The sequence below is a fragment of the Zootoca vivipara genome, chromosome 12 (genome assembly GCF_965207765.1).
Source record: "Zootoca vivipara chromosome 12, rZooViv2.hap1.1, whole genome shotgun sequence".
Classification (NCBI taxonomy): domain Eukaryota; kingdom Metazoa; phylum Chordata; class Lepidosauria; order Squamata; family Lacertidae; genus Zootoca; species Zootoca vivipara.
This window is the reverse complement of record NC_142595.1, coordinates 26866864-26974736: the sequence shown is the minus strand read 5'-3', so window position 1 is coordinate 26974736 and position 107873 is coordinate 26866864. Positions and strand designations below refer to the sequence as shown.

Genomic DNA, 107873 nt, shown 5'->3' with positions numbered 1-107873 from the left:
CTTGCCCCCCCTAGTTTTGATCCTGGGTACGCCCCTGGGTGGGTGTAAAAACGCAGACTGGAGGGCTTTAGGAAGATAGGGCAGGGGGATGAAGGAATACACTGCAAGGGGGACTCGGTGTTTTCCCCCCAGGGTGTGTACACATGACAGCAGCTGTAGCTGGAGCTTGCAAGGAGCAGATCAGAAGGTGCCTTATACCAAATCAGACAATTGGTTGATCTAGCTCAGTACTTCCTAGTGTACACTGACTGCAGGAGCTGTCCAGGGTTTCAGGCAGGTGTCTCTCCCAGCCCTATATCTGGAGAGTCTGGGGATTAAACCTGAGGCTTTCTGTATGTAAGGCTCTGCCACCACACTACAGCCCTCGACCTAGCCATAACCAGATGTACATATATGAAAGGAGCATTTGGGGGCCCACAGAAGAGGACCACTGTGGTACTCTAAAAGGGGAGGAAGGCCCCCTGCAAGTCTCTTCTCTGGCGCCCACAGAAACCTGGCACCAGCCCCACAGAAGCGTGAGGGAAGCCCCACATTGCAGCAATCCAGTCTTGAAGTTGCCAGTGCCTGAATTACTGTGGCCAGGCTCTCCCAGTCCAAGAGTGGCCGTAGCTGTTGAATCAGTCGCAGTTAGTAAAAGACACTTCTAGCCACCGAGGCTACCTCCAGTGATACGGAGCTGGATGCAGGAGCACACCCAAACGGCAAACCTGCCCTTTCAGGAGGAGGGCAACCCCATCCACGATAGGCAACTGACCAAATTCTCCAACACGGCAGCTACTCCTCCACAATGCCTCTGTTTTGCTGGGATTCAAGCTCAGCTTGTTTTGTCCTCATCTGTTTCACCACCGCTTCCAGGCAATGGCGCAGGGATTGCATGGTCTCTCTCGATTCAGGCTGATTTGATTACAGTGGTACCTCAGGTTACGAACTTGATTCATTCTGGAGGTCCGTTCTTAACCTGAAACCATTCTTAACCTGAGGTACCACTTTAGCTAATGGGGACTCCCGTTGTCGCCGCCACACGGCCGCACAATTTCTGTTCTCATCCTGAGGTAAAGTTCTTAACCCGAGGCACTATTTCTGGGTTAGCTGAGTCTGTAACCCGAAGTGTTTGTAACCTGAGGTGTTTGTCGCCCAAGGGACCATTGTATTTAATTTCTATAGCAATTAACATATCAAAAATATCTCCAAGCGGTGTAACAAATAAAAACTGAAGCAACAACAGACAACTTAAACAAAATTTTAAAAAAAATACACAGCTACATATAAAAATGTTACATTAATAATAATAAAAAGTTACTAATATATATATATATATATAAACAGTCTCAATTCATTTTCCTTCTGACACACACTGCCTTCCTGGAGATAAGATAGAGGGTAGGATTGGAACCACTGTAGTACAGTGCCCTCAATTCCCATTCCCCGGAGCTGGTCCAGTAGAATACCACAGGCAGGTCTGATCCCAGATTGGAATGGATCTAACTAATCTGTGTCCTCCAAGAATGCCTGCAGCTGCTCCCCCCCCCATGGCCCTCTCCATCTTAGCAACTGGCCAATAATTGTTCCAGTCCAAAGGGTCTAGAGCTGGTTTCTTCACTCGCTGGGAGGATCGAGTGTGACCTGGGGAGAGTCCCAAGGGCCAGATTCAAATGTTTACAGAGGGCAGCATTTGACCTGCACATCTGTCAGGATGCTGTGAGTGGCTCCTGGCTGGTTGCCCAGGAAAGTACAAAGACAAGGAAAAGTTTCTTACCATTCTTTTTTATTTCAATCTTTACAGCAGAGAGAGGCTATAGAGCCCAGCCTCTTGGATAATGGCATTGTCCTGAGTGAATCTCTCCCCTGCCCCCCGTCTCTCCCACTTCCTCATTCGTCATTCTCACCGTCTCCTCTATGGGTGCTGCTACGTGCCCTCTGTCTTTGAGCTATTTGCTCTCCTACTTTTAAGGCTCGCCAGGTTCTGGGAGATGGAGGGTCTGGAATGCCTTCTAATGACAACCTTTCAGCCGGGTGTTGTTCCGGCTGTCCCATGATTTCCCAGTTTTTCTCCTCATCTGCCTCTGAGGTGCTACCTCCTTCAAACCCCTGTTGTAAATCTATACTGTCTTCCTCTTCCTCCTCTCTGGAAGGGTCAGGCTGGGGAGGCAGTCTCCACCATTCCTCCTCTGCCCAGTCCCTGACAACACCAGATGTTCCCAGCCCCTCAGCCACTCCTTGTGAGTGCAAACTGCTTCCCAAGCTTATCTGGAATATAAAATGAGAGGCAGCCATCTTTGCTAACTTACTGACCTTCACGGGTGGGACAAAAAAATGGAATAAACGCATACATGTCTGTGGAGAGTCCATTTGATTTTCTCTCCATCCCATCAACCCACATTTTGGAACATCAAGCTCTTGTAAGCATACCATACACAAGGCACAGCAACTCCTAGGGGATGAAGCAGTTTTGGTCCGCCCCCCCCCCCATATTTTTGTGAGGGGGCCAGGCCCCCTCAATTTTCAGAGGGTGCTTGGCTCCAGCCCATGGCTCCTTGAACATCATCGGGACATCACGTGACATGCGCTTGGCATTGGGATATTGCGTTGGGCCTCCTCAATTGTCTTGAGAAGATGGCGCCTCTGCCGTACCCAAACAGAAGAGTGATAGAAGTCTGCCTGTTTTACCATAACTGCGCACAAGGGAAGCACCAATGTCCACATCTAGTGCAATTTTTATAGAAGAGGAGGTGGAGGAGAGCCAGTGTGGTGTAGTGGTTAAGAGCGGTAGACTCATAATCTGGGGAACCAGGTTCGTGACTCCGCTCCTCCACATGCAGCTGCTGGGTGACCTTGGGCTAGTCACACTTCTCTGAAGTCTCTCAGCCCCACTCACCTCACAGAGTGTTTGTTCTGGAGGAGGAAGGGAAAGGAGAATGTTAGTCGCTTTGAGACTCCTTCGGGTAGTGATAAAGCGGGGTATCAAATCCAAACTCCTCCCCCTCCTCCCCCTCTGTCAGAACTCTCCCTCGTCCTCTTAAAATGGCAATGGAGCCCACCTGAGAGGTGCCGGAACTGAGTTCCGGTGAGTTCCAGCTGAAATAAAGCCCTGCCTTCATCCAAGAGGAAACATAATCACTAACCATAAGTCAGAGGAGCTGTGTGTGCCACCTCCCCTGTGCTGTGAGCCAAAGACAACTCAGTCCATGCAAATTAACCACCTGCAGACTGGCAGTTAAGTGTTCCCTCCTATCAGCTTGTGGGAACTGGTGGGAGGGGAGAATTTAAATTCCACCTCATTTAAAGTTCCTCGTTGCTTTTCTGCCTTCCATTCAGCAGGTCTCAGACGGAGACTGCAAGAGGCAGTGGGTGCCTGCAGCTTCCAGGACCTTGGGTCTTCCGAAGCCAGACCCCAGCCATGCTTGACGTGAACACGGTTGTGTTGGGGACCTTGATCCTTGTGTACCACCTGGGGAAATTTTACAGCCCCTATTTTTGGCAGGACGTGGTCTCCTTCTTTCGCGTCCTTCATACAGGATACAAATGCCACAGGTGTATCAGCCGCAAACCTCCGGTCACCTTACTGGACTTCTTCTTGGCCAAAGTCCAGAAGCACCCAGAGAAGCCCTTGGTCCTCTTTGGAGATGAAACCTATTCCTACCGAGATATCGACAGGCGCAGCAGTCAGCTGGCCAGAGTGCTCCGGGACCACGTAGGGCTGAAGGAAGGGGAAACGGTGGCTGTTTTCCTAAAGAACGTCCCAGCCTATCTCTGGGTCTGGATGGGACTGGAGAAGATTGGCAGTGTCATGGCATGTATCAACTATAACATCCGAGCCAAGTCTCTCTTGCATGCCCTCAGCTCCTGCAAGGCCAAAGTGCTACTGACAACTCCAGGTGATGGTGATGGTTTGCAAGCGGGGAAATAGCTGCACCTCAGGGGGAAATGAAAGCATGTCTGGACTCCACAATTAGGCCAGTTTGACCACTGCTCTCCTCTGGGCAAGGAATCCTGGCAGCAGCCTCAAACAGCTGCTTTTGAGTGTCATGAAAGGGAGTGAATAGTTAAATTTGTTTAAATCGTATTTCTGCTTCCAGGGAAAGGGGTTTGTGTAGAATATGTTGCCTCAGGCGCCCCAAAAACTTGGCCAGTTTTTGATGAGGAGCACCATTTACAGCTCTTCTTCTTACAGCAACATTTTTCTTGGGCTGGATCCGGAAGAGATTACGACCAAAGGCTTGTTCACACTTACCTTTCCTCGGCTCTTTCCAGGCATGGTTGGTGATTTAAAGCTTCGTGTCCGGGTTCCGTTCTTTTTGCTCTTCAGATTGGAGCCAACGTCAAACCATGGAAAATCTGAATTCGGCTTTAAAGAGGAGCGGATTTTTTGCAGGAAAAGTTTGGTGGGGGGTGATGGCTCAAACACAGAGCCTGTAAAGGTATATAAAGTGTATAAGCCCCTATTACCCTCTCTTTCTTTCTTCCCCGCTCCCACTTTTGCTGTTGCAGTCTCAGACAAAATGCATGGTCACATTGCTCAATTTTGCAAACTGTGCAAAAAGAAAAAAAGAAAAAAAAGAGGCTTGCTATCTGGGGGCTGATCCACCCCCCACCCCACCCCCACCCAGTCTTCCCTGCAAAAACCTGCTCTTTGAAGCTGAAACAGAGCATCAAACAGGGTTTTCTGTGGGTTGATGCTTGCTCCGATTGAGCACTAAAGAGCAGGTTTTCACAGGAGCAAAATAAATAAATAAATGGGGTGGGGAGGCACCTGGACACAGAGCTTCAAAGCACAGGACATGGCTGGACTGGAAAGAGTGGAGGAAAGGTAAGAGTGGATAAAACTTCAGCTGTTGTTTGCACAGTTCCCTGTTTTGTGCTAGTTCACTGACTGCCCGGGTGACTAGGGATCCACAGTGGCTTGTCAGCTCCAATTAGGTACATGGCTACATACCTCAGGGCTGGGGGACCTATGGCCATCTGCCCCAGACAGCATGGCCATTGATCAGAGATTATGGAACCTGTCATGGATGTCGGGAAGGGGTAAGAGGCAAGGAGAAGCAGTTATCCTGTGGATGAACCATAATCCCAAGAGTCCATGCTTTCATTTTACAATAAAAAGTAAGTTTTGAGCATTTGTAGAACCTGAGATATGAGGCCAGGCACTATACAGGCACTATTCTCATTTATTTTGTGAGAAGCTAGCGTGCTCCTGCCTTTCAGTGCAGTTTTCCGCTGAACGGTTACAGCAGCCATTAACATTTAGGAAAGCAGACCTAGCCAAGAAGACAAAGGGCACCTCCAGTCGATCAATATTTGGGGGGAGGGATTCAGGAACATACTGGAACTTTTAAGTTTGCACAATTAAAGTGGGTTAAAGGGCACTGTTCGCAAAGCACAACAGATCAACTTTTAAAAAGATTCACGCTTTTTGCAGCTTGGGAAGCGATGGAGAAACACATTGGAAAGTGTGGAATGAATTAGGGAATGATTAATGGGGAAATGTTAAAACACCCCACAATTAAATCAGGATAAATGCAGAAGAACGCCATTGAAAACACAACTGGAAAAGCCTGCAAACACCCCATTGCGCCTCTTTTGTGATATTTTTGTGAAATTTTGGGGTCAGCTTCGGGTTCGACACAATGTGTGCATGCGTGCATATTGAACATGCATACATGGGGAGCTGCCTGTATTTGAAGATATCCGTGCCTATGGCTAAGAAGTAAGGGTCAATCAAAAATCTCACCTTTTTTCATGCTCTCTTGAAGATTTCAAGGATGCCATTGAGGATGTCCTTCCTATACTAAAGAAAGAGGGATTTCGAGTTTTCTTCCTGAGCGAAGAATCTCCAACTGAGGCCGTGGAAGCTTTGCTGGGGCAGATCCAGTCCAGCTCCGCCGAGCCTGTGCCCATTTCCTTCAGAGCCAACGTAACTGGTGAATCTACATCCCTGTATATTTTCACCTCTGGGACTACAGGTGAGGAGGGAAAAGGTCATAGTGATGGGTGAGGGGGGCAATTACGTCTGGAAATCTCATCTTCCTTCCACCTGTCCTACTTGTGTATGGAGTCATTAAGGGAACCTTTGTGGGGAATATGTTGTGCTCCTGCTAGGGTAGTTTTGGCCCCCATCTTGCACTCAGCTCTCACCTGTGGCTCCTAGAATCTGTCAACATGGGAAGGAATGTATTGGGATCCCAGCATGTTACGCTTTCCCACTGGACGGAATCATTTGTGGCTGTTAAATGAGCCATTCTCTTTTTCTTCTGTGCCTCAAGGGCTACCGAAAGCTGCTATCCTTTCCCAGAGGAAGCTGCTGATAGCATCCAACCTACCAGGCCACCTTGGGGCCCGCCCCAAGGATGTCGTCTACATCCCTCTCCCGCTGTACCACACAAGTGCACTCGTAATTGGGGTTGGAGGATGCCTGGAAGTTGGTATGTATGGAATGTCCACTCACACACCTCCTCTACAAGAGGGTGATAGGCAGAGATGGGTTGATAAGTGCACAGACATACACACATCAATGAGTGCAGATGTACTCTCAAGTTAGACTGACAGACTGTGACTGACCCGAGATCACCCAATGATCTTCAGGGCGAGTGGGGACCAGAGCCCTGGTCTCCCAGGTCCTTGTCTGATGGTCTAACCACTACACAACACAACCTCTCTCCACATAGGATCCTTCCTCACCACATACAGTATTTGCACTTTATACATTGAAAACACCTGCCACCATTTAATTCTGAACATTCTTTCATCCACCAATGGGAGGAAGCGGACCAGGAAACCTACATGTGAAAGTCAAACATCTTCAGGATGCGTACAGAACATGATTTTAAAGCACACTGCTCCCCTGCACCAGAGAATCATGGGAACCGTAGTTTACCCCCGACAGAGCTACAGTTCCCAGCCTCCTTAACAAAACCCTCCAGCCCTGTTTCTGCTGCTGTCTGGCTCAAGAAGCTTTTGTATCTGTGAGGGTTCACTGCACATTTAAGAGCAGCTCTCTTAGCTGCTACATTTTGCACCAGCTGAAGTTTCCAAACACTTTCCGGAGGCAGCCCAACATACGACTTACATTGCAATAATATAATGCATGGCACTTAGAACTGCATCTGGCTATACCCGTGCTCACAGCAAGGCCACACCTTAGCCTCTCTCTCTCTTTATTCCCACAAGGGTCTACGTGTGTCTTGAGACCTAAGTTCTCCGTTTCTGAGTTCTGGAATGACTGCAGACGATATCGCATCTCCCTGATCCTGTATGTGGGAGAAATGATGCGCTACCTGTGTAATGTGAAAAAGGTAATCGTTGGCGAGAGAGGCCAATTTTGTTGTTGCAGCAAAAATGTGGCCAAGAATTCAGATGGATTGTCCATTTGGATTCACAGCTGAATCCAAACAATATAGATGGGGGCTGCACCTAGAGGTCAAAGTCAAGAGCCCCACACAGCCCAGGGAGCTCGCAAAATGACCACCTGGAGATCAGCCATCTTCTTTTCTTGTTTTTGTTTTTTTATTCCATTTTATTGCTGAGGAACAGCTGGTGAAGCAGGTATACAGTTGCAGGCGCTCGTATTATTATAATAGCTGCCAAGTTTTCGCTTTTCTCGCGAGGAAGCCTATTCAGCATAAGGAGAAATCCCTGTAAAAAAGGGATAACTTGGCAGCTATGATTATTATTATTATTAACTTAAAAATATCTTCATCCTTTTCTACATAGCAGTGCCCCTGGTGAAAGCAAACAAACAAACAAACAAACAGGAACCCTCATATGTTCCAGAAGCTGCATCAATTTCCAGGGCAGTTTATGGCCATGTCAGCTTCTTTTGCTTGGTTTTTAAAAGAAGGCCCATGGGTCCCTGGCATCTACCTGAGAACCAGAATTGGAAACCATGGTTTGGAAACCTTTGGTGACATCAGTTCCCTTCTATCTGTGACACAGCACATAAATTGTGAGATTTGTTCCTGCAAGAGCCAGTGAGGGCCGCCAACTTGGGTAGGCAAATTCTGCTGTTGTGCTCTGTTGGTGCTTGTAGGCTTCCCACAGGCATCTAATAGATCAAGATGTTGTACCAGGTGGGCCACTGCCCTGATTCAAGGCGATTCTTATGGCATACTGTTTAAGTAACAGCCCCTCAGCTGCAGTCTGAACCAGGTGAAGTTTCCAAAGAGCCTTCCTAGGAAGCCCTTCACAGAGCACATTTCATTAACCTGAAATTTCATTAACCTATCAGGAAGACAGGAAGCCGGCACTGTTCAGTGTGGCGCCATGGTTACAGTGTTGGACTATGACAGGCATCCTCAAACTGTGGCCCTCCAGATGTTTTGGCCTACAACTCCCATGATCCCTAGCTAAGAGAACCAGTGGTCAGGGATGAGGGGAATTGTAGTCCAAAACATCTGGAGGGCCGGGGGATGCCTGGACTATGACCTGGGAGACCGGGGTTTGAATCCTCACACAGCCATGAAGCTCACTGGGTGACCTTGAGCCAGTCATGATCTCTTAGCCTAACCTACCTCAGGGGGTTGCTGTGAAAATTAAATGGGGAGGAAGAGAACCATGGCCATCACCTTGAGATCCTTGGTAAAGGTAAAGGTGGCATAGAAATATATAATAATAAATATTAGCAAAGTTTATTTAGTTCAGCGGCAACCCCTCTGACATGCTGCTTTGCAGACAGACAGCGACCGAGACCACTGTGTGCGAATGGCAATCGGCAACGGCATGCGGGTGGAGGTCTGGAAGGAGTTCCTGGACCGATTTGGACCCGTCCAAATCCATGAGATCTATGGAGCCACAGAGGCGAACGTCGGGTTTTTTAACTACACAGGAAAAGTCGGAGCTGTGGGAAGGTCCCACTTCCTCTACAAGGTAATGAGGACTAAACTAGAATATCTCAGCAAACCCATAGCTTCCTGAAATCCTGTTTAGATACACGTTCTTATCTAGATTGGTTGGGAACCCTTCTCCTGGGTTTGGTACAGTCCAAATATGTGCATTGCAGATTGGCTAGTTTTTGCATCAGTTATGAAGCCATGAAGTCACTTCTTCAGAGTAGGCCAATATGTTCATCACCACTGTTTGTCCAGCCCTTTGCTGCCTGAGGCAGAGCTCAAATGACGCCCGCTCCCTGTGTGTTTTGGGGCTCTACGATCTTACATGAAATCGCGATTTCACACGTGTTTGGGCACCATGCTGAGAGCACGGAGGCCAAAACCAGGATGTCCTTATTTAATCAGGGCAGTTGAGGGGTATGAAATTAGGAGTCTCCTAAAAACTCTCAGCACCCTTAATAAGCTAGAGTTTCTCCCAGGATTCTTTGGGAGTAAGCCATGACTGTTCAAGTGGTATAATAATGCTTGAAATACATAAGGTAAAAGGTAAAGGTAAAGGACCCCTGTACAGTTAAGTCCAGTCAAAGGCGACTATGGGGTGCAGCACTCATCTCGCTTTCCGGGCCACATGGGCAGCACGATTAAACCACTACTGACACACAGAGGACCGTGACGAGTGCCAGTGCACATGGAAATGCAGTTTACCCTCCCGCCACTATTTATCTACTCGCACTGCTATGCTTTGGAACTGCTAGGTTGGCAGAAGCTGGGACAGAGCAATGGGAGCTCACCCCGTCGTGCAGATTCAAACTGCCGACTTTCCGATCGCAAGCCCAAGAGGCTCAGTGGCTTAGACCAGTGCTCCTCAACCTTGGGCCTCCAGATGTTTTGGGACTACAATTCCCATCATCCCTGACCACTGGTCCTGCGGGATCATGGGAGTTGTAGGCCAAAAACATCTGGAGGCCCAAGGTTGAGGACCACTGGCTTAGACCACAGCGCCACCCACGTCCCTCTCTTGAAATATATGGGGTGGATGTGCCCAAGTCCTGCTGCACACAATCCAGAATTTGTTATTCCTGCTGCACTCTATTCACAGGGCATGTCAGGACTGGCCACCTCTCCTCTCAGGCAGCTAGAAAGCAGTAGAGATAATGCAACACAAAGGTGAAGCAAGATAAAAGCAAACAGCAGGGGAAAGTACAAGGAAAGGTACCAAGAATTTTGTCGACACCCCACAAGCAAAAATGTAAGACTTGGAAAGATAGTTTCTTGGCATAGTGCAGCCTCCGCAGTGCAGGTTGCCCACTGCCCAGATGTTCCTGCTGAGGTTCAAGCCTGATCTTGTCCATTATGCCACTCAACGAAGCAGTGGTAAAGAGGGGCATGGCTGCCAAGCCACACTGCCAACAGACAAAGAAACAGCTCCCTTCTTCCAGTGGCAGCTTGCTGCATTTCCGTACTGTGTGCCAAGAAAGGGAAACCCTTTTCTCAGAACTCCGAAAGGAAGCATGTCTGGTGAAGAGTTTGGGCATGTGTATATATGGATTTGCATCCATCCACTTTGGGCTTTGCCCCCAACAACAGCACATAATTAAACTCGAATGAGGCAATGCAGGCAAAAAAGGGGTTCTCTGCCCCTGAGCTTCAGCCGCTACCAGAGGAACTCAGTGAGGTAGAGCAGCAATGTGCTCAGTTTAGACCAGGGATGAGGGACATTTGGCTCTCCAGAAGTTGATGAAGTATAACTCCCATCAGCCCTGGCAAGCATGGTCAATGGCCAGGGGTGATGGGTGCAGTTCATTCAGCGACACCTGGAGGACCAAAGGTTCTCAATACCAGAGACGACCAGACTCAAATCTCTGCTCAGCTGCAAAAGTGAGCTTGGCTCAGCTGCTGTCTCTCAGTCCAACCTACCTCGCAGAGACCTTTAGGCCTTCAGGTATTGTTGTGCTTCCTAGGTAATTTCTATGGTTTGTCTTCTATGGTTTTATGTATAACTAGTTGGCCCTGCACGCGTTGCTGTGCGTTAGTCTGTCAAATGGAGGGTAATAGCCCCCCTTCAGATCCCCTGAGTCTCAGAGTCCCCCTGTTTTACAAGATCTCGTGGCGGAGGCGGGGTTTGTGGGTGTGGGTTAGACTCCATGAGGAGGAGGTGGAGGAGGAGCTGTGGGAATAACACCACTTGAGGGCGCTGTTTTAGTTTGTGGAAAAGCAGGTTTTTACCTGTGCAGGTATGAAACGTGAGCAATCCGAGGTTGTGCAAACACTCGGGTAGTGGCATGGACCGTTGTGTCCAAATTCCAGGACAATTGGTCAAGCGGTTTCGGAGAAAAGTGGAGCCCACAGTTTCACCTTTTAAACATTTATATATATATAGGTTGTTGTAAACTGATTTTATTTTTTTTAAAAAATGAATTAGCAGTATTATTATTATTATTATTACAGTTATTAGTGATAAGCTCCCTTTTCCCTTTTACCGAAATATATTCCGGTCCATGTGCAGCCTTGAATTTCATCCTTGTGGCATCATGTTTCCATTTCCTGCTTGTTCCACCTCAGAAACTGACAAAGTATGAACTCATCAAATATGACGTTGACAAGGATGAGCCTGTGAGGGACAAGAACGGACATTGCATCCCAGTGACCCCAGGTAAGCCAATAAAGTTGGCATTCAGACAGGAACTGGGCTTTGTATTGTCAGAGTCTTAACTCACAGGAAGGTACAGTACATGGCCTCTAGACCAGTGATGGCGAACCTATGACACGCATGTCAGACGTGACACGCAGAGCCCTCACTGCTGGCACATGCCCCATCGGCCCATTCGTGCTGATGTTGTTGTTTTCCCCCCATTTGTTCTCCCGCTCCTCCTACAACTTGTCTCCACTACAGCTTGTCTCTGCTGTTGCTGGTAGCCAGAGATTGGTTTTTTAACCCTTTCTGGCGCTTTGGCAGACTATGATTGGGTGTAACAGCGTTAGTTTTTTAACCCGTTCTGTGCTGGGTTTTTTGGCGCTTTGGCAGACTATGTCGGTGCTGCGTGTTAGTTCCAGCGAAGGTATCATTCGTCATTTATTTCTGTTCTCTTTCCCCCCAAAATGCAGCAGCTTTGAGGCATCCCCCCCAAAAAAAGCAAAGCAACTTTTGCACCCCCCAAAAAAACCCTCCAAAACTTTGGTTAGCAGCTCCCCCCAAAAAGCTCAACAACTCTGGGCACTTTGTGATAAATAAGGGGTTTGTGGTTTGGTTTGGTTAAATAATTAGTTTTTGGTTTATTAAATACAGTTATATATTACAATTATACATTTTTGTTATTTAAACTATAAATATCGTGAAATTATTATTATTTTCTTAAAGTGACACACCACCCAATTTATGCTCGGGTTTTTGGGCGAATTTTGACACACCAAGCTCAAAAGGTTGCCCATCACTGCTCTAGACTGTGGAAATTGCTCACATCTCTCCCTGCAAGAAAGATGGCAGAGTCCCTTCTTCACACATACCAGTAGACAGAAGAAGAAGAAGCATTGGAAGAGGAAGTGTGAGCTACTCCTGCTTTGAGTTAGATGCGAAGAGTCTTCATTTTACAGGGCCACCAGAAGGGATGGATGCATCCGTCAGTTTCAACTTCAGTTTCTCATTTTTCCATTCTTAGGTTGCTTCCTGTTTAATGAGCATTCATCCAGTTTTGTTTGCAGGGAGATTGGATGCCGTTGGTTATTTAATTCATTCTGATTTATTTGCAGGGACGTTAGATGACATTGCATCAAAGCAAGCTTTAATCTTTCCAGTCCATTCCCCCCATCCCTTTCCTTAAAAATCCAATACTTGGGGGAAGCGGGTTTGTTGCACAAGACCACCTAAACATCTATAATTGCTCAAACTGAATTTGTTGGTATGTTATTGAATCCCACCTGAAAATAGCAACTGCCTGGACATGCCATTCAGTTCAGCACATTTCTATATCAGCAGTTTTTATTTTTTTTAATGTTATTTTATTTTTTTAAATGTTATTTTATTTTTTAAAAGCAGCACAAAAAATTGTTTCTTCTATCGTACACATGTTCATGTGGGATTTCCCCTAATATTCACATTTTTGAAAGCATTTTTTTGTAACATAATGAGTTTCTGGCCTGTCTTGAATCTACTGCTCGTGGATTTCACAGGGTGGCCCAACTGAGGCCAGCATCCTGCCAAATCAGCACATTCTGCAGCAATCAGATGTGGTGATGTGCTTCACCTGATTTAAGTACAAATGCCTGAGGAAACAGTGTCCCAAAGCAGATTCGCTTCCATGTGCTCCCTTGCTGTGCATTCTGACAGCTGCTTGAGATGCCAGCAGTGGCAGATATCAATGGCAGCAAGGAGGATGGTAGGACGTCTGGTCCGCAGTAGCACTGGCTGACTCCCGCTGGAACCACCTGGAGGCAGTCGTCTTGCCTGTGGTTCTTTGTTGGAGGATGAATATTACTTCTTCTTTCCCCAGGTGAGACAGGCTTGTTTGTGGCCAAAATCACTGGGATTTCCCCGTTCTACGGCTACGCAGGAGACCAACAGAAGACGAAGAAGAAGATTCTCCAGGATGTTTTCACCAAAGGAGACTGCTACTTCAATAGCGGCGACCTTCTGATGGAAGACCAAGAAGGCTTTTTATATTTCAAGGACCGGGTAGGAGATACTTTCCGGTGAGTCCCACCACAGGTTCTGCGGCTGATATTATGACAAATGTAGAACAGGCAGTCAGCACCAAAGTTTCATTAGCATAGGTAGCATTCACAAATGCTGGCAAACACCTAAAGAGCTAGTGCAGGGCAGTGGCTCAGAGGGTCACGAAGCATCTAGTTCAAATCTCACCTCTGTCTTCCCCAGGTGTAATTTGGGTGTAATAAGGCTCACTTATCTTATAGATGTTGTTGCAAGGTGGGGATGGGAAACCTGTACGGTAATCCAGCAGGTATTGCTGTACTACAGCTCCCATCTTCCCTGACCACTGGCCATGCTGGTTGAGACTGATGGGAGTTGAGGTCCAGCCAGATCTGGAAGGCCACAGGCTTTGTCGCCGTAAGGATCACAATAAGATCTTGTATGTGAAGAACTCTGAATGATCTAAACCAGTATCCAAATGTAAGTAATTTTATCTCATTACTGATAACAAAATATCTACCCCATCCTTCATCAATGGTTAGTCTCTGATTTCCGCTTTTTCTACTGATTGTTTTGTTAGATGCTTGTTTATTGTTTATTGTAGGGTTGGTTGTTTTGATACTGTTGTTAGTCACCCAGGCTATTATAAATAAATAGCAGAAAAGGAAGATGCACTTAAATAAGGAATATCTCAGGGTGCATTACAAGGCAATAAAACAGTAAGGGCCCCTCTAGACCAGTGTTTTTTTGTGGATATATTCTGCACAATGCCATTGGTGCAATAATAGCGCATTAGTGGTGGATTTATACTGGACCATCCGCACATCATTTTGCTTTATTAGTTGTTCTGTGACGCTTCCCCGACATTGATGCATCATCTGGAAGGGATCCAGCAAAAGCCCCACTCTGCCAAGCATTTGTGGCATTAAAAGTTACCGGATTTGAAGCAGGAAGTTACGGGAGCTTTAACCTTGATCCTTGCCCATCCTGGCTTATAAAAGCTAGCCGGGAAGGGCTGGGCGATGGGCTTCGCGGGTTGGTAAATGTTTCTCTCCATGAGGGAGCCTTCCCAGACCCGCTGAAAGAGGCGGTTATTAAACCACTTCTTAAAAAACCATCTTTAGATCCGGCCAATATGGCCAACTATCGCCCAGTCTCAAATCTTCCATTCTTGGGCAAGGTGATTGAGCGAGTGGTTGCTGAACAACTCCAGGCACGCCTGGAAGAAGCGGACCATTTGGATCCCTTCCAGTCAGGATTCAGGCCTCATCATGGGACTGAAACTGCCTTGGTCGCACTGGTCGATGATCTCCGGCGGGCTAGGGACAAAGGTAAGAGCTGTTTCCTTGTTCTGCTGGATCTCTCAGCGGCTTTTGACACCATCGACCATAACATCCTTCTGGACCGTCTAGAGGGCTTGGGAGCTGGGGGCACTGATATGCAGTGGTTCCGCTCCTTCCTCCTGGGCCGTGTTCAGAAAGTGGTGGTGGGGGATGAGTGTTCAGACCCCTGGGCTCTCACTTGTGGGGTGCCTCAGGGTTCTGTCCTCTCCCCCATGCTTTTTAACATCTATATGCAGCCGCTGGGAGAGATCATCAGGGGGTTTGGGCTGGGTGTCCATCAGTATGCTGATGATACCCAGCTCTACCTCTCTTTTAAATCAGAACCAGTGAAGGCGGTGAAGGTCCTGTGTGAGTGCTTGGAGGCGGTTGGAGGATGGATGGCGGCTAACAGATTGAGATTGAATCCTGACAAGACAGAAGTACTGTTCGTGGGGGACAGGAGGCGGGCAGGTGTGGAGGATTCCCTGGTCCTGAATGGGGTAACTGTGCCCCTGAAAGACCAGGTGCGCAGCCTGGGAGTCATCTTAGACTCACAGCTGTCCATGGAGGCACAGGTCAACTCTGTGTCCAAGGCAGCTGTTTATCAGCTCCATCTGGTACGCAGGCTGAGTCCCTACCTGCCCACTGACTATCTCTCCAGAGTGGTGCATGCTCTAGTTATCTCCCGCTTGGACTACTGCAATGCGCTCTACGTGGGGCTACCTTTGAAGGTGACCCGGAAACTACAACTAATCCAGAATGCGGCAGCTAGACTGGTGACTGGGAGCGGCCGCCGAGACCACATAACACCGGTCCTGAAAGACCTACATTGGCTCCCAGTACGTTTCCGAGCACAATTCAAAGTGTTGGTGTTGACCTTTAAAGCCCTAAACGGCCTCGGTCCGGTATACCTGAAGGAGCGTCTCCACCCCCATCGTTCTGCCCGGACACTGAGGTCCAGCTCCGAGGGCCTTCTGGCGGTTCCCTCACTACGAGAAGCCAAGTTACAGGGAACCAGGCAGAGGGCCTTCTCGGTAGTGGCTCCCACCCTGTGGAATGCCCTCCCACTAGAGGTCAAAGAGAACAACAATTACCAGACCTTTAGAAGGCATCTCAAGGCAGCCCTGTTTAGGGAAGCTTTTAATGTTTGATGGATCTCTGTATTTTAATGTTTGATGGATTTCTGTATTTTAGAATTTCTGTTTTATTGGAAGCCGCCCAGAGTGGCTGGGGGAACCCGGCCAGATGGGCGGGGTATAAATAATAAATTATTATTATTATTATTATTATTATTATTATTATTATTATTAACCATAGCTGCCAAGTTTTCCCTTTTCTCGCGAGGAAGCCTATTCAGCATAAGGGAAAATCCCTTTAAAAAAGGGATAACTTGGCAGCTATGGCTTTAACAGTTGGGAACAAAGCCCTGTGTCCTCCCGGAAACTTTTGCAGGCACAAATAATACTGAAAGAGGGAGCATGTATAACTGCCCTGATACCGTCATGAGCACAAAGTAGGAGTATACAATTAAAAGGGTGTTTGGAGGATCCCCGAAACAACCACTAAATAAAACCAACGCAGCACAACTTATATAAGCAGGCAAAGACACAGCATTCGAAAACACCAAAGAACCACAAACTGGGCTCCTTGCTTGCGGCAATGACAAAATTCCTGATTATGAATTAAATGAGGGATGATCACTTTTACCAAACCCATCCGGGAATAATCTGTTTTGTCTATGCAGCTGGAAAGGGGAAAACGTGGCCACTACGGAAGTGGAGACCACCCTGGCACCATTGAGATTTATCCAGGAAGTCAATGTCTATGGGGTACCAGTCCCAGGTGGGTCTGAAATTCCATTGGATAGAACCCCATCTTTCTGCTGCCACATTTAGCGTCCAAATATATGGCAAGATTATCTGCTCACCAGCAACAAGGTTCAGTCGCTCACGAACGGCTGCAGCTCTTGGGTCATTCAGATTCTGTGAACCGATTTGTTAAGGGTTCTGGGAACTGTAGTTCCCAGGATTCTTGGGGGTGTGTGTGTCAGAGAATCAACAAATTGTAGAGTTGGAAGGGAACACGAGCGTCATCTAGTCCAACCCCCTGCAATGCAGGAATCTTTTGCCCAACGTGGGGCTCGAATCCACAGCCCTGAGATGAAGAGACTCATGCTCTACTGAAGTGTGTTTTCAATGTACCGTGTGGGGATGTGACAATCTGGAGGCAGGCCTGCATTTCTGTGCTGGTTGTGAAGGAAAGGTCCTTGCTTTCTTCCACAGCTAGCTCAAAAACCAAAGTGGTTAATGTAGAAAATCCAAAAAAAAAAAAAAAATTAAAAAGGAAAAGATCTGTGCGAATTGGACTGTTTTTAGCTAGCCGCCTCGGGCTATTTGGTGAGTTAAGTCCACAGCTGTTCTAGGTACATCCATTTATGCGTGACATGGCTTTCCACACCCCCAACTGGTTTGTCCCAGGCCACGAAGGAAAGACTGGGATGGCTGCAATCTGCCTTAAGAAGGGGCACTCCTTTGATGGGCAGGAGCTGTATGCGCATGCCAATGATTTGTTGCCAGCCTATGCTGTACCTCGCTTCGTTCGCATCCAGGTATGATCCCTTCTTGTCACTTTCCTCCCTGTGCTTGCTGACTTGAGAACCCCATAGGTCAAGCCGAGTAGGCCTCCAAGCTATAGAACAGGGGTGAGGAGCCTGCACAAACACACTCCTTCTATAGGAGGGGAAAGAGAGAGAGAAGAAAACACAGAGCCCTCTATTAGGGGTAGAGCTTAACCCTTCTCATACCAAAAGGAGTGGACTCTCCCAGCTCTCACCTGGAGGCTTCCATTTCTTCTTCCAGCCTCCTACCCTGGGAATTCTTCCCTTCCCTGCCTCTCACACAAAGTCCTTCATCAGCCATCCATCACCTTCTTGCTCAGCTGTTTCTCAATCAATGAAGCACCAGGGGGCAAGACTGTGCAGAGAGGAGGCTGGCTGGGCACAATATGTCTTTGGGAGCCTGTGCATGAATGGGCATGTGTGTTTGAGAGAGTGTGGGGCACGGATTCCTCTCTAGTGATCTTTCCTGACTTTTTGGCTGTTTCCTAATCAGAGGAGCAGCAAGGGGAGGGGAAAGGGTAAGGGTGTGTGTGTGTGTGTGTGTGTGTGTGTGTGTGTGTGTGTGTTGCGTGAATTTTCAAGTGTGAAAGGGTGTATAATGACCTCACCCATGGCCCATGGTTTTTGTTTATTTTTTCCCGGGGCTCCCCCCCCCCCCGAAAATCTGTGTTTTACCACTGAATTAGAGTGAACATTAATCCATGGAAACAGGGGTGCTAATTTGAATACAGTGGAACCTCGGTTTACAACTACCTCTGTTTATGAACACCTCCGTTTAAGAACGCCACGGACCTGGAAGTGTTTACATCTGGGTTCCGTGGTGTCGGACGCGCAGCTTGTGCATGCGCAGAAGCGATCTGCGCAGCGTGTGCGTGCGCAGAAGCACTCTACCAGCACTTCGCGCACACGCAAAAGCGTGCCTTCGGGGAGCGAATGCCTCCGTTTACGAACGCCTCCGTGGAACGGATTGCGTTCGTAAACCGAGGTTCCACTGTAAAATATGGGGGGCAAGTATTGGGGGGGGGTGTTGGCCCCTAGGAGTTGGCCCCTATGCACACAAGCCCCGATTGTAATTTCCTCCAAGCTTTCCCAGGGAGAGCACCAGGATATATAGATAGATAGATAGATAGATAGATAGATAGATAGATAGATAGATATAGATATAGATACACACACACACACACACATACACACACACACACCACTCAAAGACAGACAGCACAAAAGGAAGTCTGGATGAGCCCCGAGTCACAGATCCATGTGGTTTGGCCTTCAGCAACCAGGTGTAAATGACTAGAGTGAAATCCCCTCTCTTTATCTCCAATGAGATGCTTAGGGTGCCAGCTTCCCCAGCAGAGCTCAGAGCCTGTTCTTGTAGATCTTCACCTGCCACTGCTCAAAACACTGACCCCCCTTGGCCTGCTCTAGGAATGTCATGGAGCGGGGTGCCGTTTGTCGTTCTCTACTCACCACAGTGCTCTTTCCCATGCAGGGCACCCTGGAGATCACGGGCACTTTCAAACAGATCAAAAGCCAGCTGGTAAAGGAAGGATTTGACCCTGCTGTCATCAGTGACCCCCTCTTCTTCCTCGATGACTCTGAAGAATGTTACATGCCCTTGACTCCGCAGATCTTCAGCACCATTGCAGAGAGGCAACTGAAGCTGTGAAAAGGGGCAATTGTCTCTTTAACTGCCCTCGTGGCAACCTAGGAACAACTATAGTGTTGAGCTACTTGGCTTCTGCCTGGGAAAGGAGGGATAATCTAATGCTACGGCACAGCTTTCGGTGACACACTTTTTAGACATGCATCATTTTGTGACACAGTAATTCAGTTTTACAAGCAAACCAGAGATTAAACGAACCCCTTTCCAGTCCCGAGAGGAGCACCGGGAGCATTCACACGACACACCTACACACTGCAGCTGACACATGAACGTGTCACGACACACGGTTCGGAAAGCTCTGTGACGTGGTTCTCAAAGTGGGCAGTTAACCACCCCGGGTTGTGGTGATGGGATTACACAGTGGGTGCTAAGAGACAAGTGGGGTGATATTGGAGGTGTAAATGACTATCAGACTTTGAAAAGCTGGTATCACTGGATTGAGTCCATCAAATGTGTTTAATCAGTTGAACTAAATATTTTAATTGGATTTTGAACAAATGTGAAATTAATTGCTACCATTTTGAATCGTATTGTGCTATTATCTTCCTTAGTGGGTGGTGCAGACTGCTGTTCTGAACAATGCTTTTTATAGATTAGAAGGCACTGGGGATGAGATTATGGAACCAAATGTTTGTGGCCCGAAAAGGTTTGGGAACCACTGATTAAATGTTTATTTCTCATCTGCTAACTCCAGGGTGTGAGCGTGCATATATACTGGTATGCATATGCTCTTGAGTGCATTGGGATTTAGTGTCTGCTTGTATACACATTGCATGTAGTGTTCTAACAACACACTGTCTTCTGACTAATAGCGTATTGATGCTTCCCTTATGAAGTGCTGCATTTTGAGGAATCCCCCCTTTCCCCCCCCCCCCCACAGCAAGCTTGGATCCAGACTGCATTTCAAGCTGCTAATGCATACACTGTCATAGAATACCATGTTTCTTTGTAGGAATGGTGTTACATTTAAATTGGTATAAAGGAGTATTAAGAGCTCCACAATCGTGGATCATGCATGCTGAGGTGCAACATTACATGCTGATGTTCGCAAATGTATGCATATGTAAATCTAGATATGACATACAAGTTACATGCAAAACTCCAAAGGGAGATAAGAAAGTTTGAATTCTGTTTCTTCTTATTTGAATCTATCTCCCTTTTCCTTACAAGTGAAACTGTGGAAATATATTTTGTTAGACGTTCATTTTTTATTTTTTTTCAAAAATCATAATTGCAGCAACAATCACTGGGTGAGCAGGACTTTTGATCATGGAATGACTTCCTGAAGTCTCAAGAAGTTCAGAAACCACCTCATATGTTGCCGACTCATGCCAAAGCAGGGAAACCAACGATCTTTCTGATCACATCCCTGATTTCTTTGTTTCTCAGAGTATAGATGATGGGGTTGAAAAGAGGGATAAAAAAGGCATAGATGACTGCAACGATCTTGTCATAACGTCCCGATCCCATCCATGTCAAGTGCATGTACATGAAGCCAGTAGTTCCAAAAAAAGTAAGGACCACAATGAGGTGGGAGGCGCAAGTGGAAAAAAGATCTTAACAATGACTTTCAGTATCTTCATGTATGAGAGGAGGATGAGAAAGATGAGGGCCAGGATGGCGATGGTGTGGAGGGCGAAATCCAACATGATGTTGGTCGATATGTCTGTGCAAGCGAGACTGATCACCTGAGGGAAGTCACAGAATATATGATCTATATGACTAGGCCCACAGAAGGGCAACCTGGAAGTCAGAACAATCTCCGGCAAAGGACATGCAAAACCACACACACAGCACCCCAGCACGAGCTGAATGCAAAGTTGGGGCGTCATCTTGGTCATATAGTTTAACGGGGCGCAGATGGCTAAGTACCGGTCGTAAGCCATCACTGCGAGCAAGCAGGCCTCTGAGATCCCCACGCTGTGGAAGAAATAGATTTGCTGAAGGAAATGGACTTCTTGCTCCTCAGAAGGTCCACCAGCACCCTGGGCATGGTAACGGTGGTATAGAACACCTCCCAGGTGGCCAGCACAGCAATGAAGAAATACATGGGGACGTGAAGGCGAGGAGTGGCAGAGATGAGGCTGAAGGTGAGAGCATTGGCACTGAGGATGAGCAGGTAGATCACTAAGAAGATGGCAAAGAGAAGTATGCCATAGTCGCCCAAGTTGAGGAACCCATCAAGCTCAAACTCAGACACAGATGTGCCATTGATAGATTCTACCTGCGTCATAAGTAGGCTAATCTAGAACAGAAAATAAAATCTATGAAGATGGGAGGCTGGCGAATGGAAGGTCATGGAGTTCATGTATGCATCAGACTTTCACTGCATTTCCCTGTAACTTGAAAGATGTTTGCGAGGATCATTATTACCACACAAATAGTATAGGACAGGTCAATCTGTTTAACCAAAGGTCCAGAAATTTTATTTGGATCTGTGTGTCAATTACATAAAACCCAGTTGTACTTCCATTCTCAGATATGATTGGAAAAAACCGTGGGTTGGGGGTGGGAGGGGAAGAGGAACATTTCTTTTACGTGGCGCTTTCCGGGTCATGAGGCCAGCAGGACTAAACCACTTCTGGCACAATGGGATACCGTGACGGAAACCAGAGTGCACGGAAACGCCGTTTACCTTCCAGCCTCAGCGGTACCTATTTATCTACTTGCACTGGCATGCCTTCGAACTGCTAGGTTGGCAGGAGCTGGGACCAACCAACGGGAGCTCACCCTGTCGCAGGGGTTCAAACCGCCGACCTTCTGATCGGCAAGCCCAAGAGGCTCAGTGGTTTAGACCACAGCGCCACCCGTGTCCTAGTATTAGAAGCGATGGTTAATAAAGGCTGTGCACTGCTGTGCTCCCCCCCTGCTGAAAGCGATGGGCACAGTCATTGAAGACAAACATAGTGCATAAACATAGGATGGGGTGCCTCATCGTGCAGGTGGCGAGATCCCACCAATCACAAGAGACAGGAAAGTAGATATTGCCCATGGTACCTGGGACTGAAATGAGTTCATCTCTTTTCTTCAAAAGAGAGTTGTTTACTCTGCTTTCAATGCCAGGACTCTATAGCATTTGGGAAGTGATGACAGTGCCTCTGAGTGATACAGCTTGTCTTTCCACCTCTAACAAACCACACCCAGTTCTCAAACATTCAAGACTAAGAAGCAGAGACTGGAGGCCAGATGAATTATTTCCTCAACGCTTTCAGAAGATTAATAATAATAATAATAATAATAATAATAATAATAATAATGTCTCACCTATGAATTGCATCCCATGAGGCATCCCAAAGTAATTTACAATGTAATAAAAACATATATAAAATAATGCAAATATAAAATATGGTGTGTGTGGATGGATAGATAGATAGATAGATAGATAGATAAGATAGGTATTTAAAACAGCAACAGGACATATGTAAAATCAATTATATCCAATATAGATACCAACAAGGACAGATACCTTAATTTAGTAGACTTGTTGAAAGAAGAACATATTTGGCAGGTGCCGAGAAAACAAGAGTGATGGTGCCTCTGATGTTTAATGGGAGTTCCAAGGAGTAGATGCTCCAATGGCAAAGGCTCAATTCTGGTATTGTGGAGAATGATCAGGCAGTACCTGAAGGATGCCTTCTCCTGCAGAAAGCAGTGGTTTTGATTCGGCGTGTAGATAAGTGAGACAATCTTTTAGGTGTACCAATCCCCTCGTCCACAATGGAAAAATATTATACCTTTCCAAGACCCTCGTGGACATCCCTTGTTTACTGTTACTCAGACTATAGTGCTTCAGAACAACACCGTTCCCCCAGGAAAGCAACCTACCCTATTGAGTATAAATATGAATATCTCCTAAAGTCCAACTATACCTGGAGGGTTTTAGACTGGAAGAAATTGGATCCAAAAGCTCTGGAGGCCCCAAACATAAGGCTGACTCTTTTTCACACACCACAGGAGCCCCTGCGCTGCAATTCACACAACACACCAGGGAGTAGTAATTCCCACTGAGTTTATTTGTGAGTAAATGCGCTGAAGTGTGCAGAGAAAAGAAATGCAATGGTGCACCTGTAGTCTCTCCCATATTGGTCTCCAAAGCCACAGCTGGTGCTGTAACTCTCCAGTGGTTTGACTTTATCCCGGAAGGCACACAATTCAATTGTCTCCCGAGATGCCAACACAAAAATCCACTTAGGAGTGGGCTGCATATCTTTTGAAAGGGAAGGAATGCCTCTCTTCCGAAAAAGTTTGCTCTTATAGTTAATGAGGGAGCTTTTAAAATAGTTAATTTGGGTAGTTGTCATGCACCTTACTTGAAGGGTATGATTTTAAAAAGCAAAGAAAGCAGGAAACGAATAATCAAAACAAATCTCCCAAAAGAACAATGCAAGCTAATTTTTCCTACCCCACCCCTTCCAATAGATCAGTATCAACTTAAGTCTGGGTGTTAAAAGCAATCCTCCTTCAACGTACACACACATAATTTTCAGAACTTCAAGGTTCCACCTTACAAACATTATGGATGGATATTTCATAACACAGCAAATACTCCACACTTTCCTGGCCTTTTCGCCTAGCATTGCTGTAATCCAAAAATAGATCCTGATGTTCATAATCAGAGACCCTTGTTTGGAGCTTCCAAGAGAGGGAAGAGGAAACTGTTGCCCCCCCCTCCCATAGGGCCAACTAGTCCTAAACATACAGCTAATCCAGCACCCTTGAACTCATCCCACATTGCCATGACTCCAACCAGTCCCGTTTCCTGCAAGGAACTGTGGGAATGTTCAGGAATGTGGGTGAGGAAATATTATTAAATATATCCTCTCCCAGCTTGTGTTAGCAAGCTCCAAACTTAGCAGAGTAACATTCCCTTTCAATGCACAGCAGAAAACGGTTGCACAGGTTTCATTAAACCTCTAGAATAAAGTATGTATTTCCTGGTAATTTCCCCCTTTATCCCTCTTAAAAGAAAAAACATGACACAGTGCTCTTTTAAAAGTATAAAAAGAGTTTATTTACAAGCTTCCTGAGATACAGCACAACTCAAGAGGTAGACTAGCTTAGATAAAAGTAGTATATACATCCATTTCCTCTCTCTCCTCACTAAGATGTTGCTTGCTCAAAGTGTGTGGTCCAAGAGAGGGAAAATGGCTACTGACCAGCGAATTTATCTGGCACCTTTCCCATCTCATTTGCATGTGTGGAAGAACAGGAAACTGACCTGGTCAGGTGTTCCTCCATGTGGACACTCTAGGTCTAGGAACTGTTGTGACTTGACTGCACCTGTTTACATCCCACAGGAACTTGATGCTCAATTGAGTACCATAAGGGAGAACAGAAAACCCTACAGGCTACCAATCTGTTTCCAGGCACCATTCAAAGCTTTGGTTATGACCTAACAAAGCCCTATACAGCTTGAGTTCAGGCTATCTGAATGACCACCTCTCTCTATATGATTCTGCTCGGCTTCGAGATATTCCAGGGAAGCCTGTCTCTCAGACCCATCTCATTCACAGGTACTTTTGGTGAAGATAAGAGAGGGCCTTCTTGTTGGCTGCTCCCAGATTGTGGAACTACCGTGTTTCTCCTAAAATAAGACATGTCTTATATTTATTTTTCCTCCAAAAAAACACACCACGGCTTATTTTCGGGGGATGTCTTATTTTTTCGAGCGGGAGCTGGCAACAGCATGCTGCGCCGAGCCCCGACCCGGTGAGAGCCGGCAGCAGCGCACCGCGCGGGGCCCGTTGAGAGCCGGGGAGCAGAAAATAAAAATGGCAAGGCTGCCCTTGTAACAAAAATAAACGATAAATTGCAAGAACTCAGGCCAAAAGAAGATGGATTTCGAATAAGTCTTCACTAGGTTTTATTGATATGATGCGGAGTTTAAATGGGAATCAATCCCAATGTTGAAGGCAAATAAAGGTAAATTTCAGTAAAAATCAGGACAAGGCCCTGTTTCGACTATTCTTCGTCAGCACAGATTCACAAGTCAAAGTGTACCAAATATGTTTTTGTACATGTGTGAAATCTCTTGATTAAAATAAAAATGGGGGGGAGATAAACCGAAAGTTAACTTTCTCAAATATTTCTGTTGTTTTCTGTTCACCTGAAACAACCTACCGGTAACAGACAAGTAAATGGTGAAGCAAGGTAAAAACAACCACCACCAGGTAGGCTACCCGCCTAGGTGGACCAGGCTGCCTGTCCCGGCTAAATGCCTTCTCAGTTTGCTTCCCCATTTGAAGAGGGCTTGGTCCAGAACGAAGGATCTGCATTGCAAAAATTAAAAATAATAATAATAATCGCTGGCCTAGATCATGTTTACATCTCTTGATGAGATTAGGTTGGCAAGCGGTTCAGAAGATCGCAATCCAATTAGGGTACGAGGGTGACCGAAAATGAAAAAGGAACCCCGGCAGCGACCCTAAGCAGGAGAGCATACGGAGGAATCCCCACCCCACGCCTTCATTGAGCAAAGCACGCAGATCGCAAAGCGGCGCCTTTCGGGAGAAGGAGGAGGGATCGCGCTTGCGCACTTCCCTCGGAAAGCAGGTAAGGAAAGGGGGGAATCCCTGGATCTCCTAGAACCCGCGAATCCTTCGGCGGGGTTAGGCGAAGGCGAGCCTTGGTTAGAGAAGTGCCCAAATTTCAAAGGTCCTCCGGAAGACCCGCCCTTCGCCGCGGCACTCTGGGGCGTTGAACGGGATCCGCTGTGATGCGTCTGTCCGGGTTGTTGTTTTTTTTTTGGGGGGGGGGTTGTCGCCATCCCGTTTATCGAGCTGGGGCGGGGTAAAGGGGTGCCTGCCTGCTGTCCAAAAGAGAAATGGATCCAGATATTGGGGGATGAGAGAAGTGGGGAGGGGGCGTGCCGGATCCCTTCAAGCGATCCTTACCCAATGCATTAAAAAAGAAATAACTTTTGCAAGCGTTGCAGACGCAGGCGGAAGAGCAATGCAGATTTGGAGGAGGAGCAAGGGGGGGGGGTCAGGCAGCTGCCTGCCTCCATCCAAGCCTAACAGTGAGTGTGTGGTGGGGAAGTGGGGTCTGATCTCGATCTCTCCCGCCCCCCTTCCAATTTATTAGGATGGAGGAGAGTGGGAAGGTCAAGCCGCGGTTGCCACTGAACTGGGAAGAAAGTTGCTGCGCAGCAGCGGGAAAGGGCGCCTGGTCCCCCCGGGCAGCGCTAATCCAAAGAGCCAGAACCCTGGTTTTTTTTTAATTTTTCTTACTCCCCCCCCCCACAAACACAAACACATTGGCGTAGCCAGGATTTATTTAAGGGGGTGGAGGGTGGGCAGGGTTTATTTTGGGCGAAGGGCGGGACCAAGTTATCTGCAATGCAATTGGTCAGTTAAGCACTTTTATTTATTTACTTGATTTAGGGAGGAGCAGTTGACCCCCACCCCCAACGATGCCCATGCGCACACAGTACTGGAACTTGGTATAGCTTCTTGATCACAGGATTGCAGGGACTGAGGAGTCCCTCTCTGGGGACAGAACCAATTCCCCACCTTTCCCCTGGTAGCTCTTTAAACGGCCTAAGGTCCGTTTAAACAACAACAACAACAAGGTCCTGCCAGCACTAAGGGAGATTGTAGCCTACCTATCCCTGGCTTTGACACACTCCTGGAGAAAAAGGAAGGGGAATCTTCCCGCTTCCTGTTCCTTCTGGAATCTTTGCTCCATCCCCTATTCCCTATATGTTGTAACTGAGCCAAAAAGTAGGCATAGTGGAAATAATCGCGCGATCTTCCTCTTCCTGCTTCTTATAACCAACTTGCTGACTTCCATTTCCTCTGTTTGCCCGTGCCTGCATTTAGGAGCCTCCAGACTCTTTGTGTGTCGTAAAATGTCTTCCTGCATAAATTTAGGTACGCTGTCGTCCTGGTGCAAGAAACTCCGCTTTGTTGTTGTTGTTTAGTTGTTTAGTCGTGTCCGACTCTTTGCGACCCCATGGACCAGAGCACACCAGGCACTCCTGTCTTCCACTGCCTCCCGCAGTTTGGTCAGACTCACGTTCGTAGCTTCAAGAACACTATCCAACCATCTCATCTTCTGTCGTCCCCTTCTCCTTGTGCCCTCCATCTTTCCCAACATCAGGGTCTTTTCCAGGGAGTCTTCTCTTCTCATGAGGTGGCCAAAGTATTGGAGCCTCAGCTTCAGGATCTGTCCTTCCAGTGAGCACTCAGGGCTGATTTCCTTCAGAATATTTTTTAACTCTGCTTAAAAATAAATAAAAATGGATCTGCTGCGGTTAGGGAAGTGACAGTGTTATGCACCGAGAAGTGTGGGATGAGCAAATGATGAATGGGAGGGCATGTAAACACACCAGGAGTAAATCAGGATGAATGCTCTTTGTTGTGTGAGTGCCCCATAAGTAAATCCAAAGGAAAGCACAGTAAATAGTTAGCCGCAGGGTGAAGCAAATCAGGAGGGATGCTCAAGAAGTCAATTGTCCGCAGGAACCGTTAGACTGTAAGCCCCTTCCGCAAATGCAGCTAACTTGATGTTGCTAGGCTACGGTTCTCATCACTCCCAGCCAGCATGCCCAGTGGTCAGGGGTTATGGGAGTCCAACAACATCTGGAGGAGACAGTGCTACACAAGGCCTCATTCTCCTTGTCATCAGTGTGTAGAAGGCATCAGTCTGGTTCACACATAACATTAAACCTTGGTTTGTGGAACTGTGGTTTATTACATGATGGTGTAGCATTAAATGTGAACCATGTCCTATGGCTTAACTATGGTTTCTTTATTGCCATCAAACCACCATCTGAAGCCACAGCTTGTTGGCTTATAAATCTTGGCTTGTTTTAATTGTGACTTGATGCTTGTTTTGTTTTTGTTGTTTTTGGTTGTAATTCAAAAATGTAAACAAGGAATAACATTTTTATTTTTATTTTAAGAAAACAAAGGGATGGGGCAAGAGTAGCTGGAAAATAAACCAAATTGTGGAGAAGCAAACTCTGGTTTATTTGATCATCTATGAGGCAAGTTGTGGTTTGTGGAACTTGGCATTAAGACAGACCAGTGTGCTCCTTTATAACTCATACCTATGACAAACTTATTTGGTCTCTAAGGTGCTACTGGAAGGAATTTTTATTATTATTATTATTATTTTGTTTTGACCTTTATAATGTGTTTTTGCTAACATTTTACCATATGCTGTCCACACCAGTGGGCACAGTAGGATAAGAAGTAGCCAGGTTTCACTTTGATATACCATTGCCCCCATACCGTAATTTGTTGTGTTTTAGGGCAGAAGTGTGCAATTCTTAGACTCACAGAATTGTAGAGTTGGGTCATCTAGGACTCAGCTACATTAGTTAAAAAAAAAAACACCTGTGTTTTGAATGCGTTATAAACATGCAACACTAGATGGCGCTGGAGAGCAAAGAATTATCTTCACGATTTTCCATTGCGGGTTTTTTCACTCCATTTGTTATAATGATTTAATTTCTGACTTATTTATAGTGGGGTTTTTTTTCCTCTTTGTGTAGATCCACCTCTATTCTAACCTGCTGCAATGCAGGAATCTCAGCTGAAGCATCCATGACAGAAGGTCACCCAACCTCTGCTCAAAAACCTCCTCCGTTCAACGTTGCTCCTGTGACTTCCAACACCGTTCCACTCCTTTGCGCAGCATGGAACCTCATGTGTTGCTGCAGCTGCTGAAGTTACACCTTGAGGTATTGGTTGCCGTGCTCCACTCAGCGATCAGCCGATGTAACGCCTATCTTATGAGTATCAGAAGGCGGCAGAGAAGGAGAGTGCTGATAGGGCGGGCGATTCAGAACCACATCTTGAGGACCAGGCGCATCATTCAGAGGAGGAGGAGCTGCAGACATATGGTTCCTATCGTCACCTTGTTGGAAAGCGGGCCGAAATTGCGGCGCTGGTGGGTCTGCCCCACCAAGCAGCATTGGTGGGAGCGTTCCATGCTGGGGACCCGGGACGACGAAACGTGGATCGAGAGCTTCCAGATGAGCCGAGGGACCCTCTTCGAAATTGCGGACGTCCTCCGACCCCAGCTCCAGAGGCAGAGAACTATCATGCGGGAAGCCATCCCCGTCGAGAAGCGGGTCGCTATCGCCGTGTGGTGGCTTTCTAATCTGAAGTGCTACCGCGAAGTTGCCGCGCAGTTTGGAGTCGGGAGGTCGACGGTGGGAGAGATCGTTCTGGAGGTGTGCTTTGCCATCAAGCACCTGCTCGTCCAGAAGACAATCTATTTGGGCGACTACTGGAAGGTAAAGTTTTTTTTTAAGGGTTTTTTAAAAAGTTGCTGCAGTTGCACAGGTTCAATCTAACACTGTGCCACACTGCTGCATTGTCTAGAAGGGTGTGTGAGTGTGTTGAGTTGCACATTGCAAAAGGGAAAATACCTACCGTTATTATTACTATATTTTTTATTAATTTTTCTGTTTTACCATTTCAAATACTCATTTTACATCCTTAAGATATCAACGTCTGCCCTTTTTCTTTTCCATGCTTCATTTTACATATCTTAAACCCCTGCATACTTTAAGGAAAGCTATACCAATCAGTATTCCATTACTGCATCCATCAAAACTTATTTACACTGTTGAATTTATCTTAACGCTGCCAGCGTTTTCAGCTATACACTATTATTTTCCATATATTCAATAAACATTTTCCAATCTTCTTTAAACTTATGCTTATAGCTATAGGTAAAAAGTTGGACAGATGGCAAGAATAATATTGATAGCGTAAGAACATATGCTAATTGATATTATTCTTGGCATCTGTCCCAACTTTTTACCTATAACTATACAGTGGTGCCTCGCTTAACGAACGCCCTGTAAGACGAAATTTTTGCTGAAAGAAAGGATTTTTCTAGCGGAGGTTGCCTCGCTAGATGAATTCGTTTTACAAAAACGAATCGCGGTTTCCCATAGGAATGCATTGAAATTCAATTAATGCGTTCCTATGGGCAAAAAAAATTCAATGCATTCCTATGGGATTCGCTAGACGAATTTTTCATTATAAGAATAGACCCGTGGAACGAATTAAATTCGTCTTGCGAGGCACCACTGTATAGGGCAATTGCCATTGTATCTGTGAGCACTTATGGGAGTAGTCAGTGTAGCAAAATGTTGCTTTTTTGACATTTTCATCCCACCTTCCCGGATATAAAATCTTCCCTAGGCAGCTTACTATCATCATCATCATCATCATCCCACCTTTTCCTCAGACTGGGACTCAAGGCAGCTTACAGATAATATAGTTATACAGATAAAACTTCAAATATACATTAATAAAATTAATACAAGCATGAAAACAGTTGCCCAGTGTCAGAATACTACTTGCTGAAATCCTATTGGTGACCTGCCTTGTTTTATATTATGTGGAAGAGATTTCCCATGCAAAACTACTGAATTGTTTGAAGCTGCATAGATTGCTACAGTGGAAGGGAATAATTTGGGAACATGAGGCAGAAACTCTCATATTTGCATTGTAGTTTATATGCTTCCTGAACAGTGTTTTTCTGTTTTGCACTTGCAATGCAAAATTAGTAAAAAGTACTTACACAGCACACACAAAAACACAGCTTGCTACTATGCCATATTACTGTGACTTTTTTGGACGAGATGGGAGTGCTGTGTGGACATTTTTGTGTGTGTGTGTGTGTGTGTGTGTGGAATTGTTGGCACAACCACGAAACTACCCTTTTAAAATTTACTACTTCTTCGTTGTCGCTTACAGATCATGGATGGTTTCAGGAAGATGGGATTCCCTCACTGCGTTGGCGCGATGGACTTGACGCATCTGTCCATAATAGCCGCTACAGGTCCAGGAGACGAGTGCAACAAGCCAAAGAATTTCTGTTCCATTCTGCTTCAAGGGACAACCGACCACACCGGCCGTTTCACGAACATCGAAGTGGGATGGAGCGGGAAGAAACACGATGACGTGCAGATCTTCCGCAAATCTGCGCTGTGCCAGGCTATGGACGAGGGCACCTTTGTCCCAGGGAACCCGACTATCAACATGCAGGGCGTGGAGATCCCACCTCTAATACTCGCCCATAGCACCTACCCTATGCGGAAGTGGCTCATGAAGCCCTACGGAGGCCCCTTGGACCAGAGGAAGACCATCTACAATAGGACTTTCAACCACTGCCACAGCGTGGTCCAGCAGGCCTTTGGCAGGCTCAAGGCAAGGTGGCGTTGCCTCACTGCGAGGCTCCCAGTGGCAGAGGAGAACGTTTTGGCAGTGGTCACTGCGTGTGTCGTGCTGCACAATATTTGTGAGACCAAGGGGCACGCCGTTCCCGAAGGTGTGGACATCTCTGAGCACGTCCTGTTGGCAGCATATAACGAGGACTGCCATTTTTACGAAACCAGCAGTGAGTCGGGAGGCGAGGAGGTGCGCAATGCGATCTCACATTACCTGGCAGGAAATACTGAATGCTGAAATCTGGACTCTGCATTTCGGTGTGTTTGGAATTTATTTTGTACATCTAATTGCCTTGGTTACGCTGACACATTTCATTTGTGTGTACGCCATCCAAACTCTTTGAGTAAAGCTCAGGTTAATGAGGCCAGATCCCCTTCCCTTCATTCCTAATATTCCATATTTTCCCTGTATTTTGCATTATTTTTCTTTTTTTAAAAATAATAATATTACAGTTCATACCATTTGCACAAGTTGAATTAACATGGTGCTGCCATAAAGATGAATGTTAAGTGTGCATACAGCCTGCTTCGCCCCCACCCCAGACTCGTAATACTACCTCCCCACAAGAGCAAGACATCTGCCCCCAGATGTACAAACAAACAACAACAGCTTCCTTGGGAAAAAATAACAGACAAGTTAACGAAGGCATCGAAACACACTGCCCCTTCCTCCTGCTCTAGGGAAGGGCTCTGATTAAGCCACCTTCTCTGACCCCTTAGCACCATGGTGACTGAAACACAACTAGCTGGAGGGAGGAGTTGCTTTAATTCCCCTGCCAAATCACAGTTTTTAAAGTCGAACGATTCCTCAGAATTTAGCAATCTTTAGGTGTTAATGGTGCATGGAATGACTCACTAAGGATAGCTCTGTGAGCGGAATGATAGTGTCGGGATTGGAACTCAGGTTTCTCTGGTCCAAACACAACACACTGGCAAGCCATGCATTTGTTTTCCATTTAATCAAGCAATGTAAAGACTTTGGGAGGCAGGTTCTTGAATTCAAGGTTGGGTATGTGAGGGGTGAGACAACCCAAAACCTAATTACAGTGGTACCTTGGTTTAAGAACAGCTTAGTTTATGAACAACTTGGATTATGAACACTCCAAACTCGGAAGTAGGTGTTTTGGTTTGTGAACTTTGCCCTGGAAGCAGAACATGTTCCGCTTCCTGTTGAGTCCTGTTTACCATTTGTAAATTGAGTCCCCCGCTGCTATGGGAAAGCACGCCTTGGTTTAAGAACGCTTTGGTTTGAGAACGGACTTCTGGAACGGATTAAGTTCGTAAACCAAGGTACCCCTGTATGTGGAAACCGCTGCCTCCTTGGAGGAAGTTCCATTACTAGGGAGCTATAACCAAGAAGGTTCTGCAAATGAGGTGTCTGGTCATTGAGACCACCCTTCCCTGCTGCCAGGGATAAGTAGCTACAAGTAACATGTAAACCCCATCTTGCATCAAGGCAAGGCCAAATAATCTTCCACCAATGTCCTCCAACCACACACTACTTAAGTCTTCTTTTTGTTGGGCTCTATTTACATCTAACTTGTCACTAGGGACAGTGTTCAATGTAAAAGAACAAAAGGATGGTTTGGGAGGAAGTGGGATGACTGGTGTGTGTGGGTGTGTGGGTGTGTGGGTGTGTGTGTGGCTAGGTTAGGTCTGAATTGTTACATTCAACTGAAAAGAAACCTCTTCTTGAAGAGAATAAGGATGGCATTCCACCCTTATCCCAAACCAAGCACTGATTCCCAGCCCTATATAGGGAAGCCTTTTAATGTGTAATGTTTTATTATATTTTTATATGTGTTCGAAGCCACCCAGAGTGGCTGGGGAAATCCAGTCAGGTGGACGGGGCACAAATAATAAAATTATTATTATAATAATACACAAATTGGCATATGGAGTCCTGGAGTCCAGCAGTGACAAAGACAGCAAGTCAGAGACTACAGCGTCATCAGCTACAAAGGAAGGCTGAGTTCCCAACTGATACTGATAAGACGTTCCTATTTTCATCAACGTTCTCCTATTTTTGTTGGAGAAATGTTGGAGGGTATGTAATGTTGGTGAACCTGAAGGCTGGTAGACAGGAGTTCCATGAACCATAACCGCACAAGAATATCCTTGCTGGATCATGCCAGTGGCCCGTCTAGTTGCTTGTTCCGAAGTTGGAGCCCTTGTGTGTGTGTGTCGACAGCAAGCATATACTTTATAGTCATCTCCAAAATCAGGAATTTTGGCTAATAGCTGGTGCTAGAAAGAGGACGGCGTCTTGGGGTGCAGCAAACGCCTCACGGCGTCCTTCACTTCTTTGTTCCTCAGGCAATATATGATAGGGTTGAGCATTGGCGTCACAACGTTGTAGAGCACAGTTGCCAAGGTGTCAAAATATACAGAATGGCTGGCGCTGGGCTTGTTATAATTGAACATGCAGGTGACATAGAACAAGGTGACCACTGTGAGGTGCGAAGTGCAGGTGGAGAACGCCTTGCGGCGGCCTCGGTTAGTACGGATCCTCAAGATGGCTGCCACGATGTGGACGTAGGAAACCACAATGCAAAGGAAAGGACTGACGCCGAGCAGCAGGGTGACTGCCAGCAAGGTGATTTGGTTGGGGAATGTGTCTGCGCAAGACAGCTTGAGCAGCTGGGGGACGTCACAGAACAAATGGTCCAGGTTGTGAGAGGCACAGAAGGGCAGGAGAGCGGTCATGGCCGTGTGCAGGACTGAATTGAGGAAGCCGCAGGCCCAGGAAGCTGCCACCAGCTGGGTACACAGCTTCCTGTTCATGAAGATGGTGTACGTAAGTGGGTGGCAGATGGCGATGTATCGGTCATATGCCATCACGGCCAGGAGGAGGCACTCGACCCCTACAAAAGTCACCAAGAAGTAAAGCTGGGCCAGGCAGCCTGGAATGGAGATGGTCTGTGTCTCTGTCAACAGATTCTTAAGCATGTGGGGCAGAGTGACGGAGGAGTAGCAGATGTCCAGGAATGACAGGTGCTGGATGAAATAGTACATGGGTGTACGGAGGCCAGAATCCAGCCATGCGGTCACCAGGATTAGAGTGTTGCCCAGCAAGGTGGTGATGTACATGGTCAGAAACAGGAGGAAGAACAGGGCTTGGGGCTCCGGGAAGCTGGAGAAGCCCAGGAACACAAATGTTGCTGTTGCGGTTTGGTTTCCCATCTGCCTCACCACTTGTACCTGAAATGTGGGAGAGATTTAGGAGACCAAATGGAGGGACCACACCCATAACTGAAAACCATGCTTATTCCCAGTACACACAAAGCCCCATTCACATGGGTGTCTTTATTTCATCTGTGATCTCCAAGCACACCATGAATTACGGCAAGAGCTGGGATAGCTCAGTCAGTTGGTACAACATGAGATTCTTGATCTTGGGGTTGTGGGTTCAAGCCCCACCTTGGGCAAAAAATAAATCCTGCATTGCAGGAGGTTGGACTAGATGACCCACATGGTCCCTTCTAACTCTTTACGATCCTATGTAATCTGCCCTTTCCTCCCTATTTGTCTCCTGATCTATATGATACCCGATTATTCATTTCTGACTCTCCCTTGCACCTTCAGCATCAGTTTCTTTCTTTCCCCCTTTTACTTCTTTTGCAAGTTGTGATTCAAGCCCAGCCTTTGTCCACTTGATGCCCTGAAGATGTTGCTGGACTACAACTCCCATCATCCGTGACCATTGGCCATGCTGGCTAGGTCTGATGGGAGTTGGAGTCACATGACATCTGCAGGTGTGCGGCAAGCCTGGTCAAGGCAAGCTGCTCTGCCATCTCTACAGGTTTGTTGGTGACTTCCTCTTCTTCCTAAACCCCACTTCAACTCCTGTTGCCTCACCAATGTGAATCACAGCAGAGATTCCTCATCCTTTGCTTCCTCTGTTAGTTTTGCAATCTCTGCTTCACTTCATACTTCTGCTCTATTTACAAAGCTGCAGGAATCCCACAGTGCAGGGCTAGGAAAGCCAACTTGGTGGTTTTCTAGACTACAACGCCCACCAGCCTCAGACAACATGGGCAACGGTCAGGAATGGTGGGAGTTATAGTCCAGAAACATCTGGATAGCCATGTTGGCTGTTTCGGGTGTAGAATGCTACAAAGTAGATTCTGCCCCTGTAAAGACAGCTATTTCTGTAATGATGTAACAGAGATCGGATTAACATAACACAACTCTCTTAGATGCAGGATGTGTCATATTCGACACCTGGGACCTTGGCTCAGATATTTGTTTGACCATGAAGTTCAGTAACAGTGACCATACGCAATCTTTCTCAGCCTAAGCTCCCTCAGAGGGTTGCTCTGAGAGGAACTGGGATAGCCCAATCTTACCAACAGCCATTTAAAAGATAAAAGCATTTCCTGTACAGTAGCGAGTAAGCATTGCTTCAGGTGGGGAAATGCTTGCAAACTGGATGTGAATGAGCTCCATTCCCCACCCACTTGATTTTTGAGTACTAGCAACGTTCATGGGTTTTTCTTTTCTTTTTTCCAAGATAGAGACGGGAGGAAAGCTGAGGAACAAACTGTGAAGTCAGTACATTCCACAGCGCCCTGCTTAGTCAGTGGACTCAAGTCAGAGTTTTGGAAGCGGGCTATTGTGTTTAGTGGGCAAAAGTAAAGTTGCCTAAGGGATCAAAGAGGAATATTGACAATTTCCCAGCCTTTCCCCCATCCATTTCCTCTGCTTGGTGTTTATGGATGCTACAATCGCAGCAAAAGCGGAGAAGACAATGCTAAACTAATTTGTTAGAAGACCAGGTAAGCAAAGCAATTGATAGCAAGAGAGATGCTGGCAATTACTGTTTCGGACGAATCTCCCTGTGTGATTTTCAGCTACTCTGAATTGAAGATTGCAATGGTTTTTGAGTCCGCAAACCAATTTGGTTAAAACAGTTCTGTGTGATCTTTGCCCTGTTGACTTGCCTGGCTTCAATTGCCTTCACATTTAGAAACTCAGGCTTGCCTGAAGCTGCTTTAAGTTGAGTGAGGCCAATGGTCCATGTTAGTAAAGTATTTGCTCTGACAGGTACATAGGAACATACGAATCTGCCTTCTACTGAGACTGGCCGGTGGGCCACAGAGCTTCCTATTGTCACACAGACAGCAGCACTCAAGGATTCCTGGCCGGAGTTTCTCCCAGCCCTAGATCATCCTAACAACCCACAGAACATTCTAGACTGAGTCTCACCTCAAAACACAAAAGTATGTTGCATTACAGGGGTAGCCAACGCTTGGGATGTTGTTTGGACTGAGTTCCATCCTAAGCAGCGACAACAAAATGAAGATGCAAAGCCAGAGAATGGGAACAAGAGACTAGTAGCTAGATAGACCAACAGATGGACAGGGAGCCAGGAAATAAGTTGCATTAAGGACCATAAATATATTTACCAGTGACGCTTAAGAGTGCAGAAGAGTATCTTTTGTATTCGGTAAACGCCCATTGCTCAAATAAGGCTATGCATATCTTAGTTCTTTGAATACACAATTCACAAAGCATTAAAAAATATATCCCAGTGTATTTGCTGCAGATCTGAGGAGCAAAAATATCTCAATGCCTTTGGGATTGATCAACTCAATCAACTCAAAGGAATTGGTACTCTTAGAGAATTGTTTACTTGCTATCAGAAGTTCCGTCCCCCTTGAGCATTATGTTCCTTGATTGGACCCAGAAGATTTCAAGATCAGCCCAGTCCAGCCTGCTCTTGCAGTGAATAATAATAATAATAATAATAATAATAATAATAATAATAATAATAATTTTATTATTTATATACCGGCCATCTGACTAGGCTGCCCCAGCCACTCTGGGCGGCTCCCCACAAAATATCACAATAAAACAGACTGTACAGGATACAGACTACTGTTACACTTCTCCATGTGCAATAGCACTTAGTTGAGTTTGGTTTCCTTTGAAAGGAGGCTTATTGCCATTTTGTAATATTTGCATTTATTTACAGATATACAGGATGCGCATAGGTGGAGGCACAACGTCAACACTCCAAAAGTCCATCAGAGCTCACTGCTCCTGCATCAGATCCATTTTGAAAATCATTGCCACCGGTGTTACCCAATGAATGGGTTGAAAGCATCAGACTATTCTGCAACATTGTGGAAGATAAACAGATGTGAATCTGATCAGCATCTGGGCATAAGCTGCATTGAGCAGGCCCATATCAGACAATCTGACTCCCATTTTGTGGGGAGAAAAATAGATATAAACCTTCCATGTGTGAGAACTGATTGGATCCCTAGATCTAAAGTGCGGGGCTAAACACATGCTCCAGCAAGAGAGAGCCTGCAGCAGAGTTTAAAAACACAGAATTGTGCAGAAAGTGAGTGAAGCATTAGAATAATAGTCTGTTGGACCTTTTAAATATTCTTAACACAGAGAACTCTCTTGTTAAACTCAAAAGTCTTTCTCCCGTTATCTGTATATGTGTGCTCAAGAGAGGGACATGGTAATATTTACCTTTCCAGTTCCCAAGGAAAAGGTTACTGGGAGGGTGGACTTATCTCCTAGGAAGAGTTTACACCAGGCATAGGCAAACACAGCCCTCCAGATGTTTTGGGACTACAGTTCCCATCATCCCTGACCACTGGTCCTGTTAGCTAGGGATCGTGGGAGTTGTAGGCCAAAAACATCTGGAGGGCCGAGTTTGCCTATGCCTGGTTTACACTTTAGTTCTCTCTGCTCACACGGCAAAAAGAGCTCAAAGGGAAAAGGAGAGACTGACACATTTGCAGAGGCGTGCAACATTTTTATTTAAGATATTGAACACCAAATAAGCATGACTGTGCACAAATGGTTCCACACATTTCAAAGCATGTTTTGATTCCATGTCAGGATTTCAAAATCTTGCTTCCCAGTTCCAGATCTTTAGGTTGCACAGGGCAGCACATAAGCCAGGGATTCCATCTCCATTTCAACATCAGGAAATGGAATTGCATGCAAAGTTGGGTGGGAAAGGTCCTCCTGCTCACCCATAGCTCTATTCTGGACCTTTTGCTTGTGGAAGTTGGATAGCTGAGCTGGTGAGAGTGTGGTGCTGATAACACCAAGGTTGCAGGTTTGATCCCCGTATGGGACTGCTGCCTATTCCTACAGTGTGGGGAGTTGGACTAGATGATCCTCAGGGTCCCTTCCAACTCTACAATTCTATGATTCTGAGAGAGCTGCTGAATTGAGACAATTGTGCTTCCATAACACTTACCTTTGTGCTGCATTTCTAGGCACAGATTTGGGCTTTCCAGTCCATGTCCCAGCATTTATTTATTTTTGCCCCACCACTTTTCCCATGAAACCCGGCTCTTTGCCGCTGAATTGGAGCAAATGACAATTCATGGAAAAACCAAATTGCTGTTTGCTCCAATCCAGCAGTAGAGACTGGGTTTTCCTGGGGAATGTGGAGGGACCAAAAATGGAAAGTGCTTGGACATGGGCCAGGGAAGTGCAGACCTGTGGCATAATCTTTAATGGACTTTAACCCATATAATCAGACATCTGAAAATGAAGGAATATATGGAAACCTAAGAAGAAATAAGCTAGTCTTTAAAGTGCCACAAGAGTCTTTGATGTTTTTGTTGTGGCAGACTAAAACAGGTTCCCTTCTGGAATTTGTTTGCTCAGGTCGTTCATGCTGTTACTACATTTCTCCAGGGCAAGCATTCAAAATTCCACAACAGCTGAATTCCCAAGCTCAAAAGTCAGTGCTTGACATCAGAAATGTTTGTGTTTCGTTATTTCACTATCGCTCCCCTATTTTGCAAGACTTTAGGTGACAAATTATAGGTTTTTCTGAACACAAAAGTAATAGTTGAAAAGACACTTGCAGGGACCAGTAGGCCTACCAATGTGCGCCTTTACAAAAATATACATCAAAAGAAAAGGCAAACATTTCTGATATTAAAGGGAGCGGGCTGGTAGGTATCAGAGGTCTCTCTTCCTCCCTGTCACTTTCTTGAAAGCTTGTTTCACATCCTTATTCCTTAAGCTGTAAATCAGTGGATTCAACATGGGTGTGATGGTACAATAGAATATGGCAATGTATTTGTCTAGATCTGAGGATGTCTTGGTCTGAGGCTGTAGGTACATTGACATGGCTGTTCCATAGAAAATGGTGACCACCATGAGATGCGAACTACAGGTTGAGAAGGCCTTGGCCCTGTTCTCTGTGGATTGCATTTTCAACACAGTGGTGATAATACGGGCGTAGGTGACCAAGATGAAGCCGAAGGGAAGAAGCAGAGTAAGGATGCTGCTGGCAAACATGATCAACTGGTTTCCACTAGTATCTGAGCAGGCCAACTTGAGCATAGCCTGGACCTCACACAGAAAGTGGTTGATAACATTATGCCCACATAGAGAGGCCTGTGAGGTGAGAGAAGGTACCAGGATCAGGAGGAAGGAGCTGCCCCATGAAATGGTTGCCATAGCAGTGCAAACCTTATTGCTCATGATGGTATTGTAGCGCAGGGGGTTGCAAACAGCCACCCAGCGGTCGTAGGACATCATTGCCAGCAGGAGGCATTCCGTCGTCCCCAAGAAGAGGGAGATGTACATTTGGGCAAAACAGCCAGAATGGGAAATGGTGGTCTTGGCTGACAGGCAATGAGCCAACATCTGAGGGATGGTGCTGGTAGTATAGCAGATGTCAAGGAAAGACAGGTTGCCAAGGAAGAAGTACATGGGGGTGTGCAGGTGGGGATCCACTACAGCAAGCAGGAGGAGGAGACCGTTGCCCACCACAGTGATGAAGTAGATGAGTAGAAAGAGACCAAAGAGGGCAATCTTCGTCTGAGGGTTACTCGAGAGGCCCAGCAGGATGAATTCGGTCACAGTAGTCTCATTCTCTCTTCTGCCCATGTTATCTCCTCTAAGGGCTTTCCTGGGAATGAAACAGGAAAACAGATTGGAAGTAAATAGCCTCACCTGACCCAAGAGTATAATTTATATTGAGGATTACATCTTGTATTATTGCTGAAGCCTCAAGGCTGCTAAGCAATAATGAGGGAAATAAGAATAAGGGGAAACCCCACAATATTAGAAGCAAACTAAAAACTGCAAGGTGGAGGAGTTGAAGAAGTCAGGGAGTGGGGAGAGGGGGATGATTCTTGGAAGCCCTCAAATTTCATTAAAAGCTTGAGAAAGGCAGAAGGGAAGCAATGAGTAATTGTGTAGGAGACACAAAAGTCAGAGGCAGCATAAAAAAAAACACCCCACCACTACCCACTCAACAATCCAGATTTAGTCATGCTTATAGTAGACCCATTTTTTATTTATTTATTTATTTATTTATTTATTTATTTATTTATTTATTTAGACAGACAGACAGACAGACAGACAGACAGAACATACAATTATTGTTTTTTGTTTTTTTATGTAGCCCACTGTGGGAAGCTGACAGTATCATCAGCCCATACATACCGTACATATGTCTGAAACTAGCACTGAAATCCATAGAACTTATATTAGTCATAATGTGAGCAGAAGTACGGAAAATGCAACTTAGTCAGGCACCTCTTGTCTGGGGATTTACTTTTGACTGATCAGATAAGAATTAGGATTGCACCTTAAAATTCAGATTGAACTCAATATATTTACAACAAAGGAAAGAAAGTCTTCTAACACCCCATCACCATATAAAACATAATTAACGTGTATAATTTTATTGTCACAAGGTAACACAGTGGCCATTAGACAACTTTAAAAGGGAGTTAGGAAATAAGAGAACAAGAAGAATATACATTTAAAAAAGACTGGAAAACGTTTACCGATTATATGGGTGGAAATTGTGTACATTTAAAACGCTGGTAGCATTAAGATAAATTCAACAGTGTTAACAAGTTTTGATGGTGCAACAATGGATTACTGTGAGAAATGATAAACGTTGCCTCAATCATATATCTAACAATTGCTGAATGGTTTAGTTCATTTAAAATATGTAGGGATGTATGGTATGCAAAATGAACCACAGAAAGAGAAGAAACGGAAGTCATTGATTCAAGGTTGTTTAAATGAATATTTTGAAATATAAATAAGAAAAATCTAATAAAAACTATATATAAAAAATAAAATCAAAGGGAATTGGGGAAAAACCCCACGGTGGATCAAAGTATCCCCAACTATAAGCCAGGATGCATAAAAATGAAACATCAACATGCAGATGAGGTATGACTCTGTATACCAGATGCTGAGGACAAATTGCAAGGCAAGGGAAATGCCGCCAGTTTCATGGCATGTTTTTAACTTCCCAGTGGCACCTGGGGGCATCAGGAAGCTGGTCCAGGACGGGTGACCATTGTTTGAAACAAAGAGTATCGGATGAGATGGACCATTGGCCTGACCTATCAAGACATTTATTATATTATTTCAGGAGACAAAGTCATAACTGGTTCTGAGCTAAATTCTCATTTAACATCATTAGAAGGAAAAGCAAAGACAGTAACTCACCATAGCAATGCCTTAATCTTCCAGAATAAAAAAATTCCTTCAGTAGCACCTTAAAGACCAACTAAGTTTATATTTTGGTATGAGCTTTCGTGTGCATGCACACTTCTTCAGATCTAGTGTATCTGAAGAAGTGTGCATGCACACGAAAGCTCATACCAAAATATAAACTTAGTTGGTCTTTAAGGTGCTACTGAAGGAATTTTTTTATTTTGCTTCGACTCAGACCAACACGGCTACCTACCTTAATCTTCCAGAGTTTTTGGCACCTGTTCACAAATTTTCCCTCAGTTTTGAAAAACCAAAGACATGCAAATTAGCTACAAATCTTAGAGAATAGGATACTGTGTGCCATAGTTTGGGCATTTTAAATAAGTGCACAATTCTCCCATAGAACAATGAAATTTAAAAGATGCATTGTCTCCATCTAGAGTGAGGGGAGAGAGAAACTGTAGTTCTCATAATAGCAGCCAGGAACAGTACATGTTTGTGGTAATTTTCACAACTGATGGAAGAACCCTGAATCATTCAAGGTTTAGATAACAACATTCTTTAACTTGGTCATTTTCCAGGATCTTATCCACAGGGAGATAATCCACTCTGTAGTTCATTAGGGAGCACTTGCCCGTTAGCAATTTAATAGATTTTTTTTTCTCTCCTCAGGTTAAATACAGTGACAAATGTACCCAAAGATCAGGAAAAAACAACAGCTGTCCAGATGATTCATGCCAGGCATAGGGAAACTCGGCCCTCCAGATGTTTTGGGACTACAATTCCCACCATCCCTGACCACTGGTCCTGTTAGCTAGGGATCGTGGGAGTTGTAGGCCAGAACATCTGGAGGCCCGAGTTTGCATATGCCTGGTTTACACTTTTGTTCTCTCTGCTCACACGGCAAAAAGAGCTCAAAGGGAAAAGGAGAGACTGACACATTTGCAGAGGCGTACAACATTTTTATTTAAGATACAGTATTGAACACCAAATACGCATGACTATGCACAAATGGTTCCACACATTTCAAAGCATGTTTTCAAAATCTTGCTTCCCAGTTCCATATCTTTAGGTTGCACAGGGCAGCACATAAGCCAGGGATTCCATCTCCATTTCAACATCAGGAAATGGCATTGCATGCAAAGTTGGGTGGGAAATCTCCTCCTGCTCACCCATAGCTCTATTCTGGACCTTTTGCTTGTGGACGTTGGATAGCTCAGCTAGTTAGAGTGTGGTGCTGATAACGCCAAGGTTGCAGGTTTGATCCCCGTATGGGACTGCAAGACTTTAGGTGACATATTATAGGTTTTTCTGAACACAAAAGTAATAGTTGAAAAGACACTTGAAAAGACACCAGTACCAATGTGCGCCTATACAAAAATATACATCAAAAGAAAAGGCCAACATTTCTGATATTAAAGGGAGCGGGCTGGTAGGTATCAGAGGTCTCTCTTCCTCCCTGTCACTTTCCTGAAAGCTTGTTTCACATCCTTATTCCTTAAGCTGTAAATCAGTGGATTCAACATGGGTGTGATGGTGCCATAGAATACGGCAATGTATTTGTCTAGATCTGAGGATGTCTTGGTCTGAGGCTGTAAGTACATTGACATGGCTGTTCCATAGAATATGGTGACCACCATGAGATGCGAACTACAGGTTGAGAAGGCCTTGGCCCTGTTCTCTGTGGATTGCATTTTCAACACAGTGGTGATAATACGGGCGTAGGTGACCAAGATGAAGCCGAAGGGAAGAAGCAGAGTAAGGATGCTGCTGGCAAACATGGTCACCTGGTTTCCACTAGTATCTGAGCAGGCCAACTTGAGCATAGCCTGGACCTCACACGTAAAGTGGTTGATAACATTATGCCCACATAGAGAGGCCTGTGAGGTGAGAGATGGTACCAGGATCAGGAGGAAGGAGCTGCCCCAAGAAATGGTTGCCATCGCAATGCAAACCTCATTGCTCATGATAATATTATAGCGCAGGGGGTTGCAAACAGCCACCCAGCGGTCGTAGGACATCATTGCCAGCAGGAGGCATTCTGTCATCCCCAAGAAGAGGGAGATGTACATTTGGGCAAAACAGCCAGAATGGGAAATGGTGGTCTTGGCTGACAGGCAATGAGCCAACATCTGAGGGATGGTGCTGGTAGTATAGCAGATGTCAAGGAAAGACAGGTTGCCAAGGAAGAAGTACATGGGGGTGTGCAGGTGGGGATCCACTACAGCAAGCAGCAGGAGGAGACCGTTGCCCACCACAGTGATGAAGTAGATGAGTAGAAAGAGGCCAAAGAGGGCAATCTTCGTCTGAGGGTTACTCGAGAGGCCCAGCAGGATGAATTCGGTCACGGTAGTCTCATTCTCTCTTCTGCCCATGTTATCTCCTCTAAGGGCTTTCCTGGGAATGAAACAGGAAAACAGTTTGGAAGTGAATAGCCTCACCTGACCCAAGAGTATAATTTATATTGAGGATTACATCTTGTATTATTGCTGAAGCCTCGAGGCTGCTAAGCAATAATGAGGAAAATAAGAATAAGGGAAAACCCCACAATATTAGAAGCAAACTAAAAACTGCAAGTTGGAGGAGTTGAAGAAGTCAGGGAGTGGGGAGAGGGGAATGATTCTTGGAAGCCATCAAATTTCATTAAAAGCTTGAGAAGGGCAGAAGGGATGCAATGAGTAATTGTGTAGGAGACACAAAAGTCAGAGGCAGCATTAAAAAAACCCACCACTACCCACTCAAAAAAACAATCCTAGCACTGAAATCCATGGAACTTATGTTAGTCATAATGTGAGCAGAAGTACAGAAAATGCAACATAGTCAGGCTCCTCTTGTCTGGGGATTTACTTTTGACTGATCAGATAAGAATTAGGATTGCACCTTAAATTCAGATTGAACTCAATTTATTTACAGCAAAGGAAAGGAAGTCTTCTAACACCCCACCACCATATACTGTAAAACATAATTAACGTGTATAATTTTATTGTCACAAGGTGACACAAATGGCCATTGGACAACTTTAAAAGGGAGTTAGGAAATAAGAGAACAAGAGGAAGATACATTTAAAGAAGACTGGAAAACGTTTACTGATTATATGGGTGGAAATTGTGTACATTTAATAATGCTGGTAACATTAAGATAAATTCAACAGTGTTAACAAGTTTTGAAGGTGTAACAATGGATTACTGTGAGAAATGATAAACGTTGCCTCAATCATATATCTAACAATTACTGAATGGTTTAGTTCATTTAAAATATTGGAGACACTTATGCTATCCGAGCTAGGAAGAGAGCAGAGGGAATTGTTGCAAATCCTTTGCATCCCAGTCATCATCTGTTTGATTTACTTCCATCTAGACATCGCCACAGGACTCTATACACAAAAACAGCTAGGCACAGGAACAGTTTTTCCCCTTGTGCCATCAAATTGTTAAATTCATAGTTGTGTAGCGGAAGCCAGTTATGGGTGGGGTTCCTTTGCTGTGAGTGGAACAGTTTTTGTATAAGGTACGTTTACATTGCAATGTAGTCGAAGCAAAATTCCAAGTATGTTGGTACTTGGCCAATAAATTATTCCTTATTCCTTATATGTAGGGACGTATGGTATGCAAAATGAACCACAGAAAGAGAAGAAGGGAAGTCATTGATTTAAGGTTGTTTAAATGAATATTTTGAAATGTAAATAAGAAAGATCTAATAAAAACTATATATAAAAAACTAAAGTCAAAGGGAATTATGGGGAAAACCCCATGGTGGATCAAAGTATCCCCAACTATAAGCCAGGATGCATAAAAATGAAACATCAACATGCAGAGGAGGTATGACTCTGTATACCAGATGCTGAGGACAAATTACAAGGCAAGGGAGATGCCGCCAGTTTCATGGCATGTTTTTAACTTCCCAGTGGCACCTGGGGGCCTCAGGGAGCCGGTCCGTGACGGGTGACCATTGTTTGAAACAAAGAGTATCGGATGAGATGGACCATTGGCCTGACCTATCAAGACATTTATTATATTATTACAGGAGACAAAGTCATAACTGGTTCTGTGCTAAATTCTCATTTAACACCATAAGAAGGAAAAGGTGACAGCAGTCATGAAATTAATAGACGCCTTCTTCTTGGGAGAAAGGAATTACAAACCTAGACAGCATCTTAAAAAGCAGAGACATCACCTTGCCAACAAAGGTCCATATAGTTAAAGCTATGGTTTTCCCAGTACATTAGTGATGTATGGAAGTGAGAGCTGGACCATAAAGAAGGCTGGTCGCCAAAGAATTGATGCTTTTGAATTATGATGCTGGAGAAGACTCTTGAGAATCCCATGGACTGCAAGAAGATCAAACCTATCCATTCTGAAGGAAATCAGCCCTGAGTGCTCACTGGAAGGACAGATCCTGAAGCTGAGGCTCCAATACTTTGGCCACCTCATGAGAAGAGAAGACTCCCTGGAAAAGACCCTGATGTTGGGAAAGATGGAGGGCACAAGGAGAAGGGGACGATAGAGGACGAGATGGTTGGACAGTGTTCTCGAAGCTACTAACATGAGTCTGACCAAACTGCGGGAGGCAGTGGAAGACAGGAGTGCCTGGTGTGCTATGGTCCATGGGGTCATGAAGAGTTGGACATAACTAAACAACAACAGAAGGAAAAGGAAAGACAGTAACTCACCATAGCAATGCCTTAATCCTCCAGAGTTTGTGGCACCCGTTCACGAATTTCCCCCCACTTGTGAAAAATGAAGGACATGCAAATTAGCTACAAATATTAGAGAACAGGATACTGTGTGCCATAGTTTGGGCATTTTAAATAAGTGCACAACTCTCCCATAGATCAATGAAATTAAAAAGATGCCTTGTCTCCATCCAGGGTGAGGGGAGAGAGAAACTGCAATTCTCATAATAGCAGCAAGGAACAGTACATGTTTGTGGTAGTTGTCAGAACTGATGGAAAAACCCTGATTCATTCAAGGTTTAGATAACAACATTCTCTAACTTGGTCATTTTCCAGGATTTTATCCACAGGGAGATAATCCACTCTGTAGTTCATTAAGGAGCACTTGCCCATTAGCAATTTAATAGATATTTCTCTCTCCTCAGGTTAAATACAGTGACAAATGTACCCAAAGATCAGGAAAAAGCAACAGCTGCCCAGATGATATATGCCAGGCATAGGCAAACGGCCCTCCAGATGTTTTGGGACTACAATTCCCATCATCCCTGACCACTGGTCCTGCTAGCTAAGGATCACGGGAGTTGTAGGTCAAAAACATCTGGAGGGCCGAGTTTGCCTATGCCTGGTTTATGCACAGAGCTGGAAATAAGAAACAGCCCCAACCAAGGAGATGAAATTGGCAGATGAAATTGATGGACTATGCAGAGATTGCTAAACTCACAGGAAGAAAAAAAATATTCAGTAAAGAATGGGAAAATTTGTGGACCATTTGAAAAATTGTAAACAACTTAAATCGTTAGCAGGCTTAGCATAAATTGAGCAGTGAATATATAAATGAAATAAAAAAAATTGGGAGAAAAACAAATAAATAAGGAATTAATTTGGACATGCAGTAGTAAAAAACAAAACAAAACTGTAAGGAGCCACAGAGGAAGTAGAATCAAATTGTAGGTTTGTTTTCTTTCTTTCTCTCTTCTTTAATTAAACTTGTATATTTGTTGTAAAACTGAAAAACTATTTAAAGAAAATACACTGACAAATGAAGAGGAGGACTCAGAGGAGCAGAGAAGGGGCATATTTTCCGCTATATTGGAAACCTAATATTGGAGTCATCCTCTTGAAAATTATAACAGTAGGGATTTTCATCCATTTTTATTCATTCTGAATCAAATCAAATTCTGCTTTATATTGAGGTGGGGTGTGTTGCTTCCCACCACTATCTCCAGTGCCCCAGAATGACATAAGTTCTTGTTGCGTTCTGGGAAAGACCTTCTCAGCCATTATGTCATTTTTGTTAAGGTTCTGATCATGCCCATTGGGTACCATAGGTTGTGACCAATATTAATCACTTTCAGAGTAGACCTATTGAAATGAATGCTCATCATTAATCTAGGTCAGGGGTCAGCAAACCTTTCAGCAGGGGGCCGGTCCACTGTCCCTCAGACCTTGTGGGGGGGTCGAACTATATTTTTGGGGGGGAAATGAACGAATTCCTATGCCCCGCAAATAACCCAGAGATGCATTTTAAATAAAAGGACACATTCTACTCATGTAAAAACACACTGATTCCCAGTCAGTCCGCGGGCCAGATTGAGATGGCAATTGGGCTGGATCCGGTAGTTTGTCTACCCATGATCTAGGTACATTATTTTCAATCAGTCTACTGTACTCTGAGGAGAACATAGTTTAAGACAACCCCAAGTTATGGAAAACTATAATTATTAGTTCAATCATTGTGAATTTTTTATTTTATTATTATTATTTAATTCGTTTTGTTTCTCAAACAGTATTAAGGTTGCTATTATGTTTCCAATGGTACATAAACTCACAATCACAACTGCTTTTCATACTTAACGCTTTTCAACATGGTATAAATACAACTATTACTTCACTAAAGGAATAAGTTGGTTTATTATTTTAACCAACAGTAGTTAGAATCCAGACTCAAGTACCAAAATGGATATATGCCATCACCAATAAATAGAGGATTAAAATACTAAAGCCATAAACGAGCACAAAGCGTTATTGTATTTTGGCATACTTTGAAAACTAATATGATGTACAACTGTGCTAAATAACTGGATGTTGGTTTAGTAATGCAGTAGGTACCAGAATGCACAATTTCAGCAAGTGCTTGTTCAAGTTAATTTTTCAGTAAGAGATCTAACTAGATTTGAAAGATGTGCTCTAGAAGCCATTTTATGCCAAGTCTTAAAAGCATCTCCAATCTGTCAGTGTGCATCTTTTGGTGAAGAAAGTATTGATCTGATGTGTAAAGATCTTTCCTATTCTAATTGATACAAGAGGTTTCTGGAAGCTTCCTTGTGTGATACAAACTAGTGCAAGCTGGAAGTTTCTAGCTGACACGTAAGTTTCTATTCTGCCTAGAAACAAGCAGAAGGTTCCTGATGTTTGGGTTATTCCTTCAGAGAAGCTGAACAGGTGGTTTAAACTGGTTCTATTATCTCTTCCACTGATGGTCATGCTGACTATAATAAAAAGTCCAGAAAAAGCCTGAGTTTCATTTTCTAGCTTTCTCTTTCCTTCTGGTGTGGTGTTCTGTACATACCGTGTTTCTCCAAAAATAAGACACAGTCTTATATTTATTTTTCCTCAAAAAAACCCCATGGTGTCTTATTTTCAGGAGTTCTTTTTTTATTATTAAGTATGGTACAGTTTAACCTACAAGGTTAAACTGCCTATCACTATGGCTTATTTTCGGGGTATGGCTTATTTTCGGAGTATGGCTTATTTTCGGGGAAACACGGTAGTATGCTTAGTGTTAAGGTTTTAGTCTTATTATAAGTTATTGTAAGTTTAGGTTAAGTCTGCTGCAACTGGATTTCTTATGGACAGTGCCAATCCTGAATGTATGGATTTGTGACCATTATGCTCATTTACCTTCTTTTTTTAATATACATTTTTATTAGTTTTTACATATATTTTCCAAACAGGACATATCATCTCATCTTATACAATTCTTGGCTGTTTCAGCCTGAGACTTCCATCAACTGCGTCTAATGATTTTCAAACCTCATCTTTTAATCTTACATTTATTATCCTAACTGTTACTTTTAATAATCCATAACTTAAAATCCATTCTCATAAATCTTTTCTGCAATATTTCATATAGTTCTCCTTACAAAACGTCTTGTAGTCCTGCAAGCGTAGTCAGTTGGTTACAATTGTCTTTCAAATAACTCGTATATTTACTCCAATCTTTCAAGAATTTCTGGTCCCGCTGGTTTCGAATTCTCCCTGTCATCTTATCCAATTCTACGTAGTCCATCAATTTCACCTCCCATTCCTCTTTCATTGCATTATGCTCATTTACCTTCAGTAGCTGTAGTAAAACTCTGCTGGATGGAATATTAATTGCCTCTGGTATATTTTTGGGAATCCTGCAAAGTGCTATGTCTTTTTTACTCTGCTAACTATACATTGGAGTTTTGCTCTGGATCAATATGAGCAGAATTCATGGCACAATTTTGCATTAAGGCTATGGAGGTCGCCTATGAGCAAGATATTTTTTGTTGGAAGAGAGGACTTAGCTAATGTTGCGGTCACGTAGGGTGGACAAGCAACACCGCGAATGACAAACAAAACTAAATATTAAACAATACATTGCAATCATTTTGTGAAACATTCTTTACCTCTCAGTTGCTGCCTGGTGTTTGCATCCAGTCTCATAACAATAATATAGCATTTGGGAAGAAAAATGAAGCCCATTAACCCAATGCTGGAGATTAAGGTGGAGAAGATCTCCACGATCACCATGTATTTCCCTTTGGTGCTCAAGTAGTGATGCAGAAACGACACACGGACATAGCAAAAAACAACCCTAGCCACTCCCCCACCCAAAAGACCCACATGCTGAAGATGATGAACTTGAACCCAGATTCAGGCATACTTTGGTCTCATTGAAACAGTGCTCGGAAAATTAATTTTAAAACTGAATTTGTTCCCGTTGTTCCCATTCTCCCCTCCAGAAAGGAATTCATTCCAGTTCAAGCTCACCCCCTCCAAAAAGGAACTAATCCTGCTCCAGTTCAATTCACAATTCATCCATGTGGTCCTTGGCAGGTTTTTCTCTCCAGGCTTTCAAATTTTGCAAGCTGCTCTGCTAAAGTACAAAATATACTAAGAATACGAAGAAAGCATCAACACACACAAACACAGTGTAATGTGAACAATGGTTTTATTTGTTTTCCCCAACAATTATGATCTTAAAGCTTAAAAATAATCACTTTTCAGAGAGGTTGTTGTTGTTGTTGTTGTTATTGTTGTTGTTGTTGTTATACCCCACCCATCTGGCTTCTAGATGACTTCTAAAAGTCAGATGGTTGTTTATTTCCTTAATTTCTGATGGGAGGGTGTTCCACAGGGCAGGCACCACTACCAAGAAGGCCCTCCTGGTTCCCTGTATCCTCACTTCTTGCAGTGAGGAAACCACCAAAAGGCCCTTGGAACTGGACATCAGTGTCCGGGCTGAACGATGGGGCTGGAGACGCTCCTTCAGGTATATAGGGCTGAGGCCATATTAAATGGATGTGCAGGGAAATAGGGAGAATATATGTAAACTAGTATCTTGAAGCCCGTTAAAATAACGGGTGCTAGAGTGCGTGTCGCGGCAGCAGCAAGGCCGGATCGCAACCCCAGCGCTCGGCTATACCGTAGGAGAAGCCGGGGCCGCGGCGCCGCCTCCTCGGCCCGGCCTGGCCCGGCCTACAGGGAGTAGGCTCGCCGACCCCGGGATCCACCCACCATCGCCTCGTTTCCGCCCCTTGGTTGCCTGCCACCATGGGCGCCTCTGTGAGAAGAAGAGGTGTCGGGGCTCAGGCAGCCAAGGGGCGGAAAGGAGGCGGTGGTGGGTGGATCCCGGGGCCGGGAGGCAGCTGAGGAGGCAGTGGGCTGAGGAGGGAGGGCCGGGCCGAGCTGCCGGGAGGTGGGAGGAGGGGGTCCCGCCATTGTCCCGGCCAGAGGTGTCGCGCTCCTGCTGCTGCTGGAGGAGGAGGAGGAAGGAGCCCGGAGCCAGGGGGCGGTCCTCTTGCCCGCCTTGCCGCCTCAGCCTGGCTCATCTCCCTGCCGAGCTGAGCGGGCACCAAGCTCCCCTCTCCGAAGTGCCTCTTCGTCCAATCCCTGTGTCCGTGGGGCACATGCGCAGTAGCGCGGACAAAGGGACACAGGGACTGGACGCAGAGACACTTGCATATTATTATATAGGATAATAATTTAGGCAAAACAAGATAAAGGACATCAAGTAAAGGAAAGCGGTGCACAAGCAATTGGAAGCCAATTTTCTTTTTTGTTGTTGTTTTTTTGAATATTTTCTATTTCTTCTTTTTTCTCTTTTTTTCTTTTTCTTTCTTACTTCCTTTTTGTTATGTTTCTCTCTCTTTTTGTTATACGCTTTGTATGATTTATGTATGATTTTTATATGATTTATGCGAATTTACAGGGTTTGTTGTCTATTATTATTTGTTATGATTTATTATGATTTATTATGATTTATTATGATTTCTGTATGTATCCATTTTAAAATTTAAATAAAGGCTATTTTAAACATTAAAAACAAACAAACAAACAAAAAATAAATGGTAAATACAAAGGTCACAATCAAACACAGAGCTAAGTCCAATGAAATTTTCTTAATTTAAGTTTTTTAACTTAATTTAAGTTAATAAATTAAAACTTAAATTGCATCGAATTAAAAATTGCCCAAAGTTCCACTGCTAAAGGAACTTAATTCTTGTTCAGTTCTCCAGGAAATTATAAGGTACTTTCAGGTGTAATTAATTTTGAAATATTCAGTTAATTAGTTAATCTGGATTAGTTAATTCCTAGGACTGACTTGAATTCAGTGGGGCTAAGTACTGGGTAGACATGTACGGGAATGCACCACAGGAGTAGTATAATCTGGATCCAACCCAATGAAATGTTTACATATGCATCATTAACTGTATATGTAAACGGATATTTAACAGTTTATGCAAAAGTTTAAAAGATAAACCAAATAAAGGAATGAATAAATAATATCCCACAAGGTAGCACAATGTCTTCAGGGGCTAAGGCTGCTGTGGTTTCTAACTTTTTAAATCCAAGATGCTTCATAGATAATTGCTCAGTGGGGAATAGGAAGGGCTCAATAGAACTCGAACCTGAACTTAAGTAACTTTTATCCAAAGATCTTAAACGTATCCCATGACATCACGTTTTCTTACTTTTTGCAGGAAGATTACACAACAGTGGAGGTAAGATGCATGGAAGAGATGGGATCTGACTTAAAAAAAATCAGTCTTGTAGGGGTTTTTTAAGAATTATTTTTTCTCTTTATGTTTTTAGCTTGGAAGGACAAATAGAAGTGTCTCTCATGATGCAAATGCTCCTAATTTTGAGAGCTAATTCCGAGCAGTAAGCTTTGTTGGGCACCTGCCAAGGCCCACAGTCATTTTATTTTATTTTATTAATAATTGCTGGTTTTACTTGTATTTTGAAAAATGTTTGGGTTGCCTTGTTTTTAACATCTGATTTATAAATCATTGCCATTCTCTTTGTAAACCACTTAGAGTTTTTAATAATTAAGCAATATATAATTCCTGTTTAATAAAGAAAAATAACGTGGTCTTGGTTTTTTTAACTGCCCAGGAAATTCTGATGAAGGCATGTATATTAATCTTTTAAAATAAAACAAACATCTTGATTTCAATGGGAGTTAAATATGGCTAAATCTGGATCTAACCAATTGCATTTTTGTGAAACGTTGTGAATTGCCGTTGCATAGTTATAACTCCCAAGTCAAGTTTGTGCAATGCTTGTGAAGAACTTCACAGCTTTGCCTACACTACTTGAGGATATTGGTTTATTTTAATTTACTTACAGAAATTGTAAGTAAAGTTGTAACAATCAACTTTAGGTACTAACAAATGGCCTGTTTATAATTATATGCTCTCATCTCTTCGCAGGCATTGATATCATCATACTAACTGGTTGCTTCTTTCATTATAATGAGGGTAGCTGGTCCATAATTCCCCCCCCCCAGGCTTCTAATACTATAGTTTTAAATCTTTCTACTTCCAGGGAGTCATTCCCCACTTTCATTAGCTGCTGAAAGACGGCTATATGAGCCAAGTGCAAATAATGGAGGACATACTTTAACTCCTGATGGCCAATTGCCAGCTTCCAAAGTATTATTTCCAGGGGAAAGGAAAAACTGCATTATATATTTGCCCTTAATTCTTTTGAGCCCTGTATGTACTGAAACCATTTATATTACCCGTGTACTGTATGCCTAAACATGTCCCTTTGATAATTGTGGACCTCTATCCTCATCTTTATTCTCCCTACTTCTAGTTACAGGTAGGTAGCCGTGTTGGTCTGACGTAGTCGAAACAAAATAAAAAAATTCCTTCCAGCAACACCTTAAAGAAGTGTGCATGCACACGAAAGCTCATACCAAAATAAAAAACTTAGTTGGTCTTTAAGGTGCTGCTGGAAGGAATTTTTTTATTATTATTCTCCATGTTACTGTCTCACAGCACCATTCATCGTTTTGTTGTTTGGAACGTTGAAGCAAAGGGTTCCTATATGATAAGGGTTCTGCCAATACTCTAGGCTAATGTGACATGTCCACATCAGGAATTGTCACGTGTGTGCCCCCCCCTTTTAGTCTGCACCACTGTACTTGTGATCAACTAATGGAGGGGGGAGGAGAGAGAAGCAGCATTTAGGGTCACAAAACAGCGATCCCAGCTTCGGTCATGTGATCCCAGCTCCACAATGGGATCTGCACAGATGTGTATTACCAAGTTGAATGCTGTCTCCTCTCTGATACACACACAAAATCATAATCTTAAGAGCCAGTGGATGCCTTTCACATTTGTTTTCTGTCCAGTTCAGGCTGAGAATCTTGCAGAGTCAGTTTTTCACATGAGATGGAAAGTTACGTTTATCCTGAAAAGGAGGAGGGTTTGTTTGTTTTCAGTCTGTCCCTACTGTACTTAATACATCATGCCTGTATTCATTGAGAGTTACAAGGTATTAAGCAGGGATGGGGAACCCGTAACTTCCAGATGTTATTGCATTACAACTCCCACCATCCGTGACCACTGGCCTTGCTGGCTGTGGCTGATGGGAACAGGAGTCCCACAACATTTGGAGGGTGACAAGTTCCGTATCTTAGGTGTAAAACCATCCCTGGTCCAAAACTTCCCATTTCAATCCTGATTTCATTCTCTTAGCTTGAGCATTGTGTGTGTGATGGAGCAATACAATCAAACAATTGCCCTGGATTTCGTGTTTCTGGGGTTTTCCAAAGATCGAGACACCAACCTGTACCTCTTTGCAGCGGTCCTTTTCATGTACCTCATCACCCTGACAGGTAACACACTCATCATCGTGGCCATCCACATAGACTCACAGCTCAGCACACCCATGTACTTCTTCCTGAGCCATCTGTCCTTCCTAGACATCTGCTACACAACAAGTGTGGTGCCTCAGTTGTTAATCCATTTCCTGACCAGCTCCAAGACCATCTCCTACAACAGGTGCATGGCTCAGCTCTACCTCTCATTCGCCTTCGGAAGCATTGAATTTATCCTCTTGGCAGCCATGGCTTATGACCGATATGTGGCTGTCTGTCATCCATTGCATTACAAGATCATCATGAGCAGGACAGTGTGTATGCAGTTGGTGCTAGCATCCTGGACAGCTGGATTTCTCAATGCTCTCCTGCATACGGTGTTCACTGTGCGCCTTCACTTCTGCAGCTCCAACATCATCAACCACTTTGCCTGTGAAGTCCTGGCTGTTATCAAGATTGCTTGTTCAGACACTTCCGTCAATGAGATTCTGTTTTTGGTGACAGGGTCCATTGTGCTGGTCACCCCCTGTATTGTGGTAACACTTTCCTACGTCTATATAATCCGTGCTATCCTACTTATCCAGTCTTCAGGAGGCCGTCAGAAAGCCTTCTCCACATGTACCTCTCACCTGACGGTGGTCGCCCTCTGCTATGGCACAGCAATCTTTGCTTACATGAGCCCCAAATCCAACACTTCGCCCAACCAGGACAAGATGCTGGCTTTCTTCTATGCAGTTGTTACTCCGATGCTCAATCCTATAATCTACAGCCTAAGGAACAAGGAAGTCAAAGGAGCCCTGGCTAAAGCAATAGGGAAGAATACCGTTTCTGAAAGTCATTGATCCATTTGTGAATTTGTATACATCCAGTAAGGTGGCAGAGCAGACAAAGAGACATGCAATTTGCTTAATCATTTAATTATTCCACACAATGGATTTGTATACAAACTGAATCTAGGAGGAAACATTATGTTTTGATGTAATATGAACATTTTACACTGCGAAAAGAGAAATGAAAGCATTGAGGAGAGTAGCTGAATGTGATGAGTGATCCTCCCACCCCAAAACAATTCACCAGTGTGGTGTAGTGGTTAAGAGCAGTGGACTTGTAACATGTCTTCGTTCCTCCACATACAGCTGCTGGGTGACCTTGGGCTAGACGCACTTCTTTGAAGTCTCTGAGCCCCACTCACCTCACAGAGTGTTTGTTGTGGGGGAGGAAGGGAAAGGAGAATGTTAGCCGCTTTGAGACTCCTTCGGGTAGTGATATCAAATCCAAACTCTTCTTCTTCTTCTTCTTCACCTGCAACCCCAAGAGGAGTGGTTTGGCGTTTGATTTTGCCCCATTTAGCAGATTATCAGGTAAATCCAAATTTGCAGGGGAACACATTGAGGTTGGTGCTGCTTGTGTGTAACACAGGCATCCCCAAACTTCAGCCCTCCAGATGTTTTGGACCACTGGTCCTGTTGCCTAGGGATCATGGGAGTTGTAGGCCAAAACATCTGGAGGGCCGCAGTTTGGGGATGCCTGGTGTAACATCTTATGGACTAGGTAAGCTAAAGCGGAATGCAAACAATAAATACGCCCCACCAAGTTATCTATCTATTATCTCATCTGTGCCATCTCTCTCAGAGGCTCTTGCTACCTATCCTAACTCCTTCCCTGGACACCTCTCGATTCCATACTTCTATGTCATCAACAAGGAATGTCACAAAGGAGGCATTCCATTGTTACCTGGACAACCTACCTACCTGGACACAGGCCATTTCTCCAATTGAGTCAAGATTCTAGACTGCTTACTCTAAGTCCCCCACTGTGATGCCAAAAGGTTTTCTAATTCAACCCTGCCCGTCCCCTCAAATGTGGCCATTTATATATATTAAAGTCACATCATGGTGAACAGATGTTAAGGCTGAACTAGAAGCTTGATAGAGAGGTAGACGTGCTTTCGAACTGCTAGGTTGGCAGGAGCTGGGACCGAGCAACGGGAGCTCACCCCGTCACAGGGATTCGAACCGCCGACCTTCTGATCGGCAAGTCCTAGGCTCAGTGGTTTAACCCACAGCGCCACCCGCGTCCCACAGAGAAGCTTGATACCTATAGAATATTTTGGATATTAACAAATCCAAAGCAACTGCTGTGTGCCACTTCAGTCCTCTCAGTGGGTCCATTCACACATATTGTTAGCAGCAAGGAAGCTGCTTTTTCCCCCATGAGAGATGAGGTGTTGCTGAAGTAGGCATTTGAGAGTACTGAAACAACATGCCAATATTGGAAGTGCAAAGGTGCATTGGAATCTCCAATGTGTGCTAAAGAGTGGTGGAGCAAATATACCCATAAGATACCCTCTCTTGCAAGTACAATGCACTAGGGTGGGGATATATGAGAGAAATACAGCAAATTGTCAGAGGCAAATCTCACCAAGTTGAATGGGACTTACTCCCAAGTAGGTGTTCTGCACTAACATTGACAAGGACCACTTCTCAGTCATTTCACCTATCCTGACATCAAAATATAGCTTCTTTGTTTTCTGTATCGTTAGCTGAGGTGACATAATTTTGAGAGGAAGAGAATCGCAGCAGCTGCCATTTGTTTTTCACACAAAGCCGCTTTCTGATGTGGTTTTTCAAATTTTGAAGGAGCGTCTCCACCCCCATCGTTCTGCCCGGACACTGAGGTCCAGTACCGAGGGCCTTCTGGCGGTTCCCTCGTTGCGAGAAGCCAAGTTGCGGGGAACCAGGCAGAGGGCCTTCTCGGTGGTGGCGCCTGCCCTGTGGAACGCCCTCCCATCAGATGTCAAAGAGAAAAACAGCTACCAGATTTTTAGAAGACATCTGAAGGCAGCCCTGTTTAGGGAGGCTTTTAATATTTAATATATTATTTTATTTCATTTTCTGTTGGAAGCCGCCCAGAGTGGATGGGGAAACCCAACCAGGTGGGCGGGGTAGAAATAATAAATTATTATTATTATTATTATTATTATTATTATTGGCTGCCTCCTTTGCCACTCACAGGGGACCACCAATTTAGTGGGCAGCAAATGAATATGTACAGAAAACCACACACTTTTACTGAGTGGGCAGATTGTGCCCCTAAGCTAAGCCCTGTCCTTTTCTTCGAGAGATGCAGTGTTAAATATCCCTCTAAAGAAAAGGCAGATTGAATTAGACTTGTGAAAAATATAAAATCACAGTGTGCTGTTCCACATAACCCTATTTTAAAACCTGAAGTATAAAAACAACAAGAAGAACATTTTACACATTTGGATTTCTTCTCTCTCTTTTCATAGCAAACCCCCTCAATGCTTTTTATTTATTTGACAGCAGATGCAGAGGCTTAAAAGGCAACCCCATGCCATTCTTTGGGGTGGAGGAATTAACAATGTAAGCATATTCATTTCGCATCAGAAGCTTAGGGGTCCCACCAAACTCAATAGGACTTACTCTCAAGTAAACAAGCAAAAGAAACAAATTTGTGTGAGGGGCCATTTCGCCAACTCATCTCACCTTAAATTACTGGCTCAATTTCATAATTGGTTGGCGGATTGGTTTCTTGCCACGTCTAAGGCTGTGTACACATTACTAGGTTGTCCTTGTTCCTCAATTTGAATCCAGGCAGGTTTGGCGAAAAACGCATCAACATATGATTATTTCCTAAGAAACCACGTATGAACTGTAACTAAGGTTGTGTACACTGCTCCCAAGCCAGCAATGGAAGTGTTGTGACGTGGGGTTTGTGATTTCAGCTTTCTTGACATAATATGCTGGAGACAGTTCTCTAGTAACACTTCTTTACATGGGCGTAGGCAGGGGACAGGAGGGGGCAATTGCCCCCCCCCAGAAGCAAAAGGCTAAGGGGCGCAGCGTGGCAGCCCCAGGCTCCTGCTCCCGGCGCGAAGCTCCAGAGGCGCACGGGGAGCGTAAGCGGGAGCGGGGAGCGTAAGTGGAGGAGGCAGCCACAGGCTCGCGTTCCCTGCGCGCCTCTGGAGCTTCGCGCTAGGAACAGGAGCCTGGGGCCGCCTCCTCGGAAGACCTGGGAGGCGCGGAGGAGGCAGCCATGGGCTCGTGTTCCCCGCACGCCTCTGGAGCTCCGCTCCCGGCGCGTGGGGCCGCCTCCTCGGAAGAGCTGGGCGGGCGCAGGCCACGTAGCCCCACCCACATTCCCACTGTGGCCCCTCCCCTCCCGCCCCTTGCCCCCGCCCCTTGCCCCCTCCTAATTTTGATCCTGGGTACGCCCCTGCTTCTTTATTAAAGTAAACAAGACTGAGGTCTGAGGAGAGCAAAGCTACATTTATAGGGACAGGGGACTAGCTAGAAAGGGATACATTTTGGAGGGAACAATATCAGGCAATCACAGTGCTGCCTTTTGGAGAAAACCAATAAGACAGAGGATCCAAATAGGGCAGCTTAAATGAACCAATAGTAGCTGTACCCTCTGGAACCAAAAGGCAGTTACTTTATCCTAATGCAAATACAGACAATAATAATACAGATATAAAATCCTTTGACTCAATACACAACAGGAAGCACACCGGCTGCGGAGCAAACAGGAACATGTGGTACACAGCCCTAGTGTAGGATTACAGCCTAAGACATCTTTAAAATGTGCCCTTATGAGATTTTCAGGGGGATCTCAGTATCCCAGACCTGGAAAAAGGGAAACATCCTCTCAGAGAAAGGATAATTGAAAGTAAAAATAGGTTCCATGGAGTCGGCGTCATAAAAGGAGAGGATTTCAAAATCATACTCCAGGCGTATCTTGATCCGTCGCAGGGATTTCCACAGCGGAAGGACAGTGGAAGGAGAGGTAGAGGCCATGTATTCTCCCTCAATCAGCTGCAGCGCCCAAAACCCCTCAGTAACTTTGATATATTGGTACCATTTTCTCCCTATGGATTCCCGGACTGCACCGATGGCCCATGCTTTGGCCTTGCCCACCTCTACCACCCATTCCATAGTCCCAGAGGTGATGCCTTCTGCTCCGAGGACACAGGGCGAAAAATTGAAGCGCTCAGGGTTGTCAGGAAGAACCTGGGCCTGGCTGCCCAGGTACACACTTTTCCGATCTTCAGAAAGGATGAGGGTAGGGAAGGCTGTCTTGGGATCCAGTGTGACTTCCACTAAAAACAGAGACGGAGAATAGTTTGCAAACAATTTTACCAGCTAAAGAAATGACTTTCTACTGTAGGGGTTGAGAACCTTTGGCCCTCCAGATGTTGCTGAACTACAACTACCATCATCCTTGGTCATTGGCCGTGCTTCCTGACGCTGATGTGAGTTGTAGTTCAGCAATACCTGGAGGGCCAACAGTTCCCCATACCTGTTCTGCTGCTTTAGTGGTAACAGTTTCCAGAGCACGGACATCTCAAGGTGAAGAACAACATTTTAGGAACAGTGAATGTTCTTTAATGGTACCTTTGCTAACCAGAAGAAAACATGTACTATTTTCCTTCCTAGGATAAGTTCTTTAAACAAACAAACTGTAGATTTGGGCATAGTTTCAGGTTGAACCCAGGAAGGCCTTCTTTGAAAGATTACAGGTACCGGTATATTTTTGTGATGTAATTATTATGATAATTACAAAATCACATTCATAACTATATTATTGCTGTTAAGAAGAAGGCCGTGATAATTATAATATGGTTAAATATAACTTAAGATTGCACATTATCTTCAAAATTACCATTCTAGAAGGGTACAAAGCTTAAATCACAATAAAACTGTTAAGTTCATTTCTAAAACTACTTCTCAAAAAGTAAGGTAACTTTGTTAAATGATGTGATCTCCCACATCTGTGTAGAGACACTGAAGCAGCTGGAGATTCTGGGATCTTCCTGCTCTACCAATCCATGTAACTGCTAGTAACATTAAATTACATTCCAAAACTACTGTTTTACCTCCCTTTAAAAATAACACTAAGCATTTTGGAGATCTGGGGAAAGAACCTATGCTGCTATTTCCTACATCCTACTCAAAACCTCCCTCCAAAATATTTGTATATATGGACATAAACCTGCCTTAAAAGAATTGCATCTTTAGGATCTATTCATAGATTAGAATAAATAATATGAGGTCAGATACTATTGAGGTAGGGAGGGGCTTCTTAAATTGTCACTAATACAGAAAAAAGTTGTTTATCCTCCCAGAGGCTCAAACAATAGCACTTTTGGATCAAAGGCAGAAGAAAAAAGGTCTTTGTTCCTAGTCCACAACACATGGCAATCAAATCTAGCTGTGAGGTAGGTGGAAAGCCTTCCTTCCTTCTATTGCATAAGGGGTGGTTCCAAATTCTGGACGGCTAGCAGTAGCACATCTGCAGAAAAATTCATTTTGCAGTGGCTGCCGGCTTTCAGCCTGGATGGAAGGACCTCGATTCATCTGCTGGCAACTAACCTACCTACCTACATTTCTTTTTCTTTCTTTCTTTCTTTTATTGGGTTTTATAAACAAGAATAATGTTATATAAATAAGTATACCAAGTTTTCTCATGTCATATGTATATCACAAAAATAGCACAATGTTGGAAAATATCTACAACATATGTTTCATTAAAAAGGTAAAGGGACCCCTGACAATTAAGTCCAGTCGCGGACAACTCTGGGGTTGCAGCGCTCATCTCGCTTTACTGGCCGAGGGAGACGATGTTTGTCTGCAGACAGTTTTTCCGGGTCATGTGGCCAGCATGACTAAGCTGCTTCTGGCGAACCACAGCAGCGCACGGAAATGCCGTTTACCTTCCCACTGGAGCGGTACCTATTTATCTACTTGCACTTTGACATGCTTTCGAACTGCTAGGTTGGCAGGAGCTCGGACCGAGCAACGGGAGCTCACCCCATCGCGGGGATTCGAACCGCCGACCTTCTGACTGGCAAGCTCTAGGCTCAGTGGTTTAGACCACAGTGCTACCCGTGTCCCTATGTTTCATTATTAGTGGTCAATGTATGAGTTCTTGGTTTATGAATTGGTTTAAACAATTAGGAAGATGAAAAAGGGGTGGAAGGGGGGAGTGGTGGATGGGGTGGTTATGCTTCTATTATTCTACTTAGGGTGTGTAAGGGGTTGTGTCAGCGTTATTTGTATGGGTTCTCTTACTATTCATTTGTTGTATTTCCTTGGTGGTGAGAGAGGTTGTGTGTGGCTTAGGGTGTGGCTGGTTGTCTTTGGTTGGCTGTAGTGAGAATTGTTATTCTGTGTGAGTGGGTGGGTGTATTTTTGAATCAGGTTAACCAGATTGATTCATATGCTGTCGTGGGATTCTTGTTGTTGTCTTGTTGGGCTGTGTATAATGTGATAAAGGGGAACCAAACCGGGGTGAGGCGTCTTCTTCTATTTCTCCCCGACGTGAACTAACCTTTCTTTTGAGTCCCGCAAAACTTGTCAGTGATACTGGACAGCAACCTTTCTTCCCGTTTTCTTTTTTCTTCCCTGGTCGAGGCCGCTGCTTTCGTAGGCTGCAGGAAAACTGCAGAAAAAAGAAAGAAAAAAGGATGCTCTTGTTAAAAAATAAGTAAATAAAAGAAAGATAGACGTTTTCCCATCCCCTTTTTGCTCCTCTTACACCGCATGCACAAGAACAGTGCCCCTTTGCGGAAGTCCATCAATAAACTGATGCAAATAGGATCAGGATCTGCATAGCATTGCAACAGTTAGGGCTCCTCCAGACTTTGCAGCATTGATATAGGGCTCATGGAATAGAAATGTGCAGTGTAAAGCCTGAGGCTGTTCTGTGGGCAGAGTTGCACCCATCATCGGAAGGCACATAGAAATATCACAATAAGAAACTGCTGGAGGCCCAGTGTCACAGCTGGCATAGTCTTGGATCTGCCAGGGCCCACAGCCCCCCAAAAGCACATAACAAATATGGTGGTATGTAGCTGCCCATTGGCTAAGCCTCCATATGTGCTTGGACTTTTTCACAAGGCTAGTACAGCTTCCTGCAACTGTGAGGCTCCATCACACAATATGGAGCAGGGAACAGCATGCAGCCGCCTTTTTAAACACGGGAGGTTGGGCCAGGTAGCCACTGCTGCTACTAAGCCCTAGTCAACTGCATTGAGGTAGTAGCGGTCCCAGTGATGTCGCCAGAGAGAATCTCTGCTGCCAGGGAGGCAAGCATGGGTTTGAGATATCATGGACAGTGGTGAGCTCACCAGGGGTGGAAGACAAGGGCTCCATTGCAAGTATGAGGCCTTTCAAGGCCTGTTGCTGGCCCTATACTGCTGCATTGGAGAGACGGGTTTTCATCTTAGAATCTCAGAATCGTAGAGTTGGGAGGGACCCGCAGGGTCATCTAGTCCAACCCTCCTGCAATGCAGGAATCTCAGCTAAAACTTCCATGACAGATGGATGGCCATCCATTGTTACCTACCCAGGCACACAGCAGACAAGTGAAGGCCATTTGGTGCACAGTCTGTGCTCACAACCACACCATACATTTAAAGCACACAGATTCCCCCCCCAAAGAATTATGGGAGCCATAGTTCGTAGCTCTGTGATGGTTGAACTGCAGTTCCCAGAATTCCGTGGGCAAAGGCTATAGGCATTTCTCACGCATGTTTGATACACGGATGAAGCGCAGGATTCACAGCAAATTGGACAAGAGACCTACGAAGCCTGGAAGGGTGGGGCTCCTTTGTTTACTTACACGCTGGCATCTCTTGTTTGACTTTTGCCGACAGATCCTTTCTATTTATTCGGTCGAGGATGTTGACTGTCATCTGCAATGCTTTAGCCTCCTCGTAGGCCCTGACCATGAGCCGTGCTATTTCAATGAGGTCGGCCTTCTCGATCTTACAGTGCCGGATCGGCTTGTAGCCTTGCTCCAGTGGGTAGTCTTCAAGGTGCATCTTAAATCTCTTGAATTCCTCCTCTGTGAGCTCCTCCAAGTAGTCAACCAATTTGCAGCAGACACTGTTGGACATCTTGGCCCCTCCCAGTCAAAGGTTTGCAGAAGGAGGAAAAATGGCCTCTAGGAGAAGGAAGGTGAGTCAATTCTCTTCTGATTGGATACAGGAAGCAAAGACGGGGCTGACCAGTTTCTGCAAAGTGTCACGATCTGTGAGCTGAAGGATGCACAATAACTTTACAGAATGATTTCAGTTTCATAAAAGGAATCTCCTCAACCCATTTATTATTATTATTATAGTGTACAGTATAAGCAACTTAATGACAAAATGCAAATGGGGGAAACCAATTAAAAGCCATTGAAAAGAATAAAACAACAAACAATACCACATTCCTAAAATGCTCATCCAACAATACAGTAAGAGGGACAAGTTTCTGGAAAAAAGCATAATGTCAAGGGGAACTAGTGGTTGCAAATATCAGCTACCTGCCTCTAAAGCCCAACCTCACCCCAAAATTGATGCTAAATAGGTACCATAGGAGTCACATAATAAAAAATAGATTGGCCCCATTCTGCTCAGTTTTCCTTTTGTTACAAAACAAATATGCTCTATCTCCACAGAGCTCTGTAGTAGAAGTGATGTCCTGCGTTTTCATGCTCTGTAAGTATGCATTTTCATGCTCTGTGAGTATCAAGTATACCACAGAGTACTCCATTATGTGTACATACTGGGTACATTCAGGTCAAGTTGCAAGGTCTGTTGGGGGGGAAAACTTAGAGGGGAAGCTGTGATCATAGCTGCCAAGTTATCCCTTTTTTAAAGGGATTTTCCCTTATGCTGAACAGGCTTCCTCGCGAGAAAAGGGAAAACTTGGCAGCTATGGCTGTGAAAATTACAGCAAAAGCAAGAAAAAAAAACTTTGCAGCAACTATGTCCGTATTCAGGAGTAAATTATATTGAATCCAATGTTTTTATCTGCCCCAGGTAAGGTTTAGAATTGCAGCACAACAAATTTATTTTCTAGTGCAGAAGTTGTGCTGTGGGTGCCCAATCCCACTTCCACCTGACACAGGTTTATATATTGCATATTATAAATAGTATATCACCCTGCTTCCGCAGCCCTGGCTCAGGTTTATTATTCTGTAAACCCTGCCAAACCTGTTTGATCAGCAAAGACGGGAGGACAAAAGAGACATGTACTGTATCTACAGAACAAGAAGCAAGGCCCCTGTCAAGTCAACAGCCCAGGCTCAACATTTAATTTGAGGGAACGTTCAGACTTTGGGGGGGGGGGACTCACCACTCCTCCTCCCTCGCTGCGGTTGTCCTCTTTGGCATAGCACAGCAAATGAAAGTGAAAGTTCCGGGGAAGAGTAAAACTCTCTCTCCTTCCATCCAGTCTCAGGAAGTGTTTGGCTGAAGAGAGGAAGAATTCTGCCCCCCTCCCTAAGTTGAAAGTTCAAAGCACAGACTTTGAACACTGTTGCTTCCTTCAAAGTTTCTATAGCTAAAAGAAAGTTAGAAACCTTTCTCAAAAAACGAGCTGCTCTGGCTCTATAGGAAAACAAGCATACATTAGGTTGCCAGCTGGTTAAGAGGAAATAATCCGTGAGTAACTTTAACAGGAGCTTCATTTTCTTGATGTTCTTCTGCTTTGCTGATTTTCAGTTTGGTAAGACTGATCCACTCTGCCAAAGAAATGAGACAGGGAAGTATCTGAATACTGGGAGCCAGGGCTGTTATTTTCTTAGTGCCCTGGTAAAGTGTATTAGAAATTTAATTAACGTATGAATAGAGCAGGGATCCTGTCAAAAGCTTGAGGGGTCCGTACCTGTTTCTTTGGTGCATCCCCCATAGCTGCCAAGTTTTCCCTTTTCTCGCGAGGAAGCCTATTCAGCATAAGGGAATTTCCCTTAAAAAAGGGAGAACTTGGCAGCTATGGCATCCCCCCCCTTTGGTCTGTCATCCCTCTTCTCAATAGCTTGGGAAGGATAAAGCTATAGCTCGGAAGGATAAAGCTATCCAATTGCTGCATGCTGGGAATCACAGTTCTCCTCCATTACAGAAATCCCACCCTCGTCCTTCTCCAGTTACAGGCTCCTTTCCTGTGGTTATGCTGCCCTCGTGTGGTCCCATTCCTTTTCACTGTAGGGCAGGCATTGAGTCTCTTGTTCAGGATAGCAGCACAAGGGAGAGGGCGGACGGCGTGGAAGGGGTAGCCTTTTCCTCTCATTCCATGGTCTCAACAAAAATGCCAACTGCCTTTTGGAAAGGGAGAGAAGCTCCCATCCCAATGCAATAGCTTTTCTTTTGGGGAGGAGGGAGGTGATTTTCAGCAGGGCTATAGTATTGGGGGTGGGACAAGTTAAATCCCACTTCCCAGTGCACCACAGGCTCAACTAGACCACTCAGCAGCCAGTTTAAAAAAATGGGGAGGGAGAGATTTATATATTTCAAGTGACATCTTGTCATGTGTAGCTTGGCCCATAACTCTACACGCTAACAGTGAGCTCAGCTTTTTAGACTTAATTGGTATGAATCAGCTGAAGTTGACCACTTTTAAATTTCTATTGATTCCAGTGGTATTTAAGATTGGGTTCAATTCTGCCATTGGCATCCATACGAATTAAGTGTTTCGCTTTGATGATTGTAGCTTGTTTAGCTTTGGTGCCTGTTGTAGACACGCACTTCTGTTATAGGACGACGACACAGGGCATGCCAATTTGCTAAGTTTAGCAGGTAACCCAAAGTATTATAGAGCTGGGGACTAACAGGTACAAGTCTTTTCTGCAGTTATAAGTAAACTGGGGGTGGTATTTCCCTGGCAGTCACAGCCACAGCCTATGAATGTGATGTCACAATGGACAGGTGAGGTCACAAAGCTAGTCTCTGGTGACTGGTCATGTTGCCTATAGTGATTAGTCAGGTTATCCCTACATCTCATTGCTAAGGTGTAGTTGAGGTTGAAGGGATGAGGAGCAGGTTCACTTCATTCCTTGTCTCTTGATGGCATTTCGGCACCAGGACATCTTCAAGAGTACTCATTTTCTCAAGGTGCGTAAGGGTTCCTATATATTTCCCATTCATATTTTATCCCATGTCTCTTTAGAACTGTATCTTGTGCTTTACTATAAAATTAGGCTATGTAACAGCTTTATATAGCACTATTTAAAACAGGAATAGGGAACATGTGGCTGCTATTATCATCATCAATAAGATTTATATGCCACTTAATATACAAAATACCTACGTGGTTTACATAAAGCATAGTAAGGCAAGAAAAAGAAAAATGTATGTACAACATTTAAAACCAAAAATGCAAAGAAATACATGAGTAAAAACAGAAAAGCCATCAATAAAACATTCAGTTAAATATCAATAAATAATAGAACATGGTGAATCTGATGAGCCTGGGAATGCCAGCTTAAATAGATGGGTTTTCAGGAAGTGTTTAAAGTTTGAAACTCTTTCTGCCTCATGAACTGCGCATGGAAGGGTGCTTGACCACTGGCTATGTCGACAATAGCTGGAGTGCCACAGGTTCCCCATCCCTGGTTTAAAAAATAAACCCAGCAACAGGATTTTGGAGGCTCTCAGACAAGGCATCTCTTTGGGACCCCTTAACCTGGAAGAAATGGGCATGTAATTCTCTTCCACTGGCTGAGTTCTCTACATTTTATGGTAGATCATTGCAGCTATTCTGTAGCCGGACATTTTATTCAGGACAACCAGGATATGAGTTGGAGTAGCCCAGTATATTTATTTTGCTTCATGGTGTTAAATACAAATAAAATCAAAAGTACAAAAAAATAAAATAATGGATTAGAGCTCATCAGTTATTCCAGTGCCTTTTCATTCATTAGCCAGAAAACAATAGAAGACAACAGCAATTTTATTTTTAGAGAGCAACTGGACAAAAGTCTGTCTGGGTACTTTCTAGGAAAAAGGACTAGAGACTTAGGTTTTTTTTATTTTAAAAAAACAGCTGAACATTCAGAAGAGAGGCTAGGAATATTTCTGAGGAGCCACATCCTTGTTCCACCCACCCTTGCGGGTTGTGATAGTCATGATAGGCATGTAAGTGGTTCTGTTCAGGCAGCCGAGTCCTTGACGGGTGTTAGCACAAAGTGAAATATCCTGCAACCATTGCAAACTATAGAAATCAGTTGCCCCAGTCCAACAATAGATTTTTACGGGTAAGCAGCCTTCTGCATGCCACTAATGTGCATTTTAAACCTGTTTTCACTCTACTCTTTGAGCTGAAAAAGGCTCCCAGAGCAGGTTTCAATTATCAGTAATGAGACTCATATTCACCCATGACCCTCCAGCATTTTGAATAAAATATTGTTGCAAAAGGCTATTTGAAGAGCACAGATGGTTGTGTTTATGAGTGCACATGAGAAACGCCCAACAAATGGTACTTATTGTTCCTCTGTCTTAGCGCTTCTGTCCTTTTCTAACATACACTAGGCCTAACTCAGCTGATAGGCGGACAGGTTTTGCTTCGCAGCAAGTCTAGCAGCCTAGACTTCACTTAAGCTTTTGGCTTACTTACTTAGAACCATCTGAGTGGTTTTACTGAACTGTTCCTCAAAAGATAGTGCCATCTCCAGCATGGCGAGTTTGCTCTTCTCCTGCTGATGCACATCACTCCGCCTGAAGTATTTATATATATTTTATAGATGAGCCTCAGTGGGATAAGGATGCCTTGGCCCACAGGATCTTAAGATCCTTGTAAACCTATAATCCATCAGAAAACAGGGCAACCTTTATCCCTTACACCCCCTAATTCAATCTCCTCGTGAGCAAGGTTGAGCCGAAACTTGCTAGAAACTGTATGATCCTTCCTACACCTCAGGCAACACCATGCTGAAGGCCGCAGGTTGACAGCTGTTGCAAATCTGCTGTAAAAGCAACCAGGTGTCTTTCAGACGAGTAGGAAGCATCCATCATACAAAACAATATTTATTTACAGGTACAGATTATATGCGAATGAATGGTGAAAGGGAAGGCGGCAAATGCCAAGTGGCCAGCTAGACTGGAGGACCCCGAGTTTTGACACACAGCTTAGCTGCAGGGACCATCACACAGCCTGAAGCTGAGAGTGTACCAAACAGGGAAAGGTCAGTTTTGGCCCGCCCCAAAGTTACTCAAGGTCATTGAGGAGCTGCAGTTCAAAGACCTGCAGGTGCTCCTTGAGCCGTCGATGTGCCTCGGCGCTGTGTGGCCGCCGCTCACGCAGAAGCTCGCAGATCCGAAGGCGGAGTCGCTGTTCTCGGCGCCGGCAGGCCTGGAGCTGCCGCTGCGCCTTCCCCAGAGCATCGAGGGCTGCCTCCGCTCGCCGCTTCCACAGCAAGGCACTGCCTACCTGGTAGCTGTGCTCGTTCTGGATGTAAGCCCCAGCTGGGGGAGGCAGGCGCAACATGTAGAGAGAGAGGGAAACGGGGTGGGATGAATCCCCCACAGGCTCCGGGAGGGCCGGAGAAGGAGAAGCTCCTTCCTGGCCAGTAGCAGCGGGTGACTGTTCCAGGGGAATGTCTGACAGGGTGGCCAGGCTCTCTGACGCCGGCCCCGGGAGGTCAGGCTGGCTTCGAGGCTCGCTGCTGGTGGGAGCAGCCCCAGGGCTTGACAGCTCTTGTGCAGGGAAGCATGAGATGTCCATGCACAAAGGACTCAACTCCTCCTCCAGGCAACGGCTGCAGCTGTAGGCAAGAAACAGAACCCTGGTCAGACAGGAACCCAGGGGGAAGATCTGCCACACTTTTATCACAGGTGCAGTGACAAGCAGAAGAGGACAAAATTGGACATGTCCTTGTTGCAGACGTTTCCTGAAATAACCCAAGCATGCCAGCATGGAGCAACAACTGTGGTCCAACTTCAACTGGAGGGCGGCAGCTTCCCTAACCCTGCAGTAAGGCAGCATTTCTGTGTGCACACTTCTGAAGAAGCAAGCCCCACTAAACATAATTAACATTCATAGGATGGTAAAGGGAGGGAGGGAAGAACTTCCATGGAGCATGGCAAGAGAAGCCAGAAGGACAGTACTCACCTCTGCTTCTGCTGACGTTTCGCGAGTTTCGAGTTGCCTAGCTTTGATTTTTTGCGCAGTTTGGCGTGAAGTTCAAATATTGTGGGAACAGCACCCTCTTTGAGCCGATGGTAGCCACTGCAAAAAAGGAGCATCAGTGCTCATAAGCCATCTCTGGCTTCAGACAGGCAAGCATCCTTCTCTGGAAGGTCATCTGAACTATAGACCTTGCAGCAAGACATCTCTTTTTGGGGAGCTGCTGGGTTCTGGGAGGTCCTAGCTGCACCTGCAGTTAGCTAGTTATATTTCTGCATTGCAATGTTTCCCCTCTAGATCTCTGCACGTGCAACTGCATGTGCGGAGTCCCAAATAAACAGAATGAACTTTGTAAGTAACACATGCTGCTTAAATTTGGATTTCTCCCCACCAATCTCAATGGAGATAATCCAGCGTGACCTCCACAATACAGCACTCCCACACTTGCTTATTCTCCTAAGAAGATATAAAATTGCTTTATAATGAGTCGGACCATTATTGCCCACTACTATATGCTCTCGGTGATACTTAAGGATTCAGGAAGAGGCTTTTCCCAATACATATTACTTAAGATCCTTACACACCTTCATTACTTTATCAAACTGATCTAACAGGACTTGGTGACTTGGATATGTCTAGGTTTATCTTTTCAGCATCTGCACACATTGGATTCTGCCCCCACCCCAAAAAAAATATTTAAATTGAAAGCTGGTCACCCTGAATAAACCACACAGGGCGGGTCTTCCATGACAGCTTTCTGGCCTTCAACAACTGTTCCCCCTCCCGACTGGCCTTAAAGTCATTTCTAGCTCCCTTCTCCACCCCCTCTGCAAGCAGCATCTTTGCCAATGTCAAATGTATAATCTAAGACATTGTCCAATTGTGACCATATCCACCTGTTTTAATTCTGCTTAGCTGTTCATGCCCTTTCATATTCCAGTGACCTACCTGGTGCCCACCAGTTCGAAGCAACTCTTCTCAAAGTGCTTGGAGCAAAAGTAAACATACTTGGAGGCAGGGTCCCAAAGACCCTCGCCGGTCAAGTCCTTCCTCCGACAATTCTCCAACCACATCACTCGCCGGGGGTTGTCCTTTGGAAGTCTAGGAGCACACACAGGAGGTGAGTCAGAGTTAGCCAGGCAAGGATGAGTAGCAGCCTGCAGCGAAACAATGGAGGCCTTCTTCCCGAGCACAAGGACATTTGTCTGAAAATGTCGTCCCAGAAGCTTCCCTGCCATGTGGACTTAGTGCATCATAGAGCAAAAGTGTGATTTGATCATGGGATAACAATTGCTCTGGGTGAGTAGCTTAGTGTCAAACTGAGTCTGACTGATCCCTTGGGACTCCAGATACTTGGCTAACATAAGACTCTTTCCCAGGCTGGAAAAAGAACTATAGCATCATTCTAGCCCTTTAACACTAGGAGACACTACAAGGATATTTACATTACTATTCCCAGAGATTATGGCTGTTCAGCCAACAGTATCACCGGTGCAAAAGGAAAGGAAGTGTAGCTAAGTAAAATATTCCATAGTTTTTTGTGAAGCCAACCTGCAACTTACCCTTCCTGTTCACATTTCATGCCAACAAACCCCTATCTTGAACGCTTTTTTTTTTTTTTGTGAGGGAGAGGGCAGGACATTATTGTTACTTTAAAAAAGAAGCATGCATACTACAGCTTCTGTTTGTGCGAAATCTGCTTAAGTTACTGTAAAAAGGCACTGTGAACTCCAGAAATGATAACAGGGAAATACAGTGGTACCTTGGTTCTCAAACGCCTTGGTTCTCAAACTACGAAAAACCAAGAAGTAAGTGTTCCGATTTTCAATTGTTTTTCGGAAGCCGAACATCTGATGCGGCTGCTGGCTATTGTTTCTGGGGCACCTGCAGCAATCAGAAGTTGCGCCTTGGTTTTCAAACATTTCGGAAGTCAAACAGACTTCCGGAATGGATAAAATTTGGCGCTTTTGTTTTTGCTATTTATTTTGCATTTTTGTTTTTTAGGCTATTTCGGTTAATTTGTTTTTGTGACTGTGTGGAACCCAGTTCAGCTACTGATTGATTGTGTGACTGCGGAAATGGATAAAAGCCCCCATCCAAACAATGACTATCATCAGTGCAGGTAAGGGAAAAATAATAATTTTAATTTTTATCATCTACAGTACAATACTGTCTTATTTATAGTATAGTATATTACATTGATTATTGCTTTCATTTTATGGATCAATGGTCTTGTTAGATAGTAAAATTCATGTTAAATTGCTGTTTTAGTGGTTGTTTTTAAAAGTCTGGAATGGATTAATCTGTTTTGCATTACTTTCTATGGGAAAGTGCGCCTTGGTTTTGGAATGCTTTGGTTTCGGAATGGATTTCCGGAATAGATTAAATTTGAGAACCAAGGTACCACTGTAATGGAAAGATCTTCAACCAGTCAAAGGAGTGACAGCAGGAATCAGATTTTCTTAGCCTTTCCTCTACCTTGTGACAGCTCTAACTTTGGATCAATGGATACACACACACAGGGTGGGACAGAAATATAATAAGAAATACTAATATCCCCAGCATGATATTCCTGCAGACTAATGGCAGCCAGCCCTCAATTCAAAATGGGCACCATTTTGAATGAGAGATTGGGTGGGCCCAGAATAGCATCAACTCTCACCGATGGAAGGAAATGCCTCGGTTGCGTGTCTCAGGAGTGTCACGGGTGCAGCAGCCAGTGGCAGAACAGTGGCGGGGCATCTATAAGAAAAGAGAGGAACTTTAAAACCCACACTATCCTGAGGACTCAGGGTAAGCTATAGAAGCCATTATATTTGTATTTTAAGAGGAAGGGGCATGTTGGGTAATCAGAAGCTCCAAGAGCTGACTAAGTGTGCTAAGAAAGTCCCATGTTCTGCAACAAGTTATCATAATTTGGTGACAAAAGCATCTGAATTATATCATCTGTATAAATTATTATAATCAGCACAATTTATTTGCATAATCTGCTAGTTTTTGTTTTTTAGGCAGAGGTTAAGACAAGGAGCTATATAGGGAAGCGAAGTCCCACCCCACAATATAACCACTGGAAATCTTCATCCACCCGCCTGGTTTATGAGATTTCACCAGCATTGCAGACAAAACTTAAAGCCCACCTTCACAAGACATCTAAGATGTTGAAGAAACAGGATCCCTTGCACAGGAACACAGTAAGTTTTTCAGTCTGGCATGGAATACACACAAGCTGACTCTCAAGTCACACAGGTTCTTCCTTTTGTTATACTTTATGAACACCTACTCTCTGTTTGCATCTGTTTCAATCATTTTTCAAGGTATCAGAAATAATGGGGGGGGGCAGAAAAAAGAAAAGCTCCCATATATTTTCTGGGCCTCTGTATCTCTCATTGTAGAACAGCAGAAACAACAAGGTAGCACATAACATCCTTATAACGCTAAAGCAATATCCCAGAAACCATTTAAGTAAATACACTTAGGGTTTGAACAGCTCTAAAAGCAAAGCAACCATCTTCAGGAATTGGCATAAGGCTGTGCAAGCCATGTATCCTTTGGAAGAAGATTACTGAAGCTCTCCTCATGGATTACTTAATCTCTTGTCAGGGTTTGGGGTTGTGGGGAGAGACAATCAAAGCATCAAACCAAAATGCTCAAAAACCAAACGGAATCTGAAGCGAAGAGAAAATTACTTGCGCTAAACAATATAAAATTATGAGTGCTGAGGGGGAAAGGATACTAGAACAGGGTCACCCAATAAAACTGATTTCGCATAGGCCAAGGACAGGGAAAGGAATATACTTCTGCACACAGCATATTATTGCAGTGAATTCAATACCCAGATGTGATAACTTAGTATTTTAAAAAAGAAAAGAGCATTGAACATGTTTATGGAGAAGACCATCAACTGCTATAAGTGGAAATTATTCTTCCACAGTCTCTTACATCCATCTTTGGATGTACACTTCTTCCAAGTTCTATCCAGCATTCTATGTTGTTTGCTTCCTGCTGTTAGTTTTAGATTGTGCACCCATTGTATACGGGGCCATACCCTTCGACTTTTGAAACTGAAGGTCTCCAGTTACCAGATATTGGCACAAAGCAACAGGGAATGAGAGTTGCCTTCATCCACTTCTGGGAAGGGTGGGGCATTCCAGGGGATCTACTTGGCCAATGCTGCATCAGAATGCTGGCCTAAATAGATCCAATGTAACATGGTAGCTGAAGTATACAGACAGCAGAAGCTGATGCTGAGAAAATACAGCGGTACGAGATAGGAACAAGAAAACACTGCCCTTAAGTGAAACACAGAGAGGCCCAGACAGAAGGTTTCATACGTCTCACAAGCATTCAGTTCATTCAGCTGCTGATCTCCCAAGGCGTTATTTATTTTTAAAACCTGTATCCCATCCATCGCCCTGGGGGGTTCATGGCTCCGGTGCTCTTCCACTGCCACCACTAACTTCAACCCCCACAACAACCCTGTGAGGTGGGTGGCTAGTTCAAGGTCACCCTAACCAGCTTCAGAACCAAATAGTGGGGGAATGAAGCCAGGATTCCCACCCCCCTCACACACCAAGGTCCTAGTCTGATCCTTTTAATACCACCCCACAGGCACCTGAAAACAGACTGACGACGCCCTTACATTCACACGCTTTCACCCACACGACCGTAGGAGTCCTAACGTGCATCAGTAATTGGGGGGCGGCGGAGGGCAAGGAAAGGCGTGGGTTTGGTTTTTTTTGCCAATTACGCCCATTATTCCGGGTTAGCTAATCTGGAATGAAATGGGAAGAACGTTTGAGTGACAGGAACTGAGGACCATACCAAAGGGATGGGGGAGGGAATGTCATGAGCCGCCCCCGCCCCCCCCCCAACCAGGAAAGGGACATCCCAGAGTTTGAAATGATTTTGGGGGGGGGTATGCAGAGCAAAAGGGGCGGGGCCACAGCAGGTCTCTATCTCTCTCCCCCTCCCCCACCGGGAAAGGAGGAAAAGCGGCCAAAATGCCCCTCCCCCCCTACTGCCCACCGCCGGGAACGGAGACACAGAGGAAGGGCTCGGGGCGGAGAAGTCGGGTGAGGGGGTTACTAATTTTTATTTTATTGGCTTCTCTCCTCACCTCCCCACTCCCATCGCTCGGGGCACCGCAGTCGCGGCTTCGAAGCTGACAGGGGAATCTCAGCACCTTCTTGCGAGAATAGGAGCGCGAGCAAGCGAGAGCTAGAGATAGGGAAAAAGTGAAGAGAGCCCCTCGGCATCGGCCATTTCCGCTCTCGAATTCCGTTCGGCTCAAGAGTTCAGGATCGCTTTCCCGCAACGCAAGAGATCACAACGCTTTTCTGAAAAGTATTTTAGTCTGCAATCCTAGACGTCTTTGCCCGAGAGTCGGCAAACGTAGGGGTTGCGATTCTGTATTACGGGAAGTTCAGGCTGCGCGCTTTTCTCACCTTTCCTATCTCTAGGAAGCGAGATTGCAGCTCCTACGTATCACTCCCACTTGACCAATCCCCCTCGCTTTCTAGGCGCTTGTCTTACTTCCGGGCGGCCTGGCGCAACCTAACCTCCCGCCTCCCAACCCCACCCTCAGTCATTCAGAATACAGCCAATCAAAAGATCAAAGGCGGGTTCTAAAAGAAAAAAAGAGCGGGACAGATTGCGTGCGCATGAAAAGGCAGGTACCGTTGCCCCGTGGGCCAATCACAAGCGTGCCAAAGCATCCCGGCAGGAGGCGCGCGAGCCTGGGGGGCCAACTGTCAGTGGGCCGGTTTGCTTTTAAAGCGGTTCTGTCCACTTACGGTAGACAAGGCAGCCTTTGCCCCAAAGTTCACAAAAAGAGGGGGAGGGGAGGAGGAGGAGGAGGAGGAAGGGAGAAAGAAGCAGACTCAAGTGACAGTTGAGTAGAGTAGAATAGAATAGAATTTATTGGCCAAGTATCAACCATACTTGGAATTTTGCTTCCACTACATTGCAATGTAAGAAAAATGTACCTCATACAAACACTATTCCCCTCACAATACAACAGCACAGCGAAAAAGCCACATACCACCAACTGACCTCCCTTTCACCCACAACTACAGATTCAACAATTTAGATAGCAAGTTCCTATCTACCAATTTCACATGGGTCCCTCCCTATGGAATATATAGAAATGGCGAAACTTACCGCGAGAATAAGAAATCAAGATAGCAAAAGAGTGGAAATGGGTTTATTGAATATTTACAGATAAATTGCAAACAGATAAAAACTTTAGCAGGATTATTGTAATAACATGAAGTTTCATAAGAGTATATATTTAAAGTAGATAATTAAATGAGCAAATTAAATGAATTTGGATATGCAGAAGATATTAAAATATAAATTTAAGGAACCGCAGAAAGAGGGAAAAGGAAGTCAAACTTTAAAATGTTAAATTGATTGTAAAACTAATTAAATGTATAAACTTGAAAAGTATAAATAAAAACTTTAAGAAATAATAATCTCTTTTTATTTTGTGACTCCTACCTATTTAGCATTCATTTTGGGGTGAGGTTACACATCACTTGGGAAGACAGGCAAACTAATGCCAGTGTACTGGAAGAAGCAAAGATCACCAGTGTTGAAGCAATGATTCTTCAACATCAACTTTGTTGGACTGGTCATGTTTTGCTTTTTGGGGGGAGGGTGGGGGGAACAGGAGAGAGGGACCAGGGTGGCAAAGCTTAAGTTCTTTTATTTATTGTATGCTTGGGGGTTTTCTGTCAGCATCACTTGGACAAGTTATCTTTCTATTCGCTTGTTATATTTCCTTGGTGGCGAGAGAGGTTGGGGTGGCCTAGGGTGTGGTTGATAGTCATTGGCTGGCTGCAGTGGGATTTGTTTGTGCATGGGTGAGGGGGGTTGTTGGGTTAAGTTAGCCATATTGAATTGTATGCTGTCGGTGGGTTATGAGCTCTTTCTAATGTGAGTGAGCATTGTTATCTTGGAAGATGTTCAGTAGGGCCAGTTCTGGGCCAGTTCTAGTACCTGTTTAGTTACCGTATTTTGCTAATTTTTGGTATGACTGCGCACACTCCTTTTCTGTCTGGGTCCTTGATTACTTGGTTTGGTGGGATCTGCTGGTTCAGACACAGCATATGTCTGAGAAGGCCCCGCGAGGGATCATGGAGAGGAGGTGCGAGGAACAAAACTGTTGTGATATTGATTTCTTTGGCAACTTGGAAGGGCTGTAGTGGGATCCAGAAACGGCAACCTGGAGCCCCACTGACCACTTAACTGCTCTCTTCTCCATCAGCTTGGGAGCTTTCTCTGAGATGCTTGCCGGGTATTAGAAGATCCTTTGTCTTTTGAGCTTCTTTATCAAGATGCTAACAGATCTGCCTGCCTTTGATCAGTTGTGCTTCAAGGGAAGCTCACCAGTCCTCTGATTCTTTAATATTTTCCAGCCCAGAGATGTTAACCAAAGGATCTCACAATAGTCATCTCCTTGCAGGAGCAAGGAAGCATAGGAGAATCATATGCACCACAAGAGCATCTTGGATGGGATGGCTTTCAAAGAGAGTGAGACTGTTAGAAATGCCGCTCGGTGCAGACGGCAGACTGCGCCAGCCACCAGCATTTCCGAGTGACCGTGCCTGGCTGCCGATGCCTAAAGCAGACCAGAGGCCTCCATATGCAACTTGCCTCCTCCGTGGAGATAAGCACACACATTCCTCTGCAGCTTGCAGTAGGAAATAATGAGCCGGAAAAGTAGAATTGAATCCACTTTATTGCAGGCTATATACAAAGTTTCTCTGTCTACAAAGCTGTGGTGGAACAGAGTAAGGCATCTTGCTTCCTACTCCATCGAGAGCAGTAGCAAAGGGGAAAGTACAGAATAACATCACATGACTAGGAAGAAAACATAATATAAACTTATTGTCTGACGAAGTATCTCAAACTCAGTGTGAGAAACACAACAGTCACACATGTGCTGCTTGCTTGTGCACCAGAGGATATATAAAAATCCTAACAGAGACAATTGCATGGAGGAGAGGCCTATCAAAGGCAACTAGCTGTGATGGCTAAGCTCAACCTCCCTTGTTGGAGGGAGCAATGCTTCTGAAAAGCACTTGATGGAAGCCAGAGACTCCCCAAGCGTGTTTCACAGGGACCCCTTCCTTCTCCCTGCCCCAGTACCTGAGGGTCGTCACGTCTCTCCAGGGATTTGGCCAGGACAAAGTATATGTTGGGGAAAGGCAAAGAAAACGGAGGAATCGGCAGGCGCCTGGTTCCCAGCCATGATAGCAGCAGTCTGGCTCATGAGGGTGGGGGACACGGGAAGGAAGCATTCCTATAGTATAGGGAACTCAATTGGTATTTCCACCTACCTGAACTCTGAGCCTTTCCCTCCTTGTTCTGGCCTGCGTATCTCCTAAGGAAGATACAAGCTCTTGCTAGAAGCCACTGGTGGGGAGAGTGTTCCTATGATTTCCAAATGTTTAAGAAGCATCTTTTTGTTCCTTTAGTTGCTTGATATAATCATAGCATGGCAGGGGTCACCTAGCCCAACCCCCGGCAATGCAAGGATCCTGCCCACAGCCAGCCCTGGCTGGGCTCCAAACACCAGCCTTCTGGTTACCATTGCAATTCTGCATGGTGTGGAGAAAGGGGAGAGGGAAATGAAATGTGCTGCTTACACTCTCATAACACTGATATGAGATCCACACCATGCAGCCTTTCAATACCGGTAACTAAAGTCTAAAGGGCTGTCACATGGAGGATAGAGCAAGCTTGCTTTCTCCTGCTCCAGAGGCCCTTAGGCCCTGAAGCAGTGACTCTCCTTCCTTGGAGGTTTTTAAGCAGCGCGTGGATGGCCATTGGCCATGGATCATCTACTGTAGTTGAGATTCCTGCATTGCAGGAGGTTGGATTAGATGACCCCTCGGATCCTTTCCAACTCTACAATTCTATAATGCTATGTTTTAAAGAACATCCAATGCGCCTTTAAAGCACATGACTTCCACTGAAATGATTTGTGCCATTGTGACTTCCCTCTCACAGACCTACAATCCTCAGAACCCCTAACAAAATGCAATTCCCAGGATCATATGGGGGAAGACAACTGGTTTTTGGAACATGGATGGAGAACCTGCAGTTTGCTTACCATTTCCTAGGAACCAGGAATGGGAAGCTCAAGTGCTTCTAACAGTATGGTTATAGGGAGCAGAGAGTATAAAATATTGAATTAATAGGGTTATTAAGGTAACTGTATCAGAATTATTATGGCAATGAATGTTAAAGAGGGAGACAGGGAGAGGGAGAGAGAGAGATTGTGGAATTCTGGTGGAGAGTCATGATTGGATGAGGATTTGAAAGGGAGTTTGAATGTGAGGCAGTTGAGAGTGAGTTGAGAGCACTGGGTTCTGGAGGGGGTGGCTGGGCAACTAACTATTCAGTTTAGGATCAGTAGTGCCTCCCTGGCCCGTGAGAGGAGAGTTTGTTTACTTGCGTTCCTGGCGCGCCCTGCAGCCGAGCGCAGAGAGTGAGGGAAGGCCGCGGCCCCGCCGCTCCTCTCACATATGTTCTAGCGCCTGTTTATTTAACGGGCTCAATGACACTAGTATAAGATAAATAGTATAAGATGACACTAGTATAAGATAGAGAATCTGAGGCCATAAGCTCAGGTACACACGCCATCCTACAATCATTAAGTGAATCATCCATACAGTCTCCTTTAGTGAGAGTGCAGTACCCAGGATCTGGACCAAACATTGTTTTTTTGTTTGTTTTTTGCTCTTTTCTAGGTTCATAGGTTTATGTTCTGGTTCTAATGATGTAATAGGGGTGGGGGCTCTTTAAATACTGGGGGCTGCGACACATTCATTTTCTTATTGTAAAAAATAGTAATTTCCCATCGTTTTCAAAAGCACATGCATTGTCTCTTTCTAATGATTATTATTATATTCAGGTTTTTCAGTTACATTTGTTGTGAGACATTGGTGATATATGCAGCACAGTGGTACCTCGGTTTAAGAACAGTCTGGTTTAAGAACGATTTGGTTTACAAACTCTGAAAATATAGGGTTAGGAAGAAAAGAGGGGATGCCTGATTATAGTCTTCAAAAGCAACTACTCTATTCTGAACTTTAAAATAGCGATCATAATTCTGGTGGTCAACAAGAGAGGTTCAAATACTCTCTTCAAGGCAAATCTTAAAAAATGTAGTAGAAACACCGACAACTGGGAAACACTGGCCTGCAAGCGCTCCAATTGGAGAAAAGCCTTTACCAAAGGTGTCATGGGCTTTGAAGACGCTCGAGTTTAGGATGAAAAGGAGAAACGCCCTAAGAGGAAGGCACTCTTGGCAAACCCTCACCGTGATCAACTCCTGTCCCTACGTCCCCACTGTGGAAGGATGTGTGGATCCAGAATTGGCCTCCGCAGTCACTTATGGACTCACTGTTAAGACCGTGTTCATGGAAGACAATCTTTTTTTTTTTTTTAGAAGGACGCGCTACTCGGTGAAAGAAAGAAAAAAAACCTTTGATATGCTCCGAGGCACACAGCTTCACTTGCTCCAGATCTGCAGTTTGATATTGGCCCACGTTAAAGCTTGATCTGACGACATAGATTCCAAACTGCTTACACTAAAGATAACTGTTAGAAACGAGCTCGACCTCTTCCCAACGGTCTTATTTACGTCCGTGTGGAGAGAAACACGCTTTCCCCCTCTGATGGGGAAAGGACACGAGCCATGGAAACTTGGCGCCTGCGCGCTAAAGACAACGAGGTTATTTTAACAAGCGGGCAAAAACGTTGACGATCCTCTCCTTGCCTAAAACGAGAACAGGGGCTCTACTACCAGTACGCTTACGTTCTCCCCCCGCCCACAAAAGGGCAAACGCTTCGTTTCCTTGGCTGCGCAAGCGCCTAGAGCTTTCGCCCGCTCAGCCCCCGCTTACGTAGTAGAAGCGCGCCGTATTATCACGGCCGGGCTGGGGCTGAGTGGGCGAAAGCTCTAGGCGCTTGCGTAGCCAAGAAAACGAAGCGCTTGCCCTTTTGTGGGCGGGGAGAGAACGAGCTATTGCGCAGATGCAATGCGCAGATGCAATGAAGAAGGGCGGGGGGGGGCGGCTCGTCATCTTTGAGGCGGCCCGTTCGAATGCAGAGCTTGGTGAGAGGAGGTGCGGGACTTCCCTCTCTCGCTGCATCCCTGCGTCGTCCTTGTTTCTTCACACCGTATTAACCCTGGAGTTTTGGTTCTTCTGCCTCCACGATGGTAAAAGAGGGGCAGGAGGGACTGGGGAGGAGGGCAGTCCAGGGGGAGGACAAATGCCTTATAAAAACATAACCACAGCCCCTGCAGCAGGACTGTAGCCCATGACATTGTAGCCCACGCTGCCCATAATAAGGGGGTTGGCCTGTAAGGTGCCTCAGGACTCTCTTGTGCAGGCACCCCCAAACTTCGGCCCTCCAGATGTTTTGGACTACAATTCCCATCATTCCTGACCACTGGTCCTGTTAGCTAGGGATCATGGGAGTTGAGGCCAAAACATCTGGAGGGCCGCAGTTTGGGGATGCCTGTTCTTGTGTTTGCTGCAGCAGACTGACGAGGCTATTACACTCCCCCAAACCCGGGAAACATTGTTTTTAACACAATGCAAGATATAGTAATAAAAAACGTTAAAGTTATCAGGCAGTCTTTTGAATATCTCAAAACTCTTCCTTGTGGGTGGAAGATGATCAGATTTAAAAAAGGGGCAAGCCTGTTATGTATTTATTTGTTTAGAATGCTTGGGTTCTCCCTTTCTGAGCCCAAAGAGACACTTAAAGTGGTGTACCAAAATAACAGCAACAATAATAATAAACCCCCAAATCCCACTCAGACTTGTGCTGGAACAAAAACTGCATGGAGCTAGAATAATTCAGGTAGTATAAGTTACAGGTACAGAATAATTAAGTTATTATTTCTCCCACACACACCCAAACAGGCCTGTGGTCTACAAAAGCTGTTTGCTGTGGAGGCAGACTTTGAAGATGAGGTAAGAGAATATTTGTGAATCAAAGCTATATAAGGGGAGAGGGAGGCATCTGGGTGTGGTGGAGAGGGCAAAGGTTTCTACTTACTTGCCGAAGGGTACTTTAGATGACTTCAGAGGGACCTGTGACTTTGGATGGAAGAACTCTGTTGGCCAGATGGCAAGCAAAAGATACCCTTAAGTCTCCCGTGGGCTCTCAGGCTCAGAATGTTCACGTACTGTAGTACAAAGCTGAGGGATGGCACCTCATGACACGCATTCTGTTTCTCTGTTCTTGGTAGGATTTTCTGTCAGCTGTGAATGATGTGGAGAAGCAAGCCCTGGATCCACCTACAGATAGCTCAAGATGTCTTAGACCCCTCTCAACTGGGTTGAGAGCCCCCAGCACCACCATTCCGGTCTCTGAGGGGCCAAGGGTCACCATGTCCCCAGTCTTGCAGGTGCAAAACTGCTCCAGACTATGGTTTGGAGAAGGTAATGTCAAAAGCAACCAGAACACTCCTCTGGCGACCAGCTTCACAGTTCAGAAGGACCTGGCACCCACTGCAGCTGAATGTAAATCGAGCGGCACTTCAGGCACAAGGTTCAGGTTTGTGAAGCAGCCTCCAGCTAAGCACCCCACTGGGGGTGCCCCCTGTGATGAGGAAATTGACAATGAGCTTGTATTGGCTGCGTGCATGGATCTGGAAGAGTCTGATACACAGTCGTATCCAGGGTCCTTCAGGTCCAACTGTGTGTCCTGGGAGCAAATGCGAGATAATAGTGTAGCAACAGCAAAGAAACCACGAGTGGTAGATTCGCTGCCATTGACTGACTCTTTTGGGTCAAAGACCTCACAGTTGCAAAGGACTTGGAAACAACCTGTGGTAGAGGTCATCAGCCATCTCCAGCCGGTAGAGACTTCTCCGAAGTTGTCTTTGAGGCCTCCTGCCATGGACTCTTCCTTGTCTCATTCTCGCCTAGGGTTGAGTAGCAGCACATGTGCCCTTTCAAACTCCAGCTGCCAGGTGCTCAGGCCTTTCCAGGCATCTCTGCATAAGCCCACTGCCACATCCAACAGCCCATGCTTGCCTCTGGTTAGACCCTGCTCTTCTTTTCGGTCAGCAAGTACCCCACCAAGGCCACACAAACCATGGATGCCCAACCAGAGCTGCTCTGTGTCCAGAATGGCCAATTGTGGTGCTCAGCTGCTTTCTGCATATGGTCCCCCAGCAACCTCTGTGGAGACTTCACCTGCCAACCCTAAAGTTACCGGAAGCCTCCAGTCACCTGTGGTCACCAATCACCTTGTCCGTTTGGTCACGGCAGCCAACAAGACGCCAGAGCCAGTGCCCCATGTTCCTTTGCGGGCTAAGACGCGGCGCTTCCCGGGACCTGCTGGCATTCTGCCACATCAAGTAAGAGGGCCAGCAGGATAATAGGACAATCTTTATGTTGGGGATGGGGAGTGTATGGCTGTCCAGATAGTAACTACAGCTACCTTTGGCTCTAACCATTGGCCATGTTGCCTGGGGCTGAGGGGAGCTGCAGTTCAGCAGCATCTGGAGAGTCACAGGTTAGCCACTTCTGCTGTATGTACAAAGGAGTGAGGATGCCTTGGAAGTTCCATACTTTTCCATTTATAAGACTAGGGTTTTTTTTACTCTAATGTTTAAAAACAGGGGTCGTCTTCCCCCATTATCATAAATTGGAGTCCCCAAAAATAGGGGGCGTGTTATACACGGGGTGTGTGTGTTATACACGGAAAAATATGGTATACTGTGGTGCCTCGCTTAACGAATGCCCTGCTTAACGAAATTTTCGCTTAACGAAAGGATTTTTCGAGCGGAGGTTGCCTCGCTAGACAAATTCGTTTTATGAAAAATTTGTCTAGCGAATCGCGGTTTCCCATAGGAATGCATTGAAATTCAATTAATGCGTTCCTATGGGCAAAAAAAAATTCAAAAAAAATTCAATGCATTCCTATGGGATTCGCTAGATGAATTTTTCGTTATAAGAAAAGACCCGTGGAACGAATTAAATTTGTCTAGCAAGGCACCACTGTATATGTGTCGTGAATTATTATTACCTTATTTCCTCCACTCCACCCACACTTGCTATGTCACAAAAGGGGCATAAAAGCTGCCATCCTCCCTAAGTTTTCTCTGCTCCAAATTGACAGCTATATGGTTGTCCTAGTGATGGGGATTGCCCATTATCTCCCTATATGGATTCACTGAATGCTTCTTGGGGTGCATGCCGGAGAAATAACTTTTTTTGCTCTGCTTTGCTGATAAAAATGCTCTGTGGTGGCTTAGAAAACCAATGCTAATGAAATTAATAATATAGAAAAGGGATAAAATATTAATTGTTATTATTGAAACCTCAGTTAAATATTTTTCCTGATATATTCCGCAACCAAAAATCACTAAAAAGTGACCTCTGACTGGGACTGAAGGGAAATTGAGACATAGCTTTGACTCAGGGAGGACAGGAAGTCAAGCTAATAATTTTAGTCTATGCCATTGGTTTCTATAAGTAATAATAATAATAAATAATTTATTATTTATACCCCACCCATCTGGCTGGGTTTCCCCAGCCACTTTGGGCAGCTCCCAACAGAATATTAAAAACACAATATAATACCAAACATTAAAAACTTCACTAAACAGGGCTGCTTTCAGATGTCTTCTAAAAGTCAGATAGTTGTTTATTTCCTTGACATCTGATGGGAGGGCATTCCACAGGGTGGGCGCCACTACTGAGAAGGCCCTCTGCCTGGTTCCATGTAACCTCACTTCTCGCAGTGAGGGAATCGCCAGAAGGCCCTCAGCGCTGGACTACCTACCTTTGGATATATGACTTTAAGGTGAGTCCATAACTCTGGCCTTGAATTTATGTTCATTAGATTTTCTTCCTTTGCTTATTCCTCAAACAGCCTGATGGGAAAAACTTAGAAGAGATTCTCATTACAGCTCCACAGACACCAACTCATGGGGCTCTAGCGAAGCTGCGGACGGAGGTATTTCATGGTTCTACTCTTCCCTTTCTTAATAGAAGAAGTCGTGCTGCAGATGGGGATTGGAAATTCTGCATTGCCTATGAGAACCCAGCTGTGATGCTAATCACACGATTACAAACCTTGTTGGGTGTCTTTTCATTTAATGGGATATGAATTTCATTGGAACCAAACTTCATGGGAATGGGAGATTTAGCCCCTGCCTTTCGCAGTCCTGATGCCAATAAAGAGTTCCTTACCGTGTAACTACTATATTAATGGTGATGGTTGCTCCCATTGGTGCCACAGGGCGTTGCTAGCCAAGCTGGAGGGGGTAACTTTTATCAGGCTCAAGCACGGGAAGGGAATATTTAAACCTCACCCCCCCCCCCAATACACTGTAGTCCTTGTAAAAATCGATGTCCTCTACTGGCTATTAATTTTTAAAAAAACCTAACTCTGAAGCAGCTGTGTAGAATGACCTTTACAGGAGAAAATTGCAAGTTTTCGTCCCTTCTTTGTATTTCAAAAAAAGAAAAACTAACTCATCTGTGGAAAATCTTGAAATCTTTAGTCTAGTACTTCCAAGCGTCACTTGGTTATTCTTATTGTACAGATAAGGTCAATTTTAAGGATGATGAATTGCAGAAACTCACCTCAGGAGCCAGAACAGTCCTGGAAACAACATTTAACAAGCCCTGTCAGGGAAGGGTTCAGGTAGTGTTAAAAGATGCCTCTGGGCATGTACTGAGTAACCCAAACCAGCTCTCGCATGTCTTGGACTACAGCAACTTTTTCATACGTCTGGTTGTGGAGACACGTTATTGTTCTGCTTCAATAGAGATGTTTCTTCTAACTGTTCTTTAATATGTTTTAATGTGTGTGAGAGAGGGTGAGATGGTGAGGAGGAGATTCTGGAGTGAGCAGAAGAAGGAGCATAAGCAATATGGCATGCACCCAGTAGAGCAAAACAGCTCCCATGGTTAATGTCTCCAAATGACTAAGCGCTTTGCCCAAAGTTAAGGTGAACAGTAAGCTTTAACTTGGAATTTGTGTGTGCGTGTGACTCTAGGAGATGCCTCCTTCCCAGCAGCCAATAGAAGACGAATTTGGAAGAGGCCCTTGGGCTGCCATGAAAACGGAGCTGGGATTGGATGAGAGAGATCCATCCTGCTTCCTTAGGACATACAGCGTTGTTATGGTGCTTCGTAAGGTAAAGGCTGAGTTTGGTTTTGCAGGTGGGAAAATTCCACGTCACTTGAAGAAGAATCTCTTCTTGAAGTGCAAATGCCAAAGATGATAACATGGTAGGGCCTGGAAGCAAGGAGGTATTGCAATATTACTGGAGCCGTGGATAACCTTATCAGTAATTTGGATGGGGTATATACTGTGATCCATCTGCAAGTGTACAGTATACATATAAACATATTTTCTAAAGAACATGCAGAAATTCCTCCATAACACCTTAGAAGCGTTGGTGACTAGTATTCACTCTAAATCCAGCCCAGGGAAGCCAACATCTGCTCCACACAGCTGGGAATAACTGTCCACACCTCTCTGATAGGACCGCTTGGACCAGGTTTGCATGCCACTGGTGAACGAAGGTGGGGCGGAGAGGCAATCCACCCTGGGTACCATCGGGGTGTGTGTGCCATCGCGTCCACCCCCCAGGATGCTCGCTGCACACGCCCCAGGACATGCGCTGCTTGCCGCGCACCCCCCAACACATGCCATGCCCCCTGCGACGCCCCCACGCCCCCGGATGTACGCCAGTGCCGGAGCAAGTAGCTTTGCCACTGCATGAGGCATAGTCTGATAAGAAGGTAAACATGGCGGGTTGCTAGGCAGCTCCCTCCTGCCTCTTTTCCTGCTGCACATCAAGCGATAAGTGATGTTCACCTGTCGTCCTCTCCACCAACCTCGAGCCTTCAGGAAGCGAGCTACGAGTCCTCTTTGGCCGGCTGTCCTTTTGCTGTGTGTCACTGTACTACAAAGGGCAGGAAGAAAGATATATTAGAAGGTCCCCTTCCATATCCTTCGCCGCTCTTGCGATCAGACACCTTTTCTCAAATCTCAAAAGTTAATACAATCCTGTTTCAGATTTGCCACCCTGACTTCCCACAAGTAGTGCGTTTTCCTTGCTCATTCTCTTTCACGCAGGCAGCCCTGAAGCAGCTCCCAAAGAACAAGGTTCCTAACATGGCCGTGATGATTAAGTCGGTAATGCAGACCAACGTTGACGCGGGTGCTGTGTTCAAAGACCCTACTGGTAAGGATGAAAAGAGTTCCGTTGTAGTGACTTACTTCTTCTGCATGCATTATTGGTGGAGCATTTCTGCTTTGCCTGTGGTGTCTGGGCAAACCTTGTTTGTTAATGACCACCATCTGACTCATTTATGGGTGTTTGAATTGACTCTGACTAAATATGGTACAGTCCTTTAGGCACATTGTGCTACTGGGAACTGTTGCACGGGCTTCCACTAGCCTAACAATGGAGCTTGTATATAACCCTGAGCAAATCTGTGTGTTTTGCTGGCCCCTTGTGTTGATGGCGAAGGATGGAGAGGGAGAGTGTTGTCTTTTCGTTAGATTGAGGACAAGGGGCTGGATAGTTGTGACATGGGGTTCCCCCCCCAAAAAAAAACTTATTTGGAGCCAGCAGATAATTGGACAAATGTTTCAAATTCTTAAGTAAAATGTTTTAGGTGCTTAAACAAAATTTGCGAATAGGTATTGGGAGGGAGAATTGCCTAGACAGGCTGGCTTCTCAAGCCAGAAGTGAAGCAAGAATAAAGTGAATGGCTGGAGGGAGTTAGTTTTCAATGGACTGCTCGAATATTGATTAAGTTTTCCTTTATTCCCTTTGCTATTGGAAATATGTATGTAAAACATATTTGCATTGACCATAACAAAAAAAAAGAAGACTGGGTGAAAAGCAACTTGCACCGAACAAAAACACAAACAAAACAAAAAAATACAAACACAATTTAATCCTTGGCATTTCCAGTTACAATTGATATCGGCAGTAGTCTTTTTGTTCATTTTTCAGCTTTGACTCCCAAAGGTACCCTCTGGCTCTCCAGATGTTGCTGAACTCCCACTCCCATCATCCCTAACCATTGGCCATGCTGGCTGGGGCTGGATGGGAGATGTAGTTCAGCAACATCTGGAGGGACAAAGATTCCTCACCCGATTTAAATGCAACATCTACCAGGTAACAAGCAGTCCAGCAAATATTGAGGCAAGTTCTCAGTTGATCTAGTTCCACAAATGCACCTGGAGGTTCAGACTGACATTTTAGCACCAATTTTTGGGGGGCATAGTTTGAAACCTTGGTGCTCTATGCAACCAGGTAATGCTAACAGGGCATTTTTTAAAAAAGAAGGCCATTTGGGATACTGTACATGTTTAACTCTCATGTATAAACATTCAGTGCAAGCCTCTCCAGTATAGTTTAGTTGCCACTCCCTACACAGCCACATTCTTGACGTCATAGGATATGTCTTCATTTGACCATCACAAGGAATAAACAGGCAACACTGAAGTTGTCCTTAGATGTCCTAAGCCTAGGTGGAGCTGATATGTGCATTTGCCTGGGACTAATTGGCTGGTCTTGGGTGCTTGAGACCCTTCCTTTGCTGGGCTCTCCCTCCCATCTCTGTGTTCCTGTATAAAGGGCAGTGAGAGCTATTGGTGTGTGATGCTCATGTGTTTCCACTTTGACTTCACTGTATACTTAGTGCTCCTGTACCTAATTGGTTTGGCCTTCTGTCATGCAGGAGAAATGCAGGGCACAATACATCGCCTGTTGCTGGAGGAGAAACAGAGTGAATTTAAGGCTGGTTCAGTGCTTCTGCTAAAGCAGGTACTAGAAAACAAGAAATCAAGGGCTGGGTGAGCTTTCATTTTCATGCAAAAGAATTATAACGAATAACTGGTATTTAAGACTTTCCAGAGACATTTCTAAGTGATAGTTCTGCTTGTTTGTGCCCCTACTGATGCAGTTATCACCTCCAGATTAACACAAGTTAACAAAAACAAGTTACCCTTTTCTAGCTTTGTGTCAAATAGATGCAACCAATGTCAGTTAAAAGCAGAACTGACAAGTCAGGGACCATCTACCAAAGACTGGAATGTTCCTCCTTATACTCCCAGAGAGCTTTCTTTAGTATTATCTGGGTGCTCTAAATGAGGTCCAATGAGATTATGAAGAAAGGTGTCTTTTTGTAGAATTATTTGCCCTAGAGACTCACTTAGCCCATCTTACTTCTGGAGATTGTATGCATCACTTTTATTCGAACCACTTGCACTCTTTAGATGAGCTGGACCAGGACACCAATTAAATAGTATTATCTCCCTCCTTCTTTTTAGAAGTTGGGTTGTTTATTTCTTTCTTTGGTTGTGAACTACCCCTTTCCAGCATTGGAGCATCTGCCCCTCTGTTGTTTTTATTTTATTTTATGTTTACTCTTGGAAAACAAAACAAAATCAAAAAGAACTAAGATGCCCCTTTGCTGGAAAAAAAAACTCATCTCCCTGTTCCCACCTCTTATGTGAGGACAGGATATAGTGCTAAGGGTTAGTATAATGCTGAAAGACTTTCAGCTAACTTTTGGAGAGCAAAGCTTTGGAGTGAGCATAAGTATGAGCAACTTCACCCTGCGCAGAGACCATTTAGGACAGGCATCCCCAAACTGCGGCCCTCCAGATGTTTTGGGCCTACAACTCCCATGATCCCTAGCTAACAGGACCAGTGGTCAGGGATGATGGGAATTGTAGTCCAAAACATCTGGAGGACCGAAGTTTGAGGATGCCTGATTTAGGAGATGTGCCACAGTGGCACAAAGTATAGTCAGTTGTGCTGTGTACCATAGGCAGTATTGATACCTACCTTGGGTTTCACAGGTGGGTGTGTTCTCCCCATCCTATCGCAACCACTACCTCAATGTGACACCCAGTAATTTGGTGAAGATATATGCTCCGGGATTCAGCAATGAGAAGACCCCTCAGTTATGCCGAGAGATTGAGGAAATAATGCAGACGGTGCCGCCACAGGTAAGGAGCAGGCTCTCCTTGGCACAATTGGTAGGCTATAGGAGAGGCTGTGTGTGCTCTGGGTTCTTTAAAAAAAGGTGTATGGGGGGCACTTGTTCTTAATTACTGGGATGTTACATTTCATTAAGACTGGCAGTCATATGCAATGTATTAACTTTTTTTTACAAGCACTTTATTGGTTTTATTATAAAAAATAAATAGAAAGAAAGAAAAACCAAACAAATCGTAAACACATTTTTAAACCATAACATTTTGCTTGACTTCCCTTCACTCCCCTTCTTGGTTCCATTATTTTAACTTGTTCATGTGCGTCTATAATACCTTATATTTTTAACAATCCATTTTTAAATCCTTCTTCATCTTATTACAGGTGACTTAAAAAGTTATACTAATGTAAAGTATAACACAAAAACACATTAAACATGTGCCTTTTTTAAAAAATAAATAAACTCAAAGTCTCTTTCCTTCTTGAACTTCAAAATGTCTAATCGGTCCTGCATAGTTCAATAGTTAGCAATGTATTAACTCTTAAAATGGGGGGGACGGGACTGGCCCTGCGTAGGTCCCTTCCTCCTCCCAAACCTAGCAAATTCTGCAACCTAATTTAACTTGGAAAAGGTATCTGAAGAAGTGTGCATGCACACGAAAGCTCATACCAAAATAAAAACTTAGTTGGTCTTTAAGGTGCTACTGAAGGAATTTTTTTTATTTTACTTCGATCCAGACCAACACGGCTACCTACCTGTAACCTTAACTTGGAAAAAATGCCTTAAATCCTGTTTTCCTTAGTTTACATAGTTGAGTTTTGAAGCCTATCTTGATGCAGTATTTCCACTGCTCAAGTGCAGATTTCTCTCTCTCTCTCTCTCTCTCTCTCTCTCTCTCTTTTAAAACTTTGCCAGCAAATTCTGTAAAATGGGAACAGCAGCTGCAAGGTAAAATGCATGAATGTTAGCAAAACAAATGCTTGAATGTTAGCAAAACGTTCAAGATGAAAGTTTAAAAAAAGCAACGAGAGAGCTCCATCTTCTCAAACATGCCATGCTCAGGTCTGTCAAAAGTCAGGGTGGATATGGACAATAAGAAAGCAGCCATTGCTGCCTTGGTTAATTCCTCTGCAGCTAAGGGCCTGCTCTGTGAGAGGAAATTGGAGGAGTAAGGAGGGAGGGCACAGAGGAACCAGTCTTCTATCAGGTCAGACCACTAGTAATCTAGATCAGAGTGACAGGAACTGGCTCTCCAGGGTTGCAGACACGAATCTTGCCCTGAAGCTGCTTTGAATTGGACCTGAAGCCTTTTTTTTTACATTTAAAGTATATGCACTGCCACTGAGTTACGCCATTCAAGGGTGAGTGAGATAGACAAGGGATTCCACTACCCCCATCAGAAGATGATCGTTGTGTTCCAGTTATAATCACTGTTAATAGAATCGTAGAGTTGGGAGAGACCCCAAGGGTCATCTAGTCCAACCCTTGCAATGCATACTTCTTCCTTCTCATTCTCTTCCCAAATCACATCTCCCTTCTGAAGTTTAGGCCAAGTGCAATCACATGGAGAAGACTCATAGCTGCCAAGTCTTCCGTTTTTTGCGGGAAACCCCCGGATTTTAATCCGTTTCCCGCTGTTATCCCGAATAGAAAAAAAAAAATCCCGGAAATCCCCCAGATTTCCTACCTGCCAGGGAGGCTCCATTTCGGGTGCCACTCTGCCCATGCCTGGGCACCGGAAATCGGGCAGAGCGGCACCGGAAGTTGCTTCTACGCATGTCTGGACATGCGTAGAAGTGACTTCTGGTGCAGCGCTGCTGCTGATCCCGCATTTTTCAGCGGGAGACTTGGCAGCTATGGGAGAAGTCTACTACTTCACTAGTAGAGCACATGATCTTTTGCTGAGAATATCTCTGGGTGAGCCTCTGCCTATACTAGCACATCAAGTACCAAACTCCATGCTAGATCTCATCTGCTTCAGACCTCGGAGAGCCTTAATTCAGGTGTGGGCAAATTCCTGTCCATTGGCTACGTTTGCGAAGGCTGATGAGAATTGCAGTTCAGCAACATCCCAAAGTCCAAAGGTTCCCTGCACTTGTTTTAACTGAGCAGTGCAGACCAGGGTTGGGGTGGTCCTTGAGATAATGTTGGACTTGCAACTCTAGATTTGTTGGTGTCCTGATAACAAGGCAGCTGCATTTACCCTTTCCTGTAATTGATATCGGGAGCCAGTTATGATATGGGACCGTGACTTGGTGATAAAAGTATGAAGGATGCTAAACTCAAACATTCTCTGTGGCCTCTTGGAACCTTGCAGGTGCAGGCTGCGCCAGAATTCCAGCAGGATCCTCCCACCAATGCCCCCGTAGCCATTACTACAACAGACAACAGGAACAAAGGAGGACATGAGATGGATGAAGACCTCTGTCAGCGTGTATCGGCATTGGATAAAGGGTCATCATCAACATCAATTCCAGGGGTCTCTGGAGCAGGCAAATCAGTTTTGCACTTCCCATCCTCAAAGGCTGAAACAACTGATTTGGGTAAATAGAACTCTTTAGTAGCCTTAATAATGACTTTCTGTCTCTCTTTTCCCACTCCCACCTCCAGAACAAGGGAAGTAGGAAGTGTGGACTGCAGCAGGGATGGGGAACCTGTCGCTCTCCATTTGTTGTTGGGCTCCAGCCAGCATGGCCAATGATCAGGAAAGATAACCAGCAAAATGGGCTACAGAAAAGTCCTACTGAGCCAGATGCAGCTTACATGCTGCCAACCTCCCCACTGCTCCCCAAGCACTTAATGACTCTCGGATCAGCAGATGGCCTGCAAAGCCCTGTGTGTGACCATTCAGTAGTCACACATAGAGAGCACTGCATCCCACCTGCTGATTTGAGAGTGTACGGCAAAAGTGGGTATGTTGTTCAAGGATAGAATAAGGTACTTGGCATCCTGGGGACTGAAATTACCTTTTGAAAAACAGGCGAGCTAGTCCTCCTTGTCTGGGGAGAGCTTTGACAAGCAGCATCTGGCAACAGCTTCGAAAGCAGAGAGAGATCAGGCAGGGCTATTTTGTGCTGCCAAGGGGTGAAAGCTGCATGCCTCTGTGCTACTCCTTTGCCCTTCCTCATGACTACTACTGTCTCCCTGCATTCCTGCCCACTCACCACTCACCCTGGTTCCTTCCCATAAAGTTCCAAATACTTTGGAAAACCTGAAACATGAAGCAGGTCAAATGTATGAAACATAGGTGCAAAGTAGAAAATGTTTGGCCATGGAAAGAGGCGCTTCCTAGGATATTCACAGCTAAGTAGGGACATAAGCATGTTGGGCCTCGGCTAAAACAATGGTGCTGCTGGGCTATATTTGCTTAGAATGCAGGCTGGCAGAGACACTGCATAGATGGGGCCATGTCATCTGAACCAGTGATAATTCTACCCAGCATGGCATTGTTTGCTTTATATATATCAGGGCCAGCCCTAAGGCAAGGCTGGGTGGCTCAATGCGCCAGGGCGCTGGGCCGTCAGGGAGGCACCGCGCTGCTGCGCCCACCAGACAGCCGCGCTGGGAAACGGGGCGGGGGGGAGGGACGCCGGAGGGATCTTTGCGCCAGGGGGCAAGATATGCTTAAGACGGCCCTGATATATATAATGACAATAATTTATCTCCACCCCACCCCAAAAAGTGGGGATGGTGCAGAGATTATCAGAATATGAATTCCTCACTGGTTGTGAAATGTTGTGCTTGCAGAATGTTTCTGAAGCATAGACTGGACTAAGCCCTGCCCAGAGCCTTGTTCACTGAGTCTAAATGAGTCTGCAATCTTTTCTTTCCCCTCCCTTTATTCCAAGGGGCACAGAGCTTTCCCAGGGGCTGAAGAGAATGGGGCAGCCCCTGATCTTTGGAGAGTCCCATGCCTGGGGCACTGGGGTGATTTATTTCCTGTTTTGTAGCCTGAATAACTTCTCATGCTTCCTATGCAGATGACCTGGACCAGCTTCTTGGAGAACTACCTGATGACTTTTTCTCCAACTTTGATGCCCAAAGCAATCTATGATAGCTCACTGATGCTCAAATAAGAGGACCTGCTGTCATGGAGCCGTGGCTATTGTCCTGAGCCCTGCACAGACTTTTTTGCCCAGTGAGGCTGACTCCCTTGCACATATCTTTGAGATGTTTGTCTTTATCAACATTGGTTGCGACTGGAGGAAAGAAGCTCCTTCATAAGGCAGATAACAAATCTGATGTAATTGCACAGAAACTGGAGCCCCAGCAGGAACACCATTGGACATTAAGCTCCTGCTAATTCTAATTTTACTGCAGCCTGCCATTTGTTCAAAGGCACAGCCTTCCAAGCAACAATATATCTGGCAGTGCACACCCAGCATCACACCTTATTCCAGACCTCCTTCTGCCTGTGCGGCTCTTTGCTTGGATGTTTAAACCAACCAGAACGGTCGTTAAGCAGCTGTCATTCCCTTCCCATTTGAAACACTATCTCTCCTGATGCCTGCTTTAGTACTCTGTCACAAACCATGTCAGAGGCAACATGCAAATATTCTTGTAAATAACCTTGTAAATAATCTTATGCGGATGGAAGCAGTTGGCAAAATGCGTGAAGTTGACTTTTGCCGATAGAAGCTTGCGAAAAAGATGTTTGTGAAAGGAAGGCCTTGAGCGTGTTGTATCTTTTTATTTAATCCTTACCTTTTATTCCTTTGCGACTGACATTTTGATAGACTGCGGGTTTTAAATTTTTTTTAAATATATTTTTATTAATTTTCCAATTAAAACCAATTATATCACATTCATTATTTCAAATTATACACATATATATCAATCAAACCGAATGTTATGCCAAATCATCTAAAAAGTTTTTTTTTGGGGTTCCCATGCTTCAAGAAATTGGGGATTCCTCGCAACCGTCCACTGCCGTCTTTTTTCTAAAGTTCAAATCGTCTCTCCGAGTTCATAATAATCCAGATCTTTCCCTTACAGTCACATAGATGTTTTCCTCTTTCAACCGATTATTTCCCAGCTGCTGAGATAAATGTCAAACAAAGTTTCACAAATGTTCTTTCTCCTGTGTGAGTTAATCAGTCCAGCCTCCCCATAAATCTTCTTGGTCTGGAGCGTCCCTATTGCGTCGACTCTCAACACGAAGCAGCGCCATCTTAAAAAAACTCAAATCACTTTCGTTTTCTCTCATAGATTAACGATCTTTATAAAATTTACAGCTTTTCCAGGCAGAAGAACCAGACCTCACACCATGCATATACTCTTGGTAAATTAATGGATCTCCTTGCCCTATAGCTGAACTTAGCTTCAGGTCGCTGCTCCAATTCAAAGTGCGTCACAACTCATAAATCCTCCGAACGCGTCCAGGCACTCCTCCCATCCAACTAGAGGGGGGCTTTTCTCGTCAGCAACTCCTCATCTTCAAAAAATATACTCAATAACAACAGTTTATAAAGTTCAACTCACACAGTCTTTTGCTTCTCTTTCACTCCAAACAAGCCAGGACATCACGTCTGGGAAGGTACGAAGTAACTCATATGAAAAAAAAAAAAAAGACTCGCTTCCCTTATCGCTCCGTCCCCATCAATCCTTCTTCCAGATGAAATACAGCCTTTAACTCCTCACCCTCAGCAGCATAGATTTCTCGGCAGTAAACAGCGCTTCTTCCCCTCCTTCTGAAGTATGTCCATAGATTTAAGCCTAATTATCTTCTTTAATCATGGAAATCCCCGCCATGCAGATTAGCGTCCGGGAGTCCTGGCCCTCGTAAGTGCTTCAGCCCAAGCTCCCCCCACTCCATAAACAGTCGGAGTGGGTTTGGGGGCATCACGGGCCAGCGGCCCCTCTCCGTAACCCCCGGAGAGGGTAGGGGGTTGCCATTTACTCCCCTAGCAACCGCCAAATTCCTTACGAAGGTCAGAGGGATGGAAAACAGGTCCGCCATTCCTGCAGGCGGAAACCGGAACCAGACTGCGGGTTTTAAAGGGAGTGTGTGCATAATATGTTTTATACATATTAAATTAGAGATCTGGCTCCAGAAATGCAGCTAACCTTCCCTTCTCTGTCAGGTAGCTCATGCCAATTTGAACTCTGGATGTCGTAGCAGCCATTCCTAGTACTGAAGCACTTACGTGCGCACTGGTTACTTCTCACAAGCAGGGATGGGGAGCCTGTGATCCTCCAGTTGTTGGACTCCACATCAGCCCCACCCCCCTTGGCAAATGGTAATGGATTGGCTAATGGATGGAAGCTCTTGGACTGGAGGACCACAAGTCTCCCATCCCTGATACCTCTCAATTTTCAGAGTTGGTGCCATATATCCATTGCATGATTGCACTTCTCTACATCTTGAAGTGAGGAGCATCCCCTGTTCATACAGAGCTTCTTGGATACATACAATCACCTCCATTTTACTACATGGATAATGTGGGTCTGAGATATTGAAGCTGGATAAACCCAGTTTTCTCGTTTGTCTCCTTGGGAAATGTAGAGCAAAACAGAATGCTGGCAACGAAGAACCAGAAACAGCAAAAATGGAATGCCTTTTTCTTCCCATAAAGTGCTGCAGTCAATGCTGTGGTATAGTTGAAAAAAGTAGTTTGACCAGTTGCGTCAATGTATGTGATCAAATTTCATAAATTTATTCAAATGACAAAAACTGGTGTGTTGGAGCTGGTTGTCCACATGCACTTTTCGGAGGTGGTCTCATAAGTGTATAATAAGAAATGTGTGTTGTTGCTGCTGGCATCCCCTCCAAGATTAGGTGTTTAACTGTGTTATAGAACTATAATACAGTGGCATGCAGAGAGCAACTCACTGTCGGATTGGTTGAAGGAAAAAATACAGCCCTTGGAGCCTTTTTTCAAGCAGATATTTCAGTTAATCACAAACAAAAAGGGGAAAAACCTCTATGAATAAAATAACACATACAAATGGGGAAATGATACAATGGGAGAGAAAAAAATGTACACTGGCTACTGTTTGTGCACAAGCTTCAAGAAAAGCTGACTGAATCCCACCCTGTTTATTTTTATTTAAAACACTTAAGATATTGCTAATGATTGTGAATATGTGTACAAAAGATAAAAATGGTGCCATGAATAATAAACGTAAAAGAATACAGCAAAGTGGTTTCTAACTGCTACATGGAAGGCTTTGGTAAACAGGAACATCTTTAGCAAATGCCAGAAAGAAAGCAGAAAGAAATCCGTCTCCGACTCTTGGCAAGTCTGGGAACAGGACATTGTCCTCTTTGTGCACATGTTGGTACCCAGCCAACTCAAATTGGGATAAGGTTTGCAAATCATTAGACCAGTGTTATGGGGTGAGTTCCAGCGTTCAAGTGCCATATGCTCAGTTGCCCCCGTTATACACATGAGAATCTTCATAGGTTGGTGGTAGAGGTTCCAAATAGGCCAGGGCTGAATTTAGGGTGGTGGGGGCAATTCCCACACACGGTGCTGAGCCGAAAGGGGCGCAAAATCGAGAAGATCCATAACAGATCTATTGGGGGGCACCAAATTATCAAAGACTGCCTCTGAATTGGCAAGCAGACAGACACTTACCGGTAAAATCAGGATAGGGAGCTTGTGGCCCTCCAGATACTAACCAGCGTCAACTAGCATAACCAATGGTTAGAGGTGGGAGTTTTAAACAATAAAAGCTGGATTGCACAGTTAAAGGAAGCAACAAGGAATGAGCTGTAATAGATGGGCAGTGAAATTCAGTGAAGTGGCAACATTACTTTCCCATGGTATAAGCAGAAGGCATAATCCTTGGATGGCTGACTCGTTATGTCTGGCAGCATCTACACTACACACTTAAAGCAGTATCATACCACTTTAAACAGCTGTAAAAAGGTAAAGGACCCCTGATCGTAGCTGCCAAGTTTTCCCTTTTCTTGCGAGGAAGCCTATTCAGCATAATGGAAAATCCCTGAAAAAAAGGGATAACTTGGCAGCTATGCCCCTGATAGTTAAATACAGTCGCGAACGACTCTGGTTGTGGTGCTCATCTCACTTTACTAGCTGAGGGAGCCGACGTTTGTCCGCAGACAGTTTTTCCGGGTCATGTGGCCAGCATGACTAAGCCGCTTCTGGCGAAACCAGAGCAGCGCACAGAAATGTCATTTACCTTCCTGCCGGAGCAGTACCTATTTATTTACTTGCACTTTTTGGCGTGCTTTCGAACTGCTAGGTTGGCAGGAGCTGGGACCGAGCAACGGGAGCTCACCCAGTCGTGATTCGAACCGCCGACCTTCCGCTCGGCAAGCCCTAGGCTCAGTGGTTTAGACCACAGCACCACCCGCATCCCCTAAACAGCTGTACCTTCCTCCAAAGAATGCTGGGAACTGTAGCTTGTTAAGGGTGCTAAAGAGTTGTAGAGACCCAAATTCCTTTTGGAGAGCTACAATTGCAAGGGCTCCCTGGGAAGAGGAACGGATCATTAAACCACTTTGGGAATTGTTTGCTCTCTGAAAAGAACATTCAAAAACGTTATTTCGTCCTGAGTTCTGAAATTGTTTGATGCATTCTCCTCCCTTACAGTTTTGCAGCGTTCTTCTGCATGTGTAGATCCAGCATTAAAAATCTGCATGTTTGTGTTCTAAGAGACCGACATACAGTGCAATATGGGAGGGTAGAATTCCCCCTTTCCAGTGTGTGCTCTGAATCCCCGCCCCCCATATTAATATTTATTTTTCAGACAGCAGATTTTGCTTACAATATAACTTGGGGGGGGGCTAGGGAGGAAGGCTTAAATGGAATAACTTTATGATTGCCATCCTCATTTTGTTCCTTTATCACTGTACTCTTCTCAGCTTTCTTCTATGGATCCACAAACAAGTTAATTGCATGGTGATCCAGAAAGGAAAATTGACACTGCAGAGAGACTGAGAGTATTTTTGCTGCCATGATGACTATTCCTTTCTATTTATAGGCACAGCAAAGCTTGGGTGTTCGTCCAATAAACAGATGTGCCCATTGGTGATACCGTGTCCTAACCATACCTTTTAAAAATTGCAGCTCGGAGCAGGTGCTCCTTTCCTAAGCAGCTTACAGGTCGGGGGTGGATGAATTAGGCTTGTGTGGAGAAACTTCGGCTGCCTTCTCTCGCATGAAAGAATGTCGAAGGAAACTTTCACATTCACTTCTTCCACCCTTCGCTCCTTGCGTCTGCAGCGAGAAATGCTGGAATGGGAAGACCGGCGGAGGGCTGCGTCTCGCCAGTCTGTGAGTCGGAGGTACCAGCCTAGTTTGGGGGGGCTCTCTGCACTCCTCAAACTTGCCCGACGCCCACAGTATTGCCGGGATCCTGCTGTTCACAATGCCCTGTACACAGGAGACTTGCCAAGAGTCCGGAGCATTTTTAAGGATGAAACTACTGCCAACTTGATTGTGGAGACCCTCAGTGAGGAGCTGGTGTGGTCTGCTGAAATGGGTAAGAAGGGGTTGTCCATAGTGGAAAGAAGATCACTTGGATTGGTCATTGGCCTTTTCAATTTTGACTCAGTTCTGTGGGGGTGGGAGACTTTTCAAAGCTTGGGTTATGGCAGGACGACAAGTTGGAGCGCAGGAATTTTGGTCCCACTGGGGAAAGATTCAGCATTGCAGGGTCTGTTTTTAGGATTTCTTGTTACCTTAGGAGGGCACGGGAAGACAATTTAGAAAAAGAACATGATAGAGGCATATAAAACGAATATGCACTCACTGTCCTGAAAACAGTTCCACTGTCCTTTAAATACCCAGTAATTTAATTAACAACAACAACAGGAAAGGTGAATAGCCAGAAATTTCATTGTAATCACAAAAATGTGGCCACTTCAGTAAAAGTGGTTAGTTTGGAATCCCCTTATGAAAAGTGCTATTCTTTGTAAACAGAGCCTTCTGTCACATTGCTTTTATTGCAACATAGGTATTTCGACATGGAACCAGTAGCAATTTAGGCAGAAAAAGTTTGCTATTTTCTCTCTGCCATCAACAAGTTGCAACACTTTTAAGAGCAATAGCCTCCAACTTCTTCAGACTTGAAGCCCACGTTAATCCACAACCTGCAACACATTGCCCAGTTTGCAAACAGCAGTATTATTCCATGTTAACTCGCTTGCATGGAATTTCTGGTCACTAGCAATGGTTACCCAGGCTAGTGCTTAAATTCAAGAGCTGGTCTACCATGAGGCTATTGCTTTGGGAAAGCTCCCCAGAGGAGAACGATGGAGAAAGTCGTACTGTGCTGTTTGTAACCATCACCAGAGAATTGTGGAAATCTGTGCTTCTAAATATTTATTAAGGCATTTGTTTTACTCATTGGCCATCATGGTTGATAGTTCTATCATCATATTTTGTGGCAGCCTAATCATGTGTTGTGGGAAGAATGTTTTTGTTTGCTTGCCCTGAACCTATTGCAAATCGATTTAACTGGATGGCAGAGAGCTCCAGTATGGCGGTATTAACTTGCCGCTCCTCAGTTTCTGATCCTCCTGCCCAATCATTTTCTTCTGCAGGGCTGTGGGTGCTCACCCCCCAGAAGAAGCACACTTCTCCATTGTGCATCACAGCAGCCAGAGGCTACCAGGATTGTGTGAAGCACCTGCTCTTGCAAGGGGCTGAGGTTGATGCTGTCGTTGGTGGGAAAGCCGCCATTCACGAAAGCTGTGCCAACCACCGCGCAGAGTGCACTCGCCTGCTCCTGAGCTACAGCGCAAACCCCAATATTCTTTCGGAGGACGGACTGGCCCCTCTGCATCTCTGCACCACTCAGGAGTCTTTGCCGTATGTCTGGGAAATTGGGAAGGGGTGTGTTTGTGGATTGAATCTTTGCAGCAATAAGGCGACAGCAGAATAGCAGTAAAGTAATTATCCAAATAGGACTAATGATTAGCCTGTATTAGACTAACAATTAGCCTTCCTGGTGGACTTGGCAGGGGGCTCCTTAATTCAATTGCAAAAGTGCCTTTCTCCCATGCTAAATTAAATGTAGCTTGTACTGCCTCAGTAAATTATGCAAAGCATGGTGTTAAAGTTTGCAATCCTTGGGCAATTCAGATTCTGAAGCAAGAACCACCGAATCCTGTACAAATCAGCCGAGTTTAATCTTGTTTTGCATAATTGCCTTTGTTTACCCTGTTCCCTACTGTTTTCTGGTCCTGCTAGTCATGGGGTGGAGAGCATCTATGCAGGGCAGTGGAACCCCAATCACTGGAACCTTTCTCTAGCTACGCTTCCTGAGAAATCTGGATTCTTCTGTTATGGACATGTGTCCAGTTGAACTGAGGTCAACGTAGCCAATGAACACATCAGGGTGAAAAGCCATGGCAGAAGGCACAGATTAGGTTAATACCTGTCAGGGGATTGTTGCAGCTACTCTCAAGTAAAGACGCTCCATTCCGCACTGTCTTTAAGAGTTTTATTGTGCATACTATTTACAGTGCAGAGATAACAGAAAACATGACCGCCTAGTCCGATTCAGAACCCAGCAATGGCTGCCGGCTGCTCTTCAGCCAGCATAAAAGCCTGGGCACCCCAAGACGCCGCCCCTTCACCTCTTGCTGGCTGGGGTGGCGCCTGGGCTCCAACATCTCGCTGAGTCCCTCATCCGCTGACCCTCGACCAGAGCAGTGCCAGGGCTCTGACACGTCTCTGAGCCCTTCCTGCATGCTCTGTTCTCCATAGCGTTGCCAGGGCTCCGACACCTTACTGAGCCCTCTCTCCAAACCACTCCATTCCTCATTCCATCCTCCTGACTCGCTGCTTGTGCTGTTGCTGGGCGAAGTGCTGGTCAGGATGACGGGGGTGGGGGAGGCTCCCTGTAGGGAGTCCCCCTGACAATACCCGACTCTGCACAACTTTGAAGAGTGCACAACACATATTTATACAGTCCCGGTACACTGTTACACGTGAAGGACGCGTGATCTTGTGTTTCAACAGAATACCTTACATTCAGTCTTCTTGGAGCTCAATTCCCAGAGTCCTTTGGGAGAGTCCTGTCACTCTCCCAGACATTATTGACGCCACCAGGAAATTTCCAACCACAAGGTCTGTTGCAAGTGGACAACTTGACTTTTGCTTCTAAAAGCACCTTGCGGACAGCTAAATGGGTCATGCTAAGTAGGCCACATCGTTTGCAAGCATAATCTAACGGGGGGGGGGAGAAGCCATTGTTATGGACACACTTAGGCCAAAAGGGTCCACTATCAGTTGCAGGGTCATGTCCTGTATGGTTCCTGATTCTTTGAAAACAAAAAAAAGAGAGTGGCAGAGGAATGTGTTCACTGCTGCTTCCCCAAATAAATATTGTGCAAGCTTCCTGCACCCACCCACGGGTTGGATCGTGTGATGGTTTACAAATTCCCCCACGGCCACTCCTTGTGCTTTCCAGATGTGCCCAGCTGCTCTTGGAGTATGGAGCTCTGGTCAACCAGAATACAAGAGACCAGCATGCTTCCCCATTGCACGTGGCTGCAAAGCACGGCCTGGATGACCATGCGAAGCTCTACCTCTGCTATGGAGCAAAGGTTGCCCACAGGAACCGAGAGGGAGAGACAGCCCTCAACGCGGCCTGCGCCAGTGCGGACAGGCCTGAGGAGGCTGGCCGCTACTACCGGGTGGTGAAGCGGCTGCTGGAAGGTGGGGCCGACGTCAGGATAGCTGGCCGGAAGAACCATACGCCCCTGCACAACGCCTGCAGCAACTGCCACATCCGCATTGTAGAGCTTCTGCTGCAGCACGGGGCTCAGGTCAACGTTAGAAACTGCGCCGGCTACACACCTGTGGATTGTGCCCTGCAAGCGGTGGAAGATTACCTGGAGGGGCAACCTGAGAGGCTCATAGCCACCTTGCTCAACCATGGTGCCGCTTCTATCAATCCCAAGGTAAGGCTTGCCACCTCTATTAGCTGCTGGCTGACCTTGGTATTGGGGAACCTTTTGTACATAAAACCCAATAGGAGGAGAGGGGAGGGCTGGCTATACCATTAGGCAGCTTTGGGGTAGCAAAGAGGTGCTGGAGGGCAGAGTTGTTTGTAGGGTGTGGTCTGCCCTGCACCCCTTGAGCTACCTTGTTGTCCTCTTACATGATGGAGGACACTCTCTCTCCTATTGTCAGCGCGCTAGTAAATTTAACCTACCATTCCATATGTGGAAAGCAAGGTGGGTGGGAGTCATTTGGTCCTTGGTTAGGCAGCAACATGGTTTGGGTTGGTCCCAAGGCGGTGGGGAGGAGAACATTTGTCTGTGGCAGCCTTGGCCAACCTGGTGCCCTCCAGATGTTCTGGACTACAGCTCTGTAAGTCATAGCCTGCATAAATAGAAGGAAAGGAATGATATGAGAGAATCAAGGCTTGGTGGGGCCTGGAGATGGAAGAAGGGGTCCCTGGGAGTAGGAGTGGAACCAAGGGTTGTGCAGGAGTCTGATGTCCCACCTCCTGGTTATTGGAAGTCATGCTCTGCAACTCCCACTTGTCTTTTTCTGAGATTTCCACCAGGTTTTGCCAGCATGTTCCTAAACAGTTTCCCATACCCATATGTATTCTAAAAATTTTTAAAGTGTATTACAAGATACTCAGGATTACATATACTGTGCTTAATTATTTTACTGAGCCCTTGAAATCTTGGTCTCTGATATATACACCGGCTTGGCTTTTTGAATTTCATCCTTTCAAGTTTATAAGAGCCTTCCTTTGCCAATGAAAATTCCCTGGAAATACTCAGAAGTCCTAACTGGAATCTTTCTGTTTTCTTTTTCTTTTCTTTTTTTACTACTGAATGAAATTTCTTTCTTTGCACTGTGATAATACAGGAGTTCTGGCTGAAGAATTCCAAGGGAGGTAGCATAGGAGATTACTCTGATTTTATCTGTGCGGGATTGATAATTATATTATTCCATGCACCTTGCTTAAAGCAAGTTTTTCCATTAAGCAGCTTATATATATATATATTTCTAAATAAATAACTGAATCTACGTCTTCTTTCCTTTCCAGTATGTTCACACATGCATTCTCTCTCTCCCTCTCTTTCCCTCTCTCTCTCTGCTTGGTAATTTTGCCTTCAGATGCTAAAATTTTGTGCCTTGTCACCTCAGGCTATGGAGGTTGTTCTAAATTCCTATGACCGGATCCCACCCTGTGATTCTTGGGTGGATTCTGTGCCTCTTGAAGTGTGGCAGGTAAATTCCTCCAATCCAATGTAATGCAACACAAAAACAAACACATATACTGTACACGCACTTCTGCAATCACAAGGCTTGCTGTTTTGTCCTGCAAAATGGGAGATGGTGCATCAAACAATGAATCTCGGGAACAGTGCATCTTGGGAAGAAGGTGAGGCTACAGCTCTGCTTCCCTGACAGCTAGTTTTCTATGTGTGGAGACTACATTTTTGTATAGCGGAGCGCAAATGCAAGCTCATCTACCATTTGTAAGATCCAGGCCTCGTTTTCCCCCTTCTAACTCAGTACTTTCTGCCACCTGACGTTTCTTTGACTACTTACATATTTATCCCTGATCTACCCTTAAAATTCCTGTTGTCTCTAAGCAAAGGGACTACTCAACTAATCTGGTTAGCCACCCCCTCAACCATATCCAACTAAATTATACTCAACAAGCCCTCTAAGATTAATGGCCCTAAATTAGTCATGCCCATTCATTTCAGTTGTCTGAACATTGGGTACAATCTATTATGCCATCTGAATGTTCATGGAACGCCATTGTTGGGTTAGTTCTCACTGTGGTGGTCAGCTTGTGTCCATGAGGGCTCTCATGATGGTGGAGAACATGGGGTGGAGAACATACCTACCTAAACATGTCTACTTGAACTAGTATGTTAGGCTGGAACACACCTCCCTAGTGTGGTGGTTCTCTGTGAATGTTTATTTAAAAAATACCTTGCAAAAGGGAAGAGGGAAGAGTAAGGCTCTCTGGGAGGTTTGAGTGGTACCCCTTGCCTGTCCTGCTGATGAATTGATAGGTGTGTTTCTGGGCTAGCATTATTCCCCTATTACAGAATTTCTAGTGCTAATTATGCGAAATGTGTGGAGTGCAAAGTGCTCCGTAAATACTAAGCATAATTATAATATCTCCAGAGTTTGGAAAGATTTGTAGTAGTCCGTTTTATTTTATTTTCTATAATTATACTAAGGTAAAGGTCAAAAGGAAAAGGACCCCTGGACGGTTAAGTCCAATGAAAGGCGACTATGCGGTTGTGGCGCTCATCTCGCTTTCAGGCCAAGGGAGCCAGTGTTTGTCCACAGACAGCTTTCTGGGTCATGTGGCCAGCATGAATAAACCGCTTCTGGCACAATGGAACACCGTGACGGAAGCCAGAGCACACGGAAATGCTGTTTACCTTCCCGCCAGAGCGGTACCTATTTATCTACTTGCACTGGCATGCTTTCGAACTGCTAAGTAGGCAAGAGCTGGGACAGAGCAACAGGAGCTCACCCCATATGCCCCATAGGATAATATGATTTTGTATGGCATGCCTGCCTGGTTGCTTCTGCTACTACAGGGACAGGGAGCATGTGGCCCTCAAGATATTGCAGTTCCTATCGGCCTCAGCCAAGGCTCGGGGAGAAGAATGAGAGAATTATGTTTGTGGTGGTCAGTGGAGGCTGATGTGTCTTAAGACTCAGAAGGCGGAGAGGCCAACACAGAGTGGACCCAGGGCTAATAACAGGCAGAGCCAACTAATTCTAGGTTTGCGCATATCCTCCTCGCTGCTGACTTCTATAGTGACAACACCAAGACGAAGGAAGAGGAAGTTGACTGCCAGGGCTGGTTGTAAGCAAGAAGGCAGGCTGGTGGGAAGTGCCTGAGGGCAGACTGCAGTTGGTGGGGCAGTACCCAATTCGCCTCCATGGACCAGCCTGGTGGTGTGTTCGTTCAATGCCTCATTTTACTTCTCTTGGCATTTTGACAGGAGCATCAGGTGTTCTACGATTCAGCCATCTGCCTGGTGAATCAGCCCCGCCCTCTGCAACATCTGGCCCGTTGTGCTGTGCGGAAGCAGCTGGGGCCGCAATGCCATCAGGGCATTGCTCAGTTGAAACTGCCATCTTCTCTGCAAGACTACCTGCATCTCCCACTGGAGGGCTATCTCCAGTGATGAGGAATGTACACATATCTGGCCTCAAGAAGATAGAAGTCAAAAATTCAGAATGACATACTTATTTTTCCAAGTGGCCATTTCTCCAAATGTAAGAGGCTGCTCGCTAAGCACTATTAATAAGGCTGTGGTGAAATGTAAAATTGTATGGGAATGCTATTAGGGTTGCCAGACTCAATAGAGGACAGGACTTCTGTGCCTTTAATTGCCCTGCTCTCTTTTGAGTCTGGAAACCTTAAAGAGAAACCAGCAGACCCTTTGCTTGGAAATTAAACAAAGGGTCTGCTGGTTTCTCTTTAAGGTTTTCCATACTCAAAAGAAAGCAGGGCAATTAAAGGCACAGAAGTCCTGTCCTCTATTGAGTCTGGCACCCTAAATGCTATATTCAGCAGCCACCTGCTCTCTCTTCTTGAAGTGGTCAAGGATCACCAAAGAACCTGGGGCCTGCATGAGCACTTGGGCACCTGACACTTTAAATCTAATTTATTTTAATTATATTTTAACACATTTATATTTATGTTTAGGTTTTAAAATGGCTGACAATTGCCCCACAATGTACTGTTAGGCCCCTTCACCATATAACTTTGACTGTACCTACCCCATGATATATGCTGTAATCTGAACCTGATTAGTATTAAACTGATTGTTTCCTTTATTTAGCTTGTGTCTGCTTTTATCTGTTTTCTCTTATCAAAATGTTAGTCAAAAATGCCCCTTTGAATCTAGCAGTGTAACAAAATCTCTTGCTGCAATGTTCCAGCTCCTGCCTGCAACACCATGTCATAGACATCATCATCGTTATTGACCTGCCTATCTATTTATATAACCTGCCTCTTTTAATCAACTATTTTGTATTAAAATATATTAAAGGCATCTAACTATCACAGCAAACTTTTAAACAAGAAAAAAATACTGAATGACAATGCAATCAAAAACAGAATAAAAAAAATAAGAGGAGAGCCCATTTCAAAAGACGGTGCCACATTAACACCCTGCTGGAAAAGCTCACCAGAAGGCACGCAGCAGTGAGATGCATGTGCCCTTCCTTGGGCAAAGTCTTTTATTGAATACAATGAAAAGGAAATATATTGCTTCTGCAGCAGATGGAGGATACCTTGCTCTGGATACCGATATGAATTCGCTCAGTGGCTTAATGCAGATGTTAAGCAGTGAGAAGGCGCAAAATGGAGCCATGTGGAACACCATAGCATAACTCCTGGAGGATTGTTGCCATCAACAATAGAAGTGGCCATCAACCTAGAAAGGGAACTGTTGCAACATGGTCTAGTGTGCATGCCCCCTGCCACTGTGCCCTAATATTTATTCCAGGACGGTGGTTCCCAATTAGCTAAGTATTGCAGACCCCCTGTTTTTCAAAAGCCAAGCCATGGACCCCCTACAACCATCTATGGTGGTTTTTGTTATGCAAATGGTGCCACCAACGGGGGGGGCATTACGTGCACCCCTTGAGGTCCATGGATCCCCAATTGGGAACCACTAGGATAGTAGGACTGATAATATCAAAGACTATCAAAAGTTTTAGGAGAGCAAACAAAGCTGAACTCCCCTTGTCTCTCTATCTCTGTCTCCATCAAGGCAACCAGAGATGTTTCAGGGAACAGGGTAAAATGTGCATCTACACGGATTCTCATGGATCCTTCACTTTTTTAAAAATAAACAAATCCAGTGTCAAATCACATCTGGAAGCCACGCCTACAGACTGGACTATAAAAAACGTCGATCCAACACTTTGCCACGCTGCAGCACCACAAAAAGATGGATCCGAGGCATGCATATGATTCATAGGATTTTTATATTGAAACAAGATAAAGCCACCATGATACTCTCTAGACCACTTGTTAATACAGAAACTTTTCTTTCACGATTTGTGAGCTTTTATGTGGAATGGGACCAGGGTGTGCTAGAAGAACAGCTGCTTTTGTGTTGAGGGGAAAACAATTTTTAGAATGTTCTGATAACATTTCGGAAACCTCCCCCTACTAATGAAGCTCCTTTATTATCCTCTTATGCGTGGAGGCTGGGCAGGGAAGCGGGTGGACTGCGCCCAGGAAAGAGTGGCCTGA

At 45.0% G+C, this 107873-nt stretch overlaps 10 protein-coding genes, 1 long non-coding RNA gene and 1 pseudogene across 34 annotated transcripts; 6 read left to right on the top strand and 6 right to left on the bottom strand.

Moving 5' to 3' along the window:
• Nucleotides 1–3243: 3243 nt before the first annotated feature.
• On the top strand, nt 3244–20632 carry LOC118094139 (long-chain fatty acid transport protein 2). 5 transcript variants are annotated; one of them, XR_015946488.1, is made up of 11 exons: nt 3292–3875; nt 5751–5960; nt 6261–6419; nt 7165–7289; nt 8665–8859; nt 11385–11475; nt 13310–13508; nt 13731–13947; nt 16534–16631; nt 17267–17397; nt 18899–19879. XR_015946488.1 is itself a non-coding variant. In XM_035134173.3 (10 exons), the coding sequence occupies exons 1-10, from the start codon at nt 3398–3400 to the stop codon at nt 19073–19075; spliced, it is 1863 nt and encodes a 620-aa protein (XP_034990064.1). In that variant the 5' UTR covers nt 3244–3397; the 3' UTR covers nt 19076–20632. The 5 variants fall into 5 exon arrangements, 3 of the variants coding, with proteins under 3 accessions (XP_034990064.1, XP_034990067.1, XP_034990068.1); XM_035134173.3 differs by lacking the exon at nt 13731–13947 and having other exon boundaries at nt 3244–3875; nt 18899–20632; XR_015946489.1 differs by lacking the exons at nt 13731–13947; nt 16534–16631 and having other exon boundaries at nt 18899–20185.
• On the bottom strand, nt 20399–21305 carry LOC118094633 (olfactory receptor 6N1-like; annotated as a pseudogene).
• Nucleotides 21306–25415: 4110 nt separating this feature from the next.
• Nucleotides 25416–31638, top strand: LOC118094138 (uncharacterized). 6 transcript variants are annotated; one of them, XM_088654558.1, is made up of 4 exons: nt 25734–26090; nt 26893–26943; nt 28572–29318; nt 30796–31638. In XM_088654558.1, the coding sequence occupies exons 3-4, from the start codon at nt 28716–28718 to the stop codon at nt 31504–31506; spliced, it is 1314 nt and encodes a 437-aa protein (XP_088510684.1). In that variant the 5' UTR covers nt 25734–26090; nt 26893–26943; nt 28572–28715; the 3' UTR covers nt 31507–31638. The 6 variants fall into 6 exon arrangements, with proteins under 6 accessions (XP_060137509.1, XP_034990062.1, XP_088510685.1 ...); XM_060281526.2 differs by lacking the exons at nt 25734–26090; nt 26893–26943 and adding an exon at nt 25416–25624; XM_035134171.3 differs by lacking the exon at nt 26893–26943 and having other exon boundaries at nt 25603–26090.
• A 1877-nt stretch (nt 31639–33515) lies between these two features.
• LOC118094632 (olfactory receptor 5V1-like) lies at nt 33516–34451 on the bottom strand. The gene has a single exon (XM_035135189.3). The coding sequence runs from the start codon at nt 34449–34451 to the stop codon at nt 33516–33518; it is 936 nt and encodes a 311-aa protein (XP_034991080.3).
• A 4669-nt stretch (nt 34452–39120) lies between these two features.
• LOC118094631 (olfactory receptor 13H1-like) lies at nt 39121–40151 on the bottom strand. Its single transcript, XM_035135188.2, has one exon. The coding sequence runs from the start codon at nt 40149–40151 to the stop codon at nt 39216–39218; it is 936 nt and encodes a 311-aa protein (XP_034991079.1). The 3' UTR covers nt 39121–39215.
• Nucleotides 40152–42804: 2653 nt separating this feature from the next.
• LOC118094630 (olfactory receptor 13H1-like) lies at nt 42805–44101 on the bottom strand. Its single transcript, XM_035135187.2, has one exon. The coding sequence runs from the start codon at nt 44099–44101 to the stop codon at nt 43166–43168; it is 936 nt and encodes a 311-aa protein (XP_034991078.1). The 3' UTR covers nt 42805–43165.
• Nucleotides 44102–54654: 10553 nt separating this feature from the next.
• Nucleotides 54655–55599, top strand: LOC118094824 (olfactory receptor-like protein OLF3). Its single transcript, XM_035135521.2, has one exon. It carries the CDS (start codon nt 54655–54657, stop codon nt 55597–55599), a length of 945 nt encoding a protein of 314 aa, XP_034991412.1.
• A 3426-nt stretch (nt 55600–59025) lies between these two features.
• On the bottom strand, nt 59026–65711 carry LOC118095166 (E3 ubiquitin-protein ligase TRIM7). 4 transcript variants are annotated; one of them, XM_035136200.3, is made up of 4 exons: nt 64903–65711; nt 63401–63818; nt 62108–62218; nt 59026–59876 (listed from the first exon to the last, which is right to left on the bottom strand). In XM_035136200.3, the coding sequence occupies exons 2-4, from the start codon at nt 63675–63677 to the stop codon at nt 59368–59370; spliced, it is 897 nt and encodes a 298-aa protein (XP_034992091.1). In that variant the 5' UTR covers nt 63678–63818; nt 64903–65711; the 3' UTR covers nt 59026–59367. The 4 variants fall into 4 exon arrangements, with proteins under 4 accessions (XP_034992091.1, XP_034992093.1, XP_088511354.1 ...); XM_035136202.3 differs by having other exon boundaries at nt 63401–63724; nt 64903–65694; XM_088655228.1 differs by having other exon boundaries at nt 65434–65690.
• Nucleotides 65115–72809, top strand: LOC132593036 (uncharacterized). Its single transcript, XR_009558463.2, has 3 exons — nt 65115–65210; nt 71671–71788; nt 72675–72809. It is a non-coding gene; the product is annotated as an uncharacterized LOC132593036 (long non-coding RNA).
• THAP7 (THAP domain containing 7) lies at nt 67339–80533 on the bottom strand. Of its 9 annotated transcripts, none has more exons than XM_088655224.1 (5): nt 80162–80533; nt 72329–72408; nt 70675–70767; nt 69652–69768; nt 67339–69304 (listed from the first exon to the last, which is right to left on the bottom strand). In XM_088655224.1, the coding sequence occupies exons 2-5, from the start codon at nt 72406–72408 to the stop codon at nt 68749–68751; spliced, it is 846 nt and encodes a 281-aa protein (XP_088511350.1). In that variant the 5' UTR covers nt 80162–80533; the 3' UTR covers nt 67339–68748. The 9 variants fall into 9 exon arrangements, with proteins under 9 accessions (XP_088511350.1, XP_088511349.1, XP_088511352.1 ...); XM_088655223.1 differs by having other exon boundaries at nt 70615–70767; nt 79997–80525; XM_088655226.1 differs by having other exon boundaries at nt 79997–80525.
• Nucleotides 80534–80582: 49 nt separating this feature from the next.
• On the top strand, nt 80583–94744 carry HROB (homologous recombination factor with OB-fold). Of its 2 annotated transcripts, none has more exons than XM_035135610.3 (10): nt 80583–80899; nt 81612–81662; nt 81941–83056; nt 84577–84660; nt 85709–85849; nt 86797–86905; nt 88416–88501; nt 89542–89691; nt 92002–92221; nt 93659–94744. In XM_035135610.3, exons 1-10 carry the CDS (start codon nt 80897–80899, stop codon nt 93730–93732), a joined length of 2034 nt encoding a protein of 677 aa, XP_034991501.2. In that variant the 5' UTR covers nt 80583–80896; the 3' UTR covers nt 93733–94744. The 2 variants fall into 2 exon arrangements, with proteins under 2 accessions (XP_034991501.2, XP_088511348.1); XM_088655222.1 differs by having other exon boundaries at nt 80733–80899; nt 91996–92221.
• Nucleotides 94745–98696: 3952 nt separating this feature from the next.
• ASB16 (ankyrin repeat and SOCS box containing 16) lies at nt 98697–106444 on the top strand. Of its 3 annotated transcripts, none has more exons than XR_015946568.1 (5): nt 98697–99131; nt 100195–100462; nt 102069–102561; nt 103739–104006; nt 105604–106444. XR_015946568.1 is itself a non-coding variant. In XM_035136126.3 (5 exons), exons 1-5 carry the CDS (start codon nt 98816–98818, stop codon nt 105787–105789), a joined length of 1377 nt encoding a protein of 458 aa, XP_034992017.2. In that variant the 5' UTR covers nt 98697–98815; the 3' UTR covers nt 105790–106444. The 3 variants fall into 3 exon arrangements, 2 of the variants coding, with proteins under 2 accessions (XP_034992017.2, XP_034992018.2); XM_035136126.3 differs by having other exon boundaries at nt 103739–103852; XM_035136127.3 differs by lacking the exon at nt 103739–104006 and having other exon boundaries at nt 98704–99131.
• Nucleotides 106445–107873: the final 1429 nt, after the last annotated feature.

Bases quoted from the DNA above. Each gene is read 5' to 3' on its own strand.
- LOC118094139 (XM_035134173.3), top strand. From the start codon at position 3,398: ATGCTTGACGTGAACACGGTTGTGTTGGGGACCTTGATCCTTGTGTAC. The intron at 3,876-5,750 runs GTGATGGTGATG...GCTCTCTTGAAG, and splicing joins AGTGCTACTGACAACTCCAG to ATTTCAAGGATGCCATTGAG. The intron at 6,420-7,164 runs GTATGTATGGAA...TATTCCCACAAG, and splicing joins TGGAGGATGCCTGGAAGTTG to GGTCTACGTGTGTCTTGAGA.
- LOC118094138 (XM_060281526.2), top strand. From the start codon at position 28,716: ATGGAACCTCATGTGTTGCTGCAGCTGCTGAAGTTACACCTTGAGGTA. The intron at 29,319-30,795 runs GTAAAGTTTTTT...TGTCGCTTACAG, and splicing joins ATTTGGGCGACTACTGGAAG to ATCATGGATGGTTTCAGGAA.
- LOC118094632 (XM_035135189.3), bottom strand. From the start codon at position 34,451: ATGGGAAACCAAACCGCAACAGCAACATTTGTGTTCCTGGGCTTCTCC.
- LOC118094631 (XM_035135188.2), bottom strand. From the start codon at position 40,151: ATGGGCAGAAGAGAGAATGAGACTACTGTGACCGAATTCATCCTGCTG.
- LOC118094630 (XM_035135187.2), bottom strand. From the start codon at position 44,101: ATGGGCAGAAGAGAGAATGAGACTACCGTGACCGAATTCATCCTGCTG.
- LOC118094824 (XM_035135521.2), top strand. From the start codon at position 54,655: ATGGAGCAATACAATCAAACAATTGCCCTGGATTTCGTGTTTCTGGGG.
- LOC118095166 (XM_035136200.3), bottom strand. From the start codon at position 63,677: ATGTCCAACAGTGTCTGCTGCAAATTGGTTGACTACTTGGAGGAGCTC. The intron at 62,219-63,400 runs GTAAGTAAACAA...TTTTTTCTGCAG, and splicing joins CAAACAAGAGATGCCAGCGT to TTTTCCTGCAGCCTACGAAA. The intron at 59,877-62,107 runs GTTAGTTCACGT...CTCTGTTTTTAG, and splicing joins TTGCGGGACTCAAAAGAAAG to TGGAAGTCACACTGGATCCC.
- THAP7 (XM_088655223.1), bottom strand. From the start codon at position 72,408: ATGCCCCGCCACTGTTCTGCCACTGGCTGCTGCACCCGTGACACTCCT. The intron at 69,769-70,614 runs GTAGGTCACTGG...CCTTTTTTGCAG, and splicing joins TTCGAACTGGTGGGCACCAG to TGGCTACCATCGGCTCAAAG. The intron at 69,305-69,651 runs GTGAGTACTGTC...TCTTGCCTACAG, and splicing joins AAACGTCAGCAGAAGCAGAG to CTGCAGCCGTTGCCTGGAGG.
- HROB (XM_088655222.1), top strand. The intron at 85,850-86,796 runs GTAAAGGCTGAG...TCTTTCACGCAG, and splicing joins TTGTTATGGTGCTTCGTAAG to GCAGCCCTGAAGCAGCTCCC. The intron at 86,906-88,415 runs GTAAGGATGAAA...TCTGTCATGCAG, and splicing joins TGTGTTCAAAGACCCTACTG to GAGAAATGCAGGGCACAATA.
- ASB16 (XM_035136126.3), top strand. From the start codon at position 98,816: ATGTCGAAGGAAACTTTCACATTCACTTCTTCCACCCTTCGCTCCTTG. The intron at 99,132-100,194 runs GTAAGAAGGGGT...TTTCTTCTGCAG, and splicing joins GGTGTGGTCTGCTGAAATGG to GGCTGTGGGTGCTCACCCCC. The intron at 100,463-102,068 runs GTATGTCTGGGA...TGTGCTTTCCAG, and splicing joins ACCACTCAGGAGTCTTTGCC to ATGTGCCCAGCTGCTCTTGG.